Raw genomic sequence first — 141,966 nt, 5'->3', positions numbered from 1 at the left:
GGAGTGCATGCTATCATTAACAGAGTGGCCAGGCCCTGGGCCTTAGAAAAGCTTAGTCCAACCTGTTCTCTCCCGCCTCCACCCCCCACCAAGGCCTTGTATCACCAGGTACCTTGCTGGATGCCTCCTTTGTGCCTCCTAACAGGACAAGGTCTGCAAAGCTGGCCTCTTTTTCCGGGCTCACAGATTCCCTTGAGCAAGGGAACTGCTTGAGGACGCCTGGAAGGCTCCAAATGGGTATGAGGGGACTGCAGCAGAGTAGTTCCTATGGCTCCAACATCTCATCCTCTGAAGGCAGGACCAGGAGGCTCATTTGTTCTTCCAGGCTCAGTCCTCTGCCTCCCTGACTTGACTGGTTCCCACACAGGGCTCAACCTCATCAGAAGCCCGCACCTTCCCTCCCAGCTCCATGGCAGATGATGGGCGCCTTTCTGAGTTTAGGTTCCACATTGTACAGGCCCAGGGAGAGACTGGGCCTAAAACACCCTTCTGCCCTGTGGAACCCTTGACGCTGGAGCAGGTGCCCCCCCACCACGCCTTCCAGATTGTGACAGCATTGTGTAGTGTTCCCTGTCTTGTCCCCAGGCCACTCACTGTGTGCTGAGGGGCACAGCACAGTGGGCACACCATGAAACACGCTCCTTATGCTCCCGGACTCTGGCTGTGAGCTTCTTGTGGCAGCCTCACATCACACCTGCCTCCTTTAGGCTAACTTGCCTTGCCTCAGGATTCACAGGAAAGAACCAGGGCATGGAAAACAAACAAGATCCACCAGTGACTTCATTTAAAGCATTGATCCATCGTACAAATCCTAAAGCTGCTGTCTTAGCCTTTATAGAACATATTAGACATCTGGCATTTTAAATAAAGACAAGAACTGGGTGTGGTGGCGCATGCCTTTAATCCCAGCACTCCTGAGGCAGGGGCAGGTGGATTTCTGTGAGTTCAAGGCCAGCCTGGTTTACATAGTGAGTTCCAGGACAGCCAAGCCCACGTAGAGATACCGTGTCTCAAACAAACAAACAACAAAAAAATTCAAACCAAGATCACTTTTTTCTGTCCACCATTTGCCCCCAAAGTTTTGGTCAGAATGTCCCACTTGTCCATGCTCCTGGGGACAGCCTTTCAGATGTTGTCACCCACCTGAGGTGGACCCGACCCCTGCCTGTATTCTTACTGGTCCAAAGAGCCACTTATGTCCTTTAGGGTTGGATGAAAGCTCCCCCCTTAACCACCTCTGCTTCCCTATCTCCAGACAGCTTGCTTCTCTGAGGGGCATTCATGCTGCCCAGCCTAGTGTCCCAATCTGGAGAGATGGCTCTGTCCTGGTTTGTCACTTCTTTCCAGCGGAAACCTGGAAGACAAACAAGTGCCAAGGTGAGAGGGACCGGGAAAAGGCTCAGACCCCTTCAGCGGAGAACTGACTGTTAAAGCCCCTTCCTGCTGCAAGGCATGGCTGCCTTACCCTACACTCTACCTAGGGGTGGGGCTCTTCTCCCAGAGGCCCTTCAATATAAAATCTAGACATCATGGTTCTTCTGCCCTTTCCCGCCCTTTCTCTCCCCTCCCCCCCTTCCTGCCCTCTCTCTCCCTTCCCCGAGCCCCAGCACATGCTCCTCTTTCCTCTCCCTTGATGCTCCAAATAAACCTGCCTTTTTAACATGCTTTTAATCTGGCTTGAATTGGATTATTCCATCAGCGGAGATAACCCATCACTGGCTCCTCTCCTTCAAGTTTTCCTCTGACCTCCTCACCCTTGTGCACACTCACACATACGTACAGAACTCACATATAAACAGGATGGCCTTGACAAAGATCTAAGGATGGAGACAGGTGCTTGATGAAGCAAGAACAGAGTTCTCAGCCAGAGGCCTAGCTTCAGGCCTCCTCCTCCAACACCAGTTCTCATCTTGCGTGTGTTCCTGACACTGTGAGTTTGTACCATGTGATCTCATGCAGGGCCCCTGCCCTCTCTGAGTCTGAGTGTCTCTGACTGAAATGGATCAAGCCTGTATCCCTGTCCCTTGCCTGTGGCCTGCTGAATTTCTGCTTTTTGCATTCTAGCCTTTCAAGGAGTCCTAGGCTGCTCTGATACCACCCATCAGTCATTCTAGCCCTCCACCTGAAGGCTGCAGCCCTGCCTCTAAGGAGTTTTCTGTCAAGGCCCTGCAGTTCCCCAACTCTGTCCTCTTACCTATCTCACCCGCAACTGCCTTGCAAGGTCGATCCACCCATGGAAGGGGTCACAGGCTGTGGGGGATCAGGAGACTTTCTTAGGTCATACAAACACTCCCTAATGCTGTGACCCAGGAAGCCAAGCCACAGGCTAGGTGGGGCAAGAAATAGGAGAGGGGGCAGGGCTCATTATAATTTGCAGTGGAATGCTGACACCCTTCCTTTAGGCCTGTCCAGAGTCACTGTGTTAGCTAGCTTGTGCCTCCGCTCCTGGCCTTGGCCTATGAGGGTCTGTGTGGTCACCTCTGTCCTGGGGAGCAGTGGTCACTAATGGATGAGAAGCAGAATGTTCCAAGTAGGAAGCTGTAGAGAACAGTTTCTTGGGAAGAATCAGGCATTCTCTTCAAAATGGTTAGGCAGACCAGAGCTTTGGCACAAGGCATTGTGCTGGAATTACCCACATTCCAGAACCTGATTCACCCCCTGCGCATCTTCAGCACCAGGCACCAAATGCAACACATTTCCACTTTCCACGAGTTGCGTGCCCTTTATAAAGCCTCCACCCCATCTAATGTCCACTCCTGTCTCTTTTTTTCCCTATCCCCACCCAGAGGCAGCCTCCTCACCCCCAAGCAAATCTCTTGCGTGAGTGAGGTCTGTTGCATGACGTGATCTTTGCAGCAAGCATTTCCTGGCTCTGATCAGCCAAGGTACTCTTCCACTGCCTCAAAACCCTAACACTCTGCTGTCTAGAACATTCCAGAATCTAGCAGAGAAATTTCCTTTTTTTCTTTTCCTTATAGGGTTTCTCTGTGTAGCCTTGGCTGTCCTGGATTCCCGTTGTAGACCAGGCTGGCCTCAGACTCACAGCGATCTGCCTGCCTCTGCCTCCTGAGTGCTGGGATCACAGGCGTGTGCCACCTCGCCCGGCGAAAATTCCGTTTTTACTGTATAACTTCGGAGCATGGTGGACTAGGCTGTTTTGGTCTGATAGTAGCTTCTACCTCCTTCTCCTTCATCGTGGCTCAGAGACTGGAGGTTGTGGCCTGCCATTCAAACCTTAGAGGCCATTTCCTCAGCTCCTGCTTTTGCATGTCTCATAACTGGACTGTCAGGTACAGGGGAACACGCTACATTTTAAAGACGAGAAGGGTGAGTCCAGATGGGATATCCGTCCCTCACTAAGGGTAGGTTGCACAGAAAACAGATAGGCTAACCCCTGCTCAGACATAGCCCTCGCTAGCTCAGTATCCAAGTGGGTTCCCTAGTAAGGGGGACAGGAATTGTTTCTGACATGAACTCATGAGCTTCCCCTCCCCCCTGAGGGAGGAACAGCCTTGCTAGGCCACAGATAAGGACATTGCAACTATCCTGAAGATACCTGATAAACTAGGGCCAGACAGAAGGAGAGGAGGACCTCCCCTATCAGTGGACTCGGAAGGGGGCAGGGAGGAGATGAGGGAGGGAGGGGAGGATTGGGAGGGAAAGAGGGAGTGGGCTACAGCTGGGATACAAGTGAATGTATAAAATTATTTAAAAATAAAAAAGTATTAATATAAAAAATACTTAAGCAAGAAAAAAAAAAAAAAGATGGGCCTTTGGCCTTTATAGATAAAGACTGAAATTGCAGCGCCCTCTAGTGTCTGCCCAATCTCTGCTCTCAAGGAAGCCCTTAGTTTCCTCTGGGAACAGTGAGACTGGTCTATCAGCCAGAGACACAGCATCCTCACCCCTCTTTCCATTTCCCTCAGGGTTGAGTTTAGAAGGAGAGAGCAAGAATCCAGCTGCAGGAGGGGCCTGTGAAATGGCTCAGTAAGTAAAGGCCGGTGCTGCTAAGCATGGCAACCGAGTTCAGGTCCTGGAGCTCACGTGGTGGAGGTAGGACTTCTCCACATCAGCTGACCTTGTGTGCATACTCACATATGTAAACAGAAAAAGCGAACAAACAAATGGGGAAAAGGAAAACAAAAGACTCCAGCAGCATGAGTCTCACATCATCCTCCCCACCTTGCTTCTCTTCATCTTTCTCACCAAGAGATCCCCCAGAATGCCCTCGGACACCCCTTCCATCACTGTAATTAATACCGCTCTCCCATCCATCCAGACCTGTGGTGGTTTGAATGAGCAGTATCCCCCGTAGGCTTGAATGTTTGAATGTGTGGTCTGCCATTATTGGAGGGTGGTTCAGAAGAAGGTGTGACACCGGGAGGTGGGGGGGGGGAGATGGCAAGCTTTGAAAGCCCACAGCACAGCCTCACATCCAGTCCAATTCATTCTCTCTGCTTTGTGTTTGAGGTTGGAGGTATGAGTATGAGTGTTCAGCCTCCTGCTCCAGCTGCTGTGGTGTTTCTTTGCCATGATAGACTTGTATCCTTCTGGATCCATAAGCCAGACCAAACAGTTCCTTTCATAAACTTCTTTTGGCGATGATGTTTTATCCCAGCAACAGAAAAGTAATTAACACAAGATCCATCCTGCCGCTGACGGAAAGGCTCCTCGGCCGTGTCCTGATGTCCTGTGTGATCAGAGCACAGGAAGGGAAATCCTGGGCTTCTCCCCACTCAGCCCCAGCCTTTCCCCTGTGGCTCTTCAGGTGCCATCTGAGCCTGCCTGTTCTGCCACTGTCTCTCTCTCCCCTCTGTCCTCTGGTGGAAGCATTACTGCACATCATTTGAACCAGAGTCCAGCTACAGAGACAAGAACACAGATTCTCTGAGCAGATCACTAGGAGGGATGGTGACAAGGACCCTGAGTTCAGGACCCTGAGCACTTCTTTCTGGCTCAGTACATGTGTTGCACAGGAGAAAACAGGCTGTGGCCATCTGGGCAAGCACCTTCATCGGCCACACAGCTAACCACCTGAGTTTTTGATACTTTGCTGCAGATGATACCTCTGACTGTGGGTCATGTTGGTAGTTGCCTTGGTGACTTTCTGGGAACCTGAGGGCTACCTGCTGACTATTGGAGCTGCTTATCCCTAAGCCTTTTAAGTTCGGAAACATGGTGGTCCACGAAGGCCTTGTAGCCTCTGCTACCTGCTCCTAAGCACCTGAGACCCCAATGCCTACAATAGCTCAAAGAACATTTTGGTTCTGATGAGTCCATGCTGATGGCCATGCCCAAGCAGGGCAAGCTGAAGGCCCTTAGACCCTGTGGCAGTCTTATCTCACTCAGTTTCATTGGCATTAAACCCATGGCCAAAGGCCCCCAAACTCCCATCCTTGTCCCACCAGAGGTGTCCTGCCCAGGGGCCTGAGCCTGATGTGGTCCTTGTAATAGCTGAGGCCTCCCAGAGATGGGGTAGATGGAAGGAAAAATGGTTGTCCTGGTCTGGAGCAAGCAAAAGGGGGCCTAGTCTGAGGACCCTTCTTCCTGCTCCTGCCTTGACTTGTGTGTACCTGCATGAAGTATATTAACAATGAAGGGGAGGTTGTGGGGGCTCTGTGGATATTTTAAAATTATCCGTGGGGGTGCCAAACTGGAGTCTGGGGTCTATCTTATTGTGGATGTGTCTTCTTTTTCTTTCTTGGTAGTGAGGTGCCAGGAATGTGACCTGGCACTTACTGCCTTTTGCTCACTCCATCTGAATACCTCCTGGAACAGGACCTTTCATCTTCTATCTCTAGAGAGGGGTCAGGTTATCCAGAGGTTCAGGACTTCCCTGGGTATGTCTCTGACAGTGGAGGGGACAGGCAAGAGGTGGGAATCTTGGGATGTTCCACACTTAGGCAGAAGCAATCCAAACCTCAAGCCTTTGGAGGGAGGCCATGCTAAGGATGCTTAAGCTCCTTATACATTATACAGGCATTTATACATTTCAGTGGTGTAAAACTCCCATCATCTGGGAACTCGGGGGCGGGGGGTTGGGGGTATTAGCAACAAGCAAAGCTCAAGTCCACATGGCTAAAAAAAAAAAAGATTTCTATTGGCTCTGGTCCTAGAAGTACAGTCTCAGGACTGGCTTGATCCAGGGGCCCTGGACTCACTCTTCCAAGATACCCTGAGTGTGACTTTCTTCTCAGGCTAACTTCCCATGAAGGGACAACCATGGCCATCGCTGTCACAGGCATGCATCTCCTCCTAAAATATCCTGACCACAGGAGCACTATTGAAATCACCTTGAAGGTAAGAGTTATTTTTCCTTGACTAGCTGGCCTGCCAGCTGCCCGGCTTGGGCGTCACACCATCCTGGATAGAATCCTGTGTGTCTAGGGGACCTTGGGTGCTAGTCAATATGGTGGCTTGCTCTCTCATGGCCTGGGCACATCCTGTACCATCCAGAACAAACTGAGCTAGTCATGGGTTTGGCTCACTGTGGAGTCCATGGACTGTGTGTTGGGTAGGGCACCACAAAAACAGGGGAACTGGGAATCAGTTAACTAGGTAACCAGCCAGACTAGAAGAGACTAAGGAAGTTCCCTCCCATCCTGAGCCTGATCACACAGTGATTCCAGGTTAGGAACACCTAGGCTCCAAGACTTCGGAATCGAGAAGTAACCCAGCAGGAAACTGTCCCTTCCATTCTGTTGCTCTATGGCTGGAGGGCAGGGACCTAGGTGCTGTTTGGCAGTGGAAATGCTGGCTCGGAGGCTAAATGGGCCAGGTGGGAGACCCATACAGAGACAGCATGCTGCAGGGGGGCGCTCTCCCATCAGGGGGCAGTATAGTAAATAAACTTGCCAAACAGAAAAGCTTCAGCAAGTAGCCCTGAAAATGGAAGATTTTCCCTGTCAAATTAAGTGTAACTTCAGTCTTAAAGTATATTTTAAAGTATATATAGATATTAAGATACTGTTTTTCTGTACTGTGTGCATACTGTTAAAACTGCACAGAGGGGCTGGAGAGATGGCGGTGCAGAGGGTAAGAACACATACTAACTTGGAAGAGGATCTGAGTTCCCAGCACCCACGCTGGTCAACTCTCAACACTTGTAACTCCAGCTCCAGAGGGCATCCAGTGCCTCTTGCCTCCTTGGGCACCTACTCTCACATGCACCATATGAATACACACCACACACACACACACACACACACACACACTTTAAAAATAATGTGTGTGTGTGTGTGTGTTTATGTACACATGAATAAAACTTTGGGGTCTATAGTAAACTTCAAATTTCTGGTCCAGAGACAAAAAGGTCAGGAAGGAAGAATGTCTAGAAGGACCCTTGTGAAACATACACTGCACTGATCATGGCTGGGTGGAAGCCAGGCTGGCTTTCCATTCCCAACCCACAGAAGCATTTTCCACACTTCTTGGGTGGAAGTGTGAGTCCCACAGCAATGGTCTTAATCCCACTAACACAAAAGCTGGTGACTGAGAGTGTACCTCTCTTCCTGGGCATGCAGAGATGGGGACAGGGCTGTGCGTGGCTGTACCTCCACCCATGACACTCCAAGCATGGGCTTGGAGCTTGATCACAGTCCCTGAGCAAGGTTAAGAGAAACACACACTCTTTTTTTCACACTATTCCTTAATCTGCATGTTCTTACTGCTGCTCTCTTTCAAACATAATTTAGCTTTATGTGCATTTAAGTGCATTAGTGTGAAGGTGTCACACTAATGCTTGGAACTGGAGTTATAGAGAGTTGTGAGCTGCCATGTGGGTGCTGGGAATTGAACCCAGGTCCTTTGGAAGAGCAGATTGAGCTCAACCTCTGAACCATCTCTCCAGTCCCTGCTGCTCTTACGATATTTCCACAGGAATCTTCTCCTGGGAGGACACACCAAGAACTCTTTAGAACAAGTTGGGGCTTTAGCATTTTGCTCCTGGAGCTGAAAACTAAATGCGGCAGTCCCCTGCCTTGGTTCTCTGGCTCCATCCTTCACCTGGCTCCTTCCCTAACTCAGCTTCAGCCTGGCCAGAGGATGCCCACATGAAAAAGATTACCACCTGTGAAAGGGGGATTCCAGGCTATGTGGGAGCCCTGTGAGAGCACCCAAGTCTGCTACTCATAGTGGAGCTTCCAGGAGGAGGTAACAGCTGGGCTTACTCCTGAGCACTAAGTAGGAGCCACCTGCAGGGCAAGGAAGAGGCAGGTGGGGGCCTTCAGCAGGGTGGCCTCAGGGGGTGATATGTATGGTTAAGCCAAAGAGACCAAGAGGAGGTAACTGTGGCCACTCAACTGTGGCCAGGCCTAAGCAAGGGGTAGGCTCAGAGAGAGGAGTTGGAGCCAGGGCCTGGACTTGTGCCAAAATGAATTCTCAGATGTCAGAGGGACAAAAGTGACAGCTGGTGCTAGGATGAGGTGTGAGGAACGGAGAACAGGCCATGCTCAGATGGATCTAAGCTGTGGTACCTGGAAGCCAAAGATATGTTAATTTGGGCTCTCCAGAGAACCCATCTGATAGATGAGGATGGATGGTTGGGTGGGTGTCATGGTGGATGAGTGGATGAATAGATAGATGGGTATGTGGGAGGGTAGGCAAATGGTAGATGGATGGATGGATGGATAAGTGAGTGGTGGGAGGGTGGGTGATGGATGAGTGGCATAAGGGCAGATGGGTAAGTGGATGGATACATAAAGATGAATGGTGGGAGGGTGGATGGAATTCTGGATGGATGGGTGGATGGATGGATGGATGGATGGATAGATGGATGGATGATGGGTGAGAGGGTAGATGGATAGATGGGTGAATGGTTAGATAGCTGTGTAGATGAATAATTGGATGGGTGAGTAATGGATGGATGGGTTCAGTGTGTTTGCCCAAGTATGGCAGCAGAGTGAAGAGCGGGGTCAGTACTAAGAACCCAATGACAAGGATGAGAGAGGGTCACAACACAGGGAGAACCAGGAGCCTATTGGGACCTGCTGAGACCGCAACTCAGGTAAATATAGAAATGTAGCCACTATGCAGAGCTAGGCATGGTTCCTTGGGTATGGCAGTGCAATTGGGTCAGGTAGATCAGAAGGCAGAAGAGTGACATTCAGGTGAATGGGAGCCTTGCAGGAGCCACAGTGGGTGTGGATGGGTCGTTAGAACATGGAGACCCCAGGAGACAGGCAGCTCAACTCGCGTTGTTTTGTCTTTGTTTTCATATTCGGAAATCAGAACACTTACTTTGACTTTTTCCTGGTAGGACATTTGGCATTATCATGAAGCCATGTGATGCCTGCTCCCAGTGGCCCTGGCTAGAATCTCTAAAATAATCTCTGAAAGAAATCCTGGTGGAGATGGCCCGGTGATGTCACTAAGGGAGACTGTTCATAGCCAGGGTGAAACTCTGGAGCAGGTGGACTCCTCTCCAGGACATTATGGTATGACAGGAGATGCCTAGAGTGAGGTGTGCAGGAAGGACTTATGGTCAGCTTCCCCACGAGCCATAACACACATGCTCTGAGACCCATTCTCTCCATGAAAGAGGAGCCACTCTTGGGTCATCCAGGAAAATCACTGGCTGTCAGCCTGTGATGAGTGGCAAGTGAACAGAGGCTTGGAGTTGCCCAGTGACACCAAATCCAGGCTCAATTCTGACAGGTGCTTCCCAGTTCCTAGGACAAGCACTGATCTCTCCGCCAGGGAATGCTGTCTTCTAAGATATTACCAAGCTGTGTGTCCTCGTTGTCTTTGAGTAGGTACACCGCCAGGAATTGGGGCATGTGTCTGTGAGAGTTCAGAGGATTCTGACCTTGAGGACCTTGTTCTCGTGACTTAGTCTCTGTTCTCACTTTGTTCCTCCTGCCCCAGAAACCTGTACAGGGCAACTCTGGATATTGATACAAAGTCCTTTGTGGTTTCTGAGATTAGAGGCTTCCTATGTTGGGTTGAGTTATGCCTCCCCCAAAGACAAATGCTATCCCCTTCCTCCCACACTGGCCTCTGCTCTGCCTGCTTTGTAGAGGGGCAGTATTTCCTAGATAGGGCTAGCCTGGCTCATCATGCTCAAAGCTTTAGAGGCTCTGCAGAGCCTGAGATCAGGCACTGTCCTTGTGGTGAGCTCATAGCCTGTGGTTCTTCCAGGATTCAATGTAGACACACTTTCTGGGCTATCTGTAGTCTCCTTCCCCACAGCCTGGTGTCTCTGTTCTGTTTCCATGACTCAGGTCAGGACCACAGTTGGCTCCCCACACAGGATGGCCTGTGTGCCCCAACCCATGATCCTCTATCAACAGCAAGTGAGCTATTGCATGCTGCCACTGCTGTGAGCTAAGTTGTGTCTGACTTGTGCTTCTCCAAAGTTTACACACTGAAAGTCTAGCTATCAGAACCTCAATGTATATCATCAGTCATTTCTCTTGTTGCTGTGACAAGAATACCCGACAGAAACAAGCTAGGGGCTGGAGAGATGGTTCTGTCGTGAGCAAAGTGCTTGCCTCACAAAATGAGGAGCTGAGTTCAGATCTCCAGAATCCATGTAAAAAGCTGGGTGTGGTGGTGTGTGCCTGGAATTCCAGCGATGGTGTGATGGAAGATGGAGATAGGTAGGTTCCTGGGAACTCATGGGCCAGGACTATGTGGTAAGGTTCTAAGGATGTAGTTCTCCACCTGTGGATTGCAACACTTTGGGAGTTGAATCATCCTTTCACAGGAGTCACCTAAGACCATCAGAAAACAGATATTTATTTACTATGATGGAACTTCTTTGGACTTTCCGTCAGTTAGATAGAGGCATGGAGACTCAGTAATATTTATAAAAGCTTGGGTCTTAGCTGGGCAGACTCTTAGCTACTCCAAACTTACCCCAGTTATCTTACATGACCTACCATTGGCCTCTTAGCCGATGTTCATGTCCGTCCACTGGTGTCACACCAGAAAATCTTTCCACACCTGATTCTTCTTCCAGAGGCTCTCTCTTAGCCCAGAAGTCCCACCTTCCCTTTCCTGCCTAGTAACTGTCTATCAGCAAGTGAGCAAGGTGAGTGTTTACAAAATATGATGCCAGTGACGAGCCATAAGAATAACAATACCAAAATCCAGTCTGTAAGCCAGGCATGGTGGTGCACACCTGTAAACCCAGCACTCAGAGTCAGGCAGATGTCTGTGTGTTCGAGGCCAGACTGGTATACAAAGTGAGTACAGAACAGCCAAGGCTACACAGAGAAACCATGTCTTGAAAAAAAAAAATCCAGCCAGTACTCAGCTCTCTGCCGGTACAACTGTCACAACTGAATATACAGAGACAACCTTCATACAGTGCACAAAGAGGTTACCCCAATATCTCCCCCTTTTAGTCCAATAAATGGCTTTTTCTCTAACATCAATAAGCTATATACAATAATAACAATTATGAGAACTCTCAGGTAAGAATTACATTCACAATGTCCAGTCCATTTGTATTTGTCCACTTTGGAGAAAGTACTCTATTACCTATCCTATCTTGGTGAGTCTAAAGTCCCGTACCTAAATAATTTTCTATTACTATTTGAGCTTTTATGTCCTCTAACTTTCAGATCCATCACCAACCTAAAAGTATACTTTCAGACATTACAACATTTTCTTAAATCCTAAACAACTTAAGCTTGTGAGACTGTAACTATCTATAACTATAACCTCAACCTATCAGAGGCCTGAGAAGGATAACTATTACTTGAGTAAACAGGAAGTGCAGAGCAAACAGCTTCCAAAACTCGAAATGACAGAGACTGCTGTCTGGACAGTCATCCAATGTTCCGTTCCTCTGTTTTGTTGGGGCTCACGTCTTCGGCCTGCAGTCCCAGAATATCTGACAGACTTTTCTGTGAAGCAGGAATATGAAGGACTTGCCTACCTTGTCTTAGCAAATTTGGACGATCAACTTCCCAGTGTCCTGCTTGCCCCGGTTAGACAGCATTCTGTCAGCAATTGAGGCAAGCGCAGCTTTTTGTTTGTTTGTTTGTTTTGTTCATTTTTCCCAGTAGCTAGCTTTGCCACTTTTGAAGCAAACCCCAGGAGTAGGGTTTTTTGTTTTTTTGTTTTGTACCCGTTATCTTATTTGAAGTAGAAGGGGTTGCTGTCAGAAGCTTATGTGTCTCGCTGTCATGAGAGGCCTTTTATTATTAAAATATCTTAAGTGCCACATTCTGTAGTTCTCTGAAGTGTTTGAAGACCGTCTGTCTGTCTAAAGTATATCTAAATAGACAAATGTTGCTTGTTTCTAGCTAATTAGTATCTGTTAACTTTGAAAACAATATGCAGGAGGCTAGATAAAGCTTATTTCTGCAATTAACTAAACTAGTACCTAACATGACTATAAGGTTGGTTATTGTAGGTAAATAACTACTACACTGTATTTTTTAATTATCCTAAATGGTATCAATCATAGCTTTCATAAGACTAGATATATTACATTTTTAAATGAGTCATATATGTACAATACCTTGAACAATGGTTGAAACGTCCAGCATAACTTCAAATTTCTATCAATACAGAATAAACTACACCAATGTAAGGTATTTGACACTTGTTGCTTTCTAGTCTAAAAGTAGATACCATCATCTACCCTTCTTTTTTTATCTTCTTATATCCCTCCTCTTTGTTTTTCCATCACCTATTCCTCCTTTTTACCCCCTAACACTAGATAAGAGAGATAGAAGGATAGAGGGTTGAAACAGAAAGAGAGAAAGAAAGCTAACCTCCTTTACTTTGTTTTGGCCCTGACCATAACCAATAACAAGTTGTAACCAACCCTCTAAATGACAACAAGCATCCATAACCCTTCGAATGACCAAAAACTACCCACCCCACCTCTTGAAAGTGAGGGCGTTGTGTTCTTAAAATCTCTTCCTGCTGTTTGGGGGTGAAGGCATCTTTTGGGGGACCCTAAGAAAATTGGGATAATGGTAAAGCCCTTGGAAAGCTAACTGTTTCATTTGCTGTCTAGCCTCTGTGTGACAGAAAAGTGTAGGGCTTAACCAAATCTTATTGTTACATCTGCCCCTGTATCAACTAGGCCCTTCAATCTCCGTTCCGCCTAGCTCTAATTTCAACTTTGGTCTCTTCTCATTTACAGCAGTTTACCAAAATATTTGAGGTTTTTTTTTTTTGTTATCTTTAATATCTCGTTTTATCCTTAGGCTCTGCTCTATTTCTGTTAAGTGGTTTAGTTAAGTTTGAGCAGTGCTGTTTGTCCTATCAGGTTTTAATTTTTTCTTTTTTTTTAAGTAACTCTCTAGAACAGCTTCTCCTTGGCTGACAGGAAACTAATGGCTCATGTATTTTTTGCCAGGGCCCAAGCAAAGCCCCTTAGTCAGTTTTCTGACAGTAAAAAATTGCCTCGACTATCTTTGGATAATCTACATCTGTAAGTCCCATGTCTGTTCCTCCCACATCTTCTACATACCCCAGGAAACTTCCTCCTTAGGTTATCATTAGAGAAAAAAGGAAATGTTCGTCTACATTCCTTTAGGAAAGGAACTCATCTTTTAGAGCCACAGGACTGGACATCTTGAGTTCCTCTATCTTTTGTAATTGTCTGTCCAACCACAACTGAATTGTGAGCATTAGATCCAATATCCACAATAGTTTTAATCTATTCACAAATAGGTGTGGATCTGGCCCTTCAAGGTCTAGTAGCCTTTTCACATTCAGCATTAGCATTCTCAAAAGCTAAAGATTCAGTGAAGTTTTTTTTAGCATCTGAATCTGATAGTGCTCTGTTTACAGCTGAAGTTAATCATTGCCAAAAGTCAGTGAAAGATTCATCTGTATCTTTATAAATGATGCAGATAGTTTTTTATGTTGTTTACCTTTGTTCCAAGCATTTGAGGCTATTGTATGACATTGTTCTAAGGTGGTATCATCAGGAATATTATGTATTCTTAATTCAGAATACTGACCTTCACCTAGCAGCTCATGATTGACAGTATTAATACTTCTAGTCCAATTTTGTTGCTCCATAACTCAAGCCTCATCTTTCCACCGTGTTAGCCATGTAGTTGAGGGCCAGGTTTTTTTTTTTTATTTCTTCATTTTTTTAAATTAGTTACAGTTTATTCACTTTGTATCCCAGCTGTAGCCCTCTCCCCCAGCCCTTCCCAATCCCACCCTCCCTCCCAATTTTTCTCCTATGCCCTCCCCCAGTCCAATGATTAGGGAAGATCCTCCTCCCCTTCCATCTGACCATAGTCTATCAGGTCGCATCAGGACTGGCTTCTTTGTCTTCCTCTGTGGACTGGTAAGGCCGCTCCCCCCTCAGGTAGAGATGATCCAAGAGCCAGCCCATGAGTTCGTGTCAGAGATGGTCCCTCGTCCTATTATTGGGGAACCCTCTTGGATACTGAGCTGCTTTGGGCTACTTCTATGCAGGGGTTCTAAGTTATCTCAATGCATGGTCCTTGTTTGGAGTATCAGTCTCAGAAAAGACCCCTGTGCCCAGATGTTTTGGTTCTGTTGCTCCCCTTGTGGTGTTCCTGTTTCTTCCAGGTCTTTCTGTCTCCCCCTTCTTTCATAAGATTCCCTGCACTGTGCCCAAAGTTTAGCTATGCATCTCAGCATCTGCTTTGATACCCTGCTGGGTGGAGTCTTTCAGAGACCCTCTGTGATAGGCTCCTGTCCTGTTCCCTGTTTTCTCCTTCTTCAGATGTCTGTCTCATTTGGAGGGCCAGGTTTTTAAGATGGCGGACATTAAATTTCTCCAATCTTTTGGAATTATATGACTTTGCATGGCCCAGTTATTAAGTATTTGCTTACATAAGGTGAATGCATGCCATAGATGTCATTGCTTCTTTAAATCTCTTTAAGTCTGGTGCTTCCATGGACTGACATCCAAATTCCACAAGTCCTTGCGGAATTTTTTCCTCTCTCCTGGAACTACTTCTATTACTGTAACTGAAAAAAAATTACTGTGATTTTTCTAATGGGTCTGGACTGCCATTTTGCAGTCTCAACATGAGGTGGTGCTGTAGGCTCCAGATTGGGTCCCCCGGAGGATTATTCTGATTCAAAGGATCCTCTAACTTGTGTTCTATTGTTCGTAATTTAGCGTTCAATTTTTCAGTCCTCTCCTTATTCTAGGTCTGTTTTATTTTGATCTTTCTCAAAGGGGATATATAAAATTGCAACCAGTACTCAACACATAATTATTTCTATGTTGATAATAAAAATAAAATTATATGAGGCCCAAATGTCATTGCATGCATGTGTTTTTGAGACAGGGTTTCTCTGTGTAGCCCTGGCTGTCCTGGACTCGAGTTATAGACCAGGATGGCCTTGAACTCACAGGGATCCACCTGCCTCTGCCTCCTTGAGTGCTGGGATTACAGGTGTGTACCACCACACCCCGCTTGCCATTGTGCTCTTCAGTTTATTTTTTAACACAGGAAATATTTTCTTTTTAATATTTAGCTATCATTCCTTTGGATACTTCACTTTATTTATTTTCAAATTAAGTACTCAGTTTCCCTTCTTTCTTCATTAGCTAAGCACATTTTTCAAGCATACTATTCTGGTTCAGAGGTCTTCTCAGTCTGGGCCTGGCTTCAGACACAAATGGCTATGTGCCTGCAGCTGCTTCTCAGCCACACTGAAGCTCCAGAAAGGTGTTCCTTCTGTGCGGCTGCAGGCTCTTCAGCTTAGCTCGTGGTGAGGCGCTGCCTCTGCCCACTTGGGTCACTGCAGCCTTCCACCTGACTCTGGCACTGCCCACATTCACGGTGGTTCTTTCCACCTCAGTTAAGCCACTATAGATTCCTTCGCATGCCCAGGGGCTCTGTTTCTGAGGTGTTTCTAGACTCTTTCAAGTTGACAACCAGTATTAGGGATCACAACATGTGACTTTGACAAGGTTGTCGAGGATGTCAGAGTTAAGATGAGCCTGACTAGGATGGGCCTCAACCCAGCGAAAATGTGGATAGAGATGAGCAGAGGCAGAACAGGGCATGGAGAGGAAAGAGTACTCCTGATATGCTGGGAAGAAGGGCCAGAAACAAAGTATCACCAGCCTCAGAAATGGCAACCCTCCTGCTGCCCCCTTGACCTTGAACTTCCATCCTTTAGGTTTGGGGGAAGACACATTTCTAAGGAGCTCAAGCCATCTTCAGCACAGTTTGCGTTTGTCACACAGCTCTCTCTGGCCAGTTCATCCAGCGCTTGCTATGCATCTTCCTTCCCACATGCTCTGCCTCTGCCACATGAGCCCAGTTCATCCAGTGGCTAGCAGGTTGGGTCCTCATGTGTGTGGCTGTTTCTCAAATGTAGCCTTATGCTCTGCCCTTTTGGTGTGCGTTGTGATTACTCAGTGAAGGAAGATACACCATAGTATTGTATCACATCACTCTACTTCAAGAGCAGCTGGAAGTAGGAACGGTCTGGACTGATGGCTGTTATCCCTGCATCTCTCATTTTTACTTTCCTGCAGGAAGAACTCACCTGAGCCAAGGCTTGCCTCAGCTGTCTGCCCAGTGTGGAGACTGCTTCCCCTACCCTACCCTACCCTCATCCTAGACATGGTTTCTCTGTGTAGCTCTGGTTGTCCTGGAACTCACTATGTAGACCAGGCTGGCCTTGAACTCACAGAGATCCAACTGCCTCTGCCTCCCAAGTGCTGGGATTGAAGGTGTGTGCTGCCACTGCCTGGCTGTGGAGACTACGTCTGAGAGAGCACTGTGGAGCAGTAAGTTGTCTGCTGTTCTCTCTCCTGGCTTCACATGGTATGGCTTTAAATTATTGAGTGGTTGGAAAGGCTCACAATGACATCCCATTTCATTTGTTTCTCCCCTGGGCTGTGAAGCAGATCAATGACTCAGCTAGATGTGGGGATCACAGCTTAGGCTGGGCGTAACCCTGGAGAGTGGGTCTCCCTCAGCCATGGCTGTCTTACAGGCAGGAACCCAGACTCATACCTTTCTAGACCAGGTCCCAGGAGATCCTTGCTGTCTTATGGCACCCTCCCTAGAATCACTTTAAGGGAGACATTCAAAGATCCAGAAAGAGGGCCAGGAGGCTGGAAGGGGCTTCACAGTTCTGGCCTCTTTCCTTTATGGTGCAGGGGTATCAATGGAGTGGCAATGTGGGGCATACATTGACCCCACAGTTGAGTGGCCCCTTTTCCTCTAGGCTAGAGCCCCCAGGGGTTTCTGGAGACCAGAAGGTGAACCATGGACCCTAATATGAGGAAGACTTAGTGTCACTTGGCAGTGCTGGTGACAGAGCCGGGCAGGAGATGGAAGTTGAGGCTGTGGAGTGACATGGCAGTAATTGGCAAGGCTCTGAGCGTGGAGGGCACTGACTTAACAGGCTTCAGGAGAGGCTGCTACAAGGGAGAATCTCAGCTAGAGCCCACAGGGTGAGCCTACGCTTTCCAGAGCAGGCATTCCGGACAGCCAGAGGCAGAGCATGAGAAGGTGTGGCCCAGCAGGACAGGACTCTGCTTTGACCATTTACTTCATGTGTGACTCATAGATTCTTATGTCCTTTGTAGGCAATGACAAATTTGGGAGGGCACAGCACCAACGACCCACGGCTCACTCTGGGTACATTCTAGTGGCTACACTTAATAATAGTGAATGCCTCCGTTTCTCTCTCTCTCTGTAAAATGGTGATGAGAGGATCTTGGAGATAATGCATATAAACCATAGGGTTTGGCACAGACACCCAACAGCCTTGACTGTGACTGCTTTGTCTGGCTTGGCCTCTCAGATACAGTTTCACACCCATATTCCTTTTGTCTGCCCTGAGCCAAACCCCATGTGAGGTCCATTTAACTCTGGCTGCCATTGAGGCCCCTCTGACCTACAAACAGCCTCAGCTCTCCTGTCTCATCCTCCATACACCCACTATCACCCTACCTGTGGACCATGGTGCTGACACTAGGGGCTCCACCTGATATCCTTTTATACTTCATACTGTTCTCAAAAGGAAGTGAATACTTTCAAGGCAAATGCTCTTCATTTAGAAGCAATGTAGAGGCCATCCAGCATGGCAGGGGTCTGGGATTGTCTCCTAGATGTTGATGGCAAAAAGAGAGAGAGAGAAGAGCCCTCATCCCAGGCACAGCTCACACATCTCAGGAAGCCTCACAGGCTCCAACCATGAAAAAAACTTCATCCAAGACATGGCAGGATGGGCTGAGCTCATCAGCTGCACTGTTGGATTCAGATATGAGCATTAGCTTCATTTTTTTTCTCATCTTTTATCTTCATGTTTCCAGGTACCCTCTCAAGTTTATAGCATGATGCCTGAGAGAAAGCAGTGATTGGCTCATGATACTCAGAACTAACTAGGCCACAGGTCAGCAGCTGTCTATTTGTTCTGTGCCTCATCCCACAGTAACCTACATTCCATAACCAACAGTTAGGATACTCTCCTAAGGGCAGGAGGGACATAGCACCCTTGGATATACCTAGAGCCTGCTGGGGGCTCTGACAAGCCCACCCTGTCTCCTGTGCACCTCATTCCCTTCTTGCTGGCTTTGGGCATGATTTTGAATGGTCTAGCAGCTCCAACATTTTGGCCTGATAATACAACAGATGCCACCAGAGCCCAGGCTCCAAGTTAGGAGAGCACTGGGATGTGGGTGCTCTTGTCTTTCAGTGTTTCCTCATTACAAAGAAGGCAGATCTCATCAGAGGCAGCTGGGTACAGACATATCCTCCCTGGAAGGACATGGACGAATGATGTATCCTCAAGTTGCCAGCAGTCCCAGGGAGTTGGACCATATCCATCCCTTCCCTGGTGCCTGGTGCCTAGGAAAGCTCTATTTCTTCTAGGGTTTTCCAGAAAGAGAGACCGGCCAAGTTGAAGGTCCTGTCTTCTTTATTTTAGTTTTTCTTCTTTTCTTTTCTTTTTTTTTTTTGAGACAGGGTTCTTCTGTGTAACAGAACCCTCGCTGTCCTGGACTCAATTTGTAGACCAGGCTGGCCTCGAACTCACAGAGATTGCCTGCCTCTGTCTTCCAAGTGCTGCGATTAAAGGCGTGTGCCACCACCCTCGGCAAATGTGTGCTACGCCACATTCTGTTGCTGTGACAATACACCTGAGCCAAGTAGGTTTTTAAAAATAGAGGTCCTACGGATGATGATTCTGGAGGCTGGATATTCAAAACTGTGTCGGCCACATCTAATCAGCTTCTGCTTCTGAGTTTCAGTGGTCAGTTAGAGAGCAGTGATCTGGCTGTTAAGGGTACAGAGAGCCTCCTGTACCCCCTTTGAAGCCTCTGGCGCCCTCTCCAGGCAGGCTGCTCAAACAGCAGCAGTGGGACTAGGCAACGGTGAATCAAGGGAGTTGATTTTCCTAAGTCATTCTTGACCTCAATCCATGAATGGATCCGTGTGAGACTGGGTCGTCCTTGGAGGGGGTGATGGCTCACATCTACCCCTTGGTCAATAACCACTTATTTGATTATTGTTTATTCAGCATTGGCTCTAGGCGAGCAACTTTGAATAGTTTTCCTTGTACTACTACTAATTTAACCCAAGGGTACTCCTTGTGATTGGGAAGGTGAGGAAACTGAGGCACCAAGAGAAAGCAAGTGGCTGAGCCCACCTATGGGTCACCGCCCTGCAGACTCAGAACACAGAGCTAGTTTAATGTACTCAAACAGACTGATTTGCTGTAAGTCAAATTCAGCCCTGCAAGGTTCTGTGCATCAAAAAGCTGCAGCTGGGTCAACCCTACCTTGGTTACTAACTTCCTAGGTGACTTGGACCAGGACCTCTGAGTCTTCGTTCCTGTCCTTGTAGGAAAATGTGTTGGATCATTCAGCCCCTGTGTGTTGGACAGCACCTGTTCAGAAAGACATGCCAATTCCTCTAGGAGTCACAGGCCACATCAGGCCAAGCTCTAAGACCAGTCTACAAGCACAGGCTGCCTATTTGTAGAGCTTCTGCCAAGGGGTGTCCACCAGAGGGGAAGACATCACAGCCAATACCCGAAAGTGTTTACCAGCTTGTGGATCCTAGAGGGCGTGCTGGCACTTTGGCCCCAGGGAAGGGGCAGGAGAAATAGATAGCTTCTCAAAGGCTTTGTCCCTCTGCTGGATGGTGTCCATCCTGCCTTCTCCCCACCGTTTCTTCAACAAACATTTTATTTTTCCAGTGCTTGTTTTATGCCCATGGGAGGTACTGGGAATGGCACCATGGCATAGTATCAGTATACACATGGGTCTAAGTTGATGCTAGGACATATAAGCACGAGCTCACAGGATCCTAAGAACTATCCTAAAATATCAGGTCTCTCCTTAGGTCTAGCCGATGAAGGCAGGTGGAGCTAAAACACATTTCTGGAGCAGGTAGAGGCCAGTTTCCATCAGTAGGTTTTCTGGGCAAGGGATCCCAGAGTCAGTCCCGTTCTTTGTGGGCACCTGCTGCTACAAGCACAGATGCCAGCAGGGTCTCCTGGTTTACAGGATGTGGAGGAATGTGCTTGCTTCCCCAGGGCTTCTGCTCTTCACTTGAGCCTCTGGCCCCATCCATCATGAATGATAGTGATCTCTGGGGAGGAATTTCTTCTGCTTCAGTACTATTTGATCAGCCCTGACTAGAGCCAAACGTTTCTGTCCTCTGCTTCTCCCGGCAATAGCTGGTCCTTTATGTTCCCTTTCTGGACCCCGCGCATTCGCGCTCTCTCTTCTCTCTCGCCTGTCTCTGTCCAGTCTCTTGTGCCCACCTGTTGTCATCACCGACACACGGCAGAAACCACCTGCTCCTCCCCACGCCGCCGACCGCCGCCGACTCTTCTTTCAGTCTGTGTTTCCACGCCCTGCGCTGGACGCCTGACGTCACAAGGGAATCGATCACCATGTGGGCAGGGTGGCGAGAGGGCAGGATATGCCAGCGCCTCCTCAGTGTGCACCGCCCAGCGTCAGCCAAGCCGTAAGAGCGACGCTCGCGTAAGGCGAGATGGCCAACAGCCTAGCCCAGGGTCCGGACACCTACGCTTGGATCCCAACCCATTCAAATCTCGCCCCGGGTGTGTGTGTCATTAAATCCAGCTCTTACTACTCTGCCCTCCTCAGGCCGCCCCGCCCCCCACGCCTCAGTTTCCCTCTTTCTGTTGGGAAGGAAGGGAAGGTCTGGTTCCGAGGCCTTCCATCACTCTAGTAGAGTTGCTCCAAGATCGCTTTTCCTTGCGCTTCCCTCTTCGCGATCGCAGTGCTGAGTTGAGCCACAGTCCCCTTCGCTTCCCTTAGTGTTGACAGCTCTGCCGAGCTCTAGGATCAGGTGCGGGAGAGCACCTGTGCTGCTGCCAGCCTGCGTCTGCGCGAAAAACACAGCCTGCCGGGACTTGTAGTCCACACGTCCAACTGCGGTGGCGCGCAGGCGGGCGGCGGGGGAACGGCGCCTACACTTCCCAGGGTGCGACCCTCCCGCAGCTCGACAAGGGGAGGGGCCTAGCTGGGGGCGGGGCGGGGCTAGGGGGCGGGGCAGGAGCCCTGAGCTGCGGTGGTTCTGCGGACAGCGGGTTCTGTGCGCCTAGCCGCTGGCCTCAGGCGTGCTGAGGTTCGTGCGAGCGCCGCACCTGCGGGCCCGGTCTTCGGGCTGTCGCAGCGCGGGGACCGCCCTACTGGAAGCTGCCGCTGACATGAGTGCAGGTGAGAGCGGCGACCGGGGATCCGCGGGTTCAGAGCTGCAGCCCCCCAGCAGGGTCTCGAGGACTGGGTGGGAATCAGGCTGTACCTGCAGTGCAGAGCCCTGAGTCCAGCGGCTCCACCCAACTTCTTCTCCAGGCTATACAGCCCCACAGGCCGGCCCTCAGCCCCTGTCCCTGAGCCGGGGGGCGCGGGGCTGGCGTGCACAGGATCCCTTCCCACAGTGTCAGCTAGGGTGACTGCGCAGGACTGTCTGGCAGACGCCACTCCTTGCTTCTCGTGGGGGTCCCAGGTTGCTTCAGTAAAAAGATCTGGGTTCCGGTAAGGGACCCTGGGGTCTCCGTAGTCTTAACCGTGGAGAGAGGTGTGATGACAGGCGGAGCTTTGCAGCAGGGGACTCCACCCTTGCGCGGTTCCCGCAGCGCCTGGGTGGTGGCGTCTGGCAGACCCTGAGCGCCCCAGGTTTGCCGCTGCGGATCTGAGTGCCAGAGGCTGTATGTGTGTCAGTCCAGGCGCTGTCTGTGCGCGTTGTCCTTCCAGCCCTTCAGCCCTGAGCGTTTCAGCCCTGCCTTTCTCGCCGCACCCACCCACAGGGATCTGACCGCCTCTGTGTGAAGCTGGAAAATCCCACGTCCCTGCACCCCAGCAGTGCCTGAGCGCAGAGGGAAACTGAGACCTAGAGCTGGAAGGTCTTGGTTCAGGGAGCATCTGTAAATCGCCTCAGGATGCACCCATCTGACAGCCTCAAGAGCTCAGCCTGCAGGGATCCTTGCATTTCCCAGAAGAGAGGGATGCTGGTCTCCATTTTCAGGAGCCATGGGTTGATCAGACTTCAATGACTTGAGCTCTACCAAGTGATAGGAATTCGAACCCAGGGCTCCCCGACTCCAGCTTGCTTCCCCTCCCCCCAAGCCCAAGTTGCTACAGCCACGCTGCGTCAACCAACGGTACAGCTGCTTCCTCTGGGAGAAGGTGGACAGGGAGGGAATAAGCTTGTTAACAGCTCACTGGAGGCACCCAGTACCTCCTTCCAGGGACTGTCCCCTTTCCCACCTAGCCAAGGAAGGAGGGACTTCGGCAGTGAATGTTCAGAGTAACCGAGAGTAAGTGGCATGGGAGGTGGGAGCCTCCTGAGATAGCCAACCTGTTACCTGTGGGGTGTGCAGGGAGGGCATCCTCAGACTTGGCAGGACCTCCAGACACTTATCTAATGGCGGTGGGGATAATGGCTGGGTGTATGCAAGTTAATTTTATGCTTTTAGACCATAATTGATAGCTCTGGTCCCTGTAATCAGAAGCCCTGAGAGGGAGCACAGGTACCCACTCCCTGCATTTGTAGTTTTTGTCCCCAGGGGAGGAGGACCAGGGTTGTCGTGGCAGGAAGACTGTGTTTTGAACTGTGGCGTGTGCCTGGTGCAATGGGACACCTTTCCAGTCTTGGTCTGCTTGCTTGGAACTTTGGATCCCCTCTAAGCAGAAAAACCCTGCACACAGCAGCCCCTCAGGAGCATGGGTGCTCATTGTCATTGCTGGGTCCCTTTTGGAAACAGAACAAATGTTGTCTGGCCCACGTGTCGATCATGTCTTAGCTTTGGCCAGACTATTGCATGCCCAGCAGTGATTCCCCCTCATCTGGAGGAGAAGAGTGGAGAGAGGTACATGGGTTCTAGTGTGGAGCTGCTATGAAATGTACATATGGCAGGGCAGACGCTTTTATTGTCAACAGGGAAAGACTCCCTTGTGCCTCCCCCAGGAAAGGCTGGCATCATTGTGGAACCTGGAACAGACAGCTGTCATGGGGTGATACTGGTCCTGACCATGCCCATATGGGTAGGTGATGGGAAGCCCTGGCAACCTGTAGTATGTCCTGCGCTAGAAGTTCCTTCCCAGTTGTGGTGAGGACAGAGTGGATGCTGCTGGGGTATGACAACATAGAGCTGTGCCATGCTGTTTCTGGTGTGGCACTGAGGCCTACAGATGCCACCGTGGCTGTGGTTGCCTGTTGATTTCCAGTGGCCAGAGAGAGGCCTGCAGAGTGCCACATCAAGGTAGAAGCAGAAGGAGTTCCATTGCAGACAGGTCATGCAGTTCTCTGTGTCTCAATTTCCCCAGCTGTGTGTGTGGAGGGAATCTCTGTAGTTGTGTGTGCAGTGTCAGCTTCCACACTGCACCTGTAATGTGGTGTCCAGAGCAGGGCAGCCCATGCGGCCACAGCGGGATAAGGGGCTGGGAAGCCCCTGACTGGAAGTGGACATGATAAACCCTCTGCTGGCTTTGCCACCAGGCACTGGACTTGAGTTAGGCTAATGTCTAACTAAGCCTAATGTCCCTGGAGGTGGCTATAAGCCTAGCTGAGCTGAGGTAGAAGTATTTGTGTGTGTGTGTGTGTGTGTTTTATTCTGTAACAATTTTGGACAATACTGGAGCCCAAACGACCAAGATCAAGGCCTTAGGAGACTGATTTCTCTCTCCTTGGCCTGTAGACGGCATACCCTTTCTATGTCTTCACAAAGTTGTCCCTCTGAGTATCTGTGTCCTGATATCCTCCTCTCCTAGGACACCATGCTGACTGGATGAGGGCACATAAGTGACCTCATTTTATCTTGATGAACTCTGTCTCCACATACAGCCACCATCTAAGGTGTTGGGGTCAGGACACTGTGTGAATTCAGCTCATAACAGGTGGAAGCCTGGCAGCTGGCTCAGCCACCATTTACTGCCATGCTGATGTGTAAGCAGCTGGAAGGGACCCGAGAATACTCCGGATGTACCCACCCCCACACAGGACAAAGAGGCTTGGAGAAGGACAGGCACCCATCCAGGGTCAAGGAAAGTACTTTGCACAGCCAGAAGCAGCCTGGCATTCTAATACACTTGGAATGTGACAGTCACTACTCCTAGCCCAGGAGTGGGCAGAATGTGGCCACAAGCAGAGCTGGTCACCAGCCACTGTGGGGGACAAAGGATGCTGGCTATCAACCTTGATCCTGGAAATATTTACTAAACGCCCACAGTGTGTCTGCGCTGCCCTAGGCTCTGAACTGTGTGTCTGCGCTGCCCCAGGCTCTGAGACTTCTCAGCAAACAAATTATCAGTTTCTTGAAATCTTAGGTGGATGTGGGAGGCATTAACAATTGATATGATGACCTCTCAGTGTTACTAGAAAATGTTTAAGAAAGCCAGTTTCATTAAGAAGCAGCAGAGGGGAGCCGGAGAGATGACTGAATGGTTAAGAGCACTGGCTGCTTTTCCAGAGGACAGGGTTTGATTCCCAGCACCCACATGGTGGCTTAGGACCAACTGTAACTCCAGTTCTAGGGGAATCTAATGCCCCCTTCTGGCCTCCTCAGACACCAGTTGGTACTGGTGGTACACAGGCACACATGCAGACAAAACAGTTGTACACATAAAATAAGAAAATTAGTTAATTAAATAAAAAGAAAGAGTGGAGGGTGAAACCTCATATCACATGTGACCTCAGCTGTACCACACAGGGAAAGACTTAGCAGGGAAATCGCTGGCATGTCGGAGGCGGCGTCTGGCAGCCACTCATCCCCTGTTCTTCTTTATAATGAGATGCAGAGCCAAAAGCAGGAGGCAGTGTTGTTTTGGTTCTGGAAATGGTGTACATGGATTTGGAAAGCCATTACTGCAGAGAAAGGGGATGTCCCATTCTGTAGGAGTCACTGTACTTCACACAGAGCATGGAGGGGCATCTCATTGTCCACGGCTGGGTAGAGCCAAGCATGCACAGGAAGGCACACTGTGTCCCATGTCCCCTAGCACCTCCACTGTGGGTAATGGATAACAGAGAGGAACCTCCCTAGTCTTGAAATGTATCAGGAGTCACATCTGGCCAGGACCCTGAGTACCATGGACTGTCATTCTCTGATTTCATATGCCCTGTATCCCCAAACTCTGACTGCTTTTCCTGTGATGATCAAGGTTAATTTCCAAGTTAGCTACCCCCAAGAGTCTGATAATGAGGTGGTTTAGTATTTTCTAGAATCAGGTCTGAAGTTAATGAACTCTTGAGAAGTCCATTTTGATATCCCAGGAAGGTGTGTGTCCCCTGACCCTTTAAGTGTTTCTAAACCACCTGCCCAAACCATTGGAGAGCTCTGAGCAGGCGGGAGGGCCTAGAGTCAGCCCTGAGGAAGGCCCTGTCCTGTTGCTGGCCCTTTAAAAGGGGGCACTGCCTGTTCTCAGGGCCAGCCCAGGCCATAGTTGCTGACACTGGCAGCTGTTGGAATTCACGGATGCTGGCCCCATGCTCGCCCTGATCTAGAGTCCGTGGCTCTCCTCTGCATGGGTGCCTCACACCCTTCCTTGTGCTTTGCTGTGGCTGTATCAGCCTCCTAGGAGGTCCGGTAAGATCTTCCCTATAGTCAAGGCTCCTAGGCTGGCTTCTTGCTACTGTTGTCCTCTGTACTTCCCTGATCACGTGTCAGGGTCTTGGGGGACCAAGAGTGCTAGGTACTCAGTACCACTGCCAGCTGCCTGGCGGAGCCTCGAAGAGCAGGTAAAACAGACGCAGCAGGAAGACATTGTAACAGGCGGAGTCAGCTCCAGGATTTAGTCACCATCATGTGCTGCGATTGAGCGCTTCTAGGCTGCTTCAAGCACACTGGGCTATGACCAAGTTGGTGCTTAGAGCCCCAAGGCTGCTTGCTGGTCCCTGTTAGGGTAACTCGAGTGCCTCATCTCTGTTTACTCTGGGAATATTTCCACCACTGCACAGCTCAGGGCTTCTAGGGTATCCGCAGCACCAGGGCAGGACGGGAGGCTTATGTGTCACCTTAGCAGCCATGTTCACGGGGCGCTTCCTTAGGGCCCCGGGCCAGACTGGGGATCTGCTTTCTCCTGTATCCTCCTCATGCCTCACAGGTCTAGTGCTGGGGTTCCCCCGCACAGAGGGGAAACAGGCCTTTCAGGTCCCAGCAGTTACCTGGTGTCACAAGATTGGAGGACCTGGACTTTGAACCCCAAGGAACCTGTCACAACCCCAGCTGCCTCGAGTCTCCCCAGTGAAGTACATTGTGCCCTGGCCAACAGCTGGGGCAGTTTCTGTTGCCTGGTGATGTGTGGAGGAGTGCTTTGTGTGCACAGGCTCAACCTGGGGCATTACCTTAGAGCTTCTTAGATGAGTGTAGCCCTGTCTTCTCACTGAGCCACAGATCCTTGCTTCAACTTCCCATGTACAGGGCTTGTTAGCACACGTCTCCAAGGGCCTCTTCTGCCTTCTGCGAAGTCTACCCTCATGGTCATCGATCCATGCTCTGCCATGTGCAGCTCGCATGCCTCCCTATAGGTAACCTTGACTTCTGGTATCATCAGTACGAAACCCTGACCTCAGTCTCTGATATCCCCAGCACGCATGCGGGGCCTTGGCCCTCCAGAGTCTGCTATCCACTTCAAGGGGCAGTCACGATGCTCACGGATCTTCTGGTTCCCACAGCCCTGCCCTGCCAGGGGTCTCTCTTTGGGCAACTTTGGGCCTTAGTGTACCTGTGAGTAAGAATGGGTCACCTTGGAGGGTGTGATCATGCCTGACCAAGACGTCTGGTCCTGAGGCTCATGTCATTTCAGGTAAATACGCCTGCCAGCTTTTCTCATCTGACATTTTCACTGTGTCGCCTTCTGGGGAAGTGTTTTGGCTTTCACACTTTGGTTAGGATTAGGGTTCGGAAGTGGAGGGACTGACAACCTGACGGGAGGAGGCACCTGAGTTTCGTGGACAGTAACCACCCTTTTAGGCTCTATGGGAAGGATTAGGGTAGGCTTTTATTCTGAGACCCTCACTTTTGCTGCCTGCCTTAGCATAGGGGCTGGTCACAGAGACTGTCTGCCTGGGGGCTTTAGGCTGATGGTGAACTGGTATGCCCCAAGCAGATGCTGTGTGGATGCTCTAACGGGAGTCTCTTGCCACCTGCACCACGGCTCCGTGCTCCATGCCCAGTCTGAGAGCAGTTTGTATTCTGTGGAGAGCTCAGGAGCCCCTTGGCAGAGCTGGTTCCAGAACCCATTGTTAGGTATGCTCCTCCAACCACCCTTTGCCTCAGCTTGCTCCCCTGTGAGACGGAGGTAGCACCTGCTTTGGGGGATTCTTCAAGACCTGGCAGGTACTTGGAAGCGGGAGTGTAGGGGCATCTGGAACACCCTGCACCACTTGGTGATCCTCTGCATGAAGCCAACTTACCTTCTAAGCCACTTTGCAGCCTGCCTCCCCCTCCCCCTGCTTCTTGGCCCAGCAGCACCCCAGACCTGTTTCCACCTCTGATCTGTAGGGAGTGCCCAGTCGGTGCATTGTATATCCGCAGAGGCAGAGGCAGAGGCAGAGGCAGAGGCAGAGGCAGAGGCAGAGGCAGAGGCAGAGGCAGAGGCAGAGGCAGAGGCAGAGGCAGAGGCAGAGGCAGAGGCAGAGGCAGAGGCAGAGGCAGAGGCAGAGGCAGAGAGGCAGAGGCAGAGGCAGAGGCAGAGGCAGAGGCTTTGTTGGGTCACATCTCCTGAGTTTAGCTTCCTGAGCTTCACACACAGGAGCAGGGAGAGACAGTGAGGCAGCAGTGTGAGTTCAGTCAGCATGCTGGCATGGAAGCTACCATCTCTGCAGGAGTTTGTCCTCGGGGCACAGCCAGCCTCAGACTCCTTCCCAGCCTCTTAGAATGTTCTGATAGGGGAGGCAGCTCCTTGACACCCGTCCTGGAAGAGTGAATGGGTGCAGCTGGGTCCTGCCTCTGCCTGACCCCTCTGTCACTCAGAATACAAACGCTTCTCGGAGACTTCAGCATCCCCAGGATCTGACATGGCAAAAGACACCCTGAGCCCTCACCCTGTTTTGTTGGTGCTTCAGTAGACACAAAATGCCAGCAGATCCCCAAGGACTGTGGCCAAGATTACTTGTGACATTCCAGTCCTTTGTCCTTAATGGTCTTGGCTTCAGTTATGAGTGAGTACAGGAGGGAGGTGCTGCTGCTGGTTAATCAGGAGGGCACCCTGGGGAGCTGGAGGGAGAGAATGTTGGGGGACAGGCAGGAGGAAACATCTGGATGGGTGGGCATCACCATAGATGATGAGTGACAGGCCTGAGTCTTCTGCAGGCCACTGGGAGCATTATGTACTCACAGACCCATGGAGAAGCTGGGGTTTTTCTCCTAGACCAGTGGCCCTCAATCTCCCTAATGCTGTGACCCTTTAATGCCCTTCCTCATGTTGTGGTTACCACCCCCCCAACCATAAAATTATTTTTTTGTTGCTCCTTCATAACTGTAATGTTGCTACTGTTATGAATCATAATGGAAATACCTGTGTTTTCTGATGGTCTCAGGTGATCCCTGTGAAAGGGTCGTGCCCTGCAGGTTGAGAACCACTGTCCTCTGCTGTGACCTCTCTAGGAACAGGACTTGTTTTCAAAGATTAAATCCCACACTATCCTTGGGTTAGGGGAGCAAAACTCACAGAGGTGAAGGAAGGTACAGGTGTTGGTATGCAGGGCAGTAAGGGAAAGAGGGGAAAGGGACAGGTGAAAGTAACAGGAGGGAGGAGAGGGGGAGGAGAGAGAAGAGGAAGAAGAAAGGAAGGGGAAGGGGAAGAAGGAAGGGGAAAATGAATGAAGAAGAGGAGAGAAGGATGAGAGAGGGAGGAAGAGAAGGGGGGAGGAGTCACCCTGAGGCTGTTGCCACCTACTGTTTCTGGAAGAGCCAGGTGTGGTCTAGCCTCAGCCTAGTTGAGGCTTCCTTTGTTCCAGGAACTAAACTCTGCCCCTTCTTAAGCTCAGAGCTGTTGCAGAATGTTCTGAAAGTCTTCAGTCACTAGCTCCTCTGTCCTCACTGCTAGCCCTGCATGCCTTCTCCCTGCCCCTCTACCCATTTATCTAAACTCTGCCCACTTTTCCACCCAAGTTCTGGCCTGCTCCAGCTGCACACGGCCACGGAGCCTCCCAGCTCTATCACACCATCACGTCTCTGCTCTCCTTTGAAACCATGGAATTTCCTGCTGGGACTCAGGTCAGATACTGTCTGCTGTGCAGCCCAGCGCTGCTACTGACCCTCTCTGAGGTGTTTCTTCTCAGACAATGTGAGGGCTAGATACTGGCTCCCGGGGGCCTCCTGTCCTAATTTTTGGAACTTGTCACTGTGTCAGCTTTACATGGGCAGAGGGAGTGTTCAGATGTGACTAAATGAGGACCTTGCCGTGGGGACGTGATTCTGGGTTACCCGGGTGGGTCTTCATTGGTGAGAGGCAGGTCAGAAGAGATAGAAAAGTGACATCCAAAACAGAGCCGGGAGGGGACCTTCTGGGCTGCTGGCTCCAAATATGGAGGAAGGGTCATGAGTCACGGGATACTGGAGACCAACAGGGTGAGAAGATCCTCTCCAGGGGTCTCAAAAGAGCCAGCCTTGCTGCCCCTCAAGTCTTCCTCTAGCCACCCCAAACCACTTCCCCCATGGAGGGAATCTTACTTTGATGGCGTTCAACTCCTGTGCATCCATACTGTCCATCTGAACATCATTCTGTCAGGAAGCCCTTTCACCACCTCTGTGGGGCTGGATGTGTCCCTCCACAGAGGGGACACATGAGGATAGAAGCCCCATGAAGTTCTTCACTGCCTTTCTGTGCTCCCAGGGCGGGGTGGGGCACAGCCAGAGCTGGGCTCTTGCCTCTCACCCCGGAGCCCCTGGGTTTGGGGCTGGTTGTGTTCTGCTGGGACTCATGCCTCTCCTCTCTCAGTTGTGGGACCTGGCTGTCTCTAGATGCTCATGGCAGGGCTTTCCCTGCTGGTCCCGGTCACCTGGAAACTGTAACACAGTGCCCAAGGCCCAGGGGAGTGCTCCGGCTGTTGTCCCTGGTAACCATCTGGAACAAGTGGAATAGCACAGATGTGTCCACTAGCAGCCTGGGAGACCAGTGGTCAAGCCTGGCTGACGTCAGTGTGTAGTTGTGCCCCCCACAGTCTCTAGGATAGTTAGTACTGGCCTCTTCCTGCTTTGGTGGCTGTCTGCATTACGTGGCTTGTAGCCACATCACTTCAATCTCTAAAACCAGGCTCTACAACCCTCTCTTCCATCTTCCCATGGTGACCCGTGTCTGTAAATCCCCTCTGCTCTCTACTCTTATGTCACCCAGGATTCTCTGGGTGACATAGATTTTAACTTCGTGGTACCTTAATCATATCATAAACCCCTAATATCCATGTGAGTACCATATTCACAGATATTTTGAGGAGGAAAATGACACCTTTTGAAGACCATTAGTCAGTCCGTACAGCTTCTGGAATGGTGTGTGGCTGGGTGGGACACTTCTCTATACCTATAGTCTGAGGGTGTGAGGATAACTTTTCCTAGGATGAAGACTGTTCCTCTTAATTGACTAAATGTAAACACCCTATGTGCCTTGAACTTGCCACTTCTATAGCTGGAGGGATAGGGCTGTCTCTTAGGAAGCAGTTAGGGAAACATACTGAGCCTTAAGTACCCAGGATTCCTGACAGCAGGGCGCTGCCTCTGGAGGTGCTGCTGAGGAATGGCTCTGAGTATGGCTGTGGGCTGGGTATCAGAAGCCACAATAAAGGGAGGGCTATATCATCCACTGATGTGTCCAGGCAGAGAGCACAGGCCAAGAAAGCCACTGTCCATTCCAGCAGCATCTCTCAGGACTCCAGGGCTCTAGGACCCAGCACTGCTGAGGACCCCAAAGTGCTTTTATGTGGGTTGCCCTTAAGGATATTTACTGAGCTAGAAATTAAAATACAGGATTTTTAAAAAAGTTGTTAAATTAAAAGTGTAATAAACCGCTCTCACGTGAACCCCTGAGCATAGTGAGTGCAAAGTCGCCCTGCAGATTTGTGAATCTTGTTAGCACCCGGATTCACAGTGGCCAGACTCTGATGTCTGGTTCCATGATCAGCTAGTTGTGATATCACATGTGTGGTTGTTGCAAAATTCCATTGCAGTCTGGAGACAGTGAGGGCAGCCATCATCCTCTGTCACCATCAGAAAGGACCCGAGGCAATCACTTATGAACAGAAAATGCTTTTATGAGGTTCCTTGCCTGGGGCTTCCAGGGCTTTCAGGCCTCTGCTGGGGTGTGGGGGTGATGTTGGGGAGCTGGTGGCAGAGAAATTCTGCAGAAATGCAAAAGAGGATGAAAAAGAGGCTGGGGGCCCCTGCCTTTTCTTGGCCACACCTCCCAATAGTGCCACCGGAGGACCTAGCCATCCTCACTGGGGCCTTAGGGAAATTTAAAAAATAAAAAGCAAACAAACAGTATCATCCCTGCATGATGCAAAGCTTCATGTCCATCTCAGACATCTCAGAGTGTAGACTATGTACTTCCATTCCCAAGACCCAACACATCTCTTTGGTCCTAGTGCTTTCTGGAAGTCCAAATTCAAAATAAAAGCAACAAAACCAACCAAACAAAAAGTCCAAGTTCAAAGCTCTGACACTCAGAAACTCTAAGCTGTGAGCTCCTATAAAAAAAAATTAAAGGAAATTATACTTTCTGAGGTAAACATTCTTATTCGAAATTGAAGGATAGGAAAATAGGAGGTATTGGCCCAAAGCAAGATCAGAACACAAGGAGGACAGACACGAAACCCTAAATCTTCATGGCCAGCATCTGAGGTACACTGTAGAAGGATGCAGCTCCCCCCCCCCAGACCCCCATGGCTTAGGCAACCCTGCCACTTCAGCCTTGCTGGCTGTAGCACCTATGGCCTCTCTCTCATAGGTTTGTATGTTGTCTGCAGCTTCCCTCTACACCTCTTCATCCTTAAGGTCCTGGAGTGGACACCATAGGCTGTAGCTTCAGTCTTGTGATTCTAAGCAGCACTCTGTTGGGGGCTGTTTGCAGGAATTAGTTCTGTAGCACTGGCCTGGCCTTTTTGTGCCGTCCTTTGTCATGCCAGTAAAAGCCATTATGACCCAAAATCCTACATTCTGCACCCCCCTAAAGCAAGCATCCCATGGGCAGTCTAAGATCCGTTGGCAGGAGGGGTTGTGTCATAACTGGCTTGGACCACAGCTGCTGTGATGGCTTCTGGGTACCCTGTTGGCCCAATCTAGGTGGGCTGGGTCACACAGGACACTCTGATGTTCTTTCAAGAAAGAATTCTATCCTGGAAGTTTTCTGAGACAGATTTGTCTCATTTATCTCTGGTCTCTGTGCCTGTGGTATCTCTGCACTTCCCTGTCCCTCAGGAGCCCCGAGCATCACGTGCCTCAGAGCTAGCAGCCACACCCTACAGCTAAAACTTTACACAGGTTCCTTCTGCCCAAGCTGAAGTTTCCAAATCTTTATGCTTTGCTCCTCATTCTTATTGTAAATCTGGCTAAACGCAGCCTGTAATTTAGTGATACTACAGCTAGTGATGCCCATGCCAAAGCCTGACTGTCATGTTGCTGTAGCATGGTTTATGTCAGATAAACTAGCCTGTCATCCTCCTGCTCTCCCTTCCACGTGCTGTCATGGCATTGAAAAAGTCAGCCATATTCTTTCCTGAAGTATAGAAAGAGAGACCTCTTGCCTAGTTGCGGGTAGAATCCCCACTCCATCTGAATCCTCCTCTGCAGAGACTTCACTATGCACATTTCCCATAGTGTTATGTTCTTCTGACCTCCCCAGGATGGCCCCCTGAGCTCTTCCAGCAGCTTCCTAGGTCTCCTCTCATCTGTTCCATTCCTCCAGATGCCTCCACAACCTTTCCTCAGCTCATAGGCTCTTCCACCTGCATTAGCATAGTTGCAGTCAACAACTCAGCTTCTCAATACTATCTTCTGTTAGCTTTCTGTTGTTCTCACAAAGTTCCCGGGGACATTTAACTTATAAAGAGAAGGTACCGATATGGATCTGGAGCTTTAGAGGTACCATTCCCTCCTTGGGCTGATCCATTGCTTTTAGTCCTCTGATGGGTTGTCTTTGGTGACAGTGGGGCATATGTGGCAGTGAAATTGCTTACCTCACAGCAGTGAAGCAAGAGGATGTGGAGAGGGTGGGATCTCTCGGTCTGTTTCAGAGGCTGGGATGATTACTGTTGTCTAAGATCACCTGGGACATGTGCCTATCAGTTCTCTGTGTTCACCACAACCCACATACATCTGTCCCCTTGACAAGGGTGTTTAACACCGGAAGTGTTAGGACCCCACATTCAAAGTTCTGCAGCAGCGTTTGAAACTATTGCATAAGCTCAGTTAGATCCCTCAGATCCTTAGGCGTGTGCTAATCAACAGACGTCTGGATAAGAGATAAAGATAGGAGACCCAAGGACCCAAGGACTTCCTTCTAGGCCTCATCTCTTAAGGGTTCTTCTTCCCTATAGGACCACCTTGGGAAATCAACCTTAAACACATGCTCCTTTTGAGAACACTCAGTATTCTTAGTGTTTTGGTGTCTTAAAAAAAGTGAGGGTTTTACTGTTGTGAAGAGACACCATGACCACAGCAACAACTTTTATAAAGGAAAGCATTTAATTGGGGCTGGATTACAGTTCAGAGGCCCGTTATCATCATGGCAGGAAGTATGGCATCATGTAGGCAGATGGTGCTGGAGAAGTAGCTGAGAGTTCTACATCTGGATCTATAGGTAGCAGGAAGAGACAGTAAGCTACTAGGCCTGGTTTGAGCTTCTGAGACTCAAAGTTCCACCCCCAGTGGTGCACTTCCTCCAACAAGGCCACACCTACTCCAATAAGACCACACCTCCCAATAGTGCCACTCCCTATGGGCCTTTGGGGCCATTCAAACCACCACAGTATCCAAAGCATAGCATCAACCAATAGCTAGAACTTTCTAGTCTTAGTAGCAAAATGGTCTTGGCCTCACTAGGCCCTAAGAGGTTATTGGGGACTACCAGGAATCTTTGGACCATTCTGAGAACTTCTGATCAAGGATGGAATGGTATACATTCATTAAAATCATGAGAGATTAGTAGAATGCACATCAGTGCTAGTGATAGGCACAGAATTCAGAATATATGTTTGTACACAGCTGTGTCTTAGAAAGGTGTTTAAAACAAGCACATTAGAGGGGAAATCCCTTAAGAGGTAAAGGCATTATGACACCCCTTCCTTTACTGCTAGCTCATTGTTTCTTGGGTTCTAAGAGCTGATTCATTTCAGGGCTGTGTGAGTGACAGCTTTGCTCAGACTGGCCTCAAGGATGCTCCCCTAGAGAGCAGCTGTTAGCCTCTCTACCCCTGGCTGGCATTCTCTACTCACTGAGGAGCTCAGGCTCTGAGTGACACCTGGCATGCTGCCGGCCCAGGGACCCAAATACACGCGTGACGTGATCTCTGGTGATGATTTCATCTGCAGTTACAAATGAAAGAGGGACCTCTGTGCAGGAGCAAATTTCACGTTGCTGATGAGAAATTAGTCGCTGTTCGGAAATTCTGCGTCCTTGGTCAGATGGAATGCTCACACCTGGCAGAGCCTCAACAGAGAGCTAAATATACCCCGGGGTGTGGCAACCTCAGAAACCCTGGCTGCTGACCTGGCGGGATCCTCAGGGAGCCATTGTTTTATCTCACAGCAATCAATGCCTGCATTTTATAGCATCTGAAGGCCCTGGGTACCGTGGGGACACTCGCAGGCATGACCTCCAACCCCTACAAATCCCAGCGGTGTGATGTCATTGCTCCTGTTTGCAAGCATTGTGCTGCAATTGGCCTGCCTATCGTAATGGGGTGGGTAGGACTGGGCAGTGGGGTTCAAACCTGCAGGCCAGGAACATGTCTCCCACCGTGCTTTTCCAGTTCTGAGGCCATTGAAAGTCCCGGGCCTGTGTCTGATAGAAACAGCCTGTAATGTTTACTATTGGCTGTCAATGTGATAGGGTCTCAAAAAAGAACCCGGCAGATGTGTCTGGGGCCACATCTGGGAGGGAGTTTGTAGATTGGATTTGCTGAGGAGGGAAGACCCATCCTGAATGTGGGGTGGCACCATCCTACGGGCTGGGGTCTCAGATGGAATAAAATGGGAAATACAGACTGAGTCCTAGATTTGAAATCATTAACAGAGTGTCTCTCTCACGGATGGGGCAGTCCCTCTGTGAGCTGAAGGCGTAGGGCCATTAATAGCAGGGCAATGGCCTCACCTCCTTGAGGCTTCACCCCTTTTATAGGTGGCCACACTGAGTCATGGGGTCAACTTCCCAAGTGACACTCAGCATTGGCCCATCCTTCTGTCCAGACCCTTCTGCTCTCCAGCCATCCCCTTCCCACAGACAGACTCAGTGCTCAGGGGTGGGGGTTCCTGTTCTTCCGACATTGTGGTGCTGATACGCTGTGTGGTACTGGTACACACTGAAAGGCACCTGTGCCATGGAAAGGGGAATCCTGGCTTTTACTTGAAATGGGACCTGTGGATCCATGGCTGGCATGAGTACATCTGGCCATAAGTTGGAATCTTGGGGTGACTTTTGTCCCATATCAGGGTCTCTAGGGCTTCTTTTCCACTGGTGGTCTGCTCTAAGCTAGGGCGCCTCCTCTTTCTGACTCTGAGCACCCTCAAACCCTGAGGTTTGGTGGGTCTCAACAGGACTCTGCTCCGATCTGGAGCCAGGGATAGCTCAAGCCAGCAGGGTGCTTCTCTGATGTGGGTGGCCAGCTGGTATGTCAGCACCTCTTCAGCTGAGTCCATGTACCTAAGAAGGAAATGACACTTACTGATGTGACAGATATCAGGAGACATGTCTCCCAGACCTTAGCCTTCTGCGGAGAGCCCCTGTGCCCCATTACCTCACCCCATCCTCACCCCCTTCCCAGTCCCGTTGTCCTTTAGGCAACTAACACAGTTAGTATGGTACAGTGGCTTGAGGCATGCTGGTAGAGTCATTTCTGTGTCAACCCCTGGGCACGGTTGTCCCTGATGCCATTCCTCCTCCAGAAGTCCCAGCCATTGAGGAAGACAGACAAGATGCTGACTACACATGGTGAGAAAGAATTTCTCAAGGAGGCTGTGGGTGGAACCGGACCCCAATGATATCCTGGCCTGTTGCCTGGAGGAGGTGGTACACAATCAAATAGGAGGTAGACAGACACAGGAGGGAGAGAAGGACCCCTTGCAGGAGGATGTCCTGGAGTAGCTTCATTTGTGCTACCTGCCTTTTGTGTTCCTTGTCTTTTGTGTTTCTGGGTGCTGCACTTGTATGTGACACTGTGAGACTCAGCCCTGGGGTTCCCATGAGGCTGTGTCCAGGAAGGGCCCCCAACCCTGGAGCATGGGTGGAGATGAGGAAGACAGGGAGAAGACAAGTGCCTTGATCACTAGTAATGCAGATTCCTGGGCCCCTGGGCTGTGCTGATGCAGCTGGCCACAATCTGCACTTTCCACAATCCCCACCTCTCCTTTGCACAGGGTTCTGCTGATCTGACCACAAGGGATACCTTGGTGACATCCCGTTTAAGATGCTTATCCACAGAGGGAGGGAAGGGAAGTACCAGGAGCCAGCGGTAACTAAGGGAGGACCTGGGCATTTGCCATTACAGATGGGAGGGGAACAGGTGCCAAAGCCACTTGCTATGTCTCCTCCCAGCCCTCTCTCCTTAGCCTCCCGCCCCCCACTACCCCATCTTGTTTCGGGCCTCTGACTCTGCAGTGGGTTAGGGGTTCCATACAGCTGCAGCAAGGCAAGCCAATCGAGGGGCAAGCTGGGGCAAAGGGACCACGAGCCCAGGGCGACATGACTTCTCATAGGCAAGACTGCTGGTTGGGAAACCCTGGGTCTCTTTCCTGCCCACATCATGACCACAGCCGTGCCCCGGGGTTGCCAGGAGCCAAAGACAGCCACAAATGCTGCAGCCTCTGCAAGCAGTTCAGGAACTGTGCCAAGCTGCCAAGGCTTAGGTAGAAGCTGTGGTCTCCAGGCTTGGTCCTTCGGGCTCAGGACCATTGAGGGCAGTTGTGAGGTCTGGGGACTGGGACACATGCCCTCCACCCTGGAGGTGGAAGGCCGTGGTGAAAACATCACCAGTTCTCTTCCTGGGCATTGTGGGAAGGGGGTGCTCCTGTGTTTTCCCCAGTTAAGGCATATTGCAGTGGTGATAGGACACAGAGTCCTTGCCCTGGGGGAGTTCCTAGCTAGGGACAGGTGACCAAGATGTCTAGAGCCACACAGACCAGGGGAGCCAGAGATGTAGGGAGGGGCCTGAATTGCATGGAGATTCTGACACCACCAGCCATTGCTCTCTGTTCTGTAAAAGGGAGTTAGTCAGGACAGGGACAGAGCCTGTTTCCTGAGGGGCCATCTTGTCCTAAGAGCTGCAGCAGCTCAAGTCTGAGGGGAGTGGCTGGTTACTCCTACCTCCCCATTTGCAGGCCAAGAGCCAGGGCCTGTCACTGAGCAGCCTTCTCCTACTTGGGAGACTGGATCATTCAGAAATCAGCCACCTGACCCACATCAACGCACTTGTGTGTGTGTCTGGCAAGAGCCATTTTCCCAGGTGCCCATGAACTCTGGTGGGCAGAAATGAATTGCAGGGAGAGCTGGGAACTCTGCAGGGATGCTGCGGTTTGCAGGGCAGGAAGAAGCCGCCAATTAAAGCAGGTTGAGTCTGGGCCCTGGGCTGTGGGTTTATGATCCATGATTACAGCTTCCGTTTGTGCAGGGCTGCAGACAGCTCAGAACACTCAGAGACTGGAGATCCATTAGACTTCCCCGAACATCCTCAGAAACATGCAGGGCTCTGGGGGATGAGGGAAGAGAGAGCCAAGGACAGAAAGAGGCCAAGCTGTGATCGGAGGCTCAAGCCCCGGGACTTTCCCACCAACTTCTGATGTTTTGTGACATTCAGTCTGTCAGGACTTGAGTGACTTGTGTAGCCAGGGCAAGGCCAGGCAGGGCGAGGCTAAGGGGAGGTGACATTGTCTGACCTTGGGGTCATGCTGTGTGAGCTCAGAGAGGAGCCCTTAGGCCTGCTGGCTTTGCTGTCCATTGTGGGGTTTCTAAAGGTATTGTCTCCTTGCCCAGGCTTCCTCTGTGCTTTTTCAGCTTCCAAAACAACTCTTGGCTGCCACTTCCCTGCCCTTGATTCTAGAGGACGGGAAAACTGGGTGTCCCCTCTGCTGGCCTGAGTGATGTCACTGAGGAGGTTGACCTCTGCTATGGCTGTGCCCTTGCTTGCTTGTTTTCAAGGTGTTTCATTTTGTTTTGTTTTCATCTTTAGTACCAGCATAGGGCCAGGGAGGTAGGATAAGGCATTTAAGAGGGAGACTTGTTTTGGAAAGAGCATGTGGGTCCTCGCCGCCCGTGAAGGACTGTTGCTGCAGTCTGCTTCCTCCAGCTTTTCTCCGTGGTCTCTGGACCTCCTCTTGCCTGGGTACCACAACTGCTCTCCTCACAGCCCTGTTTCCTGAGCCTCCACCCGGCATCAAACCTCCTTTTCCTTCTGAGGGTGACTGACCCCACTGCCTATGCCCTGCTGTGGCTCAGCCATACTCTCTCCCTGTCTCCAGGTGAGGAGCAGCTTTTGTTTGGGTGTGTTATGTTTGATTTTTTTTTAATTGTAAATATTTACAGCATAAAATTTACTCTTTAAACTATGTTTAAGTGCCCAGTTAAGTGACACTAGTAAGTCATCCATTTCCAGAACTCTTTCGTTCAAAACTCTTTCCCCACTGACCCCAGCCCCCTCCTTGCCTCTCCCACCATTCTCTGTTCTGTCTTCGTGTACTTGTGTGTACCTTTGAGACCTTGTATGAATGGATTTCTTCTGTGTTTGTCTCTCAGCAACTAGCTTTTCTCACCAGTTCAATGTCCTCAAGCTTCGTCTGTCCATGTTGCAGCAGATGGGAAAATGTCCTTCTTCCCCCTCTCTGAGATGGAGTCTTGCTATATAGTCCAGAGTGGTCTGAAAGATGCAATTCTCCTGCCTCAGTCACCCAAGTGGTGAGCTTACAATAGGGTGCCATCATCCCTCGATGTCCTTTCCTTTGAAGTCTGAGTTCATGGTTTGGACAGACATTGTGTTTGTTCATGATGATGGACATTGGGTAGTGACAGCTGGATGTGATCGCTGTGTTACGGTGAAGCTGGCATGGGATACCTATTTGATGTCCCTGGTTTTGTGTATATGTCAGAAGTAGAATTGCTGTATCATGTGGCAGGTTCTTGGGTGTTTTGGGGACTGCCATGTTGTTTTCTGGAGTGTCTGCACTGTTGGGCATTTGATGTGATTATTTCTGGGATGGCAGCCTCACAGTAGCTTGGCTGAGGGCTGCCTTCTCACTGCCCCTCCCTGACCTCCCATCACCTTCTCACATTCCCTGGCCCCACCCTGCTGAGTTGTGGAGATTTCCGCCCAGGCCTCTCTTACTCCCCATAGCCATGCCTTTGCATGGGCTATTTCCTGTCTTAGGTAGTCTTTCCTCCCCATCCCTGTCACCCACCTCCTTATGATTTCCCATCTGGTGGCTGACTGTTGTGCTCTTCAGGGAGGGTGCTGAAGTGGGGTAGGGAGAGCTCAGCTGTTGGCTGCCCCTTGCTCTTCTCTCTTGGCTGACACAATACTGTCGGTCTGTCCAGGGTCTGTTTCATGTCTACTCACTTTAATGAGGTACCCCTGGAAAGGGGATGCCTCTGCCAGCTCTGGATACCCTTATCCTTCAGCTTCTGAGGCCTTAGAACCTTCTGGAAACTGCATGGCTCCACAGCATTGGGCCAAGTGTCCAGACATCTGGAGATGGCAGTGCCAGGCTGCAGAAAGGTCTGGAGACCTTGGAGAGACATGGGTTCTCCCCTACCAGAGACCAGAGCTCCAAGGCCCAGGCAGAGTTTGTCTGGGGAAAGCCCATGCTCGGTTCTGGCTGATGATCTCTTGCTAAGCTCAATAGAAGTCTTTTATGAGGACATTGATCTCATCCTGAACGCTCTACTCCAACCTCGTCACCATTCAAAGCCTTGTTGTCAGAGTTTACAGCTACCATTTTGTCTGGAAGCTCTGGGACTCTGAGGGATGATGGGTTGCTGACCCACAGACCTGCCTCAGGGCGGCATGGGGCATCTATCCAGTTAGCCCTGCCAGGGCCCCGTCTACCTCATGTGTGCTTCACTACCTCAGGTAGAGAGGGTGGCTGTAGGCAGTTTTATGTTAGTTTGTTTTTTTCAATCATGGAATTGTAGATACAGCACAGCATTACCCACTGAACCGTTTTAGGAGGATAGCTCAGGGCGCTGAGTACACTGTCAGTGTTACCGTCACTACCTCCCACCTCCAGAACTTTCCATCTTATACAATGGAAGTCCATTGTGCATGGTGGCACAGGCCTTTAACCCCAGCCCTCAGTGGATATCTGTGAGTTACAGGCTAGTCTGGTTTAGCTCCAGGGGATCATAGTGAGACCCAATTTAAAACAAAACGAAACAAAACAAAACAAAACAACAAAAAGACAAAAAACTGGAAGTGGTACTCTTGAGACCAGCCTACCCTTTCCCACCTTGGCCTGGCCCTCACCATTCTTTCTCTCAGTGTGAGTTCTTCCCACTGGTGGCCTCGTCTGAGTGGAACCACATCCTCCCATCCTTTGGTGACTTAGCCTAATGTCCTCAGGGCTTGCCCACATGATAACGTGTCAGAAAGCCCTTCCTTTTAAGACCGGATGCTGTTCCACTGTGGATGGGACATGTCCGCCTCTCCACATCTGACTGTGGGTCCCAGTGTCCCAGTGAAGCCAGGTGGAGGAGCAACCTGCCTAGGCACCAGCCTCTGGGGGTGGGGTACTGAGGTCCTGGGTTACCTACTTCCCTTTGGAGCCTGCCTCATCCTTGTCTCGTTTCCTGTTCAGCAGCCAGCAGCCAGATACTCCAACCACATGCTAGTTCACCCAGAACTGATTGGTTCTGCTCCCCACCCTACTCCTGGCTGAGCCACCTAATCTACTCAGTCCCACTTCCAGAACTCACAGTTGGGTAGCATTGACATGTGTGTGTAGTGTATCTCTCTCTCTCTCTCTCTCTCTCTCTCTCTCTCTGTGTGTGTGTGTGTTGGGGTGGGGGTAAGATAGATTGGCTGGCTGTGTTTGAAAGGGTACCAGAGGCGGTAGGACAAGAGAGAAAATTAGACTTCAAAGCATACTTTTCAATTCTGTGACAGATGGGGAAACTAAGGCAAGGGGTGGTTTGCACAGCTGCGAAGCATTTCTGAGCTCCAGTGCCATCTGTGTTTCTGCAGAGGTCTTTGAAGGGCAAGCAAGTGAGTCGGGCTCCATCTTATTGCTGGTGGAATTAGCTTCTGCTCCATCAACTTTCCACTAGCTTTAACAAAATATGTATTTTTTTTGGGGGGGGGAAGATTATAAGCATGCAGAGAAATTGTAAAAATAAATAGTGGCGAACACCCCATGACCCACCTCACTGGGCACACTGGCTGCTGACATCTTGTTATGGTTTGCCCTGCCTGTTCTGAACAGAAAGGCAGCTTATTTGTCTCACAGTTCCAGTGGCAGGAAAGCTCAGGAGTCATTTTGCTGGCACCTAGTAAGCATGGCAGTGAAGCAGAAAGGAAGCTAGGAGCTGGTCAAGTGCATTAACATCTGGCCACATGGGATGGCCTGATGCCATAGCAGCCAGCACTCCTGATAACTCATCCACCTCACGGGGCCCAGTCAGTCCCACGAGGCTTGCATGAATCCTTCCCAGGGCTGAGTCCCCATGATCCATCCATTCATTTCCCGTGGCCCTTACCGCATGCTGCTTCCACTACCTGGGGAGCGAGCTTCCATCGCAGGCAGGTCACTCACAGGTGTCCTTAGGAGTGTTTTTCTCTTTTCCCTGGAGATCCTGTCTAGACTCACACCATGGCTGGCTGTCCTATTTCTTCTTCCTCTGTCCTTTGTTCTAGAATTCACCTTCTGTCTTTTTGCTTTTGTTTCATGTCACTGATGTGCTTGAGGAGTCCAGACCTGTTTGCTTGAGGCATGTCTTGCATCAGCTTGGTCTGAGTCTGTGGGTTTGCACTGACTAAACACAGCTGTGTGTGCCCTGAAAGCATGAAAATGCCCCCGAGTGGCTCAGCATGCATGTGAGATAGAAGGGGAAAGACGTTCCTGTAGGTTGGATGGCCACACAAGAATGCCTTCTGTCAAATCACCCTCCCCAAGAGTAGTCCCACACAGAAAGGGACACAGGGTCCCTTTTCCACACTAGGGGGTCAGAAGGTGGAGCAGCCTGTTGGGCACTGGCCTCTGAACTGGATGCCAGGGCTCTGGTGGTGCCTGGTTCCATTTGGAGCTTGCCCAATTGTGTGCAGCGGCCAGTGGCCTACGGCTTTATCCATGCCCTGACCAGACTGGACACCAAGTCTGATGGGAGAGGGGCATGTCAGTGTCCTGGCCCTGGGGCCCCTTACATGCATCTGTGGACTTTCCATCCACTCCTTCTTTGTCTTTTGTCCGGCTGTGTGTCATGTCCTTGTTGATTCAGGGGAGAGCCAGAATGTGGACTGCGTTGTCATGGCAGCTGCTGAGTGGCCTGCATCTTGTCACACAGGGAGAGGAGTCACTTCTGGTTTTAGTCTGGCTTATGGAGCTGGGAAGGGTGTGTGCTGGGGGTGCAGCAGGGTGGTGGCTTCCTGCCTGGAGCAGGGTATTGTTGGACTCAGAGGCAGGGCGTGGTAGGGAGAGGGCCTCTGAAGGGGGAATGTAGACCCTGGCCCTTCAGATCCTTTATTCATTTGATTACCTTGACCACCTATGGCCCTGAGACACCCCCTTCCCCTATCCTGTATTCCTGGCTTGCCCTGGCTCTTTCTGCCTCTGCTGTCTTCTTGCCTCAGGGCCTTCCCATCCCCTCTATGGGGACCTGTTCTTGCCTTCTTCAGCTTCTTATTATCATTTGAAGGTTGGTGTGACCATCCTTGTTCCCTAGAGAGGTCCCCCTGTGCCTTCAAGCAGCTGGGAGCTCACCCCTTACCTTCTCTATACTGTACTGACCAGAGTCAGCCTGGCAGGTTGCTTACCTGTCTATTATCAGCCACCCCGAGCCAGTGAGAGACATGTAAGATGAGATTATATGTTCCTTGCCTGTGGCATATGCCTAGCCCCATAGGCCCTCCTAAGGGTGCGGAGAGCAGCACTGTGTGTCCTGAATAGAGAACTTCTGCCTAAGGAGCTCTGCTGTCCAGCATCAGGATTGTATTCCACTGAGGCCAAGACCTGTGGGTTCCTTAGGGATCATGGGTACTACTCTGTGAGGAGTTGTGTGGTGCACTGTCCCATGGTGGCATGGCTTGATATGTGGGTGAGCACAGGTGGGCTGGCCGCCAGGGTGCCCACGGCAAAGGAACATGGGGATAGGCAAGGGGTGGGTCTGAGGGAGGCTTAGGGATAGGCTGAGCTGTCTCAAAATGCAGAGCTGAGGGGTTTCCTCTTAATCTGGGAGGGCTCATGAACCCTTCATCTAGGGATCCCCAGGCCAGGAGGGCAGGGGTTGAGGCCAGTGGCAGCAGAGAGAATGGGATGCCCCATAAGGTATGAAGGGAAAGTGGTATGGGTACTTATGTCTGGCTCTGGTTGATCCAGGTCACCTTGATGAAAGTGGGAAGAAGGGTGCTTTAGGAGGGAGGGATGTGCTCCAGAGAATCACCCAATTTCGAGCCTCAGCTCGCTGCGGTCAATGTGAGTTCATGGAGCTAGAGTAGGGCAGTCCCATCTAGTCTGACTGCTGTCCTTAGAAGAAAAAAGGCAGATGGTAGACAGGACCAGAAGGCGATGGGATGGCCTTGGGAGTAGTACAGCTATGAGCCAATGACAGCCTGATGGCCCGTGATCAACAAGACAGGAAGGAGGTGGGGAAAGGCCCTTCCTGCATCCCAGAAAGGATGCAGGACTGGCATTCATTGACTTGGGGCCTCTGCTCTCTGTAACTGTGGGGAATCAATGCCTGTTATTCATGGGACTTTGTGCCAGTTGGCCTGAATATTGACAGGAACTGGCAGGAAGGCCTGCCCTGAGGGCCAGCCATGCCCCACGCACTTCTTCTCCTTGGCCTCCTGAAGCGTAGGTTAGGTCACGTCTTTTATTTACAGGTGGACAGACAGGCCCCAAGGAAAGGTCTCTGGGCCAAGGTCACAGGCTGCTGGGTAAAAGAACTAAGTGGCAGCCTGGAGGCAGCTGGGTGAGGACAAGCTTTGCTCTGACAATTGAGAAGACAGCAGTGAGCCATTTCCTGGTTCTGAGAGAGGGTGCGGGACACCCAGGAAGGCACCCAGTATGCAGCTAAGCTGGAGGCTAGGTACTAAGGAGAGAGTAAGACTGACATTTCTTCCCAGGAGCTAGGAAAGGTCTCCAGTCCCTCCAATCCTGAGTTTGTATGTCTTTGAAGAGGCATTGATGTCTTGTTTACTTTAAAGTCACATTGAAAATCTCTGCCATGTCATAAGTGTTTCTGGTACCTGCATTTACTTTTTCAAAAGTGAAGCTGTTAGTCTAGTTGGAGAATCCCTCAGCTGAAAATATAAAACTCAAAATGCTCTAAACCCTGAACTTTCGGTGCTCCAGCATAATGCCAGAAATGGAAATTTCCACAGCGCACACTTTCATTTTCAGGCACAGAATTATTTAAAATATGATGTCAAGTTACCTTTTGACTGCAGAAGATCGACATGAGGTAAATGAGTGTGAGATTTAGGCCAGGGCCCCTGCAATCCAATTATGCATATGCAAATATCCTAAGATTCCATTATGCATAGGAAATATCCTGAGCTCAGACATACTTCCTGAAGCCTTAGCGCTTTCAGAAGTTAGAAATCAAAAATGCTTGGTGGTCCTAGGCATCTTGGATCATGGATGCTCAGTTGTAATCTCGACCGTTGATACTGCTGTGATGGGTGGAAATTGTGACGCTGGGGTGTCGGGCTGTGGTGAAAATGGGAATAAGGGATCCCCAGGGTGGGGCACCTCTCAGACCATCAGTAGAGCTCAAAAGAGAGATGAATTGGATGAGCTGCACCATGGTTCCCAAACCTTTGCTTCCTCCAGCAAATGCCTCTTTCCCAGAAACTTCCAGGCTCCTTTGGGTCTGAGCTGGTTTCTAAGTGCTGCTGGGGTGCAGGCAGCAGCCTTGGGAGTTGTTGTGAGGCAAAGAATGAGAGGAGGTGAGTTGTTCTGGTGGGGTGAGTGGAGGTTCCACTTTGGGTGTATCCAAACAGCTCACCTCTTCCTTTTAAATCTTGCTTTTCGGCCTGTCGCCTCCTCCCTGCCAGGACAGCTGTGGGGGTTGGGATAGAATGTTCTGCACTGCAGGTGTCGACCCGTTCTTCTGCATGAAATCAGTTTAGTGGGTCGGGTGCAGCATACTTTACATAAGAAGTTGAACTGAATAGGAACCGGCAGAGCGCATCGCTCTCGCAATAAGGACGAGCGAGGCTTCGAGGAGGCCTGGCACATACTTAATGTCACATTAGCCAAATCATTGCTAAGTATGGGAGGCTGAGAAAAACAAACAACAAAACAAGACAACAAACAAACAAACCCACAGAAGCAAAACAAAACAAAACAAAAACCCCAAACCAGCCCTGTCACCTGGAATTGTTACCTTAGTCGGAAAACAGTGTTGTAGGTGGGATTGTGTTAAAAATGCTGAGACAGGAGCCTGCCTAGGATCATGAGACAGAGCACCCCCTCCCCATCACAGACATTTTTACAAGAAAGGGGAGAGTGCAGAGAGAGAGTACAAACAGCCCCACAGGGAAGGAGGAACATTGCAGAGGCAGAGATGGGAGTCAGCAGTCAGAGCAGCAGGAAAGGCAAGGATGGAATCTCTTCTTGAGCCTCCAGAGAAGCCTGTCTGTGCCTATGCCTGAACTTTCCAGTGACCCCTCACTTGGCCTCTGGTCCCTGGAAATGTACTAAGTACCTAGTCTGCGATGATTTGTACCAGGTGACTCAGGGGACTGATAGACCCACAGCAGAGCAGCCCAAGGACACAGGCATCCATCGACGATGAATTCTCTTTTTAAAGAAGTCTTATTTGCTTTATGTGCATGAGTGTTTACCTGCATGTATGTATGCACACTGTGTATATGCCTGGGGCCCACAGAGGTCAGGAGAAAGTGTCGGATGCCCTGAGGCTTTGAGCTACCAAGCTAGTGCTGGGAAGCAATCCAGGTCATCTGGAAGAGCAACCAGTGTTGGAAACTGATCAGACACTTCTCCAGCCCCAACAATGAGTTCTTATCCCTTGGTGGGCTGGGGATGAGCTGCCCTCCATGGGTGTGGTGGCTACTCTGTTCCTTTTCTCTCCTCTGTCTGGGCCCACGGGCTACCACACTAGAGGAAGCAGGAGTGGCCAGGCTTGCTTGCTCAGGCTTGCAATGGGAATGGGTCACACATGGTCACTTCTACCATTGGTCCAAACCAACCACATGACCTTGCCTGCACAGAGTCCTGGCACTACTAATGGTGAGAGGCTGTGGATTCTAGTGGGGTGAATTCCGCCTGAGGTGGTTTGGACAGGAACGGTCCCCATAGACTCGTGTGTTTGAGTGCTTGGCCTTTAGGGAGTGGCACAATTGAACGTTGTGTGGCCTTGTTGGAGTCGGTGTGGCCTTGCTGGAGAAAGTGTGTCACTGTGGGGGTGGGCTGTGAGGTTTTATATGCTCAAGCTACACCCAGGGTGGTTCACAGTCACTTCTGCTGCCTCTGGACTCAAAATGTAGAACTCTTAAGGACTTCCCCAGCTCCATCTCTGCCTGCAGGTCTCCATGTTTCCCACCATGATGATAATGGACTAAACCTCCGAAGCTGTAAGCCAGCCCAAATGAAATGTTTTCCTTTATAAGAGTTGCTGTGGTCATGGTGTCTCTTCACAGCAATAAAGCCGTAACTAAGATAACACCCACCGCAGGTAAATACACCTGTGTGTGTCAGAGGACGCTGTTTGCAGTGCACAGGGCTGTTTATATGTGCAGTTTGGAAGCCACTACCCAACGACAGTGGACATGGTACAAGAGGCTCTGGCTGTTCACATCAGCCTCAGAGTTCAGCCTCAGAGGTTTTAGGACTGTGCTTCTTCTCTCTCTGAGACCTTCCACATCAGCATGGAAGGTTCCATGAAGGGCAGGCATAGGAGGAGATGCAGACAGAGCATAGAACATGAGTGCCAAGTGCATCATGTGTCCTCTATGTACTCCCTCTTTCAGTGTGGACCAGGCAGGTGGAGAGGTTGAGTAGGCCAAGTTTATTCTGCAGCATCCCTGGGATAGTCTGCCCACAGGACACTGGCCTCGGCACGCCCAGTGAATTGCTCTTTCCACTTGATACTCAGCATACAGGGCGCTTGAGGTCAGCTTCACTATGCCTAGGGTATCTGTCTTTCCACTTGGCATTCCCTATCTCCCAATAGTCCAGCAGCTCTAGAAAGCAGGGCTTTAATCATCCATGAGCACCCCTTGATGGTGCTGTTAGGGCAGCTGGGAACACTGGTACAGGCTGTGGCCTATACACGGAACCCTGAGGGTTCCTGTGTAAGCTCACTGTCCCTGGCACAAACCTGGGGCCTAGCAGTTTCCCCACCCTGCCAGTGCCTTGTCAGAGTTCCCTTTCCGGATGCTGGAAAACAGGTGCATCTCTGGAGCGGCAGTGCGGCAGGATGCTATTTCAGTGTTCCAGGAAGGGCTTGGCCCTGCCCTGTGTTGGCCTTGGGGGTGGTAGCTGCCACGTGACCCTCTGGCATGTCACTGGGAGATGTGTCAGCCACAGAGGCTACAGAGAATCTCCACTCTCGCAGCTGCCACCTGAAGCCTCCACAGCGCTGGGCCCAGCCTTGGGAGGAGAGCTACTGGCACTTCAGGAGGAGGCCGCTCCATGGGGATGCCTGAAGGAGGGACAGGTAAAGCTCAGAATAGCTCTGTGTTCACAGCAACCAGCCGAGAAGGAGGACTCAGCTTCTAGATAGAAGGAAAAATCCTGAGGCCCATGGATGAGCTTGGAGGGTGGATCCTGAAAGAAGGGTGTGCTGTCCAACTTGGTGTCTTGTGAGTAGGGTGAAAGCCAATCAGATTCAGGCTTCGGGGACTTTCACAAACAGTCTGTGGGGTGAGGTGGACAACCCATATGGTAGATGAAGAAACTGAGACTCACAGAAAGGAAGCCCAGCAGATAATGGACTCCAGCACCTCTGACCTACGTTTGGGCTTGGGTTGCTGGCTTGTGACTCTTTGTGCCTGTTCTCTTTCTTCAAAACAATGATTGCCAAAGGGGTCTTGTTGTTCCCCAGGGAACATTTAGCAATATCTGGAAGTATTTGTGATGGTCATAGCTGGTGAAGAGGTAGATAATATATGGAAGGCGGGGTCAGGGTCCCAGGACATATGCCCCACTGCATTGACAGTTACCCTAAGGACTATAATAAGAATGTTCCTTCTCCCCCCATAGAGAATGGGGCAGGGCATGCCCCTGAGATAAAAACATTAAGTCTAGGGGGCTGTGTATTGGTAAGATGACTTTCAGGATAAGCATGGTGGGAAGAGACAGGTCTGGGGCCCAGAGAGAGGGGATGGTGGGAAAGGGGCTGGACCTAGAACAGAGGACTGAGATGGTGCAGAGTTGTGCAGGCTTCAGGGTAACCAGCTCTAGCCAGGCTCCTCCACTCACAATTCTCCCACCCTCCTATGAGAACCAGGTACAGTGCCTGGCAGGTCTGTAAGGAGTAGGATCCAGGCAGTCCTCTCTGGCTGACCTGCAGGATCTTTCCAGCAGCAAGGAACATAGCCTACATCCTTGTTCCCTGGATGCTGGTGCGAACAACACACACTTGATGTTTGTTTTAGTTAGGGTTTCTCTTGCTGTGACGAAACACCATGACCAAAAGGCAACATGGGGAGAAAAGGATTTATTCAACTTACCCCTCCATATCCCTGTTCATCATGGAAGGAAGTCAGGGCAGGAACTCAAATAGGGCAGGAACCTGGAGGCAGGGGCTGATGCAAAGGCCATGGAGGGGTGCTGCTTACTGGCTTGCTCAGTTTGCTTTCTTATAGACCAGAGGGCTGCTAGCTCAGAAATGGCACTACCGCCATGGGCTGGGCCCTCCCCCATCAATCGCTAATTAAAAGAATGCCCTACAGCCTGATATTACCGAGGCATTTTCTCAACTGAAGTTCCCTCCTTTCAGATAGCTTGTATCAAGTCGACTTAAAACCATTCAGCACAACACTGCACCCCCAAAGGTGAGAGGGGTAGCTGTCCCACCACCAGTTGGCTGGAGGAAGGAGGGCTCGCTGCTGGCCACAGAGCTGGCTGGAAGGGAGCTGGTGGCTGGATCCTTAGCCTCCCACTTCCCCACTATTGTGAAGATACCACGGATGCCGGAGCTGGGGACATGTCACCATGTCCATTTCCTAAATGGCTGTCTCCTCTGTGGGGAGCCAGTGCATTTGGCTCATCCATAGCAAAGAGCAGACAGCAGTCTCGAGAACACAGCTGCACCACTGTAAGCTGCACTGCTGCTCGTCGGAGGAAGAGGCCGGGAGGAGACTGCGGAGACCTGGCATCTGCTGAGGCACACAGCGGCAGGGAGGATGCTGTTCTATTTATGGGAAGTTATAGAAAGAGCTGAAATGTAAAAGGCTAAGATTAAAAAACTGGATAAATATTCATTATCTTGGATTGGGCAACAGTTTCTTAGAAATGTCTCCAAGAACATAAACTACGGAAGAAAACCCAGAGGAAGAAAAACCAGAGAAATCAGGTTTTCATCAGAGCCGAAACCATTTGCGCTGCAAAGAACACTGAGGAAGTGACAGTACAGCTCGGAGGATGACCTTCACATCCAGTCAAGGGTATGAAGGGTATGATGCCACAGATGACAGCCAGTGCAAAGCCAGGCGGAGAAGCCTGTGTTTTCATGAAAGACAGCTAAACATATTTAGCATCACTAACCAGGGACAGGCCAATCAAGATCAGGAGGAGCACCTCACCTCTACCAGGATGTTGAAAATAAGGGGTTGGGGTTCCTCAGGGTTGGAAGTGAAAGTGGAACTTAGGATCCAGTTGAGAAGAGACCATGTTCTGAAGCAGTTTGAGTTCAATAAAGCCCTTCCTCAGAGGTCTGCAGGCACCCAGAGCATTGACAGTGAAGTCAGGGCCTCCCCTTGGGAGCATGGCCTCTACCTTGGGAGAGGACATCACTGTGTATTCTCACTTACTACGGCACCTAGAACTAGAACAGCCATCAACAGCATAAGGTGCTGGCAATGGCATGTCCCCAAGCTCTTGTTGCTCTTTGGATCTCCAACAATAGTGAACTGCTCATGTAATTACAAGGTATTTTTGTCTCTGTGTCTCCGGAAACTGGCCTGGCCAGGACTGGTCACAGCAGGCTGGCAGGCCATGATGGGGTGTTGGCTCACCCTGTCCACCCTTTATCATTCTTGTGCTCTGTGACTGGACGCTGCTGGCATGAGCAAATTGCCCGGAAGCCTGCTTCTTGGGCATGGCCTGTCAGAATATCAGTCTGGTTATAGGTCAGCTTTCCAGGTTCCCAGCCAGCAGTTCTGATCTCAGCTTTTATTAGTCGTTCAGGAAATGTCTTCCCAACAGTAGCCTTCTTTGGACCTTCATGAGAAGAGCCAAGAGGTCAAGGGGAGGGAGGCTGACGGACAGGGAACCAGCTCCATCAGGCCCACCCTTGCTCTGCATGTCTCATGCTGTCTTGCCTTGCTGAGTTACAGAGCCCCCCTAAGCCTTATATCCTTTAGCTGGCCCATCAGTAACAGTGCCTCTTAATACTAGTCGGTGGCCAAACCAAGATGAGAGCCAACTGTGTATTCACACCCAGCAGGCACATTTGGAACCCGGTCATCACATGACCTGAAACAGCCTGCACCGGTGAGGAGATGCTTCCTTCAATTCGTTGTATCTATTTGTTTATACATCAGTTCTCATGTAGCCCAGGCTGGCCTTGAATGTGCTCCTTGTTGGACGATGACCTAGAACTTCTGATCCTCCTGAGTGCACGGATTACAGGTGTGAGCCACTACAGTCAACTTACGCAGACCTGGGGCTTAGAACCCAGGGCTTCTGCGTACTAGGTGAGCACTGAGACCCACTGAGCTTCCTCTCCAGCCCTGAGCTGATGACTTTAGTGCTACTAATTCATGTGCACCCCAAGTTGGGGCCCCTCCTTCCCCCATTGCTTTGTGTTGGACTCAAAGCCAAGGCTTTGGATCACATGAGGACTCACAGCTGGTCTGCTGGGTGGTGTCTGCTGGTTATCCATCTACAGAAGTGTGTTGGAGGTTCCTGCTCTCGGATGAGCCCATCTGGGGAACCGAGAGCTAGTTTAATCAGATGTCTGCCTATACCCTCTGGGGTATAGCCCTGGGCTAGGTCGTGATGGAATGAGCCAGTACTGGGCCTGGCTGTTAGGAGATGATTGATTGACCCAGATGCACTTCCTGTTTCCTATTAGATCTAAGGAGCATCTGTAGGCATCTGCTACCACTGAAGCACAAGCGGTGTGACCTGGGGAGACACACTGGGCAGAAGCCACCCCAGACTTTCTGCATGTCTTGGACTCTGATGATCTAGGTGGAGGCAGATACCCACATAGCCCTGACCTTCTTGGATGCTACTGTATGAGCAGGTTCCCTGGGTCCGGAAAGGCTGATGCTTGTGGCAATGAAATGCTAACCTGTAAGGATACGGGTGGCCGACAATGTTGACCAGCTGCTTGAGGCTGCAGGAGTCAGGGGTTACAGGCCAGTCCTGTGTGGCTACCACTATCATATGGACATTCCGTAATATGTGACAGTGGGTGGGTCACAAGGGTGCTTTTGGCTCTGCTGCTCCAGCATTGTCCATCCCACAGGTGGTGTGCAAGATTCCTGTGGTTGGTTCTGTCACAAGGTGCTACGAGCAGGGTGTGCTGTCCCATAATCCTGGAGGCTAGAGTCTGAAATTGGTTGCAGGCAGGTGAGAAAGGGTGTTGGCAATAGGGCTGCTGGGTGAGATTTCATGGGTGGAGTCCATGGGTAGAAGGAGTCGATTGTGTGTGACCCCGAGGTATGTAAAGGTTCTGTGGGAAGATCTGCTGCAGTGTGGCTGCTGTGGACAGTGGATGGGGCTGCCGTGAATGGGGGACGGTAGAGATGCTCTGTGAACTCTGGGCATCATTGTTATGGAGCCTGACTGTGCTTTGCTGGTAGGTAGCTATTGGAACTCTACTGATTGCTCTGAATTGTTTTTAGACACAGTGCTATGAACTCTAGCCCTAAACCTTTTGGGGAGTAAAAAGCTCCTTTCAATGAAGCAGCACCTAGCTCTTGTGTTTGCTCATCATGTGTCTTAGGGGCACATTCAGCCACAGATGCCCCTGGTGCACATTTCCCAGTGACTTGATTTGGCTGGGGACCATGAAGAAATGAAAAAAGACAAACACATACAAAGATAGAAATGCTGGGTTTGGGTGGGCTGGGCTTTCTCATAGAGAAACCTCAGCATCCAAGAAGCTCAGTGTGCTTGTTGTAGAACTGAAGAGAGGGAGAGTTATTACATCAGCGGAACCATGAAGAAGGGTTATTACATTATTATTACATACAGATAAATAAGGAGGCAAGGTTATTATATAGCGATGACAAGGAGGTGGGATTATTATATACAGATAAAAAAGGAGGCAGGATTATCACATACAGATGAACAAGTAGGCGGGATTACTATATACAGATGACTCAAGGAGATGAGGCATTAGCAGTTTTGTAGGGGAGCAGTCTTTATGCTGTACCCATCTCTGGGAGAGAAAGCTATGGTGGACATTTTCAGTACACAGTATCGGCATTTTCACTTGGAGGGAAGGCTTTGCCATTTTCCCATGAGGCTGAGGCTGAGGTTTTGGTAGCTGACATAGCTGTGCCTCTGTTAACAAGACATGTTGACTCAAGACTTCACACATGCAGGGCTTCCTCCACAACCCACACCCTGGGCGATTTGCTACACTCACTGGAGACCCTGCAGTCTTCCAACCCCATCCCTGAGCACCATACACAATGGCAGCCTGCTGGCCGTGTCCCGCAGCACAGACTAAGCTGTCTCCTACAGTTGTCATGGCTATGTTCAGAGACCCTGGGAGACTCTCTGGTTGGCCTCATATACTCCTGGAAGGAAACTGATATGGTTGCAGAAATGGGACACAGACAGGCCAGTGGAGAACAGCTATTCACAGGGACATGCCGTGACCCGGACCGGCATGGAAAGCGTGCTTGCTTCTGTCCCAGAAGGTACTGCCCAGCCCCAGAGCCTCCACCTCACGTCACTTTTAGTGGCCCTCCTGCCTGGCTGCAGGTTTACCACGCTGCCGTGTCTGCTTTCAGCCCTGAGCCTCCTCCCAGTTCACTGAACCATTGAAAGGGAGAGATGGACTTAAACATCCCACCACTCTGTAGGTGAACCAGAACCACAGGGCAGTCACAGAAAACTTGCTTCATATCTTTAGAACGTAGAAAATTCAAGAATCCCAAACCAGCCATTTGTGTAACACACAGCCGCTAGGAAGCTGTCCAAAGCTGCCAATAAGAATCCTAGCCTAGGCTAACCCCATCTTCCCTACATCCTACCCTTCTTTCTACCCTGGAAAATAGAAAACACAATCAACATGGGCTTCTGGCCTCTGGCCACGGCCCCCAATCAGGGGTCCAGGACCACTGGTGTTTAGACAAGGATGGAACTAAGTAAGAAAATCAGGCCATGAGAGGGAATAAATAATTTAAAAAGGCCCAGGGATTTCAGTATGGTGAGGGCTCTCCTTCCAGGTGGTGAGACAGGAGTTTGACTGCCCCACTGCTCATTTGCCTGATGTGGCTCCTTCCAGCTGGCACATCTGTTTCTGTCAGGGATTTCCAGACAGCGTCGGACCCACACGGAGCTCTTCTCCTTGCTGTGATCACCAGCCTTCATCTCTGTGTGAGGTGATTGATCATTTCAGGTGAGGCAGGGTCCACATTAGAGCATGTCCAGGGCTGGGACTTTTTGTCTTGCTCACTGTGGTTTTCCAATGCCCAGTGCAGTGCATTGCACAGGCTAGGCTGGGAGAATTAAGGAAGGAAGGCAGAGGCTCATGTCCTTAGGGCCACAGCACCAGCCCTGCAGTCCTGACTTACACAGGAAAACTGGTTCTTCCCAGTTTCCAATGACTTAGAGCGTTTTGAAGGATAGCCTGGGTGACTCTGGGACCATGAGAATGGTGAGGCATTTAGATACCTGTCCTGCTTGGGATCACAGGAAGAGAGTGAAGACAACACATACATGTGTGACACGTGGTGCCACTCCCAGGCGTGTGATGAGGGACTGTAGGGCTCTCAGAAGCTAAAATATTCACCTGAGCCTTTCAAGGAATGCCCATGGACCCTGCTTCAGGCATTGCAGTCCTCGGAAGATGGTGTTTCCTTTTCTGTAGCCCATCCCTGACCCAGCCTATGGCAACTCTGACCTCCGAGTCCAGGAGAGAGCTCATCTCCCAGCTGCCACCTGGGTCAGACACCACAGAGCCTTTCTCTACCTCAGTGGGCCCTTCGGAGCTTCTCAGACTAGCCTTGACACTTGCAGGTTTCAAACAGAAGCTTCGAGAGCCGGGACTTTTCTCCAATATCATGCAAGGGCCCAGCAGAAGTCCAGCTGAGGGGACAAGAGATGTGGGTTGTAGGGAGTTCCTGTGGGTGTTGTCCCCACAGATGGAGTTAAAGTTGAGAGCTGTTTTCTTTACCCTGCCAAGGCTCCCTAGTGCTGGGGCTTCATATACTTAAGCTGGGGCTTAAATCTAAGTAGTCACAGCCCGGTGTGACTGATCCTTACCACTTGAGTTGACGCTTTCTGTTATTATCACAGTAAGAGGTTGATAACCACTTATTAGAGCCCATCTAGAAATTATGGAGCAACGATCCTACACACTTGCATTTAGGTCTTGGGTGGAGCAGTTCTTTCTGATTGAAAGAAAGGGCAGAGTTCCCAGCATGGCTTTTCACTGTTGTCACATCTCGCAATGCTGTGTGGTATGTGTATCAGGACTGCCGGGACAGCGTTGGCACACGTCATTACAGGCGCGTGGCTGGATCAGGGTCCACGCTAGCCTTGTGGGCTCTGTGGGCTTGGACAGATGCGATGACAGGCCTCCACCATTCCAGTTTCGTTGGGTGCCGTTAGAGCTTCCAGTCCCTCCCTCTCTCCCAACCCTAAACTGGCTATCTAGACCAGCTTGGCCTTGGACTTCCAGAGATCTGCCTGCCTGTCCTCAACCGCTTCTAGTAAAGGCACATGCCACCTCACCGGCAGCCACTCACTAACTGTCACCAGGTTTGCCTTTTTCCAGAAAGCCATAGTGGAAGCCGTGACTTTCCGGACTGGCTGCTTTCCCTTGGTGACATGTGTTTCAGGTTCCTGCGAGCTCTTCAGGGATCGGCATTCAGTTCTTAATGCTAAGTCACCTTCCATGCTTGAGAGCTTCTCCACTCCCCTGCTGGAGGCGGCCAGGGTGAGGCTCCTTCTGCCTCATCACAATCCCTCAAGCCTATTATGGCAGGCTTCGAGCTAGGGCCTCAGAGGATGTGACTAAACTTACTTGACTCCTTCCAAGGCCTTCCCTGTCCAGGGCAGTGCCCTCCAGTGTGCAGACCTCATGCACAGATGCCTGACATGCAGTCAGGTGTAAAGGCCTGTCAGTCTGGAGAAAATCTTGGAGAACTCTCCAGAGGCAGAGGCACAGGGATTAGTTCATAAGGAGGGGAAGGAGACAGAGGTCTTCAGCTCAGGCTCCGAAGAGCCTGTGTCTAGGGATGACAAGAAAGCTCAGAAGTTGCCACCAGCTGTGAACCTGTGAACTGGGATTGGGGGTGGCGGGGGACACTGGAGACTGACAGACATTGAAAAATGAGCACAGATGCCCAGAAGTGAAGCCGATGTTTGATAACTCTGGCAGTACTGATGCCTTGTCAGCTGCCTTTCTGGAAGATGCAGTGAGGTTCCAAGCGCGGGTCCCACTCTGTGGCCCTGCCGACCCCAGGCTCTAGAACAGCCTTCCAGGAGGAACCTTCAGCCCTGTGAAGCCCCTTCCCCCAAATCAGACTCCAGTGGAGAAGGATCCAGTGGGTTCCAGTTCTTATGTGATGTTTTCTCTCTCAAAGGCAGCCCAGAGAGAGGCCCTCTGATGGGACAGCCATAATCAGGTCCCTGGCATGTACTTAGCCAACGTCACTGGGATAAGCAGCTGTGGGGATGATTTGGAATCACCAAAGACATTAAAAAAAAATCCTGGGTCCCCAGGATCATAGGCCTTGTTATGGGCCTCAGGGTTGCACTGTGCAGGCTTCCCCCTACCCCCCTGGGTTGGTGCTCCCAAGCCTTGGCATGGCTGGCCTTGGACCATTCAGCTGCTCTTGGCCTCAAGTTCCTCTCTTGCTGGCTTCTTGGGGGACTTGGAAGGAATGAACAGAAGCCTTCGCACCCAGTAGGTCTGAAGCTAAGCAGAATGTTGAAAAGAAGTCAGCAGGTTACATCATTGTGTCCCCTGGTGAGTTACTTCAGAGTCTGGGCTGGAGCCAGGGAGGGGGATCTGTGCCCAGCCCAGCCCAGCCAAAGCCAAGCAAAGAGGACAGGAGACGCCGGCCTCAGAGGCGCCTGGGCCTTTGTCATCTCTGTTTGGGTAATTTATTAGTTGGAAAGATTGCTTTTTCTTAACAGTTGTGTGCCCCTGGCTGCCAGACTGTCTTTGACCTTCAAGGACAGCTTGTTCAGCTTTGCTCTGGGCACTTCTATATTTGGAGCCGTTTTAGGGAGGCAGGGTCACTGGATGAGCCACACCAAACCCCTGCATCCTGAGTACTCCTCCTCTGCCAGGACTCAGCTCCCCACCCCCACAGATACCTCCTGCAGCGTAGGACAGCTGGGGACCCCGCTTTCTCCGATGGCCTCCTGACCTCCTGACTCCATCTTGTCTCAGAGCCTCAAGTAGTGGGAGCTGGCTACTGCTGGGAGAAACACAGTCCCCTCTGGGTAGCACTGACAGGGGATGGGGGCAAGAAGGAAGCAAGCGGGCTGGGCAGGCTTGCTGTTGCCTCTCCATGGGTATCCTTGACTTTGCTATTCCACAACTGCCTCATGTTCTAGGAACAAATCCCACTAGGGGCAAAAGGCCCACATGTCAAATCTGCAACCATTTCACCATCCTGGAGGGAAGCTAGTAGGGTTTTCCTCCCCTCTCTTGGGAGGTCAATTCATGGCGCAGATCCTCCTCTGACCACCAGAGGGCAGCACCGTGACCATGTCCACAGCTCCAGGTTTTCTAGTGGGCAGGGTGGGGTCTGGCCAGCAAATCCACTCTCTCTCTTTTTATTGATAAAAGATTTAATTATAATAATATTTTTAATTAATAATAATCTACATTATGAACAATTTAACCCTTACTCTTAATATAGTTTTCCCCTCAAACCAAATGCGTCTCTAGTAACTTGGGGACTGTGCTAGGGATGAAACCCAGGGCCTTTGCATGCCAGGCAAGCACCCTGCTACTGAGCTACACCCAGCCCCCACGTATTACTGGAACAAACAAACAAACAAACGAACAAACAAACAAAACCGAGGTGGTCATTGCTATGGAACACTTCAGTGTTTGCTGGGCTGGTTGCTAAGCAAATTGCTTTGCCCTTGATCCTGGTTTTCCCCAGGACCAGGGGATGTGAGCAGAGGGTGGGTGGATGGAAAGGACAGATGGAAGGACAGATCGAAGGCAGAGGGTGGGCGGATATGCAGGGCAGATGGAAAGGCAGCTAGAAGGTGGGTGGTGGGGTGGAAGAGTGGCATGGACAGAAACTCTCTCGAAATCACAACCCTACCAGGGGCAGAACTGGGACTGTATCCCAGACCCGCTTACCCCTCAGCCTATGAGCACCCCAGATCTTCAAATGACTTCTTGCTCATCATGGCCTTGAGTCAGATTCCAGCCATATAATCCCTGCCTTGTCTGACCACGAGGAGATGCTGCCCATTGTTCTTTGTGTCCCAAACTGGATGGACATATAAGTTCTGGAGAGCCACTCCACCCTGCATCTCTGAGCCACACAGGACCAGGGTGACTCACACGGACGTCACCTCCAAGAGCCACCAGTGGCCCAGCCATGCAGAGCTGTGAACATTGACTCCAGCTGTGTTTCCTGACCATCGCTAAAGGCCTGGCCACACTGAGCCTCTCAAAATCTAGCTGAGCCAGAGGCCCTGGCTCTCTGCGCCGCCCCTCCCACCCCCCGCTTTCTATACTATGGATGAATGTTTCTGATCCAATTTAGTAGAGAAGGGGCAGAAAGTAAGTGTGATAGAAGTCCCACTGTGGCCAGGCCAAGGGGCTGGGAGATTGTGGGGATGAAGGGAAAATGGCTGCACGTGATAACAAGGGTTGTGGGATGCACCATGCTGCTGCTGAGGGGCCACCACGGTCACTGTGGTCATCAGAGTGGCATAGGCCACAGAGGGTGGGAAAAGTCCTGTCAAAGAGGGAGGCTGAAGTGAGCCCCATGGAGGCTATCAGCCTGGGCAAGCTGAAGCACCAATTCGAGGCAGATGTCTGAGGTAACAGGTTAGGGGCAGTGTGGCCTCTATGGCTGGTTCTAGGTGGGAGGCAGAGGCAAAGGTCAGGCAGCAGCTGTAGGTGAGCAGTCTGGCCTCTGGTTGTGTCACAGATGGAACTGGGTTCCATGGCATGTGGCTGAAGGCTGTGGGTCACCCACCACCCTGCATCTGTGCTCCCTGAGCATGGCTATGCATTTGTTCTCAGCATGATGGTTGAGACAGTGATTGACTAAAGGTTACTCTTGTGGGCTGTTCTTGTTAGTGGTGGGTCCTGACCACTACAAGGGAAGGAGGGGAGATGGCCAGTGTGCTCTGTTCCCCTCCACCACTACCATTGTATGTGTGTCCTATGGCTGCAGTAATGAAGATGAGTAGTGAGGAGGACAGAGCAGGTTGTGAGCTGAGCTGTGGCTGTTCCTTCTGTAGCTGTGGATGGAATGCTGGCTTCTAGAGAGGTTAGCTCTCACGGCTCATGGTCCTTCCTTGTCAAGACTAGCTATATTGTGCCTCTCTGACATCTTCCTTAATCACATCTCCACTGGCTCCAGGATATGTCCTATGATGACATCAAGCCATGCTGGACAGACAATGGCTTTTCCTTTTCCTCCTCTGAGCTTCGGAGATCTCCAAACACCATACACGGTCTTAATGTCCCAATATATATCTGGGCACAGTGCTGGGATGGCAAGGCCTGTGTATTGCCCACTGTGTGGCCTCTCTAGGCCAGGCCCTTGACATCCCCTCCCTTCTGGTCACAGACCCACGTGACCCCTGTGTGGCAACCTGGGGCTTGTGACTCCTTAGTTTCTCCAGTCAACTTATTTTTTCTTTAGCCTAAAAACTTGAGATGCTTCTCAGCTACAGGGAAGTTGAGATGTAGACCCAAGGCTTTCACACCATGACCCAGCATCCCGTGAGCTGACAGATGACCTCTGCAGATGCTTTATCAGGCCGTGGGAAGGGGTACATGGTCCTTCCTGGCTCTGGGACCATAGCCCTGGCTCTTGAACTTATGGTTTCTAACGCCTCCTTCAATAGCCTACCTGGCTGTGGCTGACTCTCAGGGACACTAACGATGTTTACTCTCATGTTTTGGGACCCAAAGGAAATATGAAACCAGCTCTCCGACGGTTGCAATTGGTTTTGAAGAAGAGGCTAAGGGTCCCAGTGTTGAAGGGCTGCTAAGCTGTCTGGACGTGATAGCTCTCTGAGACTGTAGGTGTCAAAGTTGTACCAGATGGACTCCACAAGGGTTAGTTGCTCCTCAGAAGGGAATGGGGTGGCCTTGCCACTTCAGCAGTGGCAAGGACACCATAGATATGTAGGCAGAGATAGAGATAGGACAGCTCCCTGAGGAGAGCAGAGTGGGTTTACCAGATGGCCCTCAGAACTGTCACCTGTCATACAACCTGAGTGCCACTTGACCCCAGACTGAAGGAGGGGTTGGACCATCACCTCATGCTCTACAGGACCAGAGCTGTGGGTGAGGAGGGCATGCTGGGAGGCCTTCTGCTTGCTCTCCTTGGCTGAGGTGCCCCTCATGTTAATCTGACTCCCTTCTCCCTGCAGTGTCGGAGCCCCAGGCTGCCCCTGCTCCCCTGGAGAAGCCGGCCAGCACCGCCATCCTGTGCAATACCTGTGGGAATGTGTGCAAGGGGGAGGTGCTGCGAGTGCAGAACAAGTACTTCCACATCAGATGCTTTGTGTGTAAAGGTAGGTGTGGAACCGGCCCTGTGCTTGGCCGCAGGGTCCTGAACCCAGGGTCTTCCAGCCACTCTTCTTGCTCTCTCTGACCACACCTGAGCTTCTGTAGTGCTCTAAACCTGTGTCGTAGGCCATCTGGTGTGACGAAGAAATCCTCAGGGGGCCCTGGAGGAGCCTAGGGAGACTCCAGGTCCACAGGGGTGGGTGCATGAGGCTGGCCCGGAATCAGAGAAGCCAATCTGGAGCTACGGGGGCACTGCACAGACCGTCAGTGACCTTTTGCGAGCTGTGCAAAATCAGTGGTGGGCTCAGGGTGGACTTGCTCCATCAGACGCCGTATCCTCCCTGTAGTAGCAGTGAAAACATTCCAAATGAAAGCCATTAGTTTTTCTTTACTTATAGAAAGTAGTCTAAAAACACAGCAATTTTAAATAATACCAGAAGGCAAGGAGAAGAGGGGCCAGAGCTGTGAGTGCAGCGTCTTCGGCAGACACGGCTGGGTTTGGAGCCTCCTCTTCTGCCCTTAATTACACAAGCATGCAGAAGACCAGGCCCGCCTCCACCCAACACCCCAGAAATGTGAGAACAAGTACCCACAGAGCACAGTGGGTAGGACCCACCCGCTAAAAATGATGTCCAGGCTCACAGAGCCGGCAGTGTGAAAGGGATGCTATTTTGGAGCCCTATACACATGCCTCCTGGCTTGGCAGTGATGTTCTTCTGGGCTGTGGGGAGACTGGCACTACCCTCGCCACAGTAACCCTCAATGAAGGGCAGGGAGGGAATGTTACGTTTACTGCTTGAATAGAAAGAGTAAGAGCCAAGTCCTTGGGATATGGAAGTCCGAGGAGGGTCCAGAGGCTTCCAGAAAGGAGTCCACAGTAGAGATTCATTTGGTTGGGACTTGAAGACAGAATTTGCCAGGCAAGAAAAGGCTGCCCTAGGTGGGAGATAACGTTACCAGGTCAACTTTGGGAAGGGGGAGGTGTAGCTAGAAGCTTCTAGGGTTTTGATTTTAGGTCCTTCTGTGACCCCTGATCCTAGAGATTTGCCCCGGCCCCTGTTTGAAGAGCTGTATCACCCCCACTCTGGTCCTCTGGCTCAGCTATAGTGTATAAAGTCCCGGCATTTGAAAAGAGAATTTTCTGCAGAAAGAGCCATCACAAAACACCTCTGGTGCCATCAGTTCTGGATGGTCAGCCTCCACAGGAGAAACATGGCCTGTGGGGGTAGTGACAGGGACACTGAGTTAGCCTGAGTTAGTTCTTACCTCATTCTGGGACCCTGAGGGATCTGACTTCTGCTGAGGCAAACACCAGCCTAGGGCGTCGGTAGCTGGATTTTAGTGATGTCTCAAGAGCCACCAGGATGGAGGGGGGCCTAGGCATCCCAGTCACCTTGGCCCTACTGAATTCTCACAATGACACACCTTATTTCTAACCCCTCCCCAACTGCCACACAGCAGCCAGAATCCTTTGTGAGAGCAACCCCAGGATGATGACTGGGGCTGTTTGGAAAATAAAAATGATGACATGGGCACCTCACTCCCAGCATAGCCAGGAAATCTGTGGCCTCAGGCTCCACATATCGGGAATGGGTTGGGGGTTGGAGGGCCAGCCCTTTCTATCATTTCACACAGCTCCAAACCACCCATCCCCAGAAGAAAGGACACATTGGTTCTGGGGCAACTTTCTTACAGAGAGCAGCAGCCACTCTCTGCAGCCTGAACTCAGAACCCGGACAGCTACAGAAAAAGCTAGGCGTGGGTGTGAATCTGCTTAACCCAGGACTGGTGGATTGGCAGAGACAGGAGGATCCCTGGAGCTCACTGGGAAGCCAACACAGTTGAATCCCAGAGACCCTGCCTCCAAAAAAATGTGGAGAGCAACTGAGGAAGACACCTGGAGCTGACTTCTGGCCTCCACACACACATATGAATGCATACAAATTTAAAAAAAGGTAGAATTCCAGGAAGTGATTCCGATCATGCTTTTCATCAGCTGCTGCCAGGCCCTGTGTCACTCAAAGATGAGTACCTCCCCAAACCCTCCGGGCCTCTGCTAACTTGATCCTCCTCAAACAGTAATGTGATAGAGGCACATTGTCTCCATGAGGGACTTGAGTTACTGGTGAACTTGGACTTTTTATTTTTAGGAGCAGAGGTCTGGGATGTCACTGCCTCGGGGTGACCTTGGAACCCTTAATGCAGCCAGAAACCAGCAGGCAGCTGCAATAGCAGGTCCAGGAGCCGGTTGGAGGCTCTCAGGATGTGGGCCATGGCTGTCATTGTCCCTCTCCCTATGTTATAGTGTGGCTCACTCCATTCTATGTCCCCACCCCTGCACACATCCCCCCTCGGAGCACTGACCAGTGATGTCACAGCTGTGACAAGCAGATGCAGCTCAAAGTCAGCACCTTGAGTACCTGTGATTGTCTTGTCTCCAAGGCACTGTATGGCAACCCTGTGCAGATCTATCAGCCCCATGGCCTATTCTTGCAGAAAGGACATTTGTTTGATCTATAAGTGGGACAAGATTAGACCTTGGGTTCATTCCCAGACTGGGTGTGGAGAAGGAATCCAGCATGGCTCCAGGCTGGCATCCAGCCTCTGGTGGAAGTGACGGTGGCGACAGCCATAGGCTGAGGCAGTGGGCTATAATATTGGTGTGGCTTTGACACTGTCATTCCTCTGTGTATGCACGTGACACAGAGGACCTTTCTCATTTTATACCAGCAGCCACGGCTCTGCAAATGGCATTGATGTGCAAACTTGTAGGCTGTTTTATCTGAGACACTGGCTTGCTTGCATGTGCTTCTGGAGCTAGAGGGTATGAGGGAAGAGCATATTATGCCTTCAGAAGTTGACTCGGGGCTTGCCAGCTGTTGGTGACCAGCAGTCCCAGGGCGGATACTTAGTGCACAGCCTGCAGGCCCTCTCTGCTCCTTCACTAGGCTCAGCAGTCTTTGCCCCCTGGAGCCCTGTATTAGGAGAAGGGACTGGGGACTCACAATGAGCCTCTTGGTTCTCCTTTTGTTCTGGGTCTGGCCTTGCAATACTACATAGGTCAGGGGTTGAGGACTGTGGGAACCCAGATGAAAGGGGAGGGGGCAATGGGAAGTTTTCTTGTGGACCAGGGGACCGAGTGTTGGCTCACTTGTCCTCCACTGGGTCCTTCAGGCTAGAGCAGAGCATGGAGTGTAAAGCTGCCAGTCTGTTTATCTTTCTTCCTTTGCCTGTCTCTCTCTATCTCTGTCTCTTTCTCTCTCAGGTACACACACACACCCTGCTCATCTGTTCTTCCAGTAATGGAACAGCTTGGAGGACTCACAGGATCTCAGGGTCCAAAGAGCCTCGTGATGTCCTAGCAAGGGTTGGAAGCTAGTCCTGCCCTCAGTTTTTCAGTGCTTCTTCCTGGAAGCTTCCACAAGAAAAGTACACTTAACTCTAGTCTCGTGGCTGTCCCTGGAGCTCTGTCCCAGATAGTCTTAGCCACTCAGGTTTGCGGAAGCTTGCATTAGGTGGACCAGGGCCCTTAGGCACAAATTGGTCTCTCCACTGACCGAGCCTTTGCTCTTCCCCGCAGCTTGTGGCTGTGACCTGGCCGAGGGTGGCTTCTTCGTGCGACAGGGTGAGCACATCTGCACTCGTGACTACCAGCGGCTCTATGGCACTCGCTGCTTCAGCTGTGACAACTTCATTGAAGGCGAAGTTGTGTCAGCACTTGGCAAGACGTATCACCCCGACTGCTTTGTCTGTGCTGTCTGCAGGTAAGTGGCCCAGCCTCTGCCCCGCCAGCCTCTGCCCCCTCCTCCTTGTACATCTACCCCCAACCCTCCATCTTCACACATCAGGCACTGAGTCTGTTTGGAGGTCACCCAGAGCACACTCAAGGCAGAGCTGGCTGTGAGCAAAAGCAAGGGCCATTCTTTACAAGCCATCTCTCTACACCTTCTTCAAGCCCTCTAACCACCCAAGCTCAGTCCCCCCACAGCCTCTTACTCAGCCCCACCCTGGGTCCTGCCTTCCTGCTCTCAGCCATCGTTTGGCTCATGGCAGGCCCAGCTGCCCTCTCCCAAGGCCATAGTATACCGTGGCTACATCCGGTTTCCAAGGTAGCTATCCTTGGCCTGTTCTTGTACTCATTCTCAGTTCTGCTCTTTTCTACATGGCTTTTTGCCATGCCTGCCAAAGTGGTAAGTTTGTCCCTGCCAGCCCGTGCCCACAGGCCCAGCCAGGCTCTACTCCTTGTGTCCCAACCTCCAGAGCACATGCTGCTCTTCACAGAAGCCTCACACATTAGTCTCCTCAGATCCACCCGGCCACTGTCCTGGCTCAGGACTCCACATGTGACACCTGCCCTCTGCCTGACCCTTAGCCACGTCAGTCTGTTCTTAGTACCCCTGAAGCCTTCCTGCCCCCAACCCTGAGCTCCTGATCCTGCCCCAGCCATCTCTCAGCCTATTATATCTATGCATTCTTTTTGTTTTCTATCATTCATTCACTCATGGGTGCTGGGCCCAGGGCTCCACCAAGATTGGGTGTGGCCCTGTAATCTTAGCTTCTTAGATTCTTCTAGAAGGGAGAAGCAGACCCTCTGAAGCCCTCAATGGGTAGCTCTTTCCTCTTCCCTCTTCTTTTTCCTTTCCTCCCACCCAGTAAGACCTTCCTCCTTCTCTCCTTCTCTCCTTGTGTCCTATCCCTCTGCACTCTGACCCATCCTGGGGCTGTGTCCTGCTCAAAACCATAGTATGATCACACCACAGGTACCTGGGAGAGGGCTGGGACTAGGAGGCCTGGTTGTGGTCCCTGGTGCCTGGCATAGAGCAAGTGAGCTCCCCGTGGAGAGTCTGGATGCCACCCTGGCAGCAAGGCCTGTGGTCACCTGAGGCTTCTGACCAGTGGCAGCCTTCCTGGGGCCCCTGTCCAGCAAACACAGGCCAGAATGAAGAGCAGAGTGAGCTTTGGTATTTCCCAGCATCGTCGTGTCCTGTTTGTGTGGTGTTTCCCACATCCTTTCCAAACAGCCATCTATGGTCACAGCATGTCCTCAAGGCCGAAATGGAGCCTTTGACCAAATGACATCAAGGGGAGGAAGCTCGGTGGGGGACATTTCCCATGGAAGAGTTGCTGTGTGCTCTCTAGTGCACCTGGATCAGAGGTCTCCAGAAATACTGTAGCCATTTCCCTATGGCTTATGAGATGGGTCCAGCCATGGCTGGCCTGAGAGCACACCTCATTTGGGGAACCTACCAAATTACAAATGACAACAGATTGTGGGTTGGGGTGGGGCTCTGCCACTGCCCGGCTAGACACCACACAGAGTTGGCTGCCAGCAAGGACATGCTGGAACTGGGGTCCAGGTTCAGGAGCAGCAAAGCATAGGCCAGACTCCTGCTTCCTGCTGGAGGTTGAATCTGGAGGGACATCGGAGCACTGAGTGGTGTGTTTCCTGGCCAGGGTGAGATGATGAAGGGGAAGGTTGTACTAGCAGGATGTGTGAGACAAGTGGGGGAGAGTGGGCACTGTGAGTCTCAGGCCAAATGCCTAGCCGTGTCTTCATCAAGAGAACTTCCCTCAGTGGTGACAAATGTCCAAATGGAATGCTTTAAAAGGAAGAACAGTACCCCTACGGCTTTAGAAGACTTTGCCCATGCTGAATGGATGCACAGTGGTGCTGGAACTGCCCACATTCAAGGGGGCTTCCTGTCTAGAAACACTCTCAGACACACCCAGAGGTGCACTGTAATGGTTGACAGCTGTTTCTCAATCTAGTCAAGCTGATAGTGAACGCGTGCTATCAGTGGCTGAGGGTCGACAAGGCTACTGTGCAATGCGCAGTCCCCAGGGGACACTGAGTTCTGAGCACTGAGGTCCTTGTTGGTCACTGCAGGGGTGGGTCTTATTGATGGGGTTCAGTCAGCCCTGGAACAGGGGCTGCTGTGCACCCACTCTGCAGGTGAAAGGTTAGCCTCCTTGAGATGTCACCTAGGAGAGCTGACAGCCTCCTGAGCCCACCCCCCTCACAGGAAGGTGTGAGAGCCCTGCACCCAACTGTATAAAATCTATGACATCCAATATTTGCTTAGACATGCAGACTCCCAGAGGAGATGCCGACCCAAATCCGAAGAAAGGTTAGTGGAGACTGCCAGGGGTGACACCAGCAGACGTGGGCATAGGGATAGCATGTCTACTCATTGTGGTTTAAAGGAAACTGTGTCCAGGAGCAGAAGAGCTATGGAGGTATAGAAAGAAGGCATTGGCCACCTAGAAGCCAAACACTCAGCTCCTGAAGTGATAAGTCACATGTACGAAATGACTGGAAACTCAAAAATGGCAGTCGGAGCATCTACGCTGGTACACAGGGGGTGCATGTAGAGCCGCTCTCTGCTTCTCCATTGGTCTGTCTGTATGTCTGTCTTAATGCCTGTGTAGGCAGGGGAGACAGAAAATCAATCCCTTTGAAATAATAAATGAAAAATTGTCTAGATTTGCTGAAAGCTGGAAGCCTAAAGTTCCCAGGTCTCAGTGACCCTAAAAAGAGTACCCAGATGTGCACAATTAACCCTATGTACAACACCCCAGAGAGAACTCACCAGGTGTTCACAGCCACACTGCTAAAGATTTGAAAGAAAAAAAATGTCTAAAATCAACAGGAAAGCTACAGCTACTACAACAGAAATCACCCCCAAACCATCATGTCTGCAGAGGAGTATGGATGAGCTCAGACCTCTACCAGGAGCTGTGCATGCTGGGAAACAATAAGATGATGTCTGTAACTGCCAAGAGGAAAATAAAAGCCACCAAACAGTGCTGTACTTAGCCAAAATCTTTCTGTAAAAGAAGGCCAGACTCAGAGCCCAAGGCCATCTGAGGGATGATTAAACTAGTCCACAGTTGACCTTGTTGATTAAAATGCCATTTCAAACAGTGATTGAAATGTGCTGAAATTGATCGTGGTGATGATTTCACAGCTCTGGGTATTATGGTATATAGGTATGCCTCATTGGATTATACGGTGAGGCATGCGAATAGTGAGCATCAATAAACAGGCAGCATAGAAGAAGATGAAGACAAAATCTTTATTGGACCCACAAGAGCTAAGTGAATTTGGCCCCAGCAGGCCTGCCCTGTGACTGGGTGATGGTTTTACAGGCTGGAGGAAAATAATGTCAGAAGATATCAACAGAATCTCAAAGCAGCCAGGTATGCCGGCACAGAGCCTGAGATCCCAGCACCGAGGAGCTTGAGCCAGGAGGATCCCACATTTGAGGCTAGCCTCAGCTATAGAGTGAAGTTCTGTGTCAGAACAGACAAAATCTAAAGCAGGGGGAGAGCCAGGGTTATGAGGACCCTGATGTGGCCTGGGTAAAAATGTCCCCCACAGGCTCATGTGTTTCGATACTTGGTCCCCAGATGGGGGTGCCATTTGGGAGGGTTGTGGAACCTTCAGGAATTGGAGTGTTGCTAGGGGAAGTGGGTCATGGGGGCATGTGATTAGGCTTTATAGCCTGACCCCCTTTCCTAGTCTCTCCCAACTCCTGCCTGGGAAGTGTGAAGAGCAGCCTCCACTCCTGTCTCCATGCCTTCCCCAAAATGATGGGCTTCTGCCCTTGACCTGCGAGCCAAGGTAAACCTTTCCTCTCTTAAGTTGCTTCTCATCGGGCATTTCATCGTAGCAAGAAGGAAACAGCCAACACAGACCAAACATAAAGAACTTTTACAATCCAATAAAAAACATGCAACATGAGCTAAGCGGTTTAACAGACGCGACACCAAAGAGCAAACAGAAATGACCAGAAGAGACAGAAAACACACTTACATTAACACCATTAGCTGCTGGGGACATCGACCAAGTCAACTGCGAGATGCCAGCTGCACCGGCTCGTACAGATACAACTTGCGGTGGCTAATAGCAAGGGCTGGTGAGGCCGTGGCGCAAGGAGACAGGAAGTGGTGCAGCTTCCTTGGAGACAGAACCACAGGGAAGGTGACCAGGAATTCCACTTTGGGATGGAAGTCCTGTGATACAGGTGCCACTAGTTCCGGGAGGGAGCAATCCAGGTGCCCTTCCAACAGCCGCAATGGAGTAATTCTCAGCCCTGAAAAAGAACAGACTGCTGACACTGGAACAGCAACATGGGTGGATCTTGGCAGTGTGGTATCAAACAAAACGTTCATACGGCTCTGTTGTCTGGGATATGGGAAGTGGGGTGGCAAGAGAGAGCCACAGGGACATTTTTGCACAAGCCACGTGGTCCATGGCACATTGATGGCAATTACACTGAGTGTGCATTTTCTAGAATGTATTACCATTTAAGTTTGTAGGGGAATGGCTGCTCAGCACTTCCAGCCCTGGCATCCAGGCTAGCATATCCCGAAAGGCGTGTCTGAATGGATGATGAGCCCGTGATGCATACTATTAGTCTTCTCTTGTAGGTGAGAAACAGGAACACAGAGGTGCTTAGTAATGTATTACAGGTCGCACAGCTTGAGTATGACTCAGAGCGCATTAGAGACTGTCAGAGACTCCCCCTCAATTCTAAGTCTCCTTTACCTGGGGAGAGGCAGCATGTCCATGTTAAGACATGATCTCTTTCAGACCACAGCCCTAGCAGGTGACAAGTGCAGGTATCTATAAGCTGCAGGGGACCAAGGACAGCCACGAAGGTTGCAGGACCAGCCAGCAAGGCTAGGACCTGGGCCCAGCCTAGTCTGTGTAGGTTCTTGGTCCTCCAGAAAGAGGAACGTCTGCTGAGTCAGCAAGGCATGCCCTGAAGTGGCAGCAGGAGAGAAGGGCCGGAGGTGGCCGACAGGATGTCCACTCTCATTTCAGGCTGCCCTTTCCTCCTGGGGACCGCGTGACCTTCAACGGGAAGGAGTGCATGTGCCAGAAGTGTTCCCCGCCCACGTCACTGGGCAGCAGTGCTCACCTGGCCCAGGGCCTCCGGAGTAAGTATGGCTACGCCTCTGTGAGAGTGGGTTCTGAGCTGCAGGCTGGGGTGGTCTCTGCAGGGCCTGGGATGGAGCCTGACTCTGCAGGGCCAGCACAGTAACCGAGCACTGAATGCCAGGGACCCAGGAAGAAATCCCACCCCACCCCCACTCCTGCCACTCAACTTTTGCACAGGCTGTGTTTGTGTCAAGCCACCTTGGCTTGTCTCTTCTGTTGTCACTCAGCTCTAGGCCTCCTCCTCCAGGAAGCCTTCCCAGTCTCCTCTCTGTCCTTCCCTTGTGGTGCTGGCACAAGACCAGGTCCACCTTGATGACAGAGACATATGCAATGTGCATGGCAGGGCCCAGCTGTCTCTGGGAACCCGTGTGCGTCTCTCATAGACTGCTAAAGGTGTTCTGTGGCTGGCATATAGGCAGTAGCTGTCACAGAACTGCTCTGCCACTGGCAAAGCCGTACAGGGCTTCCAGGGCACCAGAGGAATTGACCGTGAGCACTGTGTTCCCATGACAACACTCCTTAAGTACCTTTCAGCAACAGGGATGGGGGAGGTTGAGAGCAACTTCATGGTGGCCCAGAGCCACAGACTGTCCCTGCGGGGCCCAGGCAGAGGAACCCAGACAGTTTTCCACTTGCTACTCTCGAGCACCAGGTGGGCTAGTGGCAACAGAATGCCAGTCAAGCCTTTGCACCCCTGCAGAAGCCCCAGCTCTGGCCACAGGAGTAGTTGCTAGAAGGAAGCCAGGTGCTCTGGTAGATGTCATCTCCACCTGCCTTTGTTTATTCATGAGGCACAGCCTTCACACCCAGGACCTGTGCTCTCTCACTAGATTTGCTCTCTAGTGAGTCAGAACTCTTATTAGCCCACAAGAACATCACCCTTTCCTCGGTATACTCAAGTGACTTGCCAGTGGTTACGTAGCGGTTGGGATGCAGATCTTATTAAAATTCCTCTGGGAACAAATCACCCCTGTCTGGGAGCTGCTGGCATGGTGGTGCTCACAGAATGTGGTCCGGAACCACATAAGACTCTGCCTGGTTGAGTGTTCCTGTAACCCCAGAACTTGCAGGGTACAGACAGGAAGATCGAGAGTTCAAAGTCACCCTCAACTATGTAGTGGCTTTTAGTCCAGCATGTGCTACCTTGTCGACAAATGAAATGGCAAACTGTGTCTGTCCTGAGCATGTACAGACATCTCCCTTGTCCTTAGTTCCAGTGAGTAGTGAGAGGGCTGTTCGCCTGGTGTCTGGGTGCTCCAGATAGTACTGGCCCAAGAAACTGCAAGCCTGTGGCATGTATGTACTGATGTGCAAAGGTTATGGCTCTTCCTGGACAAGACTTAAGTGTCCCAGGGGTTCGGAAACCCAACCCTGCATGTTAAGAGGCAGTGTGCCCCCACGGGCTGCACACAGCATGTAGTGTACCTATAAATCCTTACACAGACACATGCACGCATGCTGCACACTTCCCCACAGTCACTCCTGCATGCTCACCTTACTCCCCTTTCCCACTCTGCCTTGCTGATAGCTCCCACACATCTTTCAGTAAGTGACAGGGGCCCCAGTGTAGCAGCTCCCCATATGGAGGGACCAGTTGGCTGAGCAGAGCAGGCAGGCCCAGGGCCCCCAGGCATATGGAGCAGGGATGGGCACAGCTGGGAGGGAAGAGGCATCTGGGGAGATTGATGAGGATGCTACCTGTGAAGACCAGCATGCTTCACTACAGTGGGATTCTTCAATCCTGTGGGATTCACAGCAAGAAAGGTGTGAGCAGGACTGGTGCAGAAGCTGCCTGGGCCTGTTAGAAGGCCCCAGCAGACTAGGGGCCAGAACAGAGAGCAGAATGGGGAGAGAATCCCAAATGCGGGGCCCTCAGATAGCCAGAGGAGGAGCTGAGGGTATGTGTCTCAGAGAATTCCCAGGAGGGGGCTCCAAGCAGGTGAGGTGTGGAGCACAGAGTCGAGGAGAAGGCTGTGACTCAGACCTCTACAGGAGGGGAATCCCCACAGGTGGGAATGTGGGCCAGGAGTAGGAATGGCAAGAGGCTCAGACCTCCCCAGGGAAATCATGTCCCACTGGTGAGATGCCAGCCTAGACCCCAGTACACTCTGGTGTGACATTATGGTTTTGTGCCATGACGAATCCAATCTTTTAGAAGGCTAGGTCTGGGTCTCATCTCCACCTTGGTTTTCCCAGCCTCCAGTGCAGGCTGCCTAGTGTCCGTGCTCCTCACACAGGATCAAGCCTCACCATGGGGCTGTACAAGGGCTCCCTTTAATTGTGAGGCAGGGTCCTTTTAGCATGGCACTGTGCCTGTCCCTCTCCTCTTGGGCAGCCCTGTGGGGCCTTAAGATTCCAAGCGGTTGAGTCCAGGTCCCTCTGAGTGACCCTGGTGGGGTTGCTGGGCCCCCTGAGGGCACAAGGGTTCCTAGTGAAGGTATCCATGTTTGTTCTCTGTTCCAGGTTGTGGGGGCTGTGGCTTAGAAATCAAGAATGGCCAGGCCCTGGTGGCTTTGGACAAACACTGGCACCTGGGCTGCTTCAAGTGCAAGACCTGCGGGAAACTCCTCAATGCAGAGTACATCAGCAAGTAAGTGTGGTGGGCAGCGCCAGCCCAGGAAGACCTTGCCCGACGCTACAGGTAGGGCAGGGTGTCTAGTCCTGGTGTGGATGCTGACTCGCCCTGCCACTGGGTACAGCGCAAGGGCAAGGCTTGCACCGGTCCCACAGAGCTCCTCTTCCTTCCCGGCAGACCTGCTGAAGTGGCTCGCACTCTTCAGCTCTGACTTGTGGCTAGACGCTAGAGCTGCCAGCTCTGACTTCACAAAACACCCGCTTCTCTGTTCCAGGATGTTACCACCTGCTTTGGGCTCGACATTCCTGGCACTCGATGCTCTGGGGAGCACATAACAGCCTCTAGACACTAGCTGCAGGGACTCCTGGGGCTGGCCATCCCCACGGGACATGGGCGCCTATAGGTGCATGCTCTGATCTACAGAGATTGCCTTTGAGGTATCCCCTAGTCTCAGTGCTCCCCCGGCTTGCTGTTGGATGGGTGAACCTGCCTGAGCAGGACAGAGCATTTGCCAGAGGCTGTGGGATCATGTCTTGAGCTGGGATGTATTTTCACCCTGGGATCAGGAAGGTGAGGCAGAGAATCCTCACAGTGCAGGTGAAGTGAGCTGGGAAGGTGGGGGCTGGAGGAGTTCCCCCTAGCACAGGAAAGGTCCTCTTCCATGTTCCAAAATCGGAAGCCACGTAGGGACTGATCATAGAGTGGGGTACATGTGCACCAATGCATGCAGACTTGCATGTGCATACACACATATATGTACACACACATATATGCACACACATGTATGCATACACACATGCACAAGTGTGTGCATGCATGCCTCTGTGCATACACACAAACATGAACACACGTGCATGTATATGCATACACATGTACATACACACACAAATGCTCAGAGCTGCAGCTGCCAGTGTGCTCATGCTGACACCGAGGTTGACAGCACACTCCGTCACAAGGGACCGAATAGAGAGTACCAGGGACTTCTTTCTGTTCCTGATTACAATACCATGTGGCCCACTGACCACAAACTGGAATGCTGTCTAAAATGATGTTCTCAAACCAAAGTGAGCTTCCATTCAGATAGATGACTCCGTGAAGCCTGTCCCCCGGCCTCCATCACAACCATACTGTGGGGAGGGACTCGGGCAGACAGAGCATGGCGTGCGGGGCACTTTGCAGAAAGTGGCAGCGTTGCGCTGCCCCCTCTTCCCAATCAGGTGCCAGCCCACACAGGGCGTTGGTGGCTCACCCACACCAGCATGTTACTTAGCAGCCTCCAGAGCCAGCCCAGAACTGAGGGGGAGATTACATTGGGGTTGCCATGGAGATGGTATCTAAGAACGCCCTGGGCTTGCTGTAGATACATGGGCTTGTGGGGGTCTCCGGGTCTGCATCCTTCCTCCCCCTGAGACACACTTCTGAGAGTTGAGATCAGTGGAGGGTGGTGACAGAGGGCCACCAGCAACTCATTCTGGGGGCTTGTGAGTGTCCAGACATGAAGGGAAGGAATGTGGCATCTAGTCTAAACCCCACCAGCCTGAGAATGCTCGTCATAGTTGTGGGAAATCTTGGTAGAGCTCACAAGAGCTGCTGCTCCAGCAGTGAGCATGCATTAGAGGAGTCCATCCTGTCACCTCCACACCGACTCCTGCTGGGCTGTGGGCTGTGGCCTGTGGCTCGAGATGACTGCAGCTAGCAACACCAGTAGTCCAAGACACTGACAAGTGCTCCCCTTCAGCCAGTCCCCCGCATCGCCTTCGCCCGTCAGGCCCTCACTCTCCGTTCTCCTGTTTTCCTGTGGGAGGGTCTGAGGTTAAGTGATGTTAAGTGACACACTTGGGACATGGCATTTGAGTCCAGGGTCTCCTCCCAGAAACTCCTTCCCATCTTGAGTGTGGCCACCTGCTACCTCCATGCCTCCCCAAGCCTTCCCTTCCCTGAGCCCGCTCTCCCTGCCTTTGTGGCCCTTCGTCTATTGCTAGGCTCGTGGTGCCGAAGAAAAAGGGGAGGTGGGTGAGGCATATCCTGTTTGTATCTCCCAGTGACAGTGGGGTAATGCTAGCCCATTTAACACTGAACAGGGTCAGCCACTCTCCTGAGTGCAGGTCCCAGCCCAATCTCCCTCTAGGCTGACTCCTGCTGCCATCACAGCACTGGGTGTCTGGCCACACCTGAGAACAGGCAGGATTCACACCAGGAGCCTCCACCTGCAGCCAGAGGTACCCTGTGCCCTCCCGTTCTATCGTACTTGCTGCTGGCCTTCAAGTCACCCTTGTCCAAGGCATTCTTGTTCTCAGGATGGGTGCCCTTGTTTTGCATCCTCTCACTTCCCAGAGGCTGCCTTTGTTCCTTAGCTCAGTCTCTGGAGCCGTCCCTCTCCCCTCTCTCATCCAGTGGGCAGGTAGCCTGACCCCTGCTCCTCTGTGTATATATATATCTGGGAAGTGGGTGGTCTTCATAGTTCTCAGGCAGTGGCAAAGCTTGTGGCAAACGAATGCTACCTGTCCAGGACTTGTCCCTCGAAGTAGTAGGAAGCTACCCTGACTCCATGTTGATAAAAAGTTCTCGTGTGAGTTTTGTTACCTGTTGGGGGCCAAGTGGGTGACTCCATGCTGCCCTGACTGCCTGTCTCATTGCAGGGACGGGCTGCCCTACTGTGAGGCTGATTATCACACCAAGTTCGGCATCCGCTGCGATGGCTGTGAGAGGTACATCACAGGCCGCGTGTTGGAGGTGAGAAGCCTGTGTCCAGGGCTGGCACTCTGAGAGCTAAGTCATCTCGGAAAGAGCCCTAAATCCTCTAGCTGACCCCTCCCTGTGCCCAGAACCCTGAGCACACGCTAAGCCTTTTTCTGACCGTACAGAGTTTGTGTTGATGGCGCCACAGTGTGTGCAAGCTCTCTCAACCCGCTTCTATCCCACAGCCTGATGCTCGCAGCTCTCTGAGGTGTAAGCGCGCATCAGCACGTATCACACACCTCCTCGACATGGGACCTGGGATGTGCTTGACTGGTCCTCTCGTTAGGCAGGACATGCTCTGGTTGGCTGTGGTAAATGAGACTGCAGTGAACATCTTTTCCCAAGGCTACCTTCATGCTTCTAATCATGCTTTCAGATAGGTCCACAGAAACATGGATGCTGGCTCAAAACTGCAAACGCTTGTACAATTGGTGGCAGTTGCTTGCTTTTCAGCCAGGGTCTTCTCAGCCTCTCCTGCCACCCCAGCCTTTGCCAACGTGGCTCTGTAAGGCTCTGCTGTTCCCTGGTCCTGAGGCAGGCTGGCTGCTTTGACTCTTCTTCATAAGTATAGCTTGCATTTCAAGTTGTTTGAGTGGATTATGTAGTAAGATTGTGACTTTTATCTCCTGCAGGTCCTATGCATCTTGTCCTGGGTAGGGAGCATAGCTGGTATTCATACAGGCATATCCTGGGTTAGGACAAAAGACCAACCTGCCTCATCCCGCATAAGCTTGGTCCAGTCCCCATCCACTCTCCCCCTGCTTGCCCCTTCTGCCTTCTCTGGAGTTTCACTCTTCCCAGGATCCTTCTATTTCCCTCTCCGGACAAAAGTTCCTCCTCAATGCCTTTTATTTTAATTATTCTTAATTTTAATTTTTTTTTGAATCAGGGTCTCATGTAGCCCAATGGTGGCCTTGAACTTCTTGCACAGCTGAAGCTGACCTTGAATTCCTGATCCTCCTGCTTCCTGCTCCAGAGTGCCGTGTGCCCCCAGGAGCTTTTAAAACAGCTTAAATGGTGCCTATTAAAAAGAGCATCTGCCAGAATCAGCCTGGAGTGAGGCCCCGGGGACTGCTGCAGCTGTGACAACTGTGTGCCTTCACCTCATTTGACCATCCACCTGGCCTCCCTGACTCTCACACAGTGTCCCTCACCGTAGCACTCTGAAGCCTGCACTCTGCTGTCCCACTGAGGACCTCAAGCTCAGGAAACCATGTCTGTCTTCCATTGTGGACCTGGGGCTCTCTCCTCTCCCTTATATCTTGGCACCCGTCACCTAGCTGACCACACAGCTGTCCCTCTTTCTTAGAGGTAAAAAAGACTCTAGAGCTCAGCCAGGTGTGAGGAATCCTCCTGCGTAGCCTCACTTGAACACGGACTGCCCTAAATCTCCTAACCTCTGCCAGAGAGCGTACCTTGGGTAGCAGGGTAACCTAATCTTGTCTCACCAAGTTGTGACCTTGTGGGCTGATGTGGGTGTGTCCAGGCTCCATCTCTGCCATTGCCACTGTGACTAAAAGCACATTTAAGGACCTGGACCACTTCACTGCAGAGGTTAGCACACACCCTCACCTAGAAAAGCTAGCCTGGGCAGGCAGATCTGGCCCAGTACCGAAAGCAGGGCTGTGAGAGGGTTGGTGAGGCTTGAGCTATGACATGTCCTATGTCACAGCTTTGAGTTGTACCAGGATAATACACGGGGCGGGGGGTGGGAGTGGGGCTGCTTGTGAGACCATGGGTGTCCCTCATCTGTAGTGAGAGCAAGGCGAGTACATGATCTCATCTTTAGACTGAACATCCTTGTTGGGTGACTCTGGGCCGAGTGCAGAAGTTGGGACTGGGTACTGTGAAGCACTACTCCGTCTGGACTGTGGAAAGAGGCTGTCCTAGCTGACAGAATCTGGGCAGTCCTGGTTCTCCTCCGCAGTCTACCATGGAGGAGAAAGGGCTTCCCAGGGGTTGCATGCTTTTGGCTTTGCCTTCTCTGGGGGCGAGTGTGCTGCAGCAGTGGCGGTGGTTAGTGGAGGTGGCGCAACGGAGTCGCTGTGCTGCTGGCTCTGCACAGCTCTGAGCATCCTCCTGGCGGGTGTGAGGTGGGAGCTGCGGGTGGAGACAGCCAGCTCTGCAGAAGGGAGCAGCGCTGCAGTGGCACTGCCTGAAGCTGGGCCAGGCAAGCTGGTGCCCGGCTGGTGAGACTGGGCTCTTGGGGAACTCGCAGGAACGAGTGACTTATTGGAAGAAAGAAAGAAAGAAAAAGGACAAGAGTGCGGAGGCTGGCTGAGGGCAAGGGTGACACCCTCGGGGCAGGTGGTCCAGGCTCGTGCGCTGAGAAGGGCTGGGGACAGATCCTGTACAGGTAGGAAGCCTGGCAGAGCTGGCAAGAGCTGTGCTGAGCCAGGTGGGTGGGCTGCTGGAGGTCCTCACAGTCCCTCTTGCCGCTAAGATCATCTTCAGCCCCCAGCTGTTCTCTCTGTAAAGCCTAAGTGGGAGCCTCCTGTGTTCCCCCACAGAGGCTCATTTGTGCCATGACTGCGTGAGCCCGGCACGGTGCCATCTTAAGCTCTTGGTGCCAGCAGCACTGTCTGGGAAATGTGTGTTCCTGGTGATGGGGAGGGGGTACTCCTCCCTCCTCTTATCCTTTGTCACTCTTGTCACTGACAGCAGTTCTGCTCAGTGGGGACCTATGGGAGCACAGGAGGGGCACTAGCAGAGATGGACAGGTGAGAGCAGAGGACTGTGTGGGTGATGAGGCAGAGCTCACACCTGGCTACAAGGCCACAGACCTGAGGTGGCTGAAGTCTACTCACAGAGAGTGGCAGTTTGCTGGGGGGTTCGTGCGTGAGGCATGCCTATAGGGAGTCCTTTGGAGCTGGGTATAGGAGAGAGGTGTGGAAGGAGGGGGGTGTTCCTGGCAGTGCTCAGAGCCTACTCCTTAGCTAGCCACCCTATAAGCCCTATTTCCTCTCACTGCAAAGGGAGTGAGCAGGGTGTGGGGGTGTAACTAGGCTCCACTCTTTTAACCCTGATGGGTCTCGCTTTCAGTGCAGTTTTATACCTATGGCTATTGTCATGGTAACATGAAGCCCAGGTCCCTCTAGGACCACTAATTAATTCCTTCTTCACTTCTTCCCTTCCTCCATTCCCCTTTTCTTTCCTTCTCCATTCCTGGTATTAACTCCTATGGGACTCACTGTGTCCCACTGTGAGCTGGGGGCTGGCTTCACAGAAACGAAGTAACCGGGTTCCTGCTGTGAAGGATGTCTGTAAGAGAGGGGACTGTCCAGGCCACTCTGCCCCGGGTCAGGACCCACACCAACATTTTGGTTTTCGAATGCCATCTCCTGTCACGGCAGGATGTTAATTTCAGTTGCCCACTTCTGTATTCCCCTGGGAGCATTCCTTGCCACTCCATGGGCATGTGCTGTTTACTACTGGCAGAGAACAAACTGTGTTTTCAACTAGTTGGGGGCATTGAAAAGCTGAAGACCGCAATGAAGACAGCATCTCAAGCCCTTAAAACGAGTGTACTTATTTTCAAAAGACATACTGGCTTTTGTAAAAATAAATAAAAATTGCTCCCAATGAATGCTGACACCTAAACTGTTCAGCATTTAGGAGTGATATTTTTGTATTTCACCTACACACATACGCACACAAACACAGAGGCAACCCACAGACTTTCACATGGATGCAATACACAAGGCACACGGCAAGGCACACAGCATGCCACACACAAGCACACATACACAGAGATATAGGCATTTATTGCATACAGACAACTGACACAAGCATACAAACACACAGATACAGGCACGAGTGGGTATTCCACTGTAGGCTGGGATTCTCAACTGTTCCTACATGGGTTTGGCCAGGACTCTCTGTCCCCAGGGAGTACTTATGTCTAACCATAGGCCTATGTTTCCCCTCAGATGCATCCCTAGGTGGGCCCTAGGGGGGTTGTATGGGTGGATGGTGCAGCTTCCCAAGATGACTTCCTAAGTGGAATTGATGGTGAGGATTAAGAGGGGAGGAGGAGAGAGGGGCAACCAGTGGGATTGGCATGTCAGTAATGGATCCTGAGATGTGAGGAGCCAGTGTGGTGATAAGGGGGTGGGGGTGAGCCTAGGGACAGAGCCAAAGTCTGGGGAGGGACTCCAGGGCTTTTCTGGACATGCACTAACTTGACTCTCCCTTTGGTAACAAGTGGTTCCCACAAGGTCGCAGGTGGAAAAGCCCCAGGGACCCAGTGCTGAGGCAGCCACCAGGTACCTCTGAGCTGCTGGCACCTGCTCTGGGACTTTGATTCCTGGTATTGTAAATTTCATTTCCTCATTGCACCATGGCACTTAGGACTTTTAACATCTGGATTCAGTATTGGGAATTCACGAGCAATTTGCAAATCAGGCATGGTGGCACCCACCTGGAATACCAGCATTCAGGAGGTGGAGGCAGGAGACTTGCAAGTTCAAGGCTAGTCGGTGCTGCAAAGTGAGACTGTCTCTACAGACCAAAGGCTGGGATATAGCTCAGTGGGAGAGCAATTGCCCAGCAAAGGCAAGACACTGAGTTCAAACCCAACACTGCAAAAATGAACAAGAATAAAGGCATGTATACTTTTGAGACTGGCCAAGGAATGCCCCGGGCTCCAAGCAGCTACCTGCAGGCCTGCTCTGCTTTCCATGAGGCAACTGAAGGAGAACCCAGGGGCAGCAAGCGGCACATCCAGGTCCCTAGGTAACCTGCTCTATCAGACCCTATGGTTGAGTCTGAGGAGCAGGGTACTGGCCTCAGATGTTAGGAAGGTCTGGATTTCAGCTGGTGGGTGAGGAGTGGCCCCTTGCTCCAGCCTGTGGAGGAGAAGTGGCAGTGTCTCAGGGCATGAGGCTTCTACCCTACCTTACTCCCACTGACCCTTTCTGCAGGGCTGCTGGGGACCATCCTTGGAGCCCTGTCCACTGGCCTGGTCCTGCTGGGGCTGCAGGGGCTCTGTGTCCCTGTGGGTTGCTCATATCTCCATTGCCAGCTTTGGTCTATTTTGTTGTTGTTGTTGTTACTTTGTTTTTCAAGACGGGGTTTCTCTGTGTAGCCTTGGCTGTCCTGGACTCACTTTGTAGACCAGACTCACAAAGGTCTGCCTGCCTCTGCCTCTTGAGTGCTGGGATTAAAGGCGTGCGCCACCGCACCCGGCGCTGGTCTGCTTTGCTAAAGATGATGGTTGCCTTTTGGAAGGCTTAAGATTTTTCTGAAACCACACCCTGCTGAAACCTCTTGGGCTCCTGATGTACACACTGTTCAGATCTGAGCCATCTTGACCCTCAAGCAGGCAAGGGACTAGGCCAGGTGTAGTGGCCCAGATGTTCAGTGCTGAAGCAATCTACTCTTGGTGCTTAGGTATTCTTGTGGGTAAACCCTGCTTGGGCAGATGCCTGGAAGACCTCTCGCTGTGAGGGAGACACAGTGGCAGTGGGCCATGGCATCAGCAGCAGAGATACATGGCTGACAGTGACAAGAGCACCGCCAGGGGTCAACCTCTTCCAGCTGCAGAGGGAGCCCAGACTGTGCAGTTAGTCACTGGGAATGGCTTAAAACACACAAACGCATCCCAGGCTTCTATGGTCAGTGTGCAAACTTCTGCTCACTAGTACCATAGCTTCCCCATCCCCTCCAAGAAACCTTCCCGTTAGACAGACAGTCACAGGTACTGTCCTAAGTCCACAGTCCGTTGTCACCTGTGGCTTCTGTGTCACATCTCTGGTTCTCTAGTCCTCCTAGGCTTTGTTTCCTGTCAATGGTTAGAACCTTCCCTGCTGTACCAAATGCTGCTGCTGGGGCCCACCATGGCCACCTTGGTTTCATGGTTTGGCTTAAGTGTTAGGAGCCTCCACACAACAGGGCCAGAGCTTCTACCTCCAAATTCCTCCCTTCATGGGTCCAAAGTCTGAAGGTTGATATTTGTGATTGCCAACCTGTGTAGCTGTCACCTATTCAGTGGCTGCTACTGTCGTCGCAAGGCTCCCTCCCTATCCCTTATTGTTATAGCTGTCTTAGCTACTCCTGTGATAGACCTGCCCACCTCTACCATAGCCTCTGCCTTCTTCAGAGTAACCAGGACCACCTCCCCCTAACCACCGTTGTTAGCAAACTCATTAGAGCCATCGACACTGACACCATACTCACCAACACTATGGTCACAGGATATTTCCCGCATGACCAAGATTGTCCTTGCCACCCAAGTCACCAGCGCAGCCCCTGTGCCAGAGTTTCCAGAACCATGTGGGCCTACATGAAGCACTGGCCATGAGGCATTAGCAGGGCTCATGTCTCTACTTTCTCATTCTTCACTGTGGCGGCCACTCACAGTGTGGCATTTCTGAAGGACAACCTTATCCACAGAGTCTCCGTCCTCAGAGGTGATGAGCCAAGCATTCCTTTTCCTCCTGCTGTCAGTCATGATTGCAGCCACCTTGCTCTCCCTTGCTGTGGCTTTCTTCAGTGGTGGCCAGGATGATGTCAACCAGGTCAATGGCTATGGCAGTACTGATAGTTGTAATGACAGGCGACAGAGGTGGCTTTGGCTGTGGTCATAGAAGAAAAGTTTTGGTTTTTTTTTTCCATTAAGTGGGCACCCAGTCTTCGAGAACCTTCTCTCAGCTGTCTTTGGTCTCACTGTTCTTTTATATGCATCGTGTGGCCTTGCAATTCAGGGCTTCATCCGCCTCCTGCCCTGTAGTCAGTGTTCCTTGTGGTTCCTCAGACATTCAGAAGTGGTTTCAAAGGCCCGCCCTCCAATAAGAGCTCGCTTCCATTCCTGTTCAGCTTCTTTAGGACCCTGACTTAGACCTGACAGCAGAGAGATGAGAGCTTTCGGTGATACCTCCTCTGCCACATCCATAGGCAGAAAGTGCCGTTCCTTCTTCTCTGGGCCGTGTCTTGTTGAGCCACAGCAGCTCCTTACCTATTCTGCATCCCGAGCCCTTACTAAATCTATGGCTTACGAAGCCATCCTCATCTTCAGCTTGTCTTCCCGGGCTTCTGCCAGTGCCCTTTCCTGAATGAGAGCTTTTGGTAGGTCTTGTTGAAGTCTGATTTCTGTTTGTCCTTCTGCTGTTCGTGGTTCTGCTGTCCAATCTAAGTCTCCATCCAGGCTAATGTGGGCTTTCTGCAAGGTTTTCTTTGGATGGCTTTGCTGTTTTGCATCTTGCAGTTAGGCCTTGGCATGTTTATGGAACTCTTGTACTTGGGAGTGACATGCAGAGGGGAGTGGCCATGTGTACCTGGACACACTTCCACAAATCAGACACGCTCAAGCTGGGAACACACTCAGCCTCTGTGGACTTGTCCCAGTCACAGCAGGATACTCACCCTCTAACTGTTCCTCTCACTTGCACATGGATAAACCCAGGTCTGGCTCCTCTGTGCTGGCTTCTCTTCCTTGCTGTTCAGACTGTCTGTGTCTCTCTCACTCTCTCTGTCTCTTTCTCTATCTCTGTGGCTTTGGTCTCTCTTTGTCTGTCTGTGTCTGTGTGGGCCTCTCCTCCCAATGTGCTTATATCTCTGTGTATGGAGCATGTGTGGTGTGCCTGAAGAAAACATCAAATAGCGAGGAGATGGAGGTACAGGTAATAGTGAGCTGCCTGGCTTGGGTGCTGGGAACTGAACTCAGGTCCTCTGGAAGATCCACAAGCTCTGCTAACCCCTGATTCAGCTCTCCAGCCCTGAGCCTAGTGCTTCAGAAACTGTTCCCACCAGCATTCTCTGTCCCTCTCAATTCACACATGGACACAGGTGGCAATACAGGGGTTGTTAACCCTGGGGCTGTCACAGACCTGCTGGGGAAACTTGTGGGGAGCAGGAAGAGGATGCATAGAAAAGTCACACACTGGGGAACATAAATTCTGGCAATGAGATGATTTTTCCAAAAATACAGTCATTTTCAACCTTTGCCCAAAACACAGACCACCACCACCCTGCCCACTCACTAAGCTGTCTATTATAATCACCAAAATGACCCAGACCTTTATCCTGTCATTTAGGCTGTCATTGGGTATGACCCAGGCATCCTGCCCTGCTAGCAAAGCCCAGTGTGTTCTGAGAGGAAAAAGAATGAAGCTGCACATTCACCAAGCAGTGAAAAATGGATCAGAAGAGATGAGCTTAGGAGGCGTGGGGGAGACCCCTATGAAGGAGGTGGCTTTGGGAGGAAGCAAGGCCTTTGGTGAAGCTGAAAGGTCCAGAAGACACCCAGGTCGCAGGGTTAACAAGAACAAAGGCCAGGACTAGGGTCAGCCTCCATGGATGGGATCTGTCCTCTCTGCCTTAAGGATCCCTTTGCCCAAGACATGAGCGTGGGTGTGGGCTGAGCTGATAGCTGGGAGGAAAGTTGCTGAGCAGCTGTCAAGGCCCACACAGGAGAGGAGCACATTCCGACTCTCCTTTTTCATATGCAGGGGCCTTGGCCTATTTTTTTTTTTTTTCAAGTGAAAACACAGGCAGGAGAAGGGAATGAGGAAGGTGTTCTTAAGCCACCCCCCATTTCAGGAAGGTGCCAATTAAGATTCAAGTTCAGGAGCGGGCGTGGGGCCTCTTCCCATTTTAGGATGCCGTGAGACACTGGCTTCATTTCTCACATTTAGCAGCAGGCCCACCTGCCGCACCCTGGGAACTCTTGAGGATGGTGGAAACAGCATTTTGGGATTTTTTTCTTTCTTTCTTTTTTTTTTTTTTTTTTTTTTTTTTTGGCACCGTGTAAAAGTAAGCCAGAGGCGAGAAGTTACAATTAGTGTAATCTATTTATTGTTTCAGGATTAAAATTTGTAATCTAATTTAATGGTTTTAATTTAAGAATTGCTAACCCAGAAAGTGTCAGTTGAGCAAAATGAGGAGTGCAGAGATAAAAAACAACACACGCACACACACACACACACACACACACACACACACCCTAAAACTATCCTCCTGCTCCCCATTATCAGAGAAATGAAGTTGCACAACTGGTCTCCGGAAGTCAAGGATGAGGTGGGCAGAGCTAGTTTCCTGGCCTTTGACCCCTCAGGTGCTCTGAGTGTCCCCTGTCCAGCTTGTGTAGATCTTGGATCCCATGTGCTCACCACCCAGCCTCCCCAGATGTGTGCACAGGGCAGACAGCCACCCTGCATGCTACGGCCCGCAGGTGGCTACACTTACCTACCTTGTGCTTTCTGCAGGCCGGGGAGAAGCACTATCACCCTTCGTGCGCGCTATGCGTCAGGTGCGGCCAGATGTTCTCAGAAGGCGAGGAGATGTACCTGCAAGGTAAGCCGTTCGGATGTCGCTTTAGTGTGCGCTCTGCTGGGGGCGAAGCTGGTCATGATGCTGCTAGCAGCCACCGCTGCCACATACATACAGACTGTGGTCTCTACATGCCACCGCCACAAGTGAGGGTGTCAGCAAACCTGGGTAAGCGAGATCAGCCTGCCGAAGAGCAGCCAGTGCGGTCCAACCGCTGTCCATCAGACCTCATCCCCACTTGAGGATTCACAGACTTTTAGGAGGATTCACTCCCTGAGCCTTGGCTTGTGGTGCCTCTGTCACATTGCAGCAAGATCAGGCTTCCTTCCTAAAGTGTGGAGAGAAGTGGCTTTCATAACATTGAAAGCAGAGGAAAATTGGAAGAAAGGAGCCCTCCAATGCGTTCATGGAAACCCCAACAACTGGTCTTTAAAAAATTGTATTAAAAGGGCCAGTGAGGTGGCTCAGTGGCTACGGACACTTGCTGCAGGAACCTGATGAGCTGAGTTCCATCCCTGGAACCCAAGTAAAGGTGGAAGGAGATAACTGACTCTACAGAGCCATCTTCTCACCATGTCACACATGCCCACACACAATACCAATAAAATAAAATAAAATAAAATAAAATAAAATAAAACACAATAGTGTCAAAACACAACTTAGCCACCTTCGTGGCTATAGGTCTCATTCTAAAACCATGAAATGTTTCATTCTCTAAAATAGAATGAGTATCCCACAGCCGAGCAGAGGACATGGTGCTGTAGACCTAGTGAGGCCACAGATGGCAGGAATGACAGAGAAGTGATGGCATTGCCAGGTCACTTTCCCGCCTGAGGCAGTGTGGGAGACAGAGCAACCAACTAAAGGTGTTTGGTAGATTCACACCAGGTCACACAGGCTGCCTTAGGAGCTTGCCAGCCTAGCAGGCCTAAAGGTGAGGTTATGGCTCTCCATCCCTTTCCAGTCCTGTCTCTTGGAAAGTCAAAGAAACAGCGTGATTTCATCCCATAACTTTACTGGGAATGACGTCATCTGGGTTAAAGTGTTTGGTCAGGACCTGGTACAAGAGTTCTCTGAGAAGTCATAGCCTCTGCAACCATCTTCATTGGACATTACAGTACAGTAAACGAGAGGGGTCCTTGGGACTCCTGGAGCTGGACACCAAGCCAGTCTGTACAGCTGTCTGGCTTCTCCTCCCAGACAGTGTCTTATGGGTTGCGATTAAATTCTGATGGAGAGCTCAGTGTTCCCTCATTCCTTTCCTATTGGTTGAAAGCAGAGTGGCCCTTGTAAGGAGTAAAAATAGTTTTCTTTTCACCCTTGGGGACCCCTGTGGTGGAAGGTAGGTGAAGGATAAAAGGACATGTACAGGAAATCCAGGGTAACAGACAGTACATCTCCAGGGTGAAGCTCAGAGTTCAGCTATGGTTTGTGAGTGATGTATCACATTCTTAGCCATGAGAAAAGAGTGTCAGGAAGATGCCAAACAGAGGAAGGAGATTTTTGAGGCTGTGTGTGGGTCTTTCTGTTGCAGATGCTAGTTGCACCTCCCCAGTGATGGGACCCTGCTGACTCTCTCTCTCCATCTGCCAGGAGAGAACGTACCCTCACACACAGAGACCTCTACACAGATCTGAATTTCCCCTCTGCAGTGGCCTCCTTTCTGTTGTATTATTCCTGAGTTTTCTGGGTCCCTAGGTAACCAGCTCAAAGTGATCCTTCTACCACAGAGGCCATGGGGGTCACGTGGTGCTGCTTGGTCACATGTTGGGATAGCATGTTCTGAACCCCTTGATCTCAAGGGGGAAACCATGTTATCCTAGTTCCATTTCTGCTGTCATGATAAAATGTCCCGATCATAGAGGAGGAATGGCTTAATGGCTCATGATTCCAGGTTGGTCTGTTATGTCAGGGAAGACAAGGCAGGAGCCTAAAGCTGCCAGACACACCCACAGTTGATATCAGAGAGACGTGAATGCATGCATGCTCCTTGCTTGCTTGGTACTCAGCTAGCCATCTCTGCTCTTACACAGTCCAGGACAATAAGCCAGGGGATGGCCCTCCCCCCATGATGGGTTGAGTCATCTTACAGTAATTAAAATGTAACCCTAACCTGACCCAGACAATTCCTCGGTGAAACTCTCTTCACAGATGAGTCTATGTGTATTGCATTGAGAGTGAAAGCTAGCCAGCTCATGCATCTATGGTGGGGACCCTCACTGAAAGCAGGGCAAGGCTTGTCACCAGAGGTGAACAAGGAATGTCACCAGACAGCAAGGGTAGGCTAAAACATGGGGATCAGAGGTCACAGACTGGACAGAGGTCACAGCCTGGTCTAAGCTAGAGCTTAATTAAGGAGCAAGGAGCCTGTGCCTCCAAGTTCCTATCTAGTTCTGGGAAAAGATAGGTGATACAGGCCGGCCCACCCTCCAGGGCAGCAAGCCAGAGGATGCTGGTGTGAGACCAAAAGATCCAGATATACCAGCAGAAAGGCTGGGAGTGCTTCTTAGACGAGGTGTGGGCAGGAGTGGCTTGGCCATGGATGAATGGGTGAATAGGAAGGTAGAGATCCTGTTGAGAGCCTACATCCAAGCTGAGGGTGACAGAGAACTGGTTGAGCCTGGCGAGCTGGTCCTTACCAGACTAGATGCAGCAACAGGAAAAAGCTTACCCCTCAAGCTCTGCCCAGGTTGATTGAGAGGCTTACCTTCATCCCAGGGCAGGTGACAAAGGAACATTGGCATAAGCGGGAGGCCAAGGACTATCAATAGGGTGGGCATGATCAGTGGGCTAATGAGGGTGGATGAAATGGTTGACATTTCATCTCCCTGGCCACTTACTCTTTCTCCTGGTGTCGTCAGGGCAGCTGAGCAGGCCTAGGCAGGGGACAGAGCTGGAAGCAGCTGCATCTGCTGTGTACTGCCCACAGACCAATAACTGGGAAACCACAGAGAGGCATTCTGATCTGTGAGTGTCAGACAGGCCTCCCTTTTCTGAGGCAAGCCCTGGGATGATGTCAGATGTGACAGTCTCGTCCCCATTGTCGCCTGTTGTTCCCAAGGCGAGATCCTGAGAATCAGGCCAGCCGCTCTGGCTGCCCAGTGGGAGGTCCTCGGCAGAGGTTCCACTGTAAATGTCAATGGAGCCCTCAGACACAGGGACAGCCAATGCCAAGCACGGCTCATGGGACAGTGGCTTGGGGACACGTGCTCACATGAAAGTGCCCTCATCTCAGGAAACAAAGATTCCCTTTATGACTCTGGGCTGCTCCAATCATTGCAGTGAGGCCTGTCAGGAATTTCTATGGCATGGAGTCCAGGCTGCCCTCTCAGGCATGGGTTTTCCACACAGCAATGGGGATCTGGCCAGGCTAGTGGCACTGAAGCCTATGGTCAGGACCTTGTGTGGAACTCCACCATGCCTGGCCACCCCAAGGTCCTCTGTTTGGTACCTCACACCTGCTCTCCATGAATCTGGTGTCTGACATGTTGCTGATGTTGTGATTGGAGCTCTGGCAAGTGTGGGTGCTGTGACTCTCCTGGTGTCTTGGCCATGACAACTTCTTTCCCATGCCTGCCTCTGTACTTGATGTTACCTCTGAGATCACCCCCTCTGGCCACCTTAGGCTGGGCTATGTGTTGAGCCTGAAACCCGTGCTGCTGCCCACTGGAGTAACTGGCCCACACTGGGAAATTCTCCCCTTTCCCTCATATTATTACTTCACATGGGCCAACGTGCTTCGGTGCAGGGGCGACCCTCTCAGTGTCACAGACAGGAGGCATGGGGTCTGTTCAAAGGGTATTGAGCAGATATTCATGCACGGACCCCACATCTAGGACTACCCTCTGATCTCCTCCTCTTGGGAATCTGTCCACAGGCTCCTCCATCTGGCATCCTGCATGTCGACAAGCAGCCAGGACTGAAGACAAGAGCAAGGTTGGTGAGATGTGTGGCTTCCCTGTGTGTCCTTCTCCACATGCAGGTCAGAGGGAGAGACACAGGCCAGCTTCTCATGCTTCTTCACACTTCTCAGCCAGGCCTCAGAGGCATCATAGGTCAGCTAGGTTCAAGGAACAGAGGGCCATAAGGTGGGGGAGCAGACAGGTCAAGGAGCTATCGTGTGGGTCTAATGGGGCCCCAAGGAGACCGGATGGCCCAGCCTTAATGACTTCCTTGTCCAGTCAGTGAAAAAGATAGCCATGACAGTTTGGGGGACCACAGATAGTCCCTATAGTGATTGGAAAATTTGCAGGTCTAAACCGCACCTTGGCTTGACAGTTCCCACACACTCACAGTAATGGCTGGCCTGACTGCCACAGGGCCAGTTCTTGAGGGCAGGGTGGTCAGAATACCAGCAAGTCCCAATACAAAGCTCCCACTGTCTTCTCTCTGTGGAGATGGGCATGTCACTCTCCTGCACAGATGCAGGACAGGGCATGAAGAGCACTGCCCACCAGGCAAGCTCTATGTCTGAGATTTCACAGGGGTTCCAGCAAGGGAGGTGTGTGGCTCACTGGGCCCACATGTTAGGACAGCTGTTCCCCTGTGGCCTGAGGTTCTTGCCCTAGGGCACAGGTTGGTCTTCATAACATGGCTATGCGTACCCTGGGCTGACCAGGTGAGGCCAGCTCTCCCTGACTACAGCTGCTGCTGAGGTGACCTCCTAGGAGCTGAGAGCAAAGGTCAGCCTCTAGGAAGGGCCAGGTTCTGAGCCCCACAGATGTCCTGCTGTGGGACAGGCTGCAAAGGTATGGCCAAGAGATGGAGAGACAATAGGCACCCTGGGTGGGAAGGAAGCACAGCGTTTGGAAGGTGCTAGAGCCTGTACAGAGCGGGAGTGAGTTCCAGGGAGGCGCCTTCCTCCTTGGATAGTTAAGGTACGGAACACAAAGAGGAGGAAGGAAAAATGAAGAGGATTGGGAGGGGTAAGAAGAGGAAAAAAACAAATAAAAAAAAAAAAAGGAGGAGAAAGGGATTATGGAGGAGGAGGAGGAGGAACCCAAGGAGAAGGAGGAGGAAGTCCAGTTGTAATAACAGGAGGATAGGCGGGCAGCAGGGAGGAGCCGGAGGCCAGGGAGGCAGTGGGTGGCAGGACTCTTGGCTGGATCCTCTCAGCAGCTCTGCCTTTGGCTGGGAGGAGTTTATACACCCCTCCTCTGCCCAGCCCCACGACACTGTATTACTCAGCCTCACTGTGCTGTCATCCTGTTAAGTCTTTGCTGTGGCTTTCCAGGTAGGAGGCCAAGGAGCAACCTCACATTGTATGCTCTGTTTTCCCCAGTGTCTGATTCTCTCTGCAAACTGTGCATCTGCCAGCCAGGATATCCCTGCCCGCAGTCATGACCAGTGAGGATGTGACCAGAGTCTGACTCCATCTTGTTGGCAGGGTCTCTTGTTCTGCCCAAAGGCTCAGCAGAAGGACAGAGCCTGGCATGCTCAGAGGCCCCAGGCATATTCTCACACATGCATATGCTCAGGGAAGCATCCTAACCTGGGACTGAACTAAGAGAGAGAGCTGATACTCTGCTCACCTCCCTTCCCCCAGCCAGGCTCAAGGAAACAGCAGCTGCAGGAAACAGCAGCCTTCCTCACTTTCTGTCCATTCTCTGGACAGATGGAGGGCCCTGAGGACTGGGGGGTGCCAGGCCATGGAAGAAGGCAGCCTTGTTTTCCCCAGGCCTGGGCAGGAGGGCTCTGCTTCCAGGGCTCTCTGATCTGTACAGCTTTTGAAGCACGTAGTTTAGAAATGAAGGTCGCCTCCTTCAGCTAACAACTGGGGCAGAGGCTGAGCAGCCTGAGACCAGCTGCCTTCTTGGTGTTGAGCCCAGGCTCCCTAGGGCTGGCTGCTAGCTGGTCTGGCCTGGGGATAGAGGGAACAGACTGTTGCTTCCCATGAGAGCAGCTCCTGAGTAAGCATAGCCAGGCAGGCCTGGTTAGCTTAAAAAGACTCCTGTCCCTGAGGAACACAGCATGGAACACAGCACCTGTGTTATTGACCCTTGAATCCTGCACTGAGTAGAGACAGCACCTTCTTTGTACTAGTGACAAGAAATGGCTTGCCTGTCCTGGACTTGTAGTCACCAAAACAAATGTCCCTTGGGGTAGGTCCTTGGACATCTCCCGAACACTCATGGGACTCATTCTCCAGTAAGACCCTGGCTCTTGATTGGTCTATCCAAGCAGGGCCACACCAGTAGAACAAAACACAGATCTTCCTTGCTGTATGGAAATCCACCCCAGTTGTGTAGCTGTCCTTCCTACACCTAGGCAGGAAATATGTTGTGGACAAGAACCACAGGTTACAGGGTCCTGAGCATCTGTACATATGTACAGAGAACATTGGGAGATGCAGTGATGACTGCCCAGACCCACACACAGGCAGCATGGCATCCTTAGCACAGCACCTGGCACCCACTGGTACCATGGCATCTTTAGCATGGCATCCTTAGCATGACATCCAATGCTTACAGACATCATGGCATCCTTAACACAGCACCCAATATTCACAGACATTATGACATCTCTAGCATAGCACCTTATGTCCACAGTTATCATGGCATCCTAAGCATAACACCTGGCACCCACCATGTGTTTTAGAAATTCTGTACCCAGAACTAAGGGGTAAATGAGGCCCGTGGAGTCCCTTTTCTGGGTACCATTTTTTAAAAATTTATTTATTCACTTTACATCCAGATTGTAGCCCCCCTCCTCTCCTCCCAGTACCCCCCTCACACACCCCTCCTTCTATTCTCCTCTTTTCTTCTCCTCAGAGAAGGGGAAAGTCCCTCATGGGTACCAACCCAGCCTGGCACATTAAGATGCTGTAGAACTAGGTACATCCTCTCCTACTGATGCCAGACAAGGCAGTTAAGTTAGGGGAAGGGAATCCAAAGGGAGGCATCAGAGGCAGAGAGCACCCCCTTCTGCTCCAGTTGTTGGGGGAACCACATGAAGACCACGTTGCACATCTGCTATATATGGGCAGGGGGCCTAGGACCAGTCCATGCATGCTCTTTGGTTGGTGGTTCAGTCTCTGCGAGCTCCCATGGGTCTGGGTCTTATCTCTGTGTGTGGGAACAGGTCAGTGCCACATGACCCTGGGGAGGGTAGAACTGAGGGTCACTGTGGGGTTTGGTGGGACAGACTTCAGGTCAGGGGTAACAGGGGTGAGGGCAGGATAGTGCCCATCTTCTCACTCTGGTGACAGTCACCTCAGCTCTTCTGCCTGTCTCCTCTGCTGATAAGTGAGTCAGGTTCTGTCCTCTACCCTCCCCTACATAGCTGGGCACTGAGCAACAGGAGGGATCACATCACCTCAGAGTGACTGGAGCCCATGGCACAAAGAGAGCTGAGAGGGGTCATCTCTGCCTGCTCTCTGGGCCTGCCTCAGATATTCTGCTGGCATGACCAGTGAGGAACTTTGCCCTGAATACCACACTGGTCTGCAGTGCATGCCAGGAACAGCAGGCTCCTATCTTGGTATTTTGCCACTTTACAGAGAAGGGAGCATTTTCAAAGTGTGAACTTCAGGCAGGCATCATCCAGGGTCAGTAGAACACAGTAGCCACCTGGCCTTGCACTGCTAGAAGAACAGGCCCTGTCTTACAGGCATCAGTCAGGCATAAGGGAGCCACCTTCTCTACCTGTAGCAGTGTTGAGGTACGTGATAACTTAGGACTCGACAGCCAGGGCTGTGAGGTGATCCCATCCCTGTGGCCTCGGAAACCTGTGGTCCTAGGGGTTGGGCAACCCCTCTGGAGTTGGCACCTGTCAGTTTTGTTCCAAGCTGAGATTCTGAGGAAGTGAGAGGCAGAGGTTGGTATTGAAGGGTCCACAGCACAGGACCCACAGAGGGGATGGCAGCAATGGAGGGATTAAGCTTCATGCCATCCCTCCTCTCTCCCTTCTAGATGCACAGCTCTGTTTGCAGCCAGCCCTGCCCGGGCACCCTGCCCTGTGCCTTACAGGTTTGTGCCTCCTGCTGCCCTATGTGGCACGTCTGGTTCTGGTGTCTGCCTGTCCCTGCTGGTGTCATGCTGAGTGTAGGAGGAGCTCAGGAGGGGAGGCCTCCTCCAGGTCCAGCTTGGTTCTTTGGCTTGGAGGCTTCAACACTTTCCTGCTTCACAGTGACAGGAGGCAGAGTCCTAGGCCAAGGCCAGCCAGGCTGGCTCCTCCTGAGGCCTCTGTGCTTGGATTTGGTGGCAGCATCTTTTTGTTTTTCTCACACGCCTGAGTGTGTGTGTGTGTGTGTGTGTGTGTGTTATGTTTATGTTCTGAACTCTTTATGATGACCCTAAGTGATTGGCTTAGATCTACCCACCCGCCCATTTCATCTTTGTAACCTCTGTGAAAACAGGACTCCCATCTCCACAGGCTCACACTCTGAGGTCCTGGGGTAGGGCTTCAACATAAGAAATTTGAGGAAACCAACTTGGCCCTTAACAGATGTCAACTGCCTCAGGAGCAGGAACATGGCAGACTTCAGAGGCAAGGAAGAGCCTCCTGAGGAAAGTGAGGCAGGAGTGGTGGTGGGGAGGGTCACTAAAGATGCACAGTGGAGGACTTGAGGCTAAGGGAGCAGGGGCCAGAGCTCTCGCCTTCTGAGAGACAGCTACAGCTGGCAGAAATATGTTCCTCTTAGATGAGGTGAATAGGAGGCAAGGGAGACTGGGCCTGGGGTGGGGCACCAAACCAGGAGAAGGGGTGTAGAGTGGTCAGGTACATGCCCCATCTGTGAGGATGGAAGCCAGGTGTGGGGAGTGCGTCTGTGTGTGTGAGGGGAAGGAGGAGCTGGAGCTGGTGATGCAGAGGCTTGAGGGGGCTGTCTAAGGAGGGGTGGGCCACCGTCAGCAGCAGAGCCTGGGAGGGTGCCGGACGTGCAGTGAGTGACATCACACATCACTTGGTGCCAACAGAGCTGAGCCTCGGTAAGTGAGGAAGGAGCAGCTGAGAAGGGCCAGGGTCAGGTCAGGGGAGTGAAGGGTATGACTGCAGGGTGTGGCTGGAGGACTGAAGCCCATCCATGGAGAGGAATAGAGTACCCGTGAGTAACAGGGTCCCTGTGCCATGGAGATCAAGAGGTTGCTAGACAGGCCCACTCGCCTCCATCCTCAGAGACAGGATCACCTCACCCCAGCATCCCTTGGGATGTCCTGAGCTTTCAGTGAGCGTCAGGTTGTGGACACCTCACTTCATCCGTGGCCTGCTGTGTTTATTGTAGCGTCAGTTGTCTACCCAAGCCTCTATGTTTGTTCTGACACTTCCCTCAACCCACACAAAGGGACACACTACTTGCTGAGCTCACTGGCATCCCTGCCTGCACCCTGAAGATGCCTCCAGAAGGTTCCCGGCAGTGACACTTCAGGTCAACCTGTACAACTCTGTTCTAGGAAACCAGGACTTCCTCGGAGAGCATTGTCTCTGTGCCGGCCTCCAGCACGTCCGGGTCCCCAAGCCGTGTGATCTACGTAAGTCAGGGCCATGGAGAGTGCTGTGGGGTAGTGGTGGGGTCACCACTGGGCCAGTGCTGTGGGGGCTGCAGAGGCTGCTGAGGATCATCACTCAGCACTGCACTGGGGAAGAAATGGGTGCCGAGTCCGAGAGTGACTCAAAACCTGAGCCCTGGACATATCCGTGTGGCCCAGTAAGGCCCCTGGGAAGTTATCCCCAACTGGCTGTTGGTGAGAGGGAGAGCCTCATGTAGAGATCTGGTCATAACATTGCAGGAGGGGCATGGCTGGCCTGCACTTAGAGAGAGACAAGGCCATGGGAGGGAAGGATGCTGTGGGGCTGAGCCACTGTGCAGATCCATACTAGTGAACACAGGTTCCTGCTCAACTCTCCAAAAGAAGTGCCTTGGAGAGGCGCATGTGTGTGCCTCTGTGCATGCATGTTCTTGTACTTGTGCATGCCAGCATGTGTGTGTGTGTGTGTGTGTGTGTGCGCATGTGTATCTGTATGTACACACATGAGAGCATCTATATAAGTATAAAAGATTGGACCCATTAAGGAGTTGTTAGAACAGTTGCCTCCTAGGCCAGCTGAGAGACAGGAGGGTATTGGTGTTACACCACTATGTGTGAGTGATGAGGTTTGTCATTGAAAGTCCCAGGGCATAGCATGAAGGGCAGCCAGCTGGGAAGCTCCAGGACTGGGGGTGGAGGGAAGGCAGGGGACAGGAGCAACTCACTTTTGCCATCCTTTCCTGGCTATATTGGCCGGGCCTTGGATCTTTGGTAGCATGGTAGGGAAATGAGGTTCACTCTCCCTCACTTGTCTTTTCAGCCCACATCTTCCCATAATGATTGGCAGAGGGTCACCCTGGTGGTTGCTAATAGCAAGTGTCTTTCCTGAGGTCACTGGGGTCACAGTGTAGAGGGAAAAGGTAGCAGGGCTCTCTGAGGATACTTGTGCTAAGTCTCAGCCTGTGCCTGTGTGGTCTGGGGTCTTTCTGTGTACCCTAGGCAAGGCATTTCCCTCTATGAGCCTCTGATATATCCTCCATAAGCTGGGGCGAATCCAACCCCACCATCCAGGGCTCCCTGAGGCTTGGCATGGGAAACTCCCTGTACAGTTCCAGGTCCAGAAAAGGGACTGAGAACATGCCAACTCTCAGTGTCATTGGGCCCGCATGCAAGATCACAGACTGGGGCCTGAACAGAAAGATCTATGTTCTCGCAGCTCTGGAGCCTAGAAACCAAGGCCCAGTCTTGTTCCTCCTGAGGCCTCTCTCCTTGGTTTGTAGACAGTATCTTCTGCCTGTGTCCTCATAGAGTATGTCTGTGTTTTCCTCGTTCATCTCATATTAGAGGCAAGCATCAAGTAGCAGCAGTTCTAGAATAATCCATTTACCTAACTGCCTTATAATCATGCCTTATAACTGCCTTATAACCTTTTTCTTCCTTTCTGTTCCTGTCTCCCTGCTTTCCTTCCCTCCTTGAGACAGGGCCCCACGTAGCTCATGTTCCCCTCAAACTCCCTGTTTAACCAAGCATAATCTTGAATGTGTGGCTGTCCTGCTTCCACCGCCTGAGTACTGGGATTAGTGTGTGCCACTGTGGCTGGCAAATGCAGTTGCCAGGGATGGAATCCAGGCCTTTGTACATGCTCGGCAAGCCACTACCAACTGAGCCACACTCTAGCCCCAGCTTGTTGTTTACACAAAATAACAGCGCTCAGCAGGAAGGGGAATGAACATGATCCCCCTCATTACCGGTCCAGTGAGCCCTGCAGCTGGGTTGCAGCGACCTGTGGTTGCTTTTCTCCCAGTAAGTGTGACTTATTGTTCAGCAACAAGAAACCATGGCAAATAGTATCTTGGTACCTCTTTCTGGTGGTGGCCGTGGGCATGAGGCGAAAACACAGTCACCACACAGTATATTACCCTTGGCTGGAGCATATACACTTGCAGTGTTGTGTACGGTCATCTTAAATTTGCTTCACAGAGAGTGATGAAAAAAGGAAAAAGGAAACACACACACACACACCAATAGCCTTCCCCAATTACAAAGCTTAACCCGTTGTCAGGGAAACCATCCAAGGTCTTTGCACAGAGAAAGTAACTAATTCCACAAGCTACTTGACAACCATTGCTTGCAGCAGGCAGCTGCTGAACGGTTGGGACCAAGGTGTACAGGAAGGAGGGGACCACCCAGGACTAGGTGGCCTCCTACCCAGCACTGTGGGCTGGGTGAAGATAGCCAGGAAGGCAGGTTAATTCCCGGTTTCCTGGTTACCTGGGGTGTCCCACTGCAGCCTGAAGGACCCTCTGCAGAACATTTGGGTGAGATGTTCACAGCAATCCAGCAGTGCCTGAAGCCCAGTTGGTGGCCCAGTACTACAGAAGACAGAGGCTGGGATGCTCACCCAAGTTCTGCAGATGCCTGGCTGCTCAGCTTTAGGCAGAGGGTGACAAAGCCAGTGGTGTCCTGGACAGGTCTAGTCCTGACCTGTGGGAGGGGACATACAGTGCACAGGTCAGCTCTCACCCAAAAGAAAATCTGACCTGGATGGAAGAGAGAACTCCAAGAGCAGAAATAACATGTGTAAATGCTAATGTGTGTGTGTGTGTGTGTGTGTGTGCGCACGCGCGCGCGCGCGTGCGTGCGCACACGAATGTGAAAGAGTGCACATGTGTGGCACATGCACATATGTGCAGATCTGTAGAAGCCAGTCCTGGTGTGCAAACAGATGTGCCAATATATGGGAATCTGTGGTGAATCAGTGGATGTAGGCTATCGTGTGGAGTGGGTGTGTTGCTGTTGCATCCCCTCATGACCTTAGGCAGGCACGCTTTGTGTGTCTCCGGCCTGTGCAGCACACCTGTGTGTGCACGCGTGGATGTGAGTAGGGGATCGTGTGCATGTACATCTGTGATGTTTGTTCATGCTATCTCCCTGTAGCCATGTTTGGTTTTAGGTCACCGCTTGAGTCTCACTGTCAGGCTCTGCATCACATTGCCGGTATACACAGTGACTGCAGTATCTGACTCCAGGGCTATCCCTGTGATCAGGTCCTTGGTCTTGCATCCCTGTACCACCTTCACTGGGGTCTTGGTGTGCCCAGACCCTCCTCACTGCTGGCTACGGAGTGGCTCTGGCCTCACATGTGGCATCAGTGTCCCACCCTCTTGCTCTCTCCTCCATCAGGCAAAGCTTGGCGATGAGATCCTGGACTACAGGGACTTGGCTGCTCTTCCCAAAAACAAAGCAATCTATAACATCGACCGCCCCGACATGATCTCCTATTCGCCCTACATCAGCCACTCGGCCATGGGGGACAGGCAGAGCTACGGCGAGGTACGGCTCTTCACCGTGCATTGCATGCTTCCTTTGGAGCCTCCTCTTACCGACAGAGTTTAGTCACTGCCACCACTCCCTGCTTCTTCGCCCCCGGATAGCATGTCCATCTTTTTCAAGGCACTCCCACTCAACCATGCCCCCTCAGGGAAGAATCGAGTCAGAGAGGGAAGGGGAGGTGCAAAGCTGGGGAAAGAGAAACACACTCTGAAAATGTCTGCATTTTCCTGGCTACCGAGTGTTTTCATGATGAGTGAAGTGTGTGCATTTTCCCCTCGTTGGACCATATGGCCTTGAGCCCACTTTTCCAGGCCAGCACCTCCTCTGTGGGTTTCTTGAGCCCATCTCTAGGCTGGCTGAACAATGCGGCTCATGATTCCCCAGTGTTCTGGAAAGCAGATGGCATCTGTCTTAGTTGGGGTTTTATTGCTGGGAAGACACAACATGAGCACAGCAACTCTTAAAAGAGGAAAACATTTAACTGGGGTTGGCTTACAGTTTCAGAGGCTTAGTCCATTATCATCATAGTGGGATATAAGGTGGTATGCAGGTAGACATGGTTCTGGAGAAGGAGCTGAGAGTTCAACATCTTGACCTGCGTGCAGGCAGCAGAAGAGACTGTGTGCCACACTGGGCGGAGCTTAAGTATATATGACCTCAGAGCCCGCCTCCACAGTGACACACTTCCTCCAACAAGGCCACACTTCTTAATAACGCTATTCCCTATGGTCAATCATTCAAACACATGAGTCTACGGGGGCCATTCCTACACAAACCACCCCAGCATTTATGGCTGTTTAATGCAGGCTGTCTGTTTCCATTGAACACAGCTTCTGTTGAGTCTCATTTCCTTCCATCAGGAGGTCTTAGTGTAGCTTTGGCTGTGTGTGGAGCTCAGGACAAATGCTTACCTGGAGCATAGAAATGGTCATTCCTAACCTGTGCCCCTTTGACTCCTTTTGTGGCTTCAGCAAGGCCTTGTGGGGTGTGAGGGCCACCCGGGGGATTGTAAATACATAGTAATGTTGAGTTGCTCAACTTGGCCCTTCATTGGACATAGCCATCAGACAAGCCTTCGGGCTCTGAGGGCCACTTAGGGGCTGAGAAGAGCAAAGAGACTAGCAGGTAGCCCTTCTAGTGTGCACGCCTGAGGAGTGGGGGTAGGGTGGAGGTAGGCAGCACCAGCCTTGTGACTACTGCACCACCCACTGTACCTGAGCTGGGTGTGGGCTTCACCATCCCGCCTCTAGCCTTTAGGCAACAGGCCATTGAAGAGGGTCAGAGGTCTAGCAACTTGAGTAACCCTTTAAGGTCCAAAGCCTAGCTTTTTCTTCCTTAAAGACCACGCACTGGCTATTTCCCTGGCTAATCTTCAGGGATATGGAATTCAGGCCTCAGAGCTGAGTTCAGGTCTCACTGTACTCATCCTCAGGATGCCACCAGGGCCCTCCCTGAATGGAGCATTGGCATTCCTCAGGAAGCCATGGCAGGATAGACTGTAGTGAGCAACAGTGTTATGCAAGACCCCTGACCATTGACAGCATTGCCCTATATCCATGGGTCACACAGTGTATGTGCTCATGTATGTACGTGGCATAGAGTGTGGACACGGGATCTAGAAGCCTCTGAGGGTTTTTTCAGCATCTGAGACCATGTCTTCGAAAGATTAGGATCCAGGTGCCCCATGGATAATCCTATTTGTCCCACAGAGAGCAGTGGGACAGCATGGGAGGATATGTATGTGACTCAGGTCACCCTCTCTAGTATCTGTCCTGCCACAAACTTGTACCTTCCGTCTTATACTGCCCGTGAGACCTGCCTCAGCAGAGGTCAGTACCAGACTGTCCTAGGGAAGGGCTGTTCCCACTACCTTCTCCTGAGGCCCAGGATGGTGGGGAGTGAGCAACACAGCATGGAAAACCTCAGGGCTCTTGTCAGGTACATTACACACAGAGTAGCCAATGGTTTCATTGCTGTCTCACCGCCTCGTCCCTCTGGAACAGTCTCATGCACAGATGTTTTATCTCTGTCCCTGTATCATAGCCCAGCTTATGAGAATGATTTTTCTCAGTTGCACCTAAAACAGCCAAGGCCAAATGAGGCCCAGCTAGGGCTCACATGGGCCCAGGTAAGCTGGCTCTGGTTCTTACTCTCTAGGTCCCCTGAATGAGATGCAGTCCTTCCAACAGAGAGGAGTCTTTGGCTAGAAATACAAGAACTGGAGCCACCTCTCTGAGCTTTTGTCTCCCTGCCACTCTCTTTCTGCTGAGCCCCACACAGTCTGTCCTCTCCAGAGAAAACAAAGGGGATGAGCCAAGTGGGTATTGCCACAATGGTCCATGAGCAGCCAACAGCTTTCTCTTTTGAACTCGTGGTCTCTGTGGAGAGTGTGGATGTGATCAGGTGGGCTGAGTGAAGGAAGGAGCTGGCTTAAGCAGCACCAACCCGTCTCTTGTGGTGGGGCTCTCCAAGATCTCTCAGAGATCCGCCTGCCTCTGCCTCCCCGAGTGCTGGGATTACATGCGGGGCCACCACACCTGGCACTCTTTCTTCGTTAGCCTCAGGTCCTTACATGTTGCCTGTGGTTACCAAGCAGTCCTCTTACCCTGAAGCAACCCTGGCATAGTGCACTAACAGATGGCTCTGTTGTGTCCACAGTCACCTCAGTTGCTCTCACCAACGCCGACTGAGGTAACAACCACCTATGCCTGCGCCCTGTGTGCTCATGGTGCTACTGCCTGCAGGGTTATAGAGATGACCAGCATGGTACCCAGAGGGCCACAGGGCCATAGCCACATCACTGGGACCCCTTCCTGCTGGTTGTTTTTATAACTGCATCTCATCTGCATGTTCCCCCATGTGTGTGCAGACAAGTCTTCACCGACACTGGGGATGTGGTGTTGCCCAACAGATCCTAACCTGGGTCGTGGCTTCTGTGTGTGAGCTGCGGTCCACTTCCTGTCCCTAACTAGATTTTACAGGAAGAAGTTCTGGACCTTTGAGGCTGAGCACTCTTGAGAGCTGTGCTATCAAATAAGCTTCTCAACAGTAGCTCAGGGCTTCTCCCTTTTCCTTAAACTAAGTACAGATTGTGGCCCTTCAGACTATAGTCTGTGTGGCAGAGCCCAGGGCTGGGGAAGGCGTAGGAGCAGGGCACACTCTTGAGCCTCTCTCTGTGCTATGGCAACCACTTTATACCTAACTTAATTCCTTTACCCAGAACAACACCAGAGGGAGTTTCCAGGAGTTTCGCATTTACCAATGGAGAACCTGGGGCCCAGGTGTCAAGTAACTGGGGGCCGTTTGCTTCCTGCCCTCCCCATCCTTGGGAAGTGTTCCATTGCAGCCCACAGAGCTGGTCCCAGGAGTGAGGATCTCCTCATCTTCTCAGACCGGGGGATGGTTTTCACTTCTTGTAGCTTTAGAAGTAGCGTCCATGGCAAGAGACCCTACCTGGTCCCTCCACCACCTCCTCAGCCTGTCTTCTTAGAAATAATGCTTGGGGCACTGCTGTGGTGTGCTTGGGGTTGACATGAAGCTAGGAAGGCTGGCATGACCCAGGCCACCAGGCTACCTTGCAGAGGGATGGGCAGTCTGATTTTCGAACCATGGTGCCATGCCATCTCATGCTGCTGTCGCCTGCTCTGGCTGCTCCCAGAAGCTCCTCTTCCTGCTAAGTAAGAGAGGGGCTGCGTCATCAGTGCTTGTGGGTCTTGTTGGCTGGCTTCTGAGCCCCAGAGGGCACCTTCACACCCCAGAAGGGGCCACGGGGCGTCTAGAGCCTCCCTCCCATGTGAGGAGTGCTTCAGCATTCTCAAACTGTGTTCCAGGGGTCCAGGGTGCTGGGAAGGGTTAAGAGGGAGGAAAGTGGGTGGGGTGGGGAGGACGCAGGAAGGGTCCTTCCACCCCATCCCAGAAGTCCTAGCACCACAGAGGGTCAGATGGACAGAAAGGGTGGGTATCTAATGGGGACATGCATAGGCCAAAGGGCTTGTTATGACTCAGACCCACCTCGTCCAGATGTGCTCTGTTTATGCTCTGAGAGCCTGTTTTAGGGTTTTGTCGTTTCTGCCCCTGTGATCTAGAGGGCAAATACAGAGGGTGGGTGAAGGATGAGCAGTGCTCCTGACTTGGGTGCTCTCACACTGTGTTCTCACCCAGGGGGATCAGGATGATCGGTCCTACAAGCAGTGCCGAACCTCCAGTCCTAGCTCTGCTGGCTCCGTCAGCCTTGGGCACTACACCCCAACCTCACGGTCACCCCAGCACTACAGTCGTCCAGGTATTCACCCCCACCCCGCTTCCCTTGACCCCTGATGAGGTTGTATTTCTCGATAAGTTTGCTGATATAAAGCAGCTTCTTTATTCATGAGAAAAGTGGCAAAGTGGTAGGGGTAGGAGAATGCCAGTGGGCGGTCAATGGAGAGTCTAGCCACTTAACCGTAGCAAAAATGGCTGCCTCAAGCCTAGGAGCAGGCAGCCATGAGGCAGCTGGTCACCCTGGGTCTGGAGGAGCTGTCTGCATCCACAGTGCACACCCAGAGACACACACAGCCTCAAGGCCCACACAGAACAACCAGAGCAGGGTCTGGGGGGGTAGTTATAGAGCTGTCCAGATATAAAATAACACATGAGGCAGGAGACCAAGCCACAGCCCGTTGTGATCCCATGGGATTTTGGGAGGACTTGAGATGTGGAGTCAGAGTCAGTGGCCACAACACCCAGTCAGAATGTCTAATGCTGTACCTGCCACTCAGTAACCCTAAAGACAGCCATCCTAATAAAGAGGTTGGCAAAAGGCCTCTATGCCCTTCCAGCTGGGAGAGAACCCTGTGCAGGGCCTCCCATCCTGTCACCTCATCCCACTCCCAACCCCTCCCACCCGGCTCCCAGTTTGCATTGCGTTCCTCAGCTTTGAGCCGGCATGTGAAAACCACTGGGACCATGCACAAAAGCATTGCCCTTTGGAGGGATTTTTCCAAGCTGCTTCCTTCCTTCTGGCTGTGCATGACCCATTTCCACATCCGTGGACCATAGCTCTTACTTTTTCAAAACTTTGTGGAAAAATCAACTTAGTTCTTTGCAATCACTTTCATTAATTCCTTGCAATATGCCTGGTCCATCCTGCTAAGTGCAAAGAATGAAGGTGAGAGAGTGTGTGCATGAGAGAGTGATTGTGTCTGAGTGGGTAGGATAGTGGATAAATAAGTGAATGAGTGAGGGAATGAGAAAGAGTCAATGAATAAGTGAGTGAGTGAATGAATGATCGGGTGGCTAAATGAGTGGATTAGTGGATAAGCAAGTGAGTGAATAAGTGAGTGAATTAGTAAATTAGTGAGGGAATGAGTGAGTGAGTGAATTAATGAGTGAACACGTTAGTCAACAAGTGAATGACTAAGTAAATGAATGTGTTAGTGGATGTATAAGTGAGTGAGTGACTGATTGATTGAGTAAGTGAATGGAGATGTGCGAGTGAGTGAAATGAGTGACTGAGAGAATGAACAGGTGAGCAGGAATGTGGAGAGCAGTGACTTTCTCAAGCCCTTCCCCCAAGGCCCCTTGTGACTTGACCCCTGACTTTGCATCTTTGGGAGGGCTTGGCTACTTACTGCCTAGTCAGGGGTAAAGCCCATAGGGTCAAGCTTTGAATCTGGACTGGCAAGTTCCATGAGGACGCTGGTGACAGAACCACTCCCCGACCTCTGGAAGCTGCCCTCCCACTGTCCTTGATCTCAAGGACACCCCAGAGTGAGCCACAGGCAGGGCCAGAGGCCGTGTCCCAGGCTCTGCCACCCTGTATCTCAGAGGCATCATCTCCTGACCCCACCTGAAGGAGAATGGCCAACAGCCTGCTGGGGGACCCTCTTCAGGTGCCCCAGGAGAGCACAGGAGCAATGTCCCTGGCTAAGTGGGGACTAGGGCAAGTTGGTGGCTCTGGGGTGGAGGAGCCCAGTGTTACTGACTGCTCTCTGTTGCCCGCAGCTGGTACTGTGAGTGTTGGTACCAGTAGCTGTCTGTCCCTGTCCCAACACCCAAGCCCTACATCCGTGTTCAGACATCATTACATCCCCTACTTCCGAGGTAAGGCGTGCAGCGCACAGCGGGGGGTGCTCGTCCCATGTCTCCGCATGGCTTCCAGAGCCCTGTGTCTCATGCCTGTGTTCTTCCTGTGTTGTGTGTGTCTGGCTGTATTCTTGTCAGTGTGTTCATGTTCCTGGAAGGAAAGCAGGGTGATTTGTCCCTAAGAGTACAGCTGGAGGGAGCATCTCAATGAGCACCTTGCTCCAGACTCATAGCCTCACTGGAGTTGTTGTACACATTTCCCTGTGGTAGGGTGCTGTTAGTGTCAGCCTTCAGAAGCAGGAGCTAAGATGTGGAGAGGTGGTGATGTCCACAGCCTCAGACCCCTGGCGTCTGAGCTGAGATTCAACCTAGCTGGCTCCAAATCCTGGCTCTTTCCAGACCCAGCCGTGATCCATGTCCTGTAGACACATACACATGAATTCCAATTCTTGTGATTTCCTTTATGCTAAGAACTGAGTTGTGAGTGCCCCAAGTCCCCATATTGATGGCTGAACCCCCATACAGCAGTGTTTGAAGAAACAATATTAAGGCGGTGATGGAGGGAGAGTGAGGTCACAAAGTGGGACTCTCATTCACTGGGGATGGTGGCCTTATAAGGTGAAGAGGAAGCCCCGAGCATTGCCCACACATTTAAGGTCAATGGAGAGACTGTCACCAGGCCAGGATAAAATACCACTAAAACAAAGCAACAAAAACAGACACAACAAAGCAGCAATACTCTTGGGCTCTGATCATGACTCCAGAAGTGTGAGAAATGAGAGGCTATTGATGAAGGCCCTGAGCTGTGAATTTTGTTACACAGCACAGCTGATAAAGACACAAGAAATAACACGTAGGGATTTAGAGAACATAGCAGTGATTTTCTCAAGAGTCCCTGGGTTTATAGCCATGCAATGGGTACCCATGGAAAGCTCCTTTCCACAAGGCAGGCACAGCCAGCAGCTCCCATCACTAACAGCCAGTAAATGGTTCAGTCTCCTCCATTTTTATTCTCACCCCTTGCCTTGCTGTTGGTCCACTGAGGAGAGCCGTTGGCACTGTCATGGCTTCTTTGGCCCTTTATGGGCTCTCCACACAACCCAGTCTCTAGAACAGGTTGAGTTTTCAGTGAGGATGCTACCTCCCCTCAGCATGGCTTCTGCAGCCTTGAGACATCCAAGTTATATGTCTGTGGGAGTCTCAGAGTGACAGGTGGTCCCAGAACCTGGAGGGAATTTGACTACTCTGGGCAGTCAGATGGGCCTCCTAGTCGAATGTCTTCCCTTTGCTCAGTGGCCCTGGGCATGGTTTTTCCTCCTGCCTCTGAGGCACTGCCTTTGGTGGGTCTGATATACCTCTGTGTCCCTGGTTAGCCTGTGACCAAAGATGTCCTAGACATTGGCTGTTGCTGCTACTCTTCTTAATGGAGTGAGGGAGCAGAAACCCACAGTTCTGCCCTCCACTTGACTTCCATGGCAGGCTGTGACGTTGGCTCTCCAGCCTTGAGGAGGTAGAGACTCTGAAACAAATGCCTACTTGATGTTCAGAGCAAAGCCCAGGCACAGGTCCTTTCCTAGGGCCTCCTGAGGACCAACCTGTCCCTAGCCTTTGGGCACCCAGCTTATCCCTTCCCACAGGATGCAGCCACAGCTCTGCCATCTGCCCAGTCTCTGGGAAATTCACTCTTGCCCCCGTGGATGCTTTGCAGTAGTTAGGACACAATGGAGACACCTCATTGTCTGATGCTGAGTGAGGGTCTCCCAGGTAAACATGCCCTCCTGTCCCAGCACTCTTCTGACCTAGCTAGCTAGTGGCAGGGCCCCCTCACTTTCTTCCCTCACTTTCTTCCCCCTCACCTTCCCCCAGCCCAGACATCATACCCTCCCACTGTGTCTCAGGACCTGGGACCTCACTGCTACAGTCATGTGAGGAGCTGGTTAAAGTTATTGGCAAATTAGCGTGACTTTCAGACCTTGTTTGGGGTGGTGTAAGGTTTAAGCCTGACTCTTCCTTGATAAGGGACAGACTGTAAGGAAGGGAGATGTGGGTTGATGAGGGGACTCTGTGCGGGTGAGGTCATTTTTCTAGGAGCTGACTGGAGGGTCTTCCATAGCACCAGTGGCATGAGAAGAAAGGGAGACAGAGGATCTTAGGGGCAGAGGCTCAGGTCAAAGCCCCAGCATGCATTGTGCCCAGTAGGTGATTCTCCTCTTGCTAAGGGACCCCTTCCCCAACTTTAAACAGATCCTTAAGTCCTGGTGCCCCAGCCTCAGGAATTGTGGTTCATGCCTCAGAGAGGCATGCTTTTCTGTATGCCTTTCCAGGTGGACTTGCCTTGGTGATGGTCCTCAAAGGGCCTTGCTTGATATGTGATTGTGAACCAACTAGCTCTGCTCAAGCATTCAACCAGTGCAAATGGCCATAGCCAACTACAGCATCTTCAAGGCCAGGGCCAACTTCAGCATCTCAAAAGCCAGAGCCACTGCAGCCATAGCAACCATAGTTGGAGCAAAAGATAAATGTAAATAATGAGTCATTGGATTCATAGATGGCACAATGTCCACCAAACTATACCAAAAAGACCAGCTAAATAAGAGCATGGGAGAACAACTTCTACACAGAATGCCCCAGAATTCATAGAGATAGTGCATCACAGAGTTAGGCAGCACTTCCTCAATAGCATAGCCAAGTATGGGCTAAGATCTTGAGAGGTGCCACAGCCAGGCCATGCAGACAGCAAGCACTTTGGGGGCAATGTGACAGGGATGAGATGCTGCCTCTGTGCCTTTCTCCTAAATCCATAACCCCTGACTTTTACAATCCCAGTTGAGGGATGGTATATACTACCCCCCCACGCTAGCAGTGTAGGAACTATCATGATCCTCAGTGACAAGGGATGCTGGTCACAGCTGGAAGAAAGCCAAGATGTGACCGTGGGTAGAGAGTGATGTTCTAGACAGGTCCTGAGACAGAAAGTAACTCAAGTAAAAATGGCTGAAACTTAAATATAGTTAGCTTGATGCAATGAATGGTTCCAGGTTCTGGAGGGGTGTCAAAAGTCAGAAGTGGGCCCTGAGTGAGAATGGTGGCACCTTCTGGTACCATCTAAAGCCATTCCAAAGCAAAATAGTGACTTAAACAGAAAAGAAGTCATGGGCCACACCAGAGCCTGAGCTGCCCCGCCCTGTATAGGGCCTTCTCCTGGAAGGTGTCAGAAACACCCTGGATATGAAGCCTTCAAAAAGAGCCTTGAACCTGGACAAAGGAACCTCTGTGCCTCTCCTTGGGTGACATTGGGGGCCTGGAGGGGCTTATCATTAAGGACCAGTGAGGAAAGCTGGCTTCCAAGTAATCAGGGTATCCAGTTCACATGGCATAGTCCCTTCACCTCCACAGGAAGTGATACAGATCATGCCCACTATGTGGGGCTGACATGGGCATACCATGAAAGCACACAGCAAATGCTCCAGGCAGGTCTGTGGGGTCAAGGTCAGCAGGGTTTTTTTTTATTTTCAGCCTTGCAAGACAGGCAAGCATGCTTACAGGAAAGGAAAAGATCCCATGGTGGCCTTGCCCCCCTGAGGGTTTTGTCAGCCAGGTAGATCCTGAGCCTGAACTTAGAAAAGTCCAGGCAGTATGGACCCTGGGAAGGGCCTTGCAGGTCAGACATGGGGCAGGGAAGACTTGGTGGCAGTATCCTAGGCAGGGACCAAGGTGGCTGGTGTTGAAGGCCCATTAGTAAGTGTGACAGGGACCTGGTAGATCATCAAGGCCACCCCACTATACCTCAGCTTCCTTTGTCTTGGCCCCTCTGAACAACTGAGAAACTGTAGTCCCTCCTCTAGTGAGTGCACACATATGTAGGAATTCTATTTGTCATTTCAGGGGACTTCACCCTGTAGGCCAAACTCTGGAGAGGACAGGAATGTTGGACCATTTTAGAATCCTCAGCCACCTGGATGACGGTGACAGAAATGTCCATAAAGCCTAGATAGAAAATAAAAGTTTACGTCAACAGGCCAGGCTACAGGGTCTCAGCTCAAGGATGACACCCAGTAGGGACAGCCTTCAGCCAGAGCAGAGTGCCTACACTGTCTCTGTCATGACTTATGTGACATGCAGAGCCATGGCCTCATGCATAAGAGGAGCCTGTGGTCCCCATCTTCCTGGGGTGGGGCCCCTGCTACTGCTTGGAGAAGCAGAAGCTCAGTGGATACAGCCAAAGCCAAAAGGCTCTATATAGTTCTAGAACAAAATCTTTTAGTCTCCACAGCTCCATCAGTGTTTATAGGTGAAATTAGTGACCATGCTCAGGCAGGAGAAGATACCCAAAGTAAGAGTCATCAGTCTCCTTAGGTGGCCACTGGTTGAGGCCTCCTGCAGCCAGGACCTCCCTGCCTGTCTGTGATGTCCCTTGCTTATCTCCAGTCCATTCAGGCCTGGCCTGGCTTCTGTCCCATTGGCTTTAGGGGGCCTGCTGCTTGATCTTGCCATTCAAAGGCATAGTTCTCAGAGCTAGAGAGCCCTCTCCTTGCCAGTAGAACTATCAGGTACTGCCCTGCAGTCCCCCAGGTCTGTGGAAGAGAACAGTTGTATCTTGGGGTGTCCTACTGTGAGCCATGCTCCTCATCACATGTCCAATGCCACTGTGTTCTGTCCATCACATCCTTTATCGGTGGGAGGCGGGGCATCCTCGCTGGTCACCAGGTGTCTTGGATAGATGATAAGATCATCCAGCCTCCTTCATAGAACATAAAACATAGCTCCAGCAGAGAGAAGTTGGAGGCAGCAGAGTACCCTTATTATTTTGCTTGCTAGAAACAGACATGTCTAGGACTGTGGAAGTGGATGGGTATTGATCTCCAGTCCTCTACACTGGCAAAGCCTCCTCTGTGGTTGTGAGGGATGCCTTTGATCCATTCCCACTCCTTAGTCCTAGTCTCACCATTAATCAGTGGAATCTCTAAGCCAGAAGGACCTTCCTGCATGAGCTACATCAGGGAAGCACAAATGATGAGCCTGCGGTGTGTGTTCACACCCCAGGATCCTGGGCTCTGCCCACTGCCCATGTACTTAACATGCTCTTGACCCTCCAATCACTGCCCCTTCATCCCTTCCAGCCCCTGGAACCAGGCATACTCCAGGTTGGAACAGAAATCGTAGGGTCCAAGCTGGATAGTTCAGGAGTGGGCTTCCTTCAGGCAGGAGAGAGGGGGTTCACTGCGGATCAGCTCTTTTTGCCTGAAACCCTCTGCTTTGCTTTTCTGCCCCTCATCTGCTGTCTCTGCTCTTGTGTCTGGAGGCAGCGAAAGTGGCCGCAGCACCCCGAGTCTCTCGGTGCACTCCGACAGCAGGCCTCCTTCCTCTACCTATCAGCAGGCACCGCGACACTTCCACGTCCCAGGTAGGTTCCTGCTTGCTTGCTGGCTCCTCACGCGCCATCTCGGCCGCACCGAGAGGTGTCAGCGCCTCTCCAAACACCGAGGTTTCCTAAAACGTACGCTAGGGAATAAGGTGCAGTAGTGCAAACCAGTTATCTCAGCACTGAGCAGGTGCTGGCAGGAGGATCGCAAGTTCAAGGCCAACCTTGTTTATTCTCCAAATAAACAGCATAAAACTCCTAATGCGATGTGTTTGCACTACCCCCCCCCCCCCCAACTGACATATGTTTGGGGTTTTCTCCAAGTCTCATGAATGCTGAGAAAATGCTTTTGTCCTGGGTCAAAATGGAGAAAAGAGTCAGCTGAACCCAAGGTTCTTGTTTATTGCCTTCCCTGTCTACCTCTCTCCCTGTCCCCTTCCAATCTGCATCTGAACTGGGGAATGCTCAATGGATGTATGGGGCTTCAGCCTTGGCCACTTGCAGTTTTGGGACCTTTCTGGTGATTTTGGGCCGGGGGAGCCAGTTTCTGACAGAAGCCACTGGGTGGAGAGAATCGTAGCTGCTTCCCCGCTCCCCCTCACTGTTTTTTTCCTTCTCTTTCCTTCTTCTTCCCCAGACACTGGCGTAAAAGATAACATCTATAGGAAACCCCCTATCTACAAGCAGCACGGTATGGTCGGTCTGATGGACTCTGCTGCCATGCTTTTCCTGCATGCCTGTTGCACTCTCTCGATTCTGAATGCTCCCTTTGCTGTGTCCTGATCTGGAAGCCCTGCTTGCTGATCTTTAAATGAACACCCACTAGTAGGCTCCTGGGAGGCCTCTCTTCACGAGAGAGAAGATGTGTGGAGAGGCTAATGCATGGCATCTGGGGCTGGGTGCGTGAGCTAGGATTAAGAACATTCATTTGTTTTTGTTTTTTTTTTTTGTTTTGTTTTGTTTTGTTTTTGCTACTGTGAGGGCTCCTTACCCATGCCCCTGACACAGGCCTGATCTTTGGATAATGACTTGGAATTGGCCACAGTTTAGGGAGACTTCAGGCCCTGTCTTTTGAGACTATCTGCAGAAGGGTGGTGTGGCTGGTCCTTAGCTAATGGGGTTCCTTGCATTGTGGAGAAGCTAGAGATGGTTGGCCACAAAAAGGGGTCTCCTATCCCTCTGGCCCTCCCAGTCTTCTCCTCCTGAACCCGCCTGGGACAGATGTACAAGAAAAGGATTGCTTGAGCTGTGGAGCAGGACTCCAAAGGAGTCAGAACTTTGATTTCTGGGTGACTGGGGCAGGCCACTTCAGTACCATGAGCCTCGGTTTCCTCATCTGCACACCACATTCCCCTCCTGCTCCATCCTCTACCTCATCACCTCCAGTTCCAACCCCTTGCCATTTCTGTCCCTCCATTCCTCCAGGATTGGGGATCAGAGGCTCATAGAGCAATGAGTGTGGAAACAGTTCTAAGCTCTGTAAACAGCTGTGCACAGCAGAGACTTACCCCATCTCCAGAGACGGGAGAGAAGGGAGATTCCCATACGGACAGCTCTTGTTCAAGGAAAGCATCCACTTCCCACACTGACAAGTAGTAGCCAGCTCATTGGAGGCCTGCTGTGTTGGGTTTTGTTCCTCAGTGAGGGCAAGAGGACCTGTGCTTTGTGTCTTTCCTCTTCCACACAGAAGGAAAGAAGGGGATTGAATTCCTGGTCTCAAGAATCTAACCAAGAGATGGGTGAGGGCAATTAGATTATGACAGTTTTTACCAGGAACAGCACCACAGCACAGTAGTCTTAGAAATGGGGAAACTGAGCCCCAGCAAGAGGAAGGCGCACCCCATTAGCTGACCCCTACAGCACTATGCTGGGCAGTCTTTGAGGAGGACCATGGACTCCATGCTCCCAGAGCCCAGGATAGCGCTTGGCATGTGGCTCCTTAGGTATCCTCTGCATCTCCACAGGGCACATTAACTGTGTGGTTAATATAGTCCAGGCGGAGTTGGCCTTGGCAAGGGGTCGGTGATAGGAAACCACCTATGAAACCGACCACCAGCATCTGATAGAGCCACACTGAGACAGAGAGTTGGCATTCAAATCCTTTACCTGAGCCCCCAGGTGAGGTCAGGTTCACAGTTGGCAGCCACCAGCCTGGTAGTCTAGACATAAGACAGTTGCCTGCCTGCAGGCAACTCCAGCTTGAAGGAACCCTGAGCAGCTACCCAAGCCCAGGATTCTGTATGTTGGTTCTGTAAAGAATCAGGTCTAAGAGAGTATTGCCTCTGCCAGGCATACAGCAATGCAAACTCGTGATAAGAGTGCAATAAGCCATGCAAACTGCAAGTGACTAGAAAGCTTCAGCAGCACAAAAGCTCCTTAAAAATCCCTCGGGAAATGTACAGGGGTGCCTTTGCTTCCCAGTTCATGCCTTTGAGACCTTTGGCCTCACAAGGCCTCCCCACCCCCAATTTCAGGTGGGAGTGTGTGCATCATGTCCGTGTACACATGCGTGTGCTTGAGCCACCACCAAGTGCTTGTTCCCTCAAGGAAACCTGACCACAGGCCTTTCCCAAGAAGCTCTGGAGCCTCATCGAGGCACTAGCAGCATCATTTTAATCCTTGCTCCAGTTCGAAACAACTCCTGAAGGACTGCCATGAGTCACAGGACCGTTCCATTGGCTTAAGAGCCTGTGTGTAACATATTAAAAGCCACGCCTTTCTCCTGATGCATTTGCTCGAATCGGTCCGCTGTGAAGTCACGGGAAGTGAACACTGCCGGTATAAGTTAGCGTTATTCTTCCCTGATGTCTGAGTCTCATCCCTGCTTCTGGGAGCCATGAGGATGGCCCAGCCTCTGTGCCCACTGGGTGGAAGTGATGCTTGGTGTGGAGAGCAAGAGGCTTTGGAATCGATGGAGCAATCATTAATGTGCAGCTGACCTCTGACCTCATCACCTGCTGTGGACAGAAGCTTCAGGGTGGTCTGCAGCTCAAGAGCAGCAGGGCTCTTTGTGTTCCAGGTGCAATGGAGTCCCATGCTTGAGCACGCGCGCACATATTTGCACATACACATTCACACACACACCTGCATGCGCATTCACCTGTGCACAAATACATGCCTGCATTCACACATGCCTGCATGCTTGCACACACACACACACACACACACACACACACACACACACACACCTGCATACACACATACCTGCACGCACACATAACTGCATGCACATGTAACTGCAGACACATGCACCATCCAATCATGTCACCTTAGGGAGGCAGTTATGGGGGAAAACACAGCTGTTCTCATCCAGCTACTTAGGAGAGAAAAATGCTTCCTTCCTCAGGGTTCATTCCCTCCAGAAAATTGGGATTAGGCCTTCTGCCTCATAGCACTTTTCCAGATTCTGGAAATGGCAGAGCTGCTTAGACAGAAGGGACTCTGGAGGTGGTCTCTCAAAGGAAGGAAGGCATTTGTTTTTAAATTGCTGTTTCGTTTGTTTTCTTGTTGCTGTGATAAAAAAAAAAGCACCCTGAAAAAAGCAGCTGAAGGGAGGAAGGGTTTATTCCGGCTCACAGTTCAAGGTCCATCTTGGTAGACCTTTATGGTGCTTGCTGTGCCTCTCGGGGGTTTCTTTCCTAGAGGATGGAGTCTCACTTTGGTTTGGGGGTGCTCTTCTGGGATGTGATGAAAAGCCAGGTATCAGGTAGGCTCTGTGTCCACAAAGATCATCATAAACTTGGTTCCCCCATGGGACATGTCTGGCAGCAGTTCTCGAGGGACATGGGGCATAAGGTAGTCAGTCTTTCCAGAGAGGGCTCTGAGCACAGGCCTGTGGAGCTGAGCAGAGCTTCTCTGTGTGGTCTGAAGGATATGATAAGGCCCTTTCCCTGGAAGAGGGACAGTGGGTGGGAGAGAAGCTAGTAGGCAGAGGTGCTGGTTCCACATCCCTCCCTCTGACATCACTGTCAGTTCTGGCAGCAGTCAGCAAACAGATGCCATTCCCCAGACTTCATAGAAGGAAGCCAAGTGCAGAGAGATGCGAGGGCTTTCACTAACTTATCCAAAGGGTGCTTTTTTGAGCAGCTAAGTATTTGGCTCTACTTCAGGGCTTGGAGACATAGGGATGGACAGACTGCCTCACACACATTCTCTATCACTGTAATTCCAAAATGATTTAAACTGTACAGGTTGGTGCATGCTGGGCAAGAGAAGTCCTGATCATTTGTCTGATTCTCAGAGACCCATATGGACCTGAGTAGAGAACCAAGATTCCCACCTCCACTGTTCTGGAACCCTATGGTCTGAGGAGAGACGTTAAGTTCCTGAGCATCCCCCATGTGTTTAGAAACACCTTCCTATAAATGGAGATAGCATCAGTCAGGTGTGTCTAGGGCCCAGCTGTCAAAGCCTGTTCTTGGACACTCACAGAGCTTGGTAGGAGTGGCAGACAGACCTCCAGGAGAGACTAGAGCTGAGAACACCTGATAGCCACAGACTACCCCTGAGCACCTAGTGACAGTTCTGGTGGTGCCCTGGAAGCCAGAGCTGTGGAAGTGTAGGTACCCCCAAAGGCAAGTGGCTTAGCTCCCATGGAAACTCTGGGCCCACTGTGCTGTGTCCATCCATCTCCTTTCTGTGTCCACTTCTCTGTTGGAGTTCAGCATGTGAGACACTGGAGGAGGCACCAGGCACATCAGGTGCTGCTGTGACACTGAGCATCTTCTACCAGTTGCTCAGTGGAGAGGTAGATTTGCGCCCAGGTCCCTGTGAGCAGTGAGGCCTTATACTTTATATGCCTTTTAGGGAGAACAAAGTCTGTCAGCCAAGGCTGAAAAGGGCCCTGTTTCTTGTGTTCCTGTGCTCAGAGCAGGGCAGGTGTATACTGTGCAAAGGGGAATGGGGTGGGGGTGGGTAGGGCAATAAATACTGAAAGGGTTAGTGGCAGAAACCCAACATGATGAGGGACAGGTAGATAGATGAAGGGCTGCATGGAGGATTGGATGCATCAGTGAACAAAGGAATAGACTGAAGAGGGCAAAGGGAGGTATGCATAGTGTGGTTGGGTGAGTAACTGGAGAACTGTGGATACAGGGATGGGTCAGTCAGTTAGTGCATGCATGGATGAATGGAAGATAGGTAGGTAGACAGACAGATGGCTAGATAGATAGATGGCTTAGTGGATGAGTGGGTGGATGGATAGATAAATAGGTAGGTTAGTGCATGGGTGAATGGATGGAGAAATTGATTGGTAGATAGATAGATAGAGAGAGAGATACACAGATAGATACATAGATACACAGATGGCTTAGTGGGTGGATGGGTAGATGATAGATAAATAGATGGGTAGGTTAGTGCATGGGTGGATACATGAATAGCTAGATAAACAAATAAACAAAGTAGCAAAGAAAGGAACAAAGAAAGAGATAGATGGCTTAGTGGGTGGGTGGGTGGATGAATTACTGGGTGGGTTAGTGGATAGGTGGTTAGATAAATGAACAGATGCAAGGGTGAGTGTCTGGGTGAGTGGGTAGATGAGCAGGAAGGTGGGTTAGTGGGCAGGTGGAATGTTAAGAGACTATGTAGATAGAGACGAATAGATGCACAGCCAGAGGGACTCATGCTTGGCACAAGAGTGTGTTCAGATTTAAGTGATGGTAAGAGGGAAGGAGGGAAGACCTGACTGCAAATTACTTCTTTCCTATTTCTAGCATTGCAGACTTGTAAGTTGGCCTTTGTATTCTCAGACCTTATCTTGCCTGGTCCTCATGAATTAGAGGGTTAGGGTGGAAATTTCCTGCTTTAGAGATCAGGAAACTGAGGCTCAGAGTTGTTACAGAAGCAAGCAACCAACTATGCAAAATGCTGTGTGACTTTGGCTCTGGCCTGGAAAACCACACACCTGTCACAGCTGTGGTGTTTGCAGAGGACCCTTGTTAGGACTCCACAGAACGTTTCCCTCAGAAAGTGGAGGAGCATTCTGGAGCCCTGGGTAACACTAGGCTAGAGTGTGTCTGTCTGGTGTGTCACTGTGGCTCTATGAAATCCTGAAAACCCATGGCCTGGGCTACCACATCCTGGGATTTCACATCCTGAAGAGCTGTGGGCTCAGTCGCTGGCTCAGAGGGTGGAGCAGGACTACCAGGGCTCAGAGTGGACACAGCACACTTGTCCCTGTGGCCTCGGTCAGCTGTTGAGGGTCAATGCTGGTGTACTAGAGGCGTTCTGTGCTGTTGCTCTGTGACAGCCATTGTCTGAGCAAGAGGAGTCACAGCGCCCTCCTCTCTGTGTCTCCCCGTTGAGCCTCCCCAGCAGGTCTGTAGTTAAATGGCCTCTGTATGTGGAAAGAGCAGAGGGTTTATTTTCACCTAAAAAAAAAAAATCAGTCTCTCGCACTGTGAGAGAGAGGTAGCCAACCGGGGGAGACACAGAGTCTGCATGTCTAGAATGAAAAGTACTCAGTCTTCGATTTTGGCCCTATCTTGTCAAGGTCCTGTAGCCCAGTCCCCAATGTCCAAGCTCTCTGGCCTGGTGTCAGTTTTGTCCTTGGTGGTGCAGGAGGCAGGGCGCTCCAAGAGACGGGCAGGGCTGAGTCCGCCGCAGGCTTCAGGTAAGAGGCCCGCCTGCTCTCCTCCTAGCTGGGGAGGATCCCAGGGCTCTCACTGTTGCTCTGCGCACGGGTTGGGGTAGGTTTCTGTAAGTGGCCCTGCACTGAGTGCGTCCTGAAACATACCAGCATGCCCTGCATGGTTTCTTTGTTTAGTCCTGGGAAAAGGGTCAGCCCGGTAGGACGACAAAATGCTGCCAAGAGTCTTCTTGGTAAACGGGCTGCTGTCGCGTGAGCTCTTGCTCTGAGTGAGCTCATCTCTGGGTATGCTGTTGTTCTTTGTTGTCTCCCAAGTGCTCTTCCCAGGGGCACAGCTTAGGACTGGTCAGGCGGCAGGCAGCTGACTGGGATAGGCAGGCAGGGGAAACTTGGGACTTTGACTGTCTGAGTTCATGTCACTCTCAGCCCTCACTTCATGCTGGTCTATGACCTCAAAGCAAGGCACCTCTTGGGTCTCGGTCTCTTGTTCTGTGAAATGGGGCAAATCCCAATTTTGAAGAGTTCATGATGGAAAGAAGTAGTAATGCCCAAGAAACACACACCTATGCCTGCCGCCAAAGCCTCTGAGGCTGAGACCTTCTGTCCCTTCAGGGTCCCCCTCCAAAAGTCAAAAGTATGTCCGTCAAATGCTATATCAAGTGGCCACTCCTGAAACCGTGAGACCATTACTCCAGGTTGGAGGTGTGGCTTGAGCTGAAGTGAGTGTCACTTTGCTCAGGGCATGCCCACTTCCTGGTTAACATTCCATTGTGTCATTCTTCCGGCCTGTGAAAGGCATTCATTCTGTGGTCCCTAGCTTTGATTTTTTTTTTTTTTTCACTTTTGAGCACTATGTAAAGTAGGGCTCCCAGGACAAACACAGCGGGGCTGCCTTTACAGACTGATTTTTTTTTTCCTTTACAGCTGCCAGGCGATTGGATGTGGAGGACAGCAGTTTCGATCAGGATAGCAGGAAGGTAACAAAGTTGCCATGCTCCTGCAGGGTGGGATGGCTACTCCAGCGGATCTCCAGTCCTTCTCTCACTCAGCTCCTGGGGACCTGGGGGGACCCAAAATGGGAGATATATCCACTTGTCTCCTTTTACACTCAATACGGGCACATGCTCTGGCAGTGTCCTGGCTCTGCCATGTATCCAGGAGGTGTGAACAATGACAAGGAAGTAAACCCAGTGCATTCTGGGATATTTGACATGAAGGTTCTAGAACAGCTTGTCAGGTGTTTTGTCTGTTTTTTAAATAAGTGGCCAGAAACTAGAATGTGTTAGACTTATTGGTATAACCAATTTGATGCAGCCAAGCTGTGAAAACAGCCCAAGATGACTGGGGTGGGGATGGGGATGGGACTGGGGGTGGGGCATCACAACAGCGGGCTACAGGCGGGGCTTGGCCATTTCTCCAGCTGCTTCACGAACTTTCAGAGTATATGAGTGAGACAACTTTTACGGTGAGGCTGGTATTAAAAGCTTGGTTTCTCTCAGTGTGGGGTCGCCTTGTGGGTTACAAGTCCAGAAGCTAGTAGAAGGTTCTGGTGAGGTGTTTCACCACTGCAGATTACTTTAATGTTCCCATCCCTCTGTTCCTCTGCAGAAGACCACCTGGCTGCTCCTCAAGGGGGATGCAGACACAAGAACTAACTCTCCGGACCTGGACAGTCAGTCTCTGTCCCTTGGCAGTGGGGCTGAGCGAGAACCTCTTCCGAGAATGCCAGGGGACAGCTTCTACTCACGTGAGTGGTTCTTCTGATGTGCACCGGAGACTGCCCGTGAAGGGCCCCACCGAGGGGGCCCCCAAATCTCAGCTTTCCTCCCTAGAAAAAAACTAAAAGCCAGCGACAGCATGTAGTCCTAGCATTTGGAAGATAGGATTGGCAGAAGGATTGCCATGAGTTTGAGGCCACCTTGAGCTACATAGTGAGACTCTGTCTCAAGAATAAAATTAAAGCTAAAACATCCAAAGAGCATTGGAATGTGAATCAAGCCAAGTAAAGATCTGAGCCCTGGCCTCACCCACCATCTCTCTGAAGTGACATAGCTAGCTAGTGTGGGCACAGCGCCCCCTCGTGGCTCTCTCGGAGCAGGCAAGAAAGCAAAGAGGCTCCCAGGGCCTCTTTTCCTGAGGTGGGGGGAGCAGATGTGGTGGTCATGGTCAGGGGGCGAGTCCAGACCTGGAGCTGGTACAAGGCACTGTCCTGGTCCCTGTAACATGAGCAATGCACTTGGAGATTCCTAGGAGATATGGTCCAACATCTGCCTAGCCTTGGGGGTGTTGTGAAGTCTGGCTTGGGGGTGATTCTCAAGTATGGAGTAGATTCCCATCATGTTGTTCACTGAAGATATTGTAAGGCAGAGCCAGCACAGGCTGCAAGCAGACTCAGGCCTGTCCAGAAGCAGCCTCTCTCTGGTCTAAGCTGGGCAAGAGGTTGTTTGCTGTGGCTGTGGCTGTGGTTGGAAGTGGAGGTCATGGGAAACTATGTAGTGTGAGAAAGCAGAGGAAGCCCCTGAGATGCAGGTGGCACTGACTCGGAGTGAATTCTACGCTCTCTGGTGACTGGCTTATGATAGAAGCCAGAGCAGCAATGCTGACTCTCAGGTCATTAGGCACCGGACATGCAAGGGTGCTTTGCCTGGCCAGTAGTAGACAGCCATGACTGTTCCCTACTCAGTCTCCCTCCTGACCACGGGAGGCTGACCATGGCACTATCTGACCCCTGCACACCAGAAGTGACCTGCCAGGGAGGGAGGACCAGAGCCACAGGCAACCTCAGGACCTCAGAGCATGCACACAAGGCTGGTATCAACATGAGAAGGCACGGCCAATGGTCCCACAGGTCTGGGTTTCCTGTAGGGGGGGGCGCTAGCTGAAGGCGTGGTGATGGAGAGAGGAAGTCATGATCCCACATGCATGCCTGTGCCTGCAATACCATCCCTCAGTCTTCTGTCACAAGGATCCTTGCCACAGGTGGTGCCCTCATGCTGGGTTGTGCACATGAGCTTTGTGGCATTTGGGTTTGGGCAATGGACGCTCCTTCACAGAGCAGAGCTTAGGAGTTGCCCATAACCCTCACTGCCTTATGTGGTCTGGCATCCAGGCATCAGCTGAGGGCCGAAAAAAAAAATAGTGTTGGTATTTCAGGATGGTGTTTTTCAGTTTTTGGTCTTTGCTTTGTTAAGGGAGTGCCTCGTTCCATTGCCATGACCTCACCCAGACTCTCCCCATGACAGTCAGCCCGTGCCCTCAGCCATCCCCACTGGAACTTATGGACTGCCAATGGCTCAGGACTGAAGGCAGCAGAGTGGAAGGAGCCTGCCGGTAGCTGTCACCTCCCGAGGTCCTGTTGTCACAATGCTGTGTGGCCTTTGCCCTATACCTTCCTGTAGTACTTTCTCATCTGTGGGTGCCAGAATGAGGGTGTTCATCCTGAGCACTTTTGAGTGTGGTGGTTCCTACGAGGCAGGCTGTACTAGCTGTATTCATTGGCCGCTCCTACGGTGACAAGGGCTTGCCTGCCAGCGCATCCCTCTATTGAATCCCTGCAGCAAACCAACATGAGTGGCGCGGACAGGAAGCAGCTGTTCTGTGGGTGCACCTGGCCTGTAGAGACCCAGCCACCTGTACTGGGACCTGTGCCACCGCCGAGGGGGGCCCTGCACAGTGAGGACGCCATTTGTGAGGGTTTGGACAACTGCACCTGTTATGTACCAACTACATCCTCCTGCCTCTGCTTTTCTCCTGGTGTCCTGACTTCCAGTCTCCCGAGCAGGAAGCCCACGGGATGTAGCATTGCACCTGTGCCTTTACCCACACACCAATGGCGCTGCCAAGTCCCACAGGGCAGCAGTCCTGTGCCAGGTGCTGCTCTCCTATCAGTGAGGTGCATGTTTTATTATAGATGTGTTTACCTTCCTTCTGTTTCACGTGTGGGCGCTTCCTGACTCTGTAATTAATGAGTGGTCATTAATGACTGCCTGAGTCTTCACAAAAGGGGACGACAGAGTTGGCTTTTGTCCTAAGAAGAAAGCCTTGAAGGCCTAGGAGAGTGAGACTTGATGCCCCGAGTCCCCTCCCCTAGCTTGCATCCTGTGGATACATGTTCTCTAGGTCCCACATTCCTGACCTTCCATGTCTTCTCTTTTGAGGTCCCTTACTCATGGTATAAGTAAAAATGTGCACACGCAGATGCAGGCATGATAGAGATCTGGTGGTATATAATTCAAGCTGGTGGTATATAATTTAAGCCCCCAGGTCACAAAAGGCACTACCCATGGCTCTCAGTGGCCCCTAGCAAGTCTCCAGAGTTTTCAGAGGGAGTATACCTCTGCTTTACATCACCAGGATGAGAGGAAGGTGGGAGAAGTGAGCTCAGGGTGGCTTGGGGCTTAGAGACAAATGAGGAGTCTTTCTGACATAGCAATTCAGAAACTGAAAAGGAGACTCCAACAGGGACCACTTCATCCCAGACTGCCCCGTGCCTTTAACATTGGTGTCACCTCAGTGTCCTCCAGCAGGAGGCCCCTATAGAGCATGGACTAGAGGACATGCCAGTCTCTGCCCTCCCCTTGAGCCATTCAGCAGCAGCGGGATGGAGGGAAGGAAGGAAGGAAGGAAGGAAGGAAGGAAGGAAGGAAGGAAGGAAGGGCCAGACTTTTCCCTCCACTCTTTGACCCATACAGAGTTCATCCTGAGAAAAAGTTGTCTCTCCTTCCCTTATCTGTGGCTATGAAGAGCAGGCTCCTCCTGACCTGTCAGTGTTCTGGGAGTACTGAGGGTGGTGGCTAAGCACCCAGGTAGAGCTGTGACTGAGACCCCTAGGTGACAGAGTTCACAGGTGTCTGAACGGAAGATCTTTACCATTTCCATTTCCAAGTCAGGGTCCAGACAGACAGGACCAGTCCAGTCGCCTAGCACACAGTCCTTGAACACCTTCTAGGCCCCAGCCCCATTCTAGGTGTGGGACCAGAGCTGGGCCTGAAACAGAAAAAAGCCTTCTGACCTGTGGAGCTGCAGGGAGGTGGGGCAAGTCAAACGGCATATGGAGGTTGGCAGCTAGGGCACGCTAGCAGAGGAGCCATGAAAATGTAAGAGGTCATCAGGTAGGAGGCCAATGCCCCAGTGGGTCCTGGAAGCATTGGTGCTTGGGAAGCTACGGTCCAGCTGAGGGCAGAGGCAGGGCTAGCCAACTGTGTGGCCAGGTCACCATTCCAGCCCCCACTCCACCCTGTACAATGACAGCCCCAGAGGACTTCAGGCTTCTCCCGTGAGCTGGGACCAAGTTGGCTGGAAGGTGACGGGAGGCAGCTGCCAGCATCTGTGTTAGAGAGGTATTCTGGACAATGTACAACATAGCGAAGGCTTGGCGACTGGCTTCTGCAGAGCCCCAGGGAGACACATACAATGGTATAGTGGGAGAGACACAAGATGCAAACAGGCGTGGCTCTCAGGAAAGATCTGAAGGCTACAAACGTGTCCAGGAAACCATGAGAGGGGTTGACTCAGATCACTGCCCAGCTGATAGGGCCACAGCTAGTCGTTGATAGGGTACCTTGTGTACCTAACGAGCCTCTCTGGTATGAAATTTCCTCACCTACAACATCCAGGCACGCGGTCCTGTGAGACTCACATGCCGGACTACGACGAGCCTGCAGCCGCCAGCTTCCACAGCCTGAAGCTCACGATGCTCAGGAACATTGAGTTGTGCTCTTCAGAGCTGAGAGGAGCTACCCTGAACAGAGCAGGCAGTGCCAGTCACATACTGGACCCCAGTGAAAGGATGGTGACCTGCTGTGGCTTGCCGGCTAGTTGTCAGAAAAATGTCCTGGGGTGCTACGGCAAGCTTGCACATCCTACTGCATGAAAAGCACTCTCTCTGTCAGTCACACGTCCCGAGTGTCCAGGGGCTGCCCCGGCCACTTTTGAACCATCCTGGAGGAGAACAGAACCAAGGACCCTGTATTCAGAACTCCAGTAACAGTCAGCAGCATGCTTCATAATAGCTATGGGTGGAATCCTGAGAGCTGGTGCACAGATGTGTGGTTAGGCCAAGTCTGGGCCTGGCCCAGGAGTTGGGTGTGTTCAGTGCCCGTAGGGCCTGATATAAGCTAGGGTCGTGAGCACACAGCTGTGAACTAGCCCGTTGTCTTCTGTCCTCTGCCTGCCTCTTCCTGTGCACACCCACCTCTCTCTCATGGCCCCACACTCTTGAAGGTCATATGACCTCATCAGAGAGATATGCAGGTCCCTAGAAGACATGAGAGAGCCATTCGATCTTATACAGATCACTCGATTCCCCCAGGCTCTAGCTCTCTTGCATTCAAGGCACAGAGGTCCTTGGCACAGAGTTTATGGAGCATGGGGTTAGATCTTGGATATGTGAAGAGATTTTAAATAGAAAAAGTTACCTGCTCTGCTATCCATGGGACTCTAGGACCTTTAAAACCACACCATGGCAGGTCCCTCCCTAAGAGAGATTGATTGTAACAAGAACTAGATAGCAATGCGAGGACAAGACCATCACTATCACACCCATCTAGTTCTTCCTGCTAAGCACACCTAAAATAAGAGGGCTGTAGCAGAGCAAGCAGCCACAGGGTGGGAAGGAGCAGGAGGCTGGCTACCCCTATAGGGGCGGGGCATGGCTGTGGAACAGGAGGCCAGCAGAGAGGAGGCCCAGAGAAATGGTGTTTATATATAGCTAACTTCTTCTGCCTCCCAATTGGCAGGACAGACAGCACACAGGCAGCTCTGGTAGGGACTGTGGGGGCGGGCACCAGCAACCCTAGGCAAGTCTAGAGGAATGGTGTAGCTTATCAGGTCAGCACTCCGGGAAACAATGACCCATGGGAATCAGTCTGTAGGCAAGGCCCTGCACATTGGACCCGTCAGAGTCGTGCCTTGCTAAAATGGAAGACTATGTAAAATCCCATCCCTTATCATAACATTTGGAGATCCAGGATTCAATTGAGAAATGATTTGTAGCACCCAGAACTGTGACGGTAGCATTACAATGAGAAAGAGTCAGCAGACTCGGACAGTGGAAAGAACTGGTGTTGGTGCCATCTGAAAGGATTCTAAGACATCTGTCATAAAGATGCTCAAAGTAAGTAGTTGTGTTAAAACTGGAATAGAGAAAAAGTCCCAGCAAAGAAACACAAATCACTTTGAAAAAGGAAGCAACTGAAGCTGACATTGAACCGAAAAATAAAATAATGTGAACACCTGTTGCATGGGTTCAGGGACAGAATGACGGACTCGGACAGAAGACATGGAATCTTTGTTCCAGTTTGGACGTCAGAGAGAAGAAAAACAAGCACCAGGGACCTGGGGAGTGGTGTTTGTATCTTTGAATTCCCAGGAGGGGAGAAAGAACGGATTAGAATCATTCAAAGGAACAATGGCTGAAAACCTCCCAGACTCAGCAGAAGACATAAGCCTGCAAGATCAAGAAACAGAGTGAACCCCGAAGAAGATCAACCAAAAAGATGTACTACTAAACTTCAGAACACTAAGGTTTAAAAAACACTTCTTGAAAGCAGGCAGCGAGGAGAGCAATGTCATCTACAGGGAGCACTAGTTGATGGCAGCTGATTCCTCATAGAAACTACAGGGATGGAGAGCGAGCTGTTATAGAAAACTATTAATTCAGAGGACTTCTCTATTTACCTTCTCTAGCTCCCAAATAAAAGGCACAGAGACTTTTTAGGTTTATCAATAAGCTAAGCTTAATAACTGGGCATATCTCCTTTCATACTAAACCTCTAAGCTAGTCTGGCTGCTTCCCAGCCACATGCCCAAAGTTACTTGCCAATATTGATCCTGTCTGGGCTCCTCTGCTCCATCAGGGCACATCCTTTCTTTCCATCTTTTTTTTCCCTTTTCCTTGTGATTCCTACCAAGACCCCCAAGTCCAAGAATGGAAGCTCTGCCTACCTCCCTTCTGCCCAACTACAGCCTGTCTATTTTTTTTATTAGCCAGAGATAGTTGGGAAGCAAAGTTTATACAACATTGATCAGCGTACATGGCAATGCACTTGTCTGGACTGCAGCCAGATCGTAGGGCCTAGAATTCAGGTTTATATACATAGAGCACTAGACCAACCCCCCAACAGTAAGTGACAGGTCTTCCTGAGCTGAAGGGAAGGCCTGTCTGTGAGTTCTACATTTGGTGAGAATATGCTTCTGGATGGGAGGAACATGGACCTTCTCATATGAGGAAAGCTGAGGGAAGCTGTCACATTTAAGAGTGGTTATGGGACTTTCTCCAGAGAGAGTGTGATAATTGCACAGGCTCAAAACCTCAGAAGGAGAAAAGCCTAGGGATGGGGGTGGGGTGCCACTGCCATCCATCCTTCTCTTCTCGAGATTTTTCTCTTTTTAGATTATTTTATGTGTATGAGTATTCTGCCTGCATGTACGTCTGTGCAGTGCCTAAAGAGTCCAGAAAAGGGTATTACATGTGGTTGTGAGCCATGGCGGGGTACTGGGAAATCAAACCTGAGAACTCTTAACTGCTCAGCCATCTCTTCAGCCCCATCTTCTTGAGTTTCTTCAAGGAAAAGGTATGGCCAGGGTTGGGGATATGGCTCAGCAGTTAAAAACATTGGTTCTTTTGCAGAGGTCCAGAGCTCAGGTGCCAGCACCCAATTAGGCAGGCCACAACTACTTAGAACTCCAGCTCCAGGGGATCTGATCTCTTCGGGCCTATGGGCACCAGCACTGAACATGCCCATACCCACTCCATTTCCCTGACACATACACATAATTAAAAATAAAATGAGTCCTTTTTTTTTTTTTAATTGACAGGCCCTGTCTGGGGCAGTTGTTGGGAAGTGGGAGACATTGTATGGCCTATGGAAATAAGGTTACCACTGTGTTTGAGAGCTTGAACATCAAGCCTGGGGAGGCCGTATGTAACCCCCTGATAGTGAGACACAAATACAATTGAGACATTTGCTGTTCTTATTCATCCAAAAGGTCTGGAAGGCTTGCAGAGTCATAGATCCTGAGGTAGTAGGGTGAATCTGAGCATCTGCCCAAGTTCTTTATTGCTGCTCTCCTCCTCTTTGAGAACTGTATCTAGCACCTTCGGCTGGCAGCGACTTCTGGGTTTCCACAGTGGGTCCCTTGGGATCCCAGAGGAGGCTCTGTATGTAAATTGGGAAGCAGGTGTTTGAGGGAGGGACCCCAGGGCTGTGATCGAGGAGGTCTCAAGTCCTCTCTGTAAAATGCAAAGAGCCGGTTATGCATTGACCTAGGCCACAGGGAGGCAGGAAAAGTCAAGGGACAGCCCAGCAGGCCTGGCCCAGCCTCCCATCTTCAGCTCTCTGATGCTGGAAGGATTTCATGATTTAACCAGGTTCCTCTGCTAAAAGAAATATGAGAACACTGCCCCTGATGTTAGACCTCCCAACCACATCTGCAACCATTCCATGGTCACCTGCTGGCAAATAAGTCTCTCTCTATGTCTGGTTCCCAGCTGAGGTCTTTCAAGGGCTTCAAATGCGCTGCTTATCCCAGCATGCTCAGTGGCAGGAGCAGACAGGGTGTGTACCTACCTGGTGTTCAGTCAGCCCTTGGAGTGAATGGTGGGTAGTCTGGCCCATGGCCCCTCTGAACATTTCCCTGGCTGCCCAGCCTCTCCATGGCATTTGTCCCAGTGCTAGAGCATCAAGGAGCCCTGTGTCTCCACCTGGTTCACTTCATTTCAAGAGAGACTAGTAATTCCTATTTGAATTTGAGATTCCCCCAACCTCATACGGCTCGTAATGGCATGTGGTGGCCATCACAGCACAGGATGGCACAGTCCTACCTAGCCTAGGAGGTCCCAACTCTGGGAGAGGAATTAGCATGGGTGATGTGATACTGAGGCTTATCCTGAACATGAGTACCAGCTGGGCTGGGCCCCCTATTCCTGTGATGTTCCTGGTGTGATTCACTGGCTCATATGTCACCTTCTGTGTCCTGAGGATTGAAGGTCACAAGTGAGGCCAGCAGATTATCTTTAGGGACCCCTGCTTGTTGTCACCTGCCAAGTCCTGTCTCTCTATTGGCAGCATCACGGGCCATGCCCTCCCCTGGCCTGGCTGAGTGCGTGACGAGGCTGTGCTGTGTCTGTTACAGGCTTCCCTTATTCCAAACCTGACACTCTCCCAGGAACCAGGAAGGATGGCCTGGACCTCCGGGTAGGTACTTGGACCCTCTCTACCTGTGGGACACTAACCATCACTTGCTGCCTACCTGCACTGGTTCCCATAGCTTTGTGACCTTACAGCCAAAAGAGGTGGCAGTCCTGCTTGCCCACCTGCCTCTGCCTGATGCTCTTCCCAGAAGCTGCTGCTGTAGCCTTTTCCATGTCACCAATGACAAGGCCGCACTGGCCATACTCTGGCTCCTCTCTGCTGTGCCCCAGAATCCAAAGAGTCCCCAATGTGTAAGGCAGGAGAGATGTTGTCACCCAGAGATTAGGGCTGCTTTGAGATGCTCTTCAGGCCTACCTCCTTCCCTGTGGCCAGAGCCAGCCAAGTCTAAAATGTTCCCATGTCAATGGAGCCATACCCATCCATGCCACTATCACGTGATCTGTGGTCCCTGAGAATGTGCCCGTATCCCCTTCACCATCTTAAGACACATGAATGCAAGTGCAATTGGCCGTCAGCCTGACTCCCCAAAAAGAGGCTGGCTTGTGCCCTGGTCCAGTGCACTTTCTGAGGAGCCTATAGCCATGTTGGCCCTCAATGAAGATCTCTAGGCGAAGGTGCCCTAATGATCCAGAACCCCCAAGTCTAATGTAAGCATACAACCCCAGGAAAACCTCCAGCACCTCGGAAAACTTTCCCAGTGTCAGGAAGTTTGTATATAAATCAAGACAATTTACTTCTCAAAAGAATGAAATGAGAAGGGTGTGTGTGTGTGTGTGTGTGTGTGTGTGTGTGTGTGTGTGTTGGTGGAATGGTCTTATCCAAGTGGGAATTCAGCGCCAACTGTCTGGATTATTTTTCTCTCTGTGGGACACTCCTATGACCAAGGAGGCATCTCCAGGGCCTTCAGGCATCCTTTGGGACTAGCCATTGTCTTCACCACCTTCTCTGATTTACCATGATTTTGTGTAGGATTCAGCTTCAAGGTATCCCCATATAGGCACCTCTGCATGGATGGAACATAGAGGATTCGCTTTCCCTCCCATTAACCTTTCTTCCTGCTCTGGAATGGACCTTGCACGTTGCATGCTTCTTTGAGTTTTTTCCAATGGAATGTGTCTTCCATAGGGAGAGCAAAGGGGAAAGAAACAGGATTCCTCTAATGCCAAATGTTAAAACTTCTACTTAGTGTTGGAGGATCAAGGGGCTGTGGGAACCCTGTTTCTCTAGAAGGCTCTTTTTACCTGGAATAGTTGCTGTCTAAGTAAGGAGCCCATTGGTACCAGTGTCCCGGCTGGACCTAGCTAATATTTCTGCCCCCACATTCAAATCAGGTCCTGGGAGTTTTCTTGGTGAATAAGAGAAAAGTAAGGCCCTGGGCTGTCTGCATGCCCAGCCTGTGTCAGTGGGCCTTCCATGAGGACACCTAGAAGGCAATCCCCTGGGAGAGCCTCAGCTTGACTGTTGGCAAGCTTCTGTGTCTGTAAGGGTCATGGTCTCCACCAGCTTTTCCTAGTCCAGTTGAGAATAGGTGATCCTGACCCCGGTAGGTCCATTTTCCTTCTAGAACTATTATGAGCATCACCATAAGTCTCTGTGGGACTGAGAGGCAGACCTTATGTGAACCCGGAAGGGGAGAGTGAGCAGTCTGAAGTGCCTTGGACTTCAGAGCTGCCAAAGGTGGAGTCAGTCTATCCTCACAAGGGAAGTTCTGACTTTCCTCTTGCCTCTTGCCCCCCGCCATGCTCCTGCCCATTCTCACTCCCACCAATACTCGTGTATACTTCCATGCCTCCCCAGCAGAAGGCTGGCTAGCCAGTAATCTGAGCAGCCCTTTACAGACACGCCCAGCAGTTCAAATCTGCTCTTCTCTCTAGGTTCCTGCAGGTACTTGCCCACAAACCCTTGCCAGTGACCTGCAGTGCCTCACTGGGTACTTTGCTACCATGAAGGAGTCTTATGTGTGTGTGTGTGTTGGGGTCTCTAAGTCAAAGCTCAGATTCAATGAGACCTTTTGGATTTTTTTCAAAAGAGAAAGAGGCCTCAGGACAATGTTCTATCAAAAACAAACAAATAAAGACACTGTATGAGAAAAGCTACCGAAGCATCAAACAAATGTCCTGATAGTGAAGGGTAGATAGTCATGATCATAACCATTTTATAGTTTCCCTCATCTGAAAGGGCAGAAGTTGTCCTGAATCTTGTTCCAAGAGGAGTTTGTCACAAGGATCTAGTGACCCCTAGCATCGTACATGCCAAAGGTCATGAGAATGTCCTGTTACCCATACCTACCACAGGAGGATGATAGTCGTAGGCAAACCACCTGATCCAGGTCTCCCTGTGAATGCGGCAGCAGTGATTAACATGTGTCACCTGTCCTAAGAGAACAGTGACTGGCCACCTGAAGGGTTTTGTGGTTGCTCTCTGGAAGAAGTCTCACTTGGAGAAATGCTGGTGTTACCTGTGAACAGACTGAATTCCAGCATTAAAAACAAAAACAAAAACCAAAAAAAAAACAGACCATCAGATTGGGTTAAAAAAATAGCATTTTCATATTGTGTTATTACAAGATACACACTGAAAACACATTCTTCAACAATTAGAAATAAGAAGAAAGAGAAGCTAACATCACAAAACAGAGGCAGGAATAGTGACTTTATGACAGTGAAATCAAATTTCAAATAAAAAACACAGGAAAAGGGAGCAGGAATGCAGAGTGCCAGTGTCCTGGGCTTTAGTGAAGCAGTAAGAGAACTCAGAAACTTAAATGCACCAACACAGCAATCACTGCTTATGGAGGTGCCTCACATGTTCTTGAAATCAAACCTAGTAAACAAGGTTTACAAATAGGAGTCTACAAAAGTAGACCAAAACTACAAAGTAATTTACTCACAAGCATAACTCAATAAATGCAAAAATGTACACCAGTTGAATGAATCCAGTTCTCATGTGTTCATAAAACTCCAAAAGTGTTTATGTCAGCTAAGCATGGTGACATGCTTAATCCTAGCCCTTGGTAAGCAGAGGCAGGCAGTGGGTTCAAGGACAGCCTGATCTATATAGGAAATTCCAGGACAGCCTAGGCTACATAGTGAGACCCTGTCTCAAAATAAATGTAAATTTATATATTTAAAGTGTTTATGTCAGGAGGCAGAGACAAGAGGACCAGGAGTTTAAGGCCAGCCTCAGCTACATGAGTTCAAGGCTAACCTGGGCTCCCCTAAGACCTGTCTCTGAAAGAGGCATGGGGGAGGGGTGGGTATATCTGTGACTATAGATCTTCATCTATGATCCTGGAAAGAGCATGTGTTTGAATTAGATAGCCTTGAATTCACAACCATCTTGAGGCAAATTATGTAACTTCCATAGTCTTTATTTCCTAGATCTAATGAGGGCAGGGGAACGTGATTCCTATATCTGACTGATAATGAGAACAGATATGGCTCTGAGATCTTTTCCTTGAGCTCTGGAGCATGATTTCCACTTGAGTCATGACTTCAAAAGCAAGCCCTCCTTCCCTCTTCCACACCAGCGTCTGCTGAGTGAGGCAACTCATTCCTATGTGGCTTTAGCGGGAACAACACAGCAGCCAGTGTGGGCAGCCATGATCTCATTCCTACTAGCAACCATCTTGGTTGCTGTAATCTTGGGAAAGCAAAGCACAAGGGGTTCAAACTCCCTACAGTCCTGTGAATTTTCTGTGTGAATTCAAGATGTCTGACCTCTCTGGGACTTGTCTGTAAAACCTGAGGGTTCTTCCCACTTTGTGGGGCGCAGCAAGGTTGGAGAATGTGTCAGGGGAGCTGATAAGTGCCCAGACAGGGAAGACAAATTCTGGTACCTCATTGAGAACTGCAAAGGAGATAGCCAGGGTGGGGGCCAGGCAGTGCAGCCGTGGGCTGGTTCTCACCCCTCAGCTCTGCTGCTGGTCCACACATACAGGTTAGCCCAAGACTTGCTTGCACTGAGTGGTCTGTAGAGCCACATGGATCATAGGCCCCACTCCTCCTGCTCCAGATCTGTTCCTCCATTTAGAGGGTGGCCCACTTCCCATCTCTCTTTCCTCAGACTTAGAAGCTGGAGGGAAGTTTGGTTTGCTTGGAGTTGTTGGCCTGGGTGATTGACTGAGTGTGATATAACATTCCAAACACTAGGTGGCGCCTTTCCTCCTTAACATCGGCCAGTCCTGCCTGCAAAAGTGGGGCAGAGGTGGTATGGCCTCACTTTGCACAAGAGGCTTCCTGATGGATGGGTGTGCCTGAGATGCTGCTCTGAGCCTGAGAGGATGTTCCCCATAGCCGTTTTTGAAAACTTCTAAGGGGGAAATGGTGGAGGTGAGAGGTCATGGAGAGTTATTGACTGATGCGAAGATCCCTGGCTAAGGATGCAGGGCTTAGGACCCACGAGGGCAAACTAGGGTGGAACGCTAAGATGGAGTGACTGAAAGACATCGTAAGTTACTAAAGTGGTGTTAGGAACCCAAGTCTGCTGGACTTGGTGGTGCACAGTTTTAATTCTAGCACTGGGGAGACAGAGACATGCAGATCTCTATGAGTTTGAGGCCAGTCTTGACTAGAGAGCAAGCTCAGGGCCAGCCAAGACATCTCAAAGAGCAAACAAAAAAAGAGGGGGTGGAGGTCGGGATGGGGAAGAAATCCAAATCCATGTCCAAAGTTTATGATAAGCCAAATATCAGAAATTTTAAGTAAAGGCCCTTTCCGACCTGCTTTTCACACTCACCCTCTCATGAGCCGGTCACAGCCTGCTGGATCCAGCCCTGAGGCAGGAGGGAGGTAACAGCTTATCTCTGGGCCTCCCGTTTGGCTTTCGGTGTGCGGGCTCTCTCTGCTCCCACATTTTATGGGGCTTGTAGCCTGCTCCCAGCTTGTCCCCCGCTTGTCGTCTGCTGTAAGGTCCGTCGGAAGCAGCTTTCCTTGTAACCATATCTGCAGGCAGAAAGTGTGGTACCTCTATATGCAGCGCTCTGCTGAAACGCAATCCCTGGGCCCAGTTTCAAAAACTCTGGCCAACAGCCCTGACCCTGTTTCAGCTCCTGGACTGTGCTGGGGACTGGGGTACGTCAGGCATTCCTCAGGGAGCTCGGCTCACCCCACAATTCTGGTGCAGGCAACAGATATGGCGGTGGCAGGAGTCACTCAGGATGAGGATGGAGCAGCCCTATAGGGGCTCAGTGCTCTTGGTGGTGGTAGGGACCCTATAGACAGCCGTAGCTTGTCAGAGTCAAGTGACAGTCAGCTGCCCCCTATCTACCACCAGCAACAGCTTCTTCAGTATTAATGTCAGAGTAAGGCCACTCTGTCTAGGGTGCCAGGGACTTTGTGAGGCCAGGATCCTTTTGTGAGCCTGGAGCTGTGGTGGTGCCTTTGGTGTCAGGAGAAGGCAGAGGACCCTCTTGTCTTAGAGCTTTGGGGTGCAGAGACATTGGCACTCCGGATTGTGTAGCTAGCTAGACACCAGGGAATCTAAGAATACAGTAGGAATGAGGCAGTGGCCAGTGACTGCCCCTTTGCTATCTTGTAGGCACACTTAGACTGGGGTGACTCCTGACTCTACCTAGAGCATGTGGACAGCAGAATGTAGTTACTTTTCACAAGGAGGAGCAGAGACACCACAGGCTATACCCATCATAGCACGAGTGCAGGAAAGGGCACTGAACTGTCCTGTAGGCCATGCCACCAGGCCAGCTACAGAGCAGAACTCAGGCATCTGAGCTCATTTTTAAATGTAGGGCAAAGCTAATCAGACAGGCAGGGTTTGAAGGCTTCTGAAGTAGGTATGAAAGCCAGTAGCCCACAGGTCAGGTATCCTGGATACTCACCTTCCAGAGTGCAGCTTTGCCATCTGTATGTCAAACAACATCCTTCCCCAGCCGTGTGAAGACCCAGGATGCATTGGGGCTGTCTCCCAGACCCCTACTGCCTGCCCTATGCAACCTGCCTCTTGCCGGCCTCTCTCTCTTTCTCTCTTCCAGAATGCCAACCAGGCCCCCTGTGGAGCAGACCCGGATGCCAGCTGGGGCACGCGAGGTATACACAGTGGGGACCCCTGTGGGTCTCTGGCTAGGCCAGAATCAGTAGCACATGTCTACCAGTCTCATTCCGAGACCACCCCTCCGGGACCTGCTGGCTGAAGGCGCTGCACCATAGACGAAGGGTCTCCGTGGGGGAGGAGGTGCCCGTTGACCCCTCAGCTCTCTCACCCTGCGCTGCAGGGGCCTGCCATGGCTTTGTAGTGCTATGCATCTCTTGGAATAGGACACAGAGGCAAAGCCAACAGCTTCCAGGGTCTGCGCTGAACTGTTTGAGCTGAACAGAGTCACACCCCATTTTTGCCCTCATTCATTACGTCTGCTGGCATGAGTGTGAGTGGCCAGAAGTTCCAGGGCACCCCAGCCTGCTCTTAAAGCAGTTACCCCAGTCTCTAGTCACCGAGCTGATGCTTCAGAGTCCCAAGTGGGAAGACCAAGGGCCTGCCTCATACAGGCCTCTTCCTTCCAGGATGATGTGAGGCCTGGATTCTAGTGGTCCTTCCTGTGTGTGTGTGGAGCCCCTGCCAACCACACCATGTTAGCTTCTGTAGGATGGTGGTGCCCTAAGTCTAAAGAAAACCCTTGTCAGAAGGAGCAGGGCAGAGCTTGGAGGTTTAAAATAGGCATGATGGAGAGGGGCTGGGCTGGTGGGTGGCAGAGTGCTTGCCTTGCGTAGGAGAACCCTGGGTTTGCTCCCAGCACCACGTAAAGCACATGGGATGGTGCGTACTGTAATGCCAGCACTTGGTATGGGAAGGCAGGAGATTCCAGAGTTCAAGATCACCCTCAGCTGTGTACTAAGTTCAAGGCTAGCCTAAGCTCAGTGAGACCTTGTTTAAAAACAGAGAGAGAGAGAAGAGAAAAGGAAAAGAAGATAGTAGAGGTAGGGGACTGGGGCAGAGGGGTGGAGGGATACATATTTGTAAATATGTCAGACTCCACAACACCCCTTGGAAAGTTTTTCTTGGGTAACCCATTGCAAATCTGGGAAAATTGAAACTGATGTCTTTATTGGAGTATCCCAGAACACCAAGAAAGACAACTCCCATCCTAGGACCACAGTGCTGCTACCCAGCTTCCAGCATGGCCTCCAGCCTCCTGGCCATGCCTCCTGCTCTCAGTTTGCTGTGGGACACCCTTGGTCCCTCCTTGAAATCCCAAACCAGAGCCATATGAAGGCTGCCCAGGGGACCAGAGACAAAGCATGGCCCAGCTGACTAGGGGTGGGGGTTGCCCAGGAAGAGGCTTGCTCCCATCCTGGGTGTGGATTCTTGTGTTCCTAAACCAGCCCCATGGTCTCTGCTCTTTTCTTACAGAGTACAAGGTAAGGGGACACCTGTACTAGCTGACCTCTCCCACCGCACTGCACCTGACCAGGTTAAAAGTTCCCTTTTGTTGCATATTCTCTATGAAATGCACGTGTCCGAAGCCCAGACAAGTATGTATCCGGGTTTGCCTTTTGGTCAGGCCAGGGGTACTTGCCTTTCAGGATAACCTTACGGTGTCTTCCCTGCAGATATATCCCTATGACTCCCTCATCGTAACAAACCGAATCCGTGTGAAACTACCCAAAGATGTGGACCGGACGCGGCTGGAGGTAAGGCAAGAAGTAGGGAGGTGTCTGTGGAGACTCTGCAGACCTCAGCCACAAGGTCAAGTACACACACACACACACACACACACACACACACACGTATGCACCAGGAGGGGGTGCCATTGTGCTGACAGCGCAGGGCTCAGAACCAGGGATCCAGGAATCCTCAGAGGCCAAGGAACATGGTCACAGACCCAACTATGCCGGCTTTGACTTGTGGGTAGCATGGTGCACTAAGGGGCCCATCGTAGTCCCATCCCAGGTGCTGCTGTGAAAGGGTGGGCCAGCTTGAAGGAAAAGCTTCTGTTGACTGAGAACGGGGGGAGTCTCTCCGAGAAAGACAAGTGTGTGCCATGCAGCTGCTGTCAGCTGGTGCCTTCTGTCCAGGAGAACACACCTGGTTAAGCACTCACTCCATGTCAAGGCTAAAGTGCCCTGTGCCATGCCTCGCTGTTCCTTCAAAACCACGCAACAGTCAGCAACGTGAGTGGGGGGATTCCCCTCTTGAGCCTTTCCCATAGATGCTGCCTTCCCGCGCCTCTTGCTGCCATGAGGGCACCTCCAAGCTTGTGAGGCAGAGGCTGTCTCCTGCCTGTGTCCCTTGCAAACACTAGACCCTGTCTGACCTTCTCATGAGGCAGTGGCATCATGTGTGGCCAGGAAGAGGAGCAAGAGAAATAGATATAGTCAACAGGTCGGGCTTTGGATGGTTGGCAACGCAGAGACTCATGTAGATTCACAAAGAGGTAGCCTGTGAAGTGGGACATATGGGCCAGTCAGGGCTTTCCCAGGCAACAGAGCAGGACAGTGTGAGTGAAGCATCTATTCAGAGCCTGTGAGGTGTGACCCTGGCAGGGACAGCACCATTGCTAGGCACTGGCTTTCCTGGGCTGGCAAGTTATGCACACTTGAGCCTTCATCTCTACTTAGGATGAGAACCAAGAGCTGCTTGAGAAAATCATTGTGCAGTCAGAGCTCATATGGAGGTCTTTTCCCAGGGCCTGGAAAACAGCAGTCCCACTGCACAGGGAGATGACAGCAGGAAGGACATGAGGCAGCCATGGTTGCTGCATGGGGAGGTCTCTCTCTTTAGAGTACTGGTGCCTTCCCCTGGAAATCAATGGGCTCACATGACTGAAGGGCCCCTTTGGGGATGGCTGGATCAGGGACTACACAGTATTTCACATTCCCAGTGACTGAGTTTCCTCTCTACTGGTTCGAGGGAGACACTGGCCACCCATCCAGAGCTCAAGGTCTCTGGGGGAGAGAGCCATCATTCTTATCTGTCCTCATGCAATCCACACTGAGCCTCTGGGTGGTCATGACCCCACCCCATTCCAGAATCGACCAGTTCTACCCAAAGCATATAATGTCCTGAGCTCACCTGGAGTTAAGGGTTGGGGGTGGGGTGCTGGTGCCACCCGAGCTGGAAAGGTCCAGGTCATTCCTGGCAGAAACTGAGACCTGCTACCTGAGATGGAAAGAGGGCTGCTGGGCAACAGGCAGGTGACAAGTGTCCACCACAGAGAGGGTCAGGGAGGGGACAGTACAGCCTTGCAGAGCACAGCAAGATCTCAAACGAGGAGTCAGTTCAGTCAGTCCATATGGTGCATTCCTGTTGCACCATCCAAGGATTCACAGAGCCAAAAGCTCGGGTTAGCAGGATGCTTGGAGCTCACTGCCAATGAGGAAAGGCCGCTGAAGCACTCTTGTGTATTTTGACGTGTGTATCATCTGTGGGAAGGGCAAGAAAGCTGGCTTGGCCAGGAAGCTGTGTTGGATTGACAGGGTAGGGGGAGGCTGGAGGCCACTTAGGGGCAGGGCTCTGCCCGAGGTCTTGGAGTCTCCTAGGCCTCAGGAGTCCTTTGCCTGAGTGTCGGATGTTACATTGGGCTTCTCCACAGGCGGTAGCAGCATCAGTGGCCCGTAGCTGGGTGTCCTGGGCTCTGGCTGAGCTGGGCTTGTAATTGGTGGGCTCATGGCTGAGAGCACCCTTTATTCCTGCTGTATAGAGGGGGCGCTGCTGGCCATTGGCAGCTCATTGGTCAGGACCACCCTAGAGGACTTCTATTTGCTGTGTGTCTTGGATCTTTATAAGGTGTGTCCTTGTGGGTCACTAGGGGTTCTTGGACTAACTGCTTCACCCTGAGATACTGCTCTGAGCTCAGATAACATGAGTAGCTCTTCTTTTCCTTCAAGCTCAGCCAGCCTCAAGAACTGAAACAGCTACCATAGTGGAGCAAATGTCCTTTCTTCCTTATCTGCTCGGGGACAGGGATGTGGTCCTGAAGGGGGTGGGACGGGGCTTTCTTGCAGGAGCAGACACCCCTCATACACATACACACTCTGTGTTTGTATCATTGGAGAGAGCTGTAGTTTATAGTGAAACTGTTTATAACTTGTAAAAATCCAGAGGGCCTCAAATAGGAATGGGAGATGGGAAAGCCTTCTGGAAGTCTCCAGTGGCATCTCTTCAGGGTGGGCAAGCTTCCACAAATCTCTCTTGTACAATTCTGGCAGTAACTGAGTTGTCTTTCAAGAAAAGGGGGCTCACTGTATACTCAACACCCACCCGCAAAGACTCTTTTGGTGCCAATTTATGGCATTCTGTCCCCAACGGCCAAGTAGCCACATGCAGGCTGGCTTCCTGTAGGTCCTATGGACAGGGTTGTCACTCACAGGCTCATTGGCTGAGCTTGTCACGTGGCATCACTTGCTGCAAGGCAGGCTGGGAAGTGAAATCAGCCATGTGCCGGAAGAGGCTTTGGGAGTAGTGGGCAGCAGATGGAGTCCTCTGTGGCTCTGCAGGCTTTGTCCCCTGACTGCTGACTGTCATCATCATCAACACTCAGTGTCACAGTTCTTGGCCAAGTGTCCCAGTCACTTATAGACAAGGGTACTGACTGTGACCCCACGGAAGTCTTTGAGCAAAAGTCAGACTTGAGCGATGCCCTGGTAGAATCAGTTTTATATGGGAGAGAGGCATCCATCAACTGATTATTCAAATGAGTTTGTAGGCCGGCCTTAGTGCTCTGAAGAACAGGAACCTAGGCCTCTTGTTTCGAATGAGCAGATGATAGTGGTGTAGTAACTGTACTTGTGTGTGTGTGTGTGTGTGTGTGTGTGTGTGTGTGTGTGTGTCAGAGTGTGTGAGGGTTTTGTTAGAAGGCGATATGTGCAAAGGCCAGGGAGCAGAAGGGAACCTGAGCTATTTGAGGAAGCAGACCCAGAAGGAACCTATAAGACTGGACCTGAGCAGGTGAGGGAAGGCTAGACCAGACCTCACAGGGCCCTAGGCTGTGCTAAGCAGTTTGGGGTTTAGCCCAGTGACAGTGGCATCTGAGGTAGGTTCGTAGTCAGCAACGTGACCCGCAGCTGTCTTGCGGAGCTCAGAGTGGTTGTGGATAAACAGGGATGTATGAGTCATCTTGAAAGTCTGATGGCAACTTAGATAGGGGTAGCATGACTGCGGGTGAGAGATGGATGGATTCAGGCAGTGTTTGGAAAGTCATGGGTGCAGATCTTAAATTAAACATGGACAGTGCCTGTAGGCAGGGCATTCCAGACTTGACTTTGGACAGCCTGGGTAGGATGGAATGTGGTAGTCTCCCAGAAGAGCGGAGTGCACTGAGACCAGTAGTGATGGCATTTGTGGCACATCCTGGCAGCAGTTAAAGGTTCCACACAGGGCCCAGTTTTGCGGTGTGTGATGAAGGTCAGTGATTTGTGTTCCTGTTGTGAAAGTCTTCTTTGACTCTGCAGGGGGTCAGGTGCGTCCATGATGTCGGTACATGGAGCAAAGGCCAGGTCTCTATACTTAGATAAGGGGTTCTTTGTTCTGAAAGATCTAAAGTGCCTGCTTTCCAGATGGATCCAGGCCTTTGTGTGTTCTTAGTGCTTGAGTTCTGAGGGCCTGTTGGGCCCAGAGTTCCCAGTCCAAGGGTTGGAAACTCTGTTGGCTTCAGATGGAATGACATGCCCTAATCTGAGCCATTTCCTTCATGCCCTGCCCTGTGCTCATCAAAGATGTCATTGTCTTGCTTCCAAGATTGCTGCCATCCCTGATGGTATCATGGGACTTGGAGTCAGTGTGAGCTGATGTGAATCCTGTCTCTGCTATGTCTACCTGTGTGGCTGTAGACAAGTAACTTGACCATTCTGAGCCCAACCTCTCACCAGTTAGGTGATAAGGGTTTCACCTCTGGACAATTGCAAGTATGTAAGTAGAGGCTTAGAAATACTTAATTGAGCACCTAGAGTGTTAAACAGCAGGTGGACACCTGTATGCACCCCATTCACCAACCTGAGTGACAGCCCGGAGATACCGAGCTTGCCATGGAGAGGGGCTAGGGAAGTGGTCCAAAATGATGATTACTGAAAACAGGAAGAGGTAGTGCTACTGCGTACATGGATGCAGGACAGTGCTGTCAGCAGTGAGAGTGTTTTCATGGTGTCTCGTGTGGCAATACAGTCATAGACAGCATGGACATGACTGAGAGACACTGAGTGCTGCTGTCTCTCCTGTGTGCCGGCTCCATTCTGAGCACATGGCACATTTAATACTCCTTCCCAAGCTCCATGAGGCATCCAGATGTCTTTCAGGGCCCCATGGCTCCCAAGAGGCAGATATAGGATTCAACACTCAGAGCCATTCTGCTAGCCTGACTTCAAGATCAATTACAATATGGAGATGAATTGCCAAAAACACCTGTCTTTAAATAGCTTTTCTCATATATTTTCTCATAGCTATGAAGACTGACACACAGACCTTAGAAACATGCATTCTTATGCATCCACGCAAACACGCAGACATACATAAGCTCTCATGTGCAGGGGCGTAACACATGCCAACGCGAATTTACAGAGGAGAGCTTCACAAATCATTGGCACTTCTGCAATGGGGTTGGGGGAGTGACTTGGGAGGCTGAGCTCTGCAGTAGGCTCACTCCCTCTCCTTTGGTTCTTCCAGCCTTCGGTCCCTTGACTGAGGCCCACTCACATTTTCTAGGGTAAACATCTTCTCATAGACAGCTATTGATGATAGCCGTGCCCACAAAACACCTTTGTGGCAGCAAATAACCAATGTTTGACCAAAGCTCCAGCCCTGGGGCTTGGAAGCATTGATATATCCAATGTATATCAAAAAAAGGAGGGTGAGATGCTGGAGAGGCACCTGCCTTCAAGAGGCTATGTGGCCATGTTGATGTATCACTCAAAGTTTGATGGCTTTTGATTTGGGGCTCTGAGTTCTTCCTGGTGGGGACGGCCAGGTCCTGCTGACAGGGCAGAGGCTACTGTAGAGGGCCTGTGGTTTCCCTGGTGGTCCTCACATGCCCTGAGGCTGTGCGTTTGCGGGTTCGGTAAACCCGAGGGGACTGAGAAGCCGCTCCTCAGAGCTGTTGTGTGAGGCAGAGGTGAGAGTGACAGGCCAGCCATGCTCAAAGGACAGGCTACATTATAATGCAATAGCAAGAGATCTATCAGGACTGTTCTTGCTATCCCAGGCAACCATGAACAAGGCCAGGATCCGTATCAGTATTAACAGCTGGGCCCAATACTAAATGCTGACTGGCACCGACTCCATGAATCTGTGCCCAAAGCTTCAGGAGGGGACCCTTGGTACAGATGTTCAGACGGCCTCTCAGCAACCAGCTCAGTCATTCAGCCCCACCCACAGAGGTGCTGGTGCTCATACTCTTGACCACTCCAACTCAGGAGCTGGCCTCAGGGACTCAGAATGACTTGCTTGGGGTCAGATGGCAGAGCCAAGGGGAGGGAGGTTTTGTGTCATGGCCTGGGCCTGGCTTGGCCTCTTTGCTGCATGGCCACCTGTCTTGGGGTTCCTATTGCTGTGATAGGCCACCATGTCCAAAGCAACTTGGGAAAGAAGTGTTTATTTGGCTTACGCTTCTATATCGCTGTTCATCATGGAAGGAAGCCAGGACAGGAACTCAAGCAGGGCAGGAACCTGGAGGCAGCAGCTGATACAGAGGCCATGGATGGGTGCTGTTGACTGTTTTGCTCTCCATGGCTTGCTCAGCCTGCTTTCTTATAGGATCCAGGACCGCCAGCCCAGCCATGGTACCACCCACAGTGGTCTAGGCCCTCCGACATTGATCACTAATTAAGAAAGTGCCCCACAGGCTTGCCTACAGGTTCATCTTATGGAGACATTTTTCTGGATTGAGGATCCCTCCTCTCATATGACTCTAGCTTGTGTCGAGTTGACATAAAGCCATATAGCACACTACCCCTTAGCTTTCTCAGCCTGGAGATGGGCACTGAACACAGCGCTCCTTCTGAGTGGTTGTCACAGTTTTAGTACGTGGTAAACGAGGCAGCTGACCTGAATGAGTCTACAGAAGGCTCCAAGCAGGCAGGAACCTATCGCAGGGCGTGGTTACTGAATTTAGCCACGAGAGGTTTTGCCAGTGGGAGTCAGGAGTTGAGGGTGCTGTGGCAGCTCCATACCAGTCCCTGTGCGTTCCTACCAAGACTGTCCTCTTAGGCTTGTTTCTTTTGCTGTAAAGAGGCCCTTAGTAGCTGTCCTGCTTCAGTAGAGAGCCACAGAGAAAAGGCATGTTGCTACACAGTTGTCAGCAGATTTCTAGGGCAAAAGCCCCAGAGCAACAGAGTCACAGCAGACAAGGCCTAGTTAGTATGGCCATTCAGTGGTGGAATGAGACAAAGGTCAGCTAGCAGCTGCTTTGGGAGAATGAAAAAACAAGCATCCCAGCTATTTCAGGCACTGACGTGAACTTTTGCCACAAAGAGAGGAAGAACGGGGCCATGATGAGAGGGGTGCAGAGTTATTCAGCATCCTGGTCCAGCGGTGGCCTGGTTGGTCACTGTCTCACTTCTAGTTCTGGGAGGGGTCAGAAATTCTTAATGCTTGAGGGACAAGAAGGTTCCTGTGAGGCAAGATCCCTGAAGGTTCCTGTTGGGGGTTAGGGAAGAGTATGAATTCATCATGGGTGTGTACCCTGTGAGTCTTTGTTATTTCTGAAACCCAAGGTGACTGCAGGTTGAGAACAAGGACTGGAGACATTCAGGCTCCTTTTCTCTCTGGAATGGGACACTGTAAACACTGACTGAGACGCCTCGCTTTTATCTTTGCATGAGTCATCCTCTAAGGGACAGAGATAAGCTCGGTGTCTGTACGTGGCTAAACCTAAGTACAGAGTTAAGTAGGACTTGGACCCAAGGGACAGACACAAAATGCAGGCAGAGGTTCTAGGCCTCCGCACCGCCGTTAGGACAGGGGACGCAGGAGGAGCCAGTGTTTCTCAGAGCAAAGTCAGCTTCTCAGGTCCTGTTTCAAATGCCACTGATTGTCTCTCCCTTTTCCTTGTCTGAAGAGACACCTGTCACCTGAGGAGTTCCAAGAAGTGTTTGGGATGAGCATTGAGGAGTTTGACCGCCTGGCCCTGTGGAAGAGGAATGACCTCAAGAAGAAAGCCTTGCTGTTCTGACAGCGCCAACGTCTTACCAGGAGCCTGTTGTGGGGCAAAGCTGCAGGACCCCACTGGCTCCCCCAAATCCTCTCCTGTACCTTGCTCTGCTTCTCTGTGCCAGTGGGGCAGGGGGGTGCCTGCAGGAGGCAGGGTGGGGCCAGGCCCTGAGGAGCATCCAGCAGGCATGGTCCCTTGTGTAGCAAGGATGCTCCCGCCCGTAGTTTAGGGCCAGGTGCCAGCTTGACCCTCTCCTTCGCGCCACAACTTGGCATCAGGGCAGTGCTGCGGCCAGCTATCATAGGAGATGGGGCAGAGCATTCAGCCAGCCCAGCACCTTTCCAGCACCTTTCCAGCACCTTCCCAGCACCTGATGTGCCCACAGCTGTGCTAGGATTTGGGGCACAGAGCTGGGAGGAGGGTGAGAGGCTTGACACAGCAGGAATGGTAAGTGTGAGGCTCCTCAGAACATGAACAGTATGCAGGCAGGCTGGCATGCTGAGGCAGGGGAGCCAGGGCGATGTCTGAGAGGCAGTGGGACTGTGTTTCTTGCAGTTAGTGTGACAGATCTTTTCTGGGGAATGAATGTCGGCCTGACAGGGTGCCCCCGAACAGTGCTCTGTGTACTGTGCCCTTCTTCCAAATCACCCCCTTAGTTGCCTAAATGATATCTTTCAACTTACACAGAAGTTTTTATTTTATTAAAAAGTATCGCTTCCGTACACATAAGAAGACATATATGCAGAGTTTAGTTTCACGGTCCCTCAGAAGGGGAGCGCCTCCGCCTTACACCCCCACCGTGCAGGCCTCTGTGCTTCCAGTCCTTGGTGTTCCTCAGAGACAGGAGCCCATCTGTTTCCCTTTGTCCCTGCTCCTCTGTATGTGTCACACAGACAGCCCCAAAGACAGACTCGCTCGGTAGTGCGGTTTGTAAATACATGTGAAACGTATCTGTCTGCTTTTTAACTCACCGTCATTTCCCCAAGTCTCAAAAAGAAGTGCGCCCCTGGTGGCCAAAATCCTGGAATAAAGGTTTCCCCATTGTGGCCATGTCTCACACAAACCTACCTGACCAGTCTTCCTGATAAAGACACCAACTGTAGCCCCCACAACTCAAAATGTGCATGCTCAGGAACCATGCTGTCGTCACACAGAGCCCTGACACAGGCACTGAATGTGGAGGGAGAGTTGGAGGACTAGTGATGGTGCCTCTTCCAACCTGGGTGTCCAGAAGTGGGGGCTAACAGGGACCCTGGGGACGGGTGCAAAAGAGTGCCTCGGCTGCAGGACACGTGGACACTGTGGTCCTGGGTGACTCTAGCTGTCCTCTCCTCTGGGTTGTCCTTCTCAGTTTCTCACATCCCAGGACATGTTGAGTTTCGTTTTGTGCTGGTTCTCACCAGCCTGGCTGGGCCGTGGAGGGGAACTTTTGGTACTTAATCTGCTTCCTGTCACTTAGCAGTCTGGACCTGTGCGACTGGAAACCCCCACCTCCTCACTCATGAGGTGTCATGTCATATC

The 141,966-nt window shown here is 51.2% G+C and overlaps 1 protein-coding gene across 11 annotated transcripts; it reads left to right on the top strand.

The window, feature by feature from the left end:
- The first annotated feature begins 21,444 nt into the window (after positions 1-21,444).
- On the top strand, positions 21,445-141,508 carry Ablim2 (actin binding LIM protein family member 2). 11 transcript variants are annotated; one of them, XM_060365438.1, is made up of 22 exons: positions 21,445-21,622; positions 60,726-60,869; positions 64,445-64,628; positions 69,695-69,810; positions 72,275-72,401; positions 75,026-75,119; positions 84,329-84,416; positions 88,270-88,328; positions 92,303-92,359; positions 93,782-93,859; positions 97,040-97,189; positions 99,848-99,880; positions 101,351-101,471; positions 103,172-103,270; positions 108,555-108,656; positions 109,252-109,305; positions 116,125-116,177; positions 116,809-116,947; positions 125,335-125,396; positions 131,344-131,398; positions 132,717-132,997; positions 140,353-141,508. In XM_060365438.1, the coding sequence occupies exons 1-21, from the start codon at positions 21,613-21,615 to the stop codon at positions 132,743-132,745; spliced, it is 1,854 nt and encodes a 617-aa protein (XP_060221421.1). In that variant the 5' UTR covers positions 21,445-21,612; the 3' UTR covers positions 132,746-132,997; positions 140,353-141,508. The 11 variants fall into 11 exon arrangements, with proteins under 11 accessions (XP_060221421.1, XP_060221420.1, XP_060221423.1 ...); XM_060365437.1 differs by lacking the exon at positions 21,445-21,622 and adding an exon at positions 48,399-48,438; XM_060365440.1 differs by lacking the exons at positions 21,445-21,622; positions 92,303-92,359 and adding an exon at positions 48,399-48,438.
- Positions 141,509-141,966: the final 458 nt, after the last annotated feature.

Source organism: Meriones unguiculatus, chromosome 12, assembly GCF_030254825.1.
Source record: "Meriones unguiculatus strain TT.TT164.6M chromosome 12, Bangor_MerUng_6.1, whole genome shotgun sequence".
In the NCBI taxonomy this organism is placed as follows: Eukaryota; Metazoa; Chordata; class Mammalia; order Rodentia; family Muridae; genus Meriones; species Meriones unguiculatus.
This window is presented reverse-complemented; position numbering and strand designations above follow the sequence as displayed.

Bases quoted from the DNA above. Each gene is read 5' to 3' on its own strand.
- Ablim2 (XM_060365437.1), top strand. From the start codon at position 48,414: ATGGGGATGCCTGAAGGAGGGACAG. The intron at 69,811-72,274 runs GTAAGTATGGCT...TCTCTGTTCCAG, and splicing joins CCTGGCCCAGGGCCTCCGGA to GTTGTGGGGGCTGTGGCTTA. The intron at 88,329-92,302 runs GTTGGTGAGATG...TCTCCCTTCTAG, and splicing joins GGACTGAAGACAAGAGCAAG to ATGCACAGCTCTGTTTGCAG.